We start from the raw sequence: 131,622 nt of genomic DNA, 5'->3' as shown, positions 1-131,622 counted from the left end.
CTATACTTTGCGAAGCACAAAGAGTGCTAGTCCGGGTGCGCAAAAAAAAAAAAAAAAAACACGAATAAACATTACAATGCACGAGTACCAAGAAATCCTATAATTTGTAACTTACCTTATTTAACCAAAGCACACATTCAGAACACCAGCTGCCACACCCGAACAGGATGGTATACGCTGCACGAAAATCGAATAAGCATGATTCCCACCATACGCAGTTATATGGCATTTTCGAATAGTGCCTTCTTATGTGACCCGGTATTAGGAAATCCTATTGTTCAATTCAAGCTATTCGCGTGCCCTCGAATACGTGCACCGTATACCCGAATAGTATACCCACCCTACCCATAACAGTGCATAAATAGTTGCCGACATTGAAATAAAATTGTATCGATATAGGGATAAACAAATAACTTTTGAGAGTCTTGACAATGCTATATATATTTTGTTTTTCTTGTATGTACTACTCGGAGCTGAAGCTGCCTGGCAGAGGAATTATACTGTCAATGTTGAGTAGTTTATATCGTTTATACCTTTTATTTGATTGATAATTGGTTGATCATTCCGTGTTAGGCATTTTGTCGCAGGACTGGCTGACCTAGAGTTCTCTCTGAGTCAAGATTCTAAGGGTAAATTCTTCGATCAAAAAGACGTTAATCTTTCCGTTTACTCACAATCGACATAATAGAAAATGGGTATAATTATGTAGCCTAGAGAATACCATTTACTCTTTTTTTTCAGCTCGTTTAATTTCTGCATCACGATGTTTCCATACTTCACTTCACTTCCAGCAGACGATAACAACCCTATGTTGTTTGCTATGATGTACGTACTGCATGGATGATGATCAACATTTCACCAAGATTGGAAGAATATATACTTAATTCACTTCAAATGATACTACACACCCCTAAATCAAGCCATGCAAAACCGCCTTGAGCACTGACCAATAGTAGGGTACACTCCCGTGACTCACCTTAACACAGTGAAAGTACGATTGTGATTGCGCTGTTAGCACTATCATGCAATAATTTGCCTACCTACTGTCTTCTCGGCAACCATCATCGCAAGAATAAATCCATTCAAACACTTACCACTAAGGAGACTGTCCACGCTTGAAATCAAACTCTGTAATTCCGTCTTCACACTGCCGGTTAAAAGCTAGTGATATTTAGATGTTGTGTATTTGTGGTGTTGTGTCGTACGGGAGGGGCGTGTAAATTGTGGCAGTCACTTTGGCGTGCCAAATCACGCGGAAGTGAAAATCAAGGCGAATTAGGTTACGAGTATAATCCGTATTCGTGTGGTCATGAAATATACACAGTGGTCATTATTGCTTATACAATATAGGCCTGTACCCACACTATCAGAGGTCGTGTTAGCTCCTCCCTCACACGCACAAAGGATAGTAAGCTCAGCGTATTCCGGATAGTTGAGCTGTACGTAAATGATCGCATTTTATATCAGTATATTTGGACCTCCATGTGCATGCCAGCCAGTTCAAATCACACTCTTTCATGGACTTTGTGGAAGTATGACATCACCTTCTTCGAGTTTGACCTCACTTTATCTTGTCTTGGCTTTGAAAGAGAGAATTCCGAATGATTGTTAGACTTTTACGTTTTGAACAACTATGCATTAGTTATACTGGCTACAGAATTCAGACTTAATAGTGATTTGGAAAAGGAATAATGTTTTCAAATTTATAACAAATCACAGTAGACAAGGATGACGACATAGCGGCTTCAACATAAGAATGCATGAGGGCCTCAAGGAAGCAGAACAAAAGAAGAAAGCATGCAGCCCATGTACACAAAAAAATGGGCTGTCTTTGTTTTTGTTTTTGTTTTTGTTTTTTCTCAGCTGGTTAGGCACTTCACTAGTTTTCAAAGCGGCATAATAAGGTCGCCCGCGGGCGCGACGTTACCATCTTTGGAATTCGTGTTCAAACAAAGAAGAACTTGCGTTTGGACCAGGTGACCAGAATAGTTCGTCAGTTGTAATTTTAGCAGGCATTCATTTCATTGTTTTGTACTGAATGCAATAACAATCCTTTTCTTTAGATATTGCTAAATACCAGGCTTGCTGTCAGGTGGGTGTACTGAAAACTGAAATTTCGATATATTTCCTTATATATATACAGATAAACGGTGAAAATTGAAAACAATGTGACAGTTTGACCCTATTTCGGGGGTTCTGAATCCAAATTAGGAGATTGCGGCTTTTTCATCCTTGAAAGTTTTGAGGTATTAAAGATGGCCGAGGAATTGGTTACCAAAATGACGCCAATAGCATAAATTCCTTCATATGGGTCAATGGGAGACTGTCAAAACCAAAATACGGCTTATCTGATTAGTTTCCTCCAATACACTTGTGAATTCAACGAGTGTAGAAAAGCTTTTGAAACAATCAGTGAACATTTGAAGAAAATTGGACTATAACAATGTTCGAAAGATTGAGTATTCATAGTTTTGGTTGCTATGCTCCATCCCCCTAATGTCATAGGGTACATCAATTCGTGATGTCACAGTGGAAAAGCGGGCAAAAGAATGTAGCTTATGACAAATGTTCCACAAAACTCGGTGTTTTTTTTCTACGGTGAATGTCGAAACAGTTCTGTCCTTGGATACTAGTAGCTCCTTCGAAAGAAATGAAGAAAATATATATTACCAAAATACATCTCGGTAATGGCATAGAACTCAATGGTACGTGTACTCATAGGTTTATAGGGAAGGTGTCCATTTCACAAAGAGTGAAGATTTCATTACACTCAAATCTTTACTGAAACCAGCTTTGGCTAAAATGATTTTTACAAATTTATCAATATTGGTCTGATTGTCTGATTTTGAGTCACACCTTCACTTACTGTATTTTTCTAATCTCTGCGTTTGCAGGATCCATGTGATGATAATGTATTGTATAGAGGAAGCTTCTCGTCAAACCGCAGCAAAATGTATTACGTAACGATTGCCCCGTGTACAGGTGTTTGGCAGCAGTGTGGGCTTTCCTTGTTATCACAGGAAACAGTCGTGTGTTCAGAGGTTAAAGGGATGATAAAGTTTCGTTTGAGATGGATTTTCAGGTGTTTAAAGTTTTTTTTTGATGTTTTTAGATGAGATAACTCCTATGAAATATGAAAGATCATATAATTCTAACAAAGAATTTAAAGTTTATTTGATGAAAATTGGTTTTGAAATGGCTGAGATATCCAAAATAAAGCGACCATAATAAAAAATGGGACGCAACTTTTATTGTGATCGCTTTGTTTTACCTTGCTTTCGGATATCTCAGCCATTTTAAAATCGATTTTCATGAAATGAAATTTGAATTCCTCTAAGAATTGTATGCTTTTTAAGATAAGAAAGTGATTTCTAAGTATGTCACAAAAGATTGAAAGATGAATACTCACCTTAACAAATACTATACAATCCCTTTAACTAAAGTGCAGTGTCACTTCCTCTCCACACATTACAACCTATATGTTATATGTGCCTGATGGCAATACTGGTTTCGATTGATATCCATTGATAACACTAAGAATGGGCCAATTTGCTAGGCTGCAAACTGGTTTAAAATTAATTTAGGTTTGGTTTAATTCGCGATCTATTGCCACTTTCATATAATGACAAAAAAAAAATCAATTTGCTTTCCTGGTCCTTGTTCTTGTAATTTTCTCATTTCTGAATTATTTTATGGTGATTATATTTTTCTCGTTTGTTTATTCTTGATTTTTTTTTTTTTTTTGGGGGGGGGGGGGGTGGATGGAGAGGGGGTGCTTGTCAAATGACAACCCCCGGATGAAGAAAATGTAACGGCGTACATTTTACACAGCGATAAACAATTTCTTCCACTCCGTATATTTTATCAATCCTGACCAGAGGTCAATATCATGAATCATTCTTGAATAGTACGAGACGAAGATAACTTTATACTAGATGTTAGAAAAAATATTTTAACTAAATATCAGATATTACTGGCATTGATATGAGCAATAGCTGGAGAGTGTACAATTTTCTTGAAGGTAATTTAAAAATGAAAGCATAAATCAGTTTCATTAAATTCAAGATTAACTTTTAAAGTTAGTTTTCAGATTTTGCCATATTTTCAACCCTCAACCCTCTGTACAAAACGTTAACTTTGCACAGGGGTCAATTGGTGTGTATAGGAATGTGTGGTTAACACCTAGACAGTGGCCAGGGTTTGAATGCTTAATATTCATTCATGAGGAATTCCACTATCTAGCTAATCTTTATTCATCCTGAAAATTGGTATATGCATACTTTTTTCGGTGTGCATGCATTTTACCCTTACCATGAATTCAGACTAGCAGTGCCAAGGGCAATCCATCATGAATTAATGATAAAGCATTCATGTGCCTTTTAGCAAGAGACCAGTCATTGGACCAGTCATTGCAAGCACACACACGCATACACATCATTGGTTCCTGTGTAAATTTCAAGTTTTGTACCGAGGGTTAAAATCTGACAGAAATCTGGAACTTAACTTATTAATCATAAATTTAATGAAACTGATTTATGCTTTCATTTTCGAATCGCCTCCAACTACATTCTGAAATTGTACACTATTCAGCTGTCACTCATATAAATGACAGTGTTATCTGACTGATAATTTTGGAAGTGGGAAATGTTTTTTGTTTTTGTTTTTGTTTGGGTTTTTTTTTCACACGGAGTATCAATGTCCTCCAAAGTCATGATTACATACCACAAACAGAGACTCCAACCCAAAGCACCTTCTTTATCTGGAGATTCTCCCGCCCGAAACCCCTAGCAAACAGGAGACTCCAAGTTGATGTGTGCGAAGCGCAAAGTTCCTAGGGTTCTAGATGCTCTCTGGTGCTATCTAAGGCTTATTTTTTCAACATTCAATAGTAATAAGTAAGAAATCCTTTCCAACGGGAGACACAGAGCCAGGGCGGGAGAAATTACCTCTCAAGCGGGAGGACGGGAGATTTTGCAAAAATGGGTTTTGGGCGGGAGATCTCCAGTCGAAAACGGGAGAGTTGGAGTCTCTGCACAAATGGCGGTGAATGCCTTCTAGATGTCGTGATTACACTTACACTTCGTTATTAATCAAAATTCCTTGACTGAGGATTTGGCAGCAATTCAACTAGGAAGGATTTTTATAATAAAAAGGCCTAGTTTACACATAGGATATCAACAGCTCTCTATTATAGTACAAAGAAGTTCGATGAATAAGGATACACGTCATGTAAATCACCGTCTACTCGTACTACGTGTAGTAGTAGTAGCAGTAGTACAATGTGTAGTAGGATTGTGCTGTCTAACCTTAGAGGTATGCAAGATTTCACAAAATAAAAACCATCCTTTTTTTCGTTTGCCTAAAGCAATATAATTTATCGAAATGATATCAAAACTTATTGATCACGTTATAATTAAAAAAAAAACAAACACGTCATATACCGGGTGTCCCAAAAAAAGCGGAACGGTGGATTTTCAGTACCTTGCGTTCTAAAAGTGATATATTCTTTGACATCATTAGAAAAAGCATCTTCCGCAAAAGACCATGATACCAAAATCATTAAATTTGGTTCAGTACTTTTTATTCTACGCCAATTTCTGTAAATGCAGTCATTTTCAATTTTTGGCGACTTATGAGATAATAATTTGGGTGCGACACGCGTTCCATACGGTGAATTGTGTAAGCTCGTTGATCCATGTCAACGAAAGATACAGTTTTCACATTGGGCACGGGCCAGGAAAAAACAGTGTGTGTGTGTGTGTGTGTGTGTGTGTGTGTGTGTGTGTGTCCGTGTATGTGTGCGCTCCCAATATGAAAGCTGTATCTTTCGTTGACATGGATCAACGAGCTTACACAATTCACCGTATGGAGCGCGTATCGCACCCAAATTATTATCTCATAAAAGTCGCCAAAAATTGAAAATGACTGCATTTACAGAAATTGGCGTAGAATAAAAAGTACTGAACCAAATTTAATGATTTTGGTATCATGGTCTTTTGCGGAAGATGCTTTTTCTAATGATGTCAAAAAATATATCACTTTTAGAACGCAAGGTACTGAAAATCCACCGTTCCGCTTTTTTTGGGACACCCGGTATAATTCTAACGCACACAATAGGCGTTTTCACATCAGCCCGATGTTTCGAAATAGCGCGCTATTGTCTGACTTGGGAAATTTTCCCGATAGCGAAATAGCGCGCTATTTGATAATGTGAACACAAATTAACGCGCTAATTGTATCGCTCTGATCGAGAAAATTTCTCGAGTCCAACTCGGGACATTTCTGAAATAGCGGGATAGTAGCGCGCTATTTGATAATGTGCAAACGACTCGAGAAATTAGCGCGATGCATCCCATTATGCCTAGCGTGTGTGACCCGATCGATCGAGGCAAACTGCACACAAATCACGAGGAATTTTTGAGAGGGCACACACATTACTTATGCTGTTTGCACATACTCAGCTGTCGAATTAGCTCAACAAAAACTCGGGCTGATTCTCTTCGGGCTGATGTGAATAAGAAATGAAATAGCGCGCTAACTCGCAATCGCGAAAAATTTCTCGAGCTTGGATATTTATCGGGCTGATGTGAAAACGCCTACTTTGTCAGATTCAATTACCAGCTGAATAAACACCAGTGTCTGAGTGATGGGGAGCAGCAAACCTCAAAACATGACAGATTTCGTGTCACAAAATTGGTAATTACTGAAGTGGACACTAGTCCTGTGGACACGCATGTAACGTTGCTTATTAAGATGTACACGTTGTCTACCGTTACCGTCCATGTTTGCTCTGAAACAATACGCAAAAATTGGGAAAATTAGATTACAAAATAATCAGTACCTGCACCTGCCATTCTGCCAACATATTTGCTTTCTCTTGGAAAGTACGTGCACTTCGCAAATGAGATTGCTTGAGTGATGCATGGATTAATTAACAAGCGAGAATGTCCATGTGCAGTAGGTCCATGGTAACATCGAGCAGTAGAAATCATTCATTTATCATTGCTGCTTATATCATAGAGGTAGATCAGTGCGAAATTGTGGAAAACAATCAGAAACATTAAAAAAAAAGTTATCAAGAGTAAAATTAAATTTACGACAAATGGGCAACTATGTGCGACGTAAATGTTGAGCAAATCTCAATAAGTTTTGGACACAAATTGTCACTAATTTTCATTCATAAAACCAAGTTTTCAATGCGCCCTTTGACACCGTCAAAGACGGAACAATGAGGACATCACTAAAAACAAAGGGAGGCTAGATTTGACTGTCACATCCTTGAGTATACAAAAATTTAATAATATCCTTTGTAAGCCGTGAGTGATGCTAAACCATTGCGGAGCACCGTCCGCATCACTCTCGCACTAGAACATGTATTATCATTATTATTATTATTATTATTATTATTATTATTATTACTATTACTATTATTATTATCAACATCATTGTTATTATTATCATTATCATTATTATTATTATTATTACTTATATTTTTAACAATGTGTACACTTCACGAGTTACATGAAACCACCGCAAGGAGGGGGGTGTTTGGGTGTTCGAATGACACCCCAACCCTCCCCCCCCCCCCCCCAGGTCTGCTTGAACAAATTGTGTGTTTTTTTAAAATTAATAAATTGATTTACACTGTATTTGTTTACATAGCATTGTAGACACTACTCGAAGTCCCTGGCACAGAAAGGGCTAAACATATACCCCTACCTATAGCCAACAGTGAGGGCGTTTTCCCCTCAGCAATGTTACCCCCTTTGTAATAGCCGGGTACATATATTAGAATTTCAGATACATTTTATTTCATTAGTAAATGAGAAAATCACTCAACAATTAAACAATTCAATTTTGTATTTCTGTATTGATAGAGAAACAACGTGTATAATCTTATCAAAATGCAATTCGACAATGCTGTTTCACACCTTCCCCCATTCCTAGCTGCACTTAGATACGTGTATTACTAAGTACATAGATTTTTAAAATATCTGATCAGTAAAATAGGAAAATGACATGAGATTAAGGATTTTTATGTGTTTTTATAACTTCAAATAATCAGCCTACATACTTTTTTGATTAAAAAATTTCCGAATATGTCATCAAAATTGTGAACAAGCTCAATGATTTTCAATTATAAGAAAAAAGAAAAAGAAAAAAAATGCAAAGTCCCTTGTGGGGGAGGGGGATATGCCCTGCCTACACCCTCTCCCAACTCGGTCACTGTGCTTAGATAGTGCATTTCAAATATTAAATTAGATCAGTAAAATGAGAAAAACAAACGAGCACAAAAAAATTTAGTCGGTTTTCCACTTTTCAAAATTTGAACCCCCCCCCCCCCCAAGTTACGGCTATGTCCACACTGGCCCATGTACATTACCGGACACTACAAAACAAACTAAAAAGACAAAACCTTGACAAATGATTGTGTTGTGATAATCTATTTATTACACCAATATTTCATAGTAACATAAAGTTGTCTATTTCACTGTTCATAATGATAGTAATAATACTCCAACACCTATGAATGGTTATCATCATTGCATCGGTACTCAGACTTTCTCTGAACTCAAATCTTACAATTGATATAACATCTTATCTTGCTTGTTTTCAGGGAAAATACAGACATTCTTTTTTAATCTGTCAAAATATCACAGTATACACTTATACCTTGTCATAACTTTCTTGATTAACCCTTTTTCCACATCATTATTCACAACTTGTCACACAGAATATCACAGTAAATCAGACAGTCTCAGTCTGAATATTGCGGAGTCTGAGTGATTTTGTCACTAGCCACACATAAGAATGCCCACATTTTCCTAAACTTTACATTCTAATTCATTTAAAAATAACTGCCAATCACTTACACATCTACTTGCATATAACTTTCATAACAATGTCATACAGCTGTCCCAAAGAAAAAAAAAACTGAGAGAGAAAACAACATTCTAAACCCAGGATGGGATTTTCATTACAAATTCTTCAGAATGATACTCAGTGTATGTTAATTATCTAAAAATATACAAGCTGAGGTTTACCTCTGACAACGTACAATGCTTGTTTTATCTATATCCTTTTTTTTTAACACATACATTACCACTGTTGTCTAGTTGACAGTGCAATACAAGCACCTTTGGACATGATAGACCTGACAACTACTACTATAATTATGCTCAATAGCACTCTCTTTATAGGAGGGTTGGACTTTAGTTCATTGCCACCATTCATAATGGTTGTATAAAATAATTGGGTATGTAGCCACCCACATCATGGCACCTGCCCTGCCTATGTATAGGTGGTACAAAGATTCTTAAGAAAAGTGTGAGGAGATGACAAATCATCCATCACCTGCCTGTATAATGGCAGACCATATCATATATGGACGGGTACCAATTATTTTCCAAATCGATCATACCTCCAAACGAACCTACAGCAATCTCATTTCAGACAGAAAACTTAAACAATCCTTACATACACTAACTTGGGGCCACTTGATAATACATTGTACAAAATCAAATCTACTCATTACTGTATAGCTTTTGTCACACAAGCTTACTGTTCTATAGTATATGAACCAGCGGTCTCTCATTTCAACGTCCCTTTTCATTTGATATTTACACCGTGCTGACATTCTATAGTTTGATCTTTGCTTTCCAGCACAAAGAAATCAACTAAATATCAAACAATAGGCTAATTCCCATTAACTAAGGTCATCTGAAAACAAACAGCAAAGTAATACTATTTAAATATTTCTGACAAGCATACATAAGATTCAGTTGCAAATTTATGGGAACTTCAGTTACACATCTGCATAATGATATTAAATATGATTAAGATAAAACACTACTCTGCAAGTCTAGATGAACCTTCATCACACATGGCAACTACCAAAGTTGGGCTGTGTTGTGATATTCACAGAAACATGAACAAAATAGGAACACTACATACTTTGCTATAAATAGTTCAGAGTCTTTGTGATCATACAAAACCAGGAAAGACAAGCTATACCACTGCCAAAAAATATACAGACTATGCATCATTAAGAACTCTTCTACGCTTAGTCAACCTAATCAAATTGCACAGAAAAATCTTGCAGTTCTCAGAAATGAGTGATCTGGCTTGGCATAGAACATCATGTTCACAGGTAATTTTTAAATTAAAGTTTTACTTATCAAAGACATAGAATCAATCCTCATTGATGTTAGATGGTATTTATGCAGCTCAGTGAGTGACTGTGGTGAGTGACTGTATGGTTAATGCTCATTGTCCCTATAAGGGTTTCAGAAGGGCATATTATTACACTAGCAGAAACAGTATTATGCAAGGCCCCTCCAATTCTTAAAAAGTAAAAAAAAAAAGAAAAGAAAAAAGGTAGAAAAACAAAATAAAATACTTTTGACATAAGCAACCACACTAAATTTACCTGCATTGTATGGCTTCTTATATGCCTTTAATATTTCACTTTTAAAAATAATTTAAGTTTAAGGCATCGCAATAAATTCATGTCTACTTGAAAATAGATCTTCCTTGCCTAGAGTAATTTAACCATGAACTTGTTGAGTGCAACTATCACAAAGCTTAATTCAGTTTCCAGTTGTAAAAATATGCATGCACGGGGCAAAAAAATCTGATGACTATTAGACTAAATGTATGAATAAATGAAAAATAATTGGTTAACCTACGATAAGCAGAAACAAAATTTCCTGTACAGTCTTTGCCATGATTACCATGAGACATAAAGAGCTTCAAACAGTGATTCAATTCATAAGACTTTTCAATTTATAAATATGAACTTCACAGTTCAACAGACATAAGGAAATCATCAAATAAACGTACAATTTGTATTTTCTAGCAAATGCCTGCTAATTGCAGGTTCAATATTCAGCTTCTGATATATTGCTAGCACACATAAAGAAGACAACAAGTACAGTATAAACTTTACATGAATGTATAGAAGCCTAGTCAATATGTCTTTGTAATATAAACTCTTTATCTTACCTTTATCCTTTCCTTTGTCATTTCTTGCTATGTACATACGCAAACATCAATCCATATAACACATGAAAAATCAAATACTAAAAAACCAAAACAATCACTGTCCTATATGTCCTAGACATATCAAAATGCTTTCTCATGTCATAATACTATACTGTACATTCACTTTGTATATCATTTCATAATAGACTCATTGTAGAGATTATACACTGGCATACTACCCTGGATATGGCAGTAAAATACACTGAATTCTTTTCATGATTCTCACATATGGCTCCTTAATCTCTCTCCCTCTGTCTCGTCTCTTTCTCTCTCTCTCTCTCTCTCCCTCTGTCTCGTCTCTTTCTCTCTCTCTCTCTCTCTCTCTCTCTCTCTCACACGCACAACATCCACTTTCACACATTTGTACTTGTTTCTCTTTGAAAAAAAAAGTGCTGCAAAACAACATGGAAATAATATACACAACATTTTTTTTGGGAAAAACCTTGGAATTCAAAGCAGCCCCCTCCCCTCCTGAGAAAATAAAATAAACTAGTTATGGCTAATGAAAACAACATCTGTAACACAATGATAAACATCTAGCTCAGTCATACTTGTACTCTCTAGTGAAAGACACACACAAATTGAAGCTACATCACAGAATATTTGTCCCAGCTTCTCTGATTGTGTGGGTGGGTGTGGGGGGGGGGGGGGTAGGGAGGATTGGCTATTCAAGCTTGTTAGATCAGCAGAATATGAAGGCTGACATCATGTTTGATGCAAAAATGAATAAAAACATTTTTCTTGTGTATATTTTTCTTTGTTTCTAGAGCCATGACAATGATCCATGTTCAAGTAATTATTACAACATCTGTACTTGAGAATAACTATCCTTTTATAGTCAAAATGATATAGGTAATCAACTTTGATCATACATGTTTTTGACCATCATTACACATGCACCAGATACCTTGGGTAAGCATTATACATGTACTGTAACATAAGGATATATATACTTGGCTATCAATACATATCAGATCAATATATAACTGGACTACACAATGATACATGTAATAACCATTATTACATGTATGCACAGAACCAGTATAAAGCTCGATCATTATAATGCTTGCAGTTACTACATCATATATATTCAAAAAATGTACATGTTATGCTTCTGATTTGCATTTGTCATTGTGTTGTTCCTGCAATGCATTAAATAGCACAGATACAATAACAAAGAAAAACAACCAAAAAGTGATATGTGGACTGATGAGACAGAGTGAAAAAGAGAGAAAGAGAATAATGGCACATGCCTCACAGTACTGTAACATCTAATATCAAGATTCTCCCCCACCCCCGATTTGAGAAGCATAAATAAGTATATACAGCCCTGGTGCAAAACGCTGCTTAGGAATCTTTATGATATTCCTAGAGTCTACATTCACAAAAATATGTGATCTTCATGATACACAATGTGCAAAAAAGTGTTCTTGGCTCCTATACACAGGGTCATTCAATACTACTGCGATGGAGCTCTAGTCATTGCTGCTATTTGCAGTGTATTTATGACACACGTACTCAGTGCCAAAACCCCAAAACAAAAACAAATCAGTAAAACTTATTCTTCTGGAATAGTCTGATGCCTCAATGACAGTTTGGGGCAAGTGAGCAAGAATGAAAATGGTAATTTGATAAGAAACAAGACATATGACAGCAAACAGTAATATTTGTACCATTTTTTATGTTAGGAAGTATTTCTTTACACTATACATGAATACTCATGGCAAAAATCAAATACTTCAGGGCATAATGTAATGACACATGTCTGTAACTTGATAAAAGATTTTGCCTCTGTCAAACTAATACATGCTCTAATTTCTCCAGAAACAAGTCAATGAATGTAAAAATAAATGATAAATGAATATATACCTATATCATGAAAGCAAGAATTTTGGAATACACGCCAATACCATAGGCTAGTGAACAACATACATGTATATCAATAATACCTTGGTAAATAAAGAAAGCACATATATGCACATAAATATGCAGTTCTATTATATTTTACACAAATGGGAAAGATAGGCAATGATACAAGGAAACAATGCTAACTTTAATGGAAGAATATAAATATGAATGAATACTAGAAAGTTTTGCCACATCCACACAGCAGGTGAACAGATTACCAACTAAGATAAGTTTGCAGGAAAGAATTGAGCATTAAATAATGTTTGTATTGCACATTTCAGTACTAATCAGTAAGGAATACACAAGTTCTGAAGAAAATTCTTCCATAAGGTACACACTGTAGGTTGCAAATATATACCAGAAGAGAAAACCTAAAATTTGTTGCTGGGACCTGGAAAGGTATTCATTAAGAGTATAAAGGTACCACTATGTTGATACACCACATGGTGGTCTGTAAGTTATCAAAAGAAGAAGATCTAGTAGTTTGCTTCCTGCTGGTTTATAAAAGGATGTTAGACTACTCGATGACCGCATATACTTCCTTATTTTATCTTCCACTGACACATATACAGCCATAGCACGGGCGGATCCAGGAATTCTGTAAAGGGGAGGCGCCTTTGCAAAATTAAAGAGGGGGGGCGCACGCAACCCCCCTCATCTTTTTTATTTCTTTTGTTTTAACCAAAAATAAGAGGGGCGTGCGCCCGGTGCGTCCCCCTCTGGATCCGCCACTGCATAGGCATAAGACTACAAAATACAAGCAGGCAAATCTATATTCCTACAAATGGTACATGTGTATTTCACTCATGGAGCCAAACAATAAGTGACCCAGCACCTCCTACTTATATTTAAGCCAATGTAACAACAGGTCATAATCATTATCATTATCTAATTTTTATTAATCTATTTAATTTGATTTATCTTTTTAATTCTATTTTTTTTTTTTTTTTGCCAGGTGTGCTGTTTCAAGGTGTTTTTTTTTATAGAAAATCAACATGCAGAATAAATCTTGCAGAGCTAGTTTTACAAACCAGCTTCATTCCATGCTTGCATCCTCTTTGCACTGTGTTTTGAGCTTTTGATGTTCGTGTGCGAGATTCACTTTTCCAAGCATTATGATATCTACTCCACATCAATATTGCTCAAATCTTTGAAGGCTTCCATGGCGGTAGAACATTGGGTGGTAGAAGGCTTAATGGTGCATCACGTATTCTTTCTAGGGTATGTGTCTGGCCCTGAAAAGGGAACTGGGTAGGCCCTTTTCAAGACCAAACACATACCCAGAAAGAATACGTGGTGCACCGTTAAGCCTTCTACAATCCAATATTGCTCCATTGAAACAGTCTGGGCTTGAGAGGGATATCAATTTGGGATTTAACCCTAACTTACCTGGGGGGGCCATAATGGCCCCCCCTCGACACTTCGCGCGACATCTCCGCAACGCGAGAACGCATCCACATGGCGATGCATGACCATTTACCTTGAAGCCTTGCGCAACTTTTTAGACCAAATTTGCGACGTCCGGGTACGCGGTTTCGAAGTTACGCAACATTATGTAAGTGCATGTCAGACTGAAAATTGCTCAAAAACGTGATTTTGTGTACAAAACCAATACAAATCAGGTTTCTATCTGAAATTTGTAATTGTATCATTATTTTTACTTTTAGTGATTAAAAAAAATTAATTTTATGTTTCTTATATGATTGAAATAGTGTTGCCAATGATTCCCATTGAAAAAACAATAAAAAACAAAAGTAAAAAAACAAAGAAATAAATAAGAAATTATAAAAACAATAAATTACATAAGAAATTAAAAATGATACAAATTTTTTTAGATTAAATTAAATCTGAATTCACCAAGGAGTCCTCAAGCAAAAAATTTTGAAGTTTGGGGGCTTTATTTAATGATTTCTAGCCAAATTCTAATCTTATGCATAAAATAACATAATTCATATATATTAAAATAAAATAAAGCGATTTATTGAAATTTAACAACACAGCCCTATAGATTGCGTCATGAGTGACGTGTGTGCCAATTTTTGTAACGAACGCGCGAATCGCGGCTGAGATCATAAGGGGGGGGGGGGGGCTCACAAAATAGCCCAGGTAAGTTAGGGTTAAGCTGACCTCAATACCTTGGCATAGCATCCTAAACTACAAGTATAAGCCTCTTTTTTATTCATTTTTTTATTTTTTTAAATTTTTTGCTGTCTAAGGACTCAATGGTGGGTTAAGAAAATCAAAAACAAAAGCAAAATAAGTATTTTCACTTGTTTTCCACTTACAAACAAAACAAAGCAATGATAAATCTCCAGCATACAACAAAATTGCATCAATTGAATGTAAAGGACATTAAGATATTGGTTCTGAAAGTGACAACTTAGATCTGATTCTTCATCAAATGCTAAATTCTCATAAGAGCCAACAAGTATCCACTTGTTGGCTCTATGACATGGTAAGAGCAATACATTCTTCTCATATCATCTGAATTATACAAAAATTAGAGTTCAAATCTACAGCACACTGCTGTGGTACATCCCACCAATTCAGATTTGATCATAAACCCATTTCTGTCTTTGTCTTCACTGTGAATCAGATCTGATATCTTGATATCACATTGCTCATTGGATGAAAGGAAAAAATGATGTGAAACAAAATGGTTGACAGAGTCAGCAGAGTTGTCTGCGCATTTCACAATCTGAACTCACAAGAGAAGTTTTGATGAAGGAGTACACCTACTGGCCACTCACTGAGATAACACTGTCATGTGAATGCAGTACTGTCACCATTCATGTATATAGACTCTGTAGAAGTAGCAAATGCTTAAATAGTAATGAGAAATCCTGCTTGGAACTTTTCAAGGTAAAGCTCAGTCTTCATTATGCCCATCACAATTGCTTTGCTTGCCACTCTATGACAATAATTCTTTAGAATGCAATTGTACTTTCTCAAAACAGCATTCTTTCTTGGTTTGCAGAACAAATACTCTCTATTTCTAAATATACATGTATGTTAACTATTTATTCCAAGAGTTAGCACTTCACATGAAACATGGTGCATCTCTTCATGTGAGTTTCAGACTCTATTCCCTTTAGCACAACTTGACAGTGTTTTAAGTTATACCCTGCTTGGCGAAATAGCTACCTGATACTCTGTATGAAAGAACAGAAATTGCTGTCAGATGTCTTCATTACTCTGACTGTTGCTGTGATAATAAAACTCCAAGATTCGTACCTCAAGGTACACAGTTACATGCCATATGATCATGCATTAAGTTGTAGCGATGTGGAGTCTGGTTACAAAATGCTTCATCTATCAATATAAATTAGCTTGCATCACGCATCTTTAAATGACACAGCATGTACCTAGTTGTGAAGCTCAGTGATGGGTTCACACACTTCCCTGTGCTTCAGTATTGCCCACAGTGTGCATCAAGTGGCCTGACAAATGAGACTTAACTCTGAAAGGACAAGTATGCTGACTCAGGACTTGGTTGGAGGTTTCTCACTCCACTGACTTCCTTGAAGCTCCATCCTCATCCTATCTCCATCTACCAATCTTGCTATTACTGAGCATAGTCTATTCATGCAACATACCGGTACTGTATGTTCACTGGTCACATCATAAAATTACATGATGGAGGAGAGATGGGAAAGTCAATACCATGCAAGCTATACAAGATTCCCTTATCCTTCTCATTCTCCATGGAAAAGACTTGAAGTGAGACTAGCCAGCCTGAAGGTTTTGCCTTTGGATTGGGCAGAGGGACTGCAATCCATCCACTGCAACAGAACAGTATGACATTACACAGCAGCATCTCATGTGATCGTTTTAAGAAGGAAAAATAATCTCGTAGAGTGACTTGAAGAAGACTAAAGAGGCTCCACTTGATTTCAAGGTTTATAATGTGAAAACATCACACTTGTAAACTTGTTCTTTGCAACTTTTTCTGGGACAGAGAAGGAATGATGGATTTACAAGAGGTGGTGTAAATGATTGTTGTATATGTGTGTGATGTTCAGCTCTGCAAGAATTCCCTCCTACGCCCTGCCATCCTTGCTTCAAGCTCCTTGCGACTAATTGTCTCTGAGTTGCGTGCTGCTGCGATGTAAGAAAAGACGCAAAGCATGGCATAGCCAATGTCATGGGCCATGGTAGAGCGAAATTTGTGACGCACAGCACTCTTTTGCTGGTGATCTGTGAACATAACAGAGTAGCATGAAAGGACAGCCTGTGTTATAAAATTGTACAATGATGTAATACAATACAATACAACATGCACAGTACAAGGACTCTGGCAGACAATTTATCAAAAGTAACATTTTTGACAAGCTGCCGGCTGAACAAGATTGTACAACTTGAAAGTACACAGTTTAAACAGAGAAATCACTCATTACAATTCAATTTTGACAATGTCTCTAACCATATATGGTTTCATTGCAGCATTAGCATACATGGAACTTGAAACATTCCTTGCAATGACTACATGATACTCACTGAATTCTACCAGCATGAAGATATCTTTCTTGGTCTTGTATTCTTTGATGTCCTTTAACTCAATGAATGCCTGGGTGGAGTAAATAAAGAAACAGACACAGAGATAAAAAGGCAGTTATGATGTCATGTTCAGTGACCAATCAAAAGCAAGCTTTCCAGAGAACTTACTACCCACTCATATTCTTTCCTCATACAACAATACCATACATGGCTGATCTGGGCCCTGTTTTATAAAGAGTTAAAATTGATTATATAGTTGATTTCAACCGTAAGTCTATGGCAACCTGTGTAGTAAGGAAATTTAAATCGATTTTATCTTTTGATAAAATGGGGCCCTGGAGTGAAGAATAAAGCAGTTCAACTTCATTATATTATGCGATCACAAGTGGGCCAAATTTACTTATTTTGGGGCAAATATTCAGTAGTTATTAAAAAAAATACATGTCTGTATTTCTAAATCTGCAATTTATTGTACTTTTATGGAGTTTTCTCTGATTTCTTCTGCAGGAAGATGGGAATAGTTCATTTTATGTGCTAACTTTTTTAGCAAATGGTATCATGAAAGGATATTTATAATGTACGACATCTGAGTTTGTTTATCTACGTTCCTTTACCTGGAAAGCCAAGAACATTCTTACATACAAAGCTATTAAATTTCTCAGGAACCCAAAGCACAATTGACATGCACTATGAATTCATGCTCTGTAACATGTGCAGTGTTACATCCTCTATCAAAAAGACATAACTGGTGAGAAATGTCTGAAATTATCAGCACAATTTCATACAAAGAAAGTCTTGAAAAAAAAAATCTCAGTATATTTCTGTTTGATAATTGATTATGAATGGAGTATAGTTAACAAACAGGGACATTATGAACATAAATATCCTGTAAATACTAAATATTGGTACTTACCCATTGAATAACTCACTATAATCAATTTGCCATAACAAATAGTAAAAAGCAAGCCAAGATTCACTTAGTGTTTCATCAAAATGAGACAACTTTTGGGAAATCATGACAAATCAACTATCAGGAAATCATCAAATAGGGTCACAACAAATTATCTTGATTGATGTACTGAGACATTATCGTGTATTCTTGATTCTTTTCAGCTCTTTACAGCTGATTCTTTCTAGCTCAGGCCCCTTTTTGACTCCATTGACTCTTTACACATACAAAGAGACAAAAATCCCTTTTCAGTTCTTAGTCTGGAAAACACTGTTCTGGAAGATATTATGACATTATGACATCAGGGCCCAAGTTATTTAGTTGACTCTTTCCAGACCCGGGCTGCCCAACCTGGTGCACCCATAACTCTCCAATGTGTGTTTTGATTTTGAATAATGTAATACTGATATTTGTGACTGAAAGGCTAATAAATAATAATAATAATAATAATAATAATAATAATAATAATAATAATAATAATAATAATAATAATAATAATAATGATAATAACGACAATAATAATATGCAAAGAAAACATCTAAATGATTGAAGGAAACATCTGACACAGAACTTGACAGTAATCCACCTTATATCATCCAATAAACTTGGCTCATAACAACTCTTTACCTACATTGGCATGTCATGCCACTTACTGAGAGGCATTCAATAGTGGATGCACTGACATCCATTTCATTATGACTAATTTTGTTTCATTTCATTCAAATATCCAGAAGAGATATTCTGCTTCCATGTCCCCGCTCATATTTCCAACAGCGTGCTGTCTGAGATTACTTCCCTTTGAATGAAAGAAACAAAGGACAAAGTACACTGGAGGTTTGGGCAAGGCTTCCACAGAATGACCAGGGGATGACAGCCAGGTCAACAGGGGTCAACTAATGGTCACCATGACACCTCTAATTTCACAGTCAGCTTACGTGCTCTGATCTATGTTTTTTCTTCTCTTCTCTTTTCCCCTTTAAACAGACATTTTCATTTGACAAATCAAATGCAAAAACTACTGAGGTGCATATGCAGAGTGTTCTCTTGCTTGCAAAACTGAGAAACATCAGCTTGGATCACTTTCATTCCACCTTTGTTAGTTATTCTAACAATCCTATGAATCTAATCCACAGGATCACAGTTTGATTGGCAGACATAATTACACTAGACTGATGAGTTACAGTGCATGACATCATATATTTTTGCCTGATGAAGGGCTTAATTTTTTTCTATGCCTTCTATTCAAGGAATCATATCATTGAATAATCACTAGAAAAAACAATAACACATACCTAGAAGATGCTTACAAACAAATGATCTGTAAAGGTACTACATATGAATTGATTTCTATGAAATTTTCTTGCAACTTTGCGTTCTACGCTATATTGGTGTCAATGTTAATCAGAAATAGATACAGAAAATAACTAATATCATGGTGAAACTGAAAATAATGTGCTACTCTTTCCCAATCAATATGAAAGGAATAAGAGAACAGAATCATGTTGTAGTTTTAGAATAAGAAAGTTGAGTGGAGTTTGTGATTTCACACAGAAATGAAATAAAACAAAAATGTGATTTTGTTGGGGGAAGGGTGGAGTTGGATGCCAAAGGCAAGTTTGTGATTTTGTCCAGCACTTAGTGCACTTTCAATTTTTATTTCTTAGAAATCATAACACAATGAAGGTACAGAGGGGAAAAAGATGAACTTAATCATGGAGTTCTATGAGATGTAAATTACATCTGCATTAGTATGCACTTGCAAGCACAATTATAGCAATTTGACATGCATTGAAGAATTGACTGTATAGTATCTTACATGTGATTACATCATGGAGAGCACAAGACATCTCATACCACCACAGAAAACCAATGGTGGAGCAGTCACATGACATATCAGACTGACAGGTTACATGGCATTGAGGCTGAGGGCATGACAAAAGAGTGACACTGTATTTTGAATTAGGACCATACAACAGCTCTTCTTGTGATTATGCAGAAAGCAGCTGGAGCACCAATAATTACACATATTTGTATTAAACAGATGCTATTAGACTGACATGGAAGTGGTGTAAAGGCCTTTAAAATAAAACTTACATTGTCTAAATACACAAAGCTGCAAAGAAAATTGTATTAGGCAAACTGCAATAAGATACATCAGAAGGTAACAAAAAATATCCACTGATCACGACAGAACACATAACTTGACTGACACACAGCTTGAACTCTTGCTATATTATCGGAGTTCTTGATACAGACATATGGCATGGACTGACCTAATTACAAATGTTGGCTCCAAACAGTACAAACAGTCTTGATAGGATGGCCATGACAGACTTTCTCTCATTGTTTGTTTGTTTTTTAATAAGCTTTCTGTTACACATGGTGAATTTCCCTTGAGACTTCACTGTAACAATATTATGAGGTCTCCGATCTTGGGTGCTTGGTTTCAGCAACAATGTGAGAATTGGTTCAACACAAATTGCAATCAAGTAATAACTGTTCATCAATTAAACACACCATTCCCAGCTTGTTCTTAAATCATACTAAATGTTTGCACACCTTCACAGATTTGTGGGCGAAGACAAAGACGCATGCTCTGCACAAATGTATAACTGTGTAATAATTGTCCAAATAGGTGCAGGCAGGAAAGATAAGTTTACTAGAGAGAGAGAGGGGGGGGGGGGGGGGAGGTAACTCACAAATAATGACGTTACATATCAAGGGACTCGCTGTAGGTCAGTAGACTGTCTACATCTCTGTTCTGTCCTCATTTCATTATTTGCCTGATGCTGTTTCTGCTACACTGTTGGTGGGATCAAATGACTTTATGAAAAATGCAAATATTATTTGATGGTCAAAAATAAGGAGACTTCTCATCATATCCACTTTTAGACTGCCCTCACAATGGATGGACTCCTGAGTGTTCTAGAGCAATGACCATACCAATATCATCCCCATCGCATTTCATCACAAATATGGCTAAAAATGGTACTATGACACACACAAAAAATATAAATATAAAAGAAAGCTGTGCACGGGTGACAAGACAGTACAGTACAAATTGTGTCTGGTCCTAATAGGGTCTGGGCTATGTTTGGTCTGAAGGTAATACAGGTTGAAAACCAATATATGAAAAGAAAGGACTAATGTAGGTTAGAATGCAACGTGGGGTACCATAAGACTCAGGGTGACAATACACAGGTAATATGATACCAAGACAGCTATTTGCATGTAAAAGCTGGCCTACCTCATTCTCCTTTTGGGCGAAAGCACCAAGGGGGAAGGTTCAAGAGTGAACGAATGAACGAAGGAAATGAGTGAATGAGCAAGAGAGAATGGGGTAAAGGAGGTTAAAGTTGGTTGAGACAAGAAGTGTAGGGAGTCTCCGCCCTGACCCCAATCTGGTTTACATGGCTACCGGAGGCCCTAGGCTTGTCATGTCACACAATCTTTGAGATACAATAGCCTTTGATGGGGAAGAGGCAGTATTCTGGCTAGCTTTCCACTGGCTTGGTAGCACCTGTTTTATTTTGTCTGAACAATGTAAGTACAATGTTTACCACGTAATTTTCTAACATCGTTTAGATTTTTAGTACATAGTTTTCATATTTCAAGACATACAAATGCTAGAAGCATGGCAGATTTTTGGGCAAAAGCCTTGATTGGTGAATTTGGTACTATACTATATACAGATCTTTATAAGATCACATGTCTGCATTTTAGGCTAAGAATTCCACATGAAGTTGATCTCACAGACCTTACAAGGACCATTCACAATGTTAAACAGCAAGCAGCTTGTGTGGCATGACACAAACCCTAACAAAAAGACTGTGACACATACTACAAACTATTTCTATACTGCACTTCATCCATTGTTGCTACTTTACTTCCATCTCATCTCACAGATGGACACCTTCTCCATCACAAACAAACAAAAAAAAAAGAGAAAAAAATTACATGCAAGGTTCACTACCCTCATCACAACACTCATCCATAGAAATGTGTGTAATGTACTCACATTATATTAGAAAAAAAAAAGAAGGTAAATGTGCACAACATATTCTAAAAATCTGTTAAGTTGAAATTTAGAACAAATTGTCAAGCTAGAAACTACTCTACAGAGCACGAGGCAGGATTTGCATCTATTGCTCATAGACAAATAAGGTACACAATATAGCAGTAAGCACTATCTCATCTCAGACTGCAATGTCATATGCATTTCTTGAGATGACCTACATTGCACTGTAAGTTAACTCCAGATTAGGACTAATATAGGACTGTAGTGTATGATGCAGTAAAGAGCATGTAACTACCTCCATGACCTGTGTTTCATTGAGTTAAGTGAAGAATGAACAAAAATGAAAGACTGTAAGAACTGAAATGTCTATAAAATGCCACATGTCGGACATTTTCTTGTATTGTTAATTTCATGGTTGCAAGGGTCCAGTAATGGTTACCGGTACATCTTCTTTTACAAAATAAATAAGAATGCATAGAAAGCACAATACTTGCACTGAATGATTCTACCTGATGATTTCTCGTACATAAACAAGTCATGTGTTCTGTATTCAAAGAACTGTATTAGTGTGTTGCTATGCCCCAGATATTACTACATCATGGCCCATGCAGTGCACTAGACTTACAGTAGTTACTAGTTGCGCGTAGTCCTGGCATGGCTTGATTTGTTTTTGAAGAATATTTTTGCATACTATTGTTTGCATGCGTTAATATTTCTGTGGCTCAAAAGGGAATCACAAAATTTGTGTAAAATAAGACTGCTAAGAAGATTTCTGCTCGTACCATCTTTTATTCACATTCTGTGGCTCAAAAAGGAATCACAAAATTTGTGTAAAATAAGACTGCTAAGAATATTTCTGCTCGTACCATCTTTTATTCACATTCTTTTCCAAATTATATGTTGACAATGTTATCATGTCATGTTACCTTGCATTAGGTACATAAAGATTTCTATACAAAAGTGAATATACTACATCACAGCTCTCCCCTGATCTAACTCAGAATCCATGGCTACTTCCGGGTTTCTTCAGCTGACAAGCAAAAAAAAAAGGGGGTCTTCAGCGCAAAAACATTACCTTACCGCGTTGCTCACACTTCGAGGCTTAAATCTATTTCTTTCTAGTGCCACTTACGCACTTCCGGGGTAAAAAAAAAAGGGGGGGGGGCCCAAAGTGGTGACACCGTATGTATTCCTTTGTATGGTGCACACCCGTTTTATCAACAGAATAATGTCTGAAATAGGCAGAAATTACTGTAACATCAAATACAACAATACCCATACACACACCTCTGAAGGGAGAGACTGCTTCTCATTTCCTTATTATCTTCTTTTTTGGGGGTGGGGTGGAGAGGGAGATATGGAGGGCATATTAAAGTTGCCCATAATCATGGGAAAAGACAAAAATGCTAGAGTAAACAATGCCCACATGACAATAAATTTGAACTTTGCTAAAAAATCACTGAAATTGTGAAAAGTAGTATTTCTTCATAACTCTGCTAGGATTTCTTAAATTTACAATCTTAAATTCCTCTCAATCTGTATCTCTGCATGTAACACTAACAATGCTTTCATGCATATTACTGTCAACCACGTATATCTCCTAAAGTTGTGTTGAAATAGATGGCAGAAATGCCATGAGAATGAAGACCAAATAAAAACACAAAGCAACTAACTGCAAAACCTCCCAGGGGCTCTCCAGTGGAACCTTGACCCATCCTGAAGAGTCTTTAAGTGGAACCTTGACGCTATCCTCAAGGGCTCTTGAGTGGAACCCACACCCTATCCTACAGGGACTTCATGTTTTGCACTTGCAAAGTATGCAAGGTTGCTGCAAGACTTGGAAGTAATTGCAGATTGACTAATTGTGGATGTATTATGCTTTGACTGTTCTCATTTCATCTTATTCCCTTTTTTTGCCATGCAGAGTATTCATATTCTGAAAAATGCAAAAATATTGATGTCATTTTCTATACCTTCCTTGCTGAAAAGTATCAAGCACGTGGATATTCCAAAAGTGAGAGGCGAATAATGTAGATGCTGCATATTTCATGGGAGATTTATTTTTGTGAATTTTGTGAAAAAAAAAAATTACAAATTTAGAAACTTACCAAAATATCAAAATATCAAAATATGTGAGTATTCATTATGAAAGCAATGTATGTACATGCAACATGACATGGTGCAGGCAGCAGCTACACCTAGCCTACCATGCACACAAGCACGTCTATATGCTGAGCGTATGCAAGCGGTACAATATTCACATTCATGATTGCAAATTTAATCACCCGCAATATTGCCTTACAACTCCCAATCACAAAATAACCATGTCCATGAAATATTTTGCATCTACGATATCTAACCAGCTACATGCTGGTAACTTGATCTTTTCATAATACAGATGTCATGTGAAGACAGACCTGATAAACCAGGAAGAGCATACAGCTGGCTGGTTCTGAGGGTTCACCATCTTTACATCAGTGAATTAGAGGCCTCCTCATTACCTTTCTATGTATAAGAATATGATAATCTTATCACACATTGACGTTTAGACATGCAGCAGCGGTACTTGAAACATGCAAGCATTTTAGGCAAAAGCTGTCTAACTTTCAATGGAATCTGGGAACTGAAGTCTATAACATATCCCTATCATGGACTCTACAACCACTATTCCTTTCATGGTAAGTATTGTCACACATCAGGAATGTGATTGTTCACAGATATGCATTTATTACATTTTGGATCTGAGATGTTTCTGAAAAAACAAAACAAGTTTAGTAAAAACAGATAAACAAATGGTTGGACAGTAATAATTCTTTGAGTTGTCAAAGAAAAAAAATGGTAATGTTCCTTTACCTCCTTGCATTTCTTCTTGTCAATGCTTTCAGTAATATAAATTCACCTGAAAGCACTGTTAGCATGACTAACATTATCAGCTACATCCAGCACTCACTATATGGTCACTAATTCTGTTCATTTCATTCACATAGTGCTGATAAAAAGCATATCTGTCTTTATTGGCATAAACCAAAGAAAGATGCTTATGTGCTGAGCTCAAACAGCATTTGGTCCATGGTTCACATGCTCAAGCCTTTTCTCACCACACCCTGCTACTTCATTTAATGTGTTTTGTGGGAAAAGTTTAAGAGCATAACTGCAAAATCTGTTTGGAAACACTTTCATCACTGTGACAGTGTTTCCTTGTATTTCAAGGCGATAAAAACACTGACACCATCAACTTTCTGTGTAGCAAGAATCTTCTGCCCTTGTTTGATTGCTAGTGCACTGAAAACTTCCTCCCTCCCCCCCCCCCCCAAAAAAAAGGTAGAAAACACCACAATTAAAAAAACAGAAGGAAGAGTGTGTCTTTGTCTTTAAATATTGAGCTTGAACTTCATTCTTCATCCACTCAAAGAGTAGCAAAAGTACTTTAGACATAAATGTATACAGAATCTCCCACCTCTTACTTTAGGATCCTGTGCCATACTTGTGATGATCAAAGCTGATATTAGAATACCAATTTAGAAGTACCAGTAACAACAACTTAAAAAAAATATTGTCTGTACCCTTAGAATTAAGTGCACACTCCACATAATCACCTATGGAAGATCTTAAACACAATGGTTTATTTTGTTAATTATTTTAAGGGTGCTTTAGTATTAATATCATTTTCAGGTGGAGCTATGCCTTGAAAGTGTCTGATTGAAGAATGTGGGCAATATATACACTGAACATACCAAGACACACAGAACTCAAAATACAGCCTGAATCATGCAATTTCTATTTTCCCACAAACAGATTTTTTTTTTCCCAGTTCTAATGAAGCTTTAAGCTCTTTCTGATCACAACAAACAAATGCACTTTTGTATGAGGCCTTTTATTAATCATGCGATATTACTTTCCAATTAACAGCTTACTGAACTAAAACAGAGTACTTACATTTCTTTATTATCCAGAAATAAGGACATTAACATTTAACGCATGAGTCAATCCCTTACACACACAAAATATCAGCACAGATCAGAATCTTACAAACATTTGAAATATAGCTTTGGTTACAAAGAGCCTAACTAAACTCAAAATCTTGTGTACTGAATGATTTAATTATGACTTCCAATGATAGATTATAATGGCCTGATTCCAGAAATCAAAGAAGATTTTTTCTTTCTTTCTCTTGTATTCTTTCTTAGATTATCATCCCTACCACTGGATGCGACTTTCCAATTTTACCACTGTATACTGTCCTATTTCTTTGGACTACCAATGATCACTGACCCCTGAAACTACAATGTAACTACCTGTACATTTTAAAACTAGAGGACATTACAATACAGGACTGGTGTCAAAAGAGGACACTTGGAAGTATTTTGGTGGAACATGACAACGGTGGAAAGAGCATGAGAAAGCAGGGCACACATAGGTGGGGACACTCATACCTTAGACTGGGGAAACTTGAGTCCAACGCCTTCCATTGTCACCTGGAGAAGCCCACCCTCGCCTGTCTTCACATCCTGGATTGGGAATTCACCACCTAACTCTGGCTCTACAGGGCAAAAACACATCAGATTACCAGCATGGCAGCTGTTGCATTAAAAAATAAATGTATGAAAAGACAAGCAAGACTAGCAAAATTGTTCTTGCATCATCTCCTCATTGTGTGCTTCTAGTGGGCTTTATTCTAGCCAGGGAGTAGGAAACAAGAGTACCCTTTGACAACATGGAGAATTTGGAGGAAGTCCCCTTTGTGTAATATATCCACCCCTTAGGAATACATATACAGGTTAACAGCAATTTACATGGACACTGTGTCTAAAATATGCAATGGTGTGTGCCATGTGGCAGGAATGAATATACACTTGGAGCTCTCTCAATAGGGCAATGTGCCCATAACAGCATACTGTAAGAGTGGATATTTTCGCGCGACTAATTTTTCGCGCTCGGCCCGGTAAGAAGAGTTTCACATGTTTTTAATTCCACGGAATCAAGAAAGTAAGTACTGGAACATAAGGCAAGCTTAAAATATTTGTGTGCTTTTATTTTCGCGCTAGTTTCTGGTTGCACAAAATGCGCAAAAATTTCAACACCACGAAAATTTCTACTTTTACAGTACCCCTGAACTCCAGCCAGCACATCAACAGGAGATGGGTGAACTAGAGCATCAAGTCATTAGCACACAGCAGCTTGATCAAGGACATTACATATGACCTTACATTTGGCAATCTAATGCAGCTTGATCAAGGCCACTACATATGACCTTACATTTGGCAATCTGATGATGAAAACAGACTAGTGAGCTTTTTGTTGTTGTTTATTTGCTTGCTGGCTATTCAGAGTTCTGACAAAATATAGTGCGACACATATCAACTTGCATATCAAAAGGAATTTGGGATCCTACCTGCCGTGATGCCATTCTTCTGCCGTGAAGCTGCCTTCTCCATACTCTCCTTGATGCAGAAGTAGAGCTCTCGACACTGAGACAAGAAAACAAAAAAACACACCAAAATGCATATAATTAACATAAAAGGTTTATATAATCAATTCTGTAGGATCCTCACCAATGTTGATGACAGAACAATCACAAAATTGTTCTTACCACAGCTGCAAGCACTTGCACCTTATACAGTGCACTCCTGTCATAACGAACGAGGTTATAACGAAATTCCACTTAGAACGAAATAAAATTCAGGCCGCAACATTATCGGCTCTATGTATTTTCATTGCTTATTTGTTTGGTTATAACGAAATTTCGATATAACGAAAGAAAACTGCCAGTCCCGAGGACTCCGTTATAATGGGAGTCCACTGTATAGGTTATGACTATCAGTTGGGCAGCAATCAATCAGCCGTGAATATTGGACCTCTATGACCGATGGGCTCCTGTCACTATTCCAGCTTGCAATTGTTGAAACTCTCTTTTTAACACTTGATCAAAGTGAAAATCTAATCCAGATAAACATAATAGTTTACCAGCAAAGGAATTGTGTCTAATAGTATGTAAATTCATTTTCATTATCAGGTAATTACTTCTATGCTTTCTGTTTGACATTGAACTATGCTGTTGTTAGTACAACTAACTTCCAGGATGACCTTTAGAGATTAACCTTTACCTTCTTGGTGTAAAATTTGTCCAGCTTTGTGGTGTTGTTGAGCTTGCGCCACAGACACAGGACCTTTGTCTTGGGGCAGTACGTCATGTTGATGAGTCTTTCATACCAGCACCTATCACACACAGCACCGTTGCCAGATCGGATGATCACACAGTCATCACACACCTATTGGAATGGGGTGGAGGAAACATTGCCTCTAATAATGAATGTTGGTATGGGAGGCACACACCTTGATGTTGTGCACTTCAGAGTTTACACATGTCTACAACAACATATGTGGTATAAGTCGTGTCTACAACAACATATGTGGTATAAGTCATGTCTAAAACAACATATGTGGTATAAGTCATGTCTACAACATATGTGGTATAAGTCATGTCTACATATACATATATACATATGTGGTATAAGTCATGTGGTATAAGTCATGTCTAAAACAACATATGTGGTATAAGTCATGTCTCTCCCTAACTGCCATTTCAAGAATGCCTTGCTACTTGAATATACAGTATGTGTACTGTGCAACATGTACTAGTATCTTGCTGCTGCAGAGTAGGTTAATTACCTGTGAGTGTATAGGAAGATAATGCAATGTTGAGAGCACAGCCTGACTAATAACCCTGCTTGTAATGACAGAGATCTATATCATGATATATATACAACTTGACATGATATCAAATGCTTCTATGGTTTTTCTCAGAAAACATTCAACTAAATGTAAATGAGACTATGCAATATGAAAAGAGTCAACATCCTTTTGTAATAGACATTTTCTCCCATCAGAATTTTTGTACAGTTTGGGGTGTCCACTCTAAATGAGGACAGATAAAATATGAGGCATCCAAATGTGAGACCTGAAGAAAATAGGCCTACTACAAAAATGTACTGCCATGCTACTCACACACACTCTTTCTTGAGTTTGATTACTAAACAGTGTTGCAGTTTGACTGAGAGTCCTGACCAATTATCCGTGTTGATCCATTGAAGACTGGATAGCAAAGATCACATGTCCATCAATTCAGGCCCAAAGATCTAGTGGCATAGTAATGATCCTTCAAACTGTTTACTATTACCTGCAGCTGTATGAACGGTTTGTTCTTGATGTTTTATTCACATATTGTATTTTTTTTTTTTGTCACAGTGCAAACTCTTGGGACAACACAATCTTAAAAAAGGTAGATGAACTGTGCGACCAAAATAACCACAGTATTTTGATGCCATGCAGAAAGCATTGGGGAACTCACCTCCATGAAGAGTACATCCCCCTTGTTATCACTCCCAGCATGCACCACAAAGCTATGCTTCCTCATCTGACGACTTCCTGCCGGCCTCAGGTCAATGTCATTACCGTACTACAGAGAAAATGACAAAGAAAAGCTAAAATTGTTACAAGTATTCTGTACATTTCCAATGTAAAGTACATATCAAGTATAAAACAAACAAATACATTATACTCAGTATCAAAAAACATTGCAATTGTTGGAATCATGAATGAGGTAGGCCTACACTGAAGAACAGTTCCACCAGCAATATGTAAGAGCACTGGCTGCTGAGATCAGCATCCCATATGGTATATCAAAAAGTATGTTTGCTATGGTAACAGAGGTATCACTGCACATCAATTGTGGAATCCAAACATTTTCCTACCACATACTGCTAATTGCAAAGAAAGTGCATGACAACACGCAAAAATCACTTCAATGATAATTCTATGGGTGTTGCTTCGCATAAAGCAAACATGATACAATAGTAAAATGACTACCAAACTGTCAGTACCAGAGCACATGTGACTAGTCCTGCAAGGGCTAACAGAGTGTGCAAACAAAGCTTGCTTCATGTCACCACTCGTTTTATACACACCAAATTATTGATTTGCTCCAGAAGGTCTGAGACATCCTGGCTGTACAGCAGGCCAACATGTGATCTCCCAAGAAGTCGTCGAATGCGCCGCTTGACCTCGATCTTTGGCACTTCCATTTCTACCATATAGGCTGTCATATTGTAGAGCATGTCTGGAAATAGAGGGGAAAGATGCAATCTAACTAAAAAGCTGCCAACACTGAGCACATGACATCATCACTCTGAAAACTCTTTGATCAAGACTACAAAGTGGGAGCAGCCCATAGACTTGCACCAGGAAGATGTATGGGGTCTGAAGGCAAACAGAGGCAGTGGTTACAACATGGGGTGGGTCTCTATCTACTCCTCAATCATACAAGTTTGATCTTTAACATTAGATCAAACAAGACACCAACAGTCCATAAAATCAGTGAAATAAGAGTTCACACTGAGTAATCATAAAAAACATTTCAGAGACTGTAGGTATTTTCTATTGCCTACATGAATTAACACTATCATTATATACAGAAGAATAGAGGTACAGCATACTGGTCTTACCTGATAAGAGTTTGTCTTCATCTTCCTCTAGTCTCTTTCTCTCCTCAGGGCTGAGTGACTCATATCTAGGGGATAAAGGCAAAGAATATGAGCAGCGATACATAAAACTAATAGACAGTATGATATGCACCTGTAGAATGGCTGGGTGGGTAAACAGTAAACATATTGAACCAAAACAACAACAACAACAAAAGAAATTCAACTGAAAAGCTTGATATCTATGTAATGTACCACTTAACTAATTAAATTACATAACTTAAAATGGGACTGCAGAATTTACAGAAGGAAATTTAAGTTTATTTTTAATGTACAGATAACTAGGCGACCACAAATAAAAAGAACTAATACACACACTGACCTTCTAATTTTCATTTTCATCTCATCGATTTGTGTGTAATTTTGAAGGCTGGTATTTACCAGATTTACAATCAGTATGTATTTGTTACCAATTACCAGGGAAATATGGTATTGAGGCAATTACTGATAAACAGTTATGGTCTTTATTGACCTTACTGGTTGTAGGTATCTACATTACCACCAATCACTATCAGCCAGGGTCCTCTCACCTGTGCATCATCTCAGCTGGTCCCTGATCCATGCCAACCGCATCTCTCTCTGCAGCAACAGCATCCAGAAATGCATCCTCCCAGAATTGGGGCTGGTCCCACAGTGACGACCGGTCCTTCACTGGAGGTCATAAACAAAAATCGCAACTCACTTTTAGTTTTGAAAAGTGCCTACATAATTGTTGGAAGGCAAATTCTTTGAGAAGGGGTGTGTTACCAGTCTAGAAATGGACAGTAAACATATGTCATAAGAAAAAAACAAGCTACATGGAAGCTTACGTTCAGATGTAAACAAATGCTGCACATACCTACATCAGACTCATGCTCAATCATATTTTCATTCTGCTTATCAGAGGTACCTGTGATCTATCAATACTGCACCACATACTACAAATCTGTGCAATTTACATGCCATCCAGTAGGAAATTCGTCCTCTGATAAGAATTATTTCCTTACATCTTACTGCAATATTAATCATCTCATCCTGATTCAGTCGCCATCATATTAATTGTCCATTCAGCTAACAAGAACAGGATTCTTACCCACAAAGGCCTCAAACACGTATCTCCTGAGGATGACCTCCGAGGTGTCAGAGTCTGTTGATATCATGTTGTTGCCATGGTATCGAAATCCAGCTGACTTGCGGCTTTTCATTGACCATCGTGCAGGGCTATTGCGCTTGGTTATATTCAGAGACAACTGGAAGGGAAAAAAAAATGACACAAGACTGTAAAAGCTACAAGTGGAGCTGGACAAAAATAAAAAACCCAAAGAGAATATTATTTGATTCATGAGACACACAAAACTTATCCAGTTTCACAGAGCTTTGTGAAACAGCTACACGTACCCATATATATGCAGCAAATATCTTATGGAATACTTATACATCTGACATCACTTCTTGGGCATGTCTGGGCTGCAATATATGCACCAATGATGTGAGTTGGTAAGTGGGTTCCAGCTAGCATATAGACAGGCATATCATGAGTGAAGAAGAGAAATTCCTTTCTACATATCACTCAAAAAGTGTATCCCCTAGTTCTATGTCCAACCACACATACATGGCATGGAATGTTCTTTGGATCTATATGGAAATTGACATAAATTCATCACGCTTCCTAGTCATGTTATCTTTATTGCATAAAATTTGTTGCTTAAATATTAATTTTGCCTTCATGTAGGACCCTTAAATCTCACAAAGTTTGTTTCTTCTTACATTCTATTTAAATTCTCTTTTCTAATTAACCAGTGTCTAAGGGTCAAGTCTTTACCATGATTTTACTTCTGTGTGGCAGCATCTATTTTTTTTTTTTGAGGGGGGGGGGGGAATTGGAAAATTTGTTTGTTTTATTAGACTCTGCTTGTCTGTGTGTGTGTGTGTGTGTGTGTGTGTGTGTGTGTGTGTGTGCATGTGTAATCCATACTCTACAATATTTGTAATGAAAATAATGTGATTGTATGGCAAAATTGCATGAAGCATGTGTTCATGTAGATACTTACCACACTATACAGCTATCCTATGAAATGTATGCAATGTCTAAAACATAAGATACTGAAGTGGGCTGGGAATAGAATTTTCAAAACAATTAAAGCCATTTCTGAATGAAAGACATAATGCCCCTTGACAGAGACTAGCAAATAAAGGGAGTCAAAGATTTGTTCAACCCTTGCAAACTTGTATAAAAACTTGCTAGTGTGGTGAGCCCAGTCATCTGTGCTGATGTTATAAATGCTTTTCTTTTTTGTCATGGTTGGTTAAGTTGGACAGTGTATTTTGAGGACTTGGTGATGCATTTGACTTTGTGACAAAGAGAAAAAGTGTTAATGAAAGCAAAAGATTATTAAGCAGATGAGTGAAGGTTGAGGTGTGAGGTTTTTTTTTTTCCAAATTGTCTCAGTCTACAAATGAAATTTATAAGATCGCAACTACTGTTGGAAAAAAGGAATCACAGTACTCGGACCTGTCATCTACTGCTTTCCGGGCAGCAACACTTCCACCAGGCTATCCCTGGTTGCCGGCAGTTTGTTAAAAATTATAGATCAGCAGTTGAGTTCCTACAAATTTCAATTGTAGAAGGAGCCAAATTGAAGAAAACTCACATCTCAGAAAGAGTCTTTGTTGCAACTCACCCCATTGAGTTCCACCTCTGTGTCAGACATGACTGGCCGGATGGAGTGGTGGGCGATACGAGAACGCCTGCTTCGTACATCCACCCCACTGGTGGAGCTAGTGTCACTGTCATTGCCCAGGGTGTCTGATGAGTTGAAGCTGACGAGTGTGCTGGCCTCTGAGAGTTCTGAATCTAAACTGGAAAGCTTCTCTGCGAGCCGGGCCCTGCGTCCTGCTGATGGGCCACCATCACTACTCTCCCCCTGGCCCTCTGTGTCTACCTGGGGCATCATGAAGGTGATCCCAGACTCACTGCCTCCTGTGTTGTAGTGGTTGTTATTGGCATAGTCCTTTAGGTCTGACTGGATGACCACATCTCGAAGCTCACCACTGCTGCCACTGACATCACCACTAGACTCATGGCGTGAGTTGTTATGATTACTCAAGGCAAGCACAGAGTCCGTCTGTCTGCTGTTGGTGTTGACCCCAGTGAGAGGAGTCATATCCAGCTTGTTCCCAATCACACCTGGATGTCACAAAATTAAACATCATCCCAAAATAGTTACAAGTGTGGATAATTGGGCATTACAGCAGAATGTTACAAAGTGGAGGTGACACTCTCTAATACAGTAATTTACACTCAAAAGCTGAGGAGAGTTACTTCACCGATTTGTATGGCACCAAGTAAAACCTGTAAACTAATTACTTCAATCACTTTTTTTGGGGGGTTAAATATTGTCTTCATAATGTACTCATATAGTAAGTTAATTTAGCAGACAGAGAGAATTGAGTTGTCCCATAGCAGTAAGCAGTAAATGAGAGTACATGGAGAGACCTTTACCAACATCGACATACAAAGAAAATGAGGGGTTGAATTACAGGTAGCTCTGATTCCAGTGTACAACTTAGTGTCAAAATGGTATTTATTAGTTTCCCTTGCAATTCTACATGCACAACCTTGTCACATTGCAGTGACTTTTCTTTTTACAGAAATGGCTCAGCCAGAGTGACCTAGGACATTTTACTGAAATTTTTGCTCCCACAATTTAAAACATCTGCCAAGCTGCCATATTTGTATACACACAGTTTATATGAAGTGCATACATGTAAATGGACTAAACACAGCATGCAATATCTACAGAGCTGAGTTCGGAGGTGAAGCTGGAAGCTGATCGCATGATAGTGTATCAACTTTGATTTAGTTGCAATTACGTAGATTCATTCGCCACTATTTTCTTATCTCAAAGTCCAATATGCTACACTAATATGCACTCTCTCTCTCTCTTCTAATTTGTCTGTAAAATTCATGTCTTCCTAAGTTATCTTTTGGTAACAGCATTCACTCACTATACATAAAATCTATCAAATTTTGTACAACAGGTATAAACATATTACAAGGTACATTGTACAATAGGAAAAGATAAGTGTTGCTACAGATATCACACAGTTGAGAGATATTTTGATCGAGGCGTAAGCTGTGAGAAATCTGAAGAAGTCAGCTGGAATAGTCTACCAATTATCAATATCTCAGTCTGAAAAATTGGTGCATGATTTCTGCCAAGGCAAAAGAGGTGTATACAAATGCAAGCATTCCAAATAGTTCATCAGTATACCACTCACAGCTAACACATGACAAGCAAAAGCATCAACACTGTCACAAAAATTGAGGGAAAAAAAATGTGTCTGGTCTTGGCTGACATGCAGTTCAGTAATATCTCAAAATAAGACAGAACCAAACAAGACATGTCGAAGGATACTATTCACTCCACCATGGCTTTGCAGGTTACAAAAGAAAGAAATCATGTCATACATGAAGATTTAAATGACAGAGGAGTCATAGCTACAAACAATATACATCCATGCCATGAACTAAGGTATGCATCAAAGCATGCAGCGGATGCTTTTATCATTGCAATCAAACTGAAAACAAAACACCATGGGGTAAACTAGGAAGTGACTGATATGCAACATAATGGGAAGAAATATATGCATGGGGTGAGAGAATTGGATCTGGAGATGGGGGATCGGTACCACTTTTACAAATCTGTATTCCATGCCCCAATAAATGATATTTAGTAAGATGGGTATAAACTTGATGTTAAATCTTTAGAAAGATGCAGATGTGACAAGTTTAGAGATTTAAAGAGATGAGAGAGAGCAAAGAAAAAAGCAATCCCAGTCCCTTGCCATGACCTATTATCTCAGCTGCCATCACAAGGGTTCTAAACATACCCACATGTGTTTGTACAGATACAATAAAACAATACTGGAACATAATATTTTAGTTAGTTTTAATTCTTACATCATAGCAAATGGACTGAGATATTTTGTCATTTCATAATATCAGGATTACCAATCTTTGGCATGCTAAATTCTAATATATGAAATATATATTCATCCCTCAAACAGATTAAAAAAAAAAGACTGGGTTCATCGCCAATCATACGTGCTAGGTATCAAAAACATAAAATATGCATATCTGAAAAACAAATCAAACTGTGATAACACACTTATTCAATGATCAATATTGGTAACATTAAAAAGACAGATTTCTTGTTCTCAAAACAATGTCTTTCATACAACAGTTATTTGACTGCAAAATGTTCTTGGCATTAACTTCTAATTGAAAATTGAATTGAAATTGAAAAGACATTGCTATTCTACATTACATGAGAGTGACAATACTTGGGAGTAAATAGGCACCAATTAACTCAAAATCCAGGGTAATACATGTAGATGAGGGGCTTGTATACTAATAAATGAATACCTGTGACTTGTACAAATACATTGTAGGTATGCGAGTATGTGGGCTTTGTATGAGATTATATGCTATGCATTACAATTTTGTGTACACTCCTATAATGCATGTATAAAACAATACGATATGTGCAGAGCTACTACACTGAAAAAGCATGCAAAAATGAATGCCAAATGTGGACACACAAGAATATACAAGTCAGTGCCCATGCAATTACACATATATGACACTGAAATAAAAACTGTAACATCACCCTAAAAGTACTGATCAGCCATTGCAGGAACTAAAGAGTAGTGTTTCCTTCGTTGTTTGTTTTTTTTTTGGCTTGGTTACCTCATATTGTATGTATCAAATTCATTCATCTTCATTAGGCTTTCAACACAATTTTTAAGAGGCAATCAGGGAAACACAATTGGAAGCATGTGACATGAATGACCCCCTCCCCCCAAAAGAGAGAGAAAATACACAACATTTGCAACTAAAGTAACAGGTATTTAATAAAGCAATCTGAACATTTAGTCACCTTGCCTTTTTTTTTTGGGGGGGGGGGGGGCAACAAAGAGCTGTGTTGTATTCACGGTATGTATATTTTTGACAAGAAAAGGGTGTTATTTGTTTCCCATAAAGATCACTTTAAGGCTGTCATTATTTTATTTTAATTCTTGGCATTCATTTATCAGACAAAACCATGAAAAAGAAAAGGAGGTCTTCTTATCTGCCCAATGTGCAATGAGAAAAAGAGAAAAGCGAATTACCGTAAGTGTTGTTTATTTGCAAAATAAAAGAAAATGATGCGTATTAAAGCAAGAATATGTCTTTGGGTATTATGCAAATCATAATTGTCATCTGTTGCAAAGCTGGAAAAGCCTTGAGAAAACTGCTTGGCAACTCATGGACAACAAGTGCTGTAGGAGCAGGCCATAAAATTTTGATGTCATTGCACCAAAAGGTCTATAACATTGCAGTACACTAGAGAAGAGTAGAAGATGTGTGAAGCGACACAGAGAATATCACAAAACTCTTCTAGAATACAACAAACCCATGTACAGATTTCATGTCACTCTAGTTCTTGCAAAGGTCTAATCAGTACCTTTAAATGTGCAATAAATTGATTGGTGGCATACTACCTGCATCTGTGAAATAGCAAAAGGAAAACCAACAGAAAGAAAAACAGAGAAGAACCAAAAGAAACACATCAATAAACAGAAAAAAAAAGACCCATAGCAGCCACAAAAAAAAAGAAAAATAGTATGCAAGACACACACAAGAGACATATACCATAGAAGGGGGTATCAAAGTGGAAAGACAGAATATAGTGTTGATAAGTGAAAGGTTTAATGATTGACAGTGTGTATTGTCACATGAATGTTAGGGTAAGGGTCAAGAATGTAACACAAAGGAAGACAAAAGGGTGAAAGCAATCCATCCAAGATATGCAAACAACAAGAAGTTTTTTGTTTTTTTTAAGAGAGAGAGAAAGAGATGGATGGAAATAATCAGGATGGCAGAATAGAAAGTGATAGAGATAGAAGAGAAGAGATGAAGAGAAAGAAAGAAAAGAAAGAACAGGTCAACAATCATATACAGATGTAGATATATATCTCCAAACATTACTATGAAACAAAAACATCTTTATTTTGTAAGAGTGATTAATGGGGCTTTCTAAATTCCCTCTTTGTACTAATTACAGTCATGTCACACAAAATGATTGAACTAGATAATTACTGTATCACACTTTGTTGTGATATGAAAAGTTTACTGTGTGTATTTGCATAAGTTGATTTGAACACACTTTTGGTAAACCAATTGCACATGAGCAATGAGTGTGATACTACATGTAAGTATTTACAAACATTTCAACAAACTCAGAAAAATGTCATATACCCCAAACCACAGAGCAGTCTCGTAAGTCATAACAATGATAACCCTGTCAATCATTAAGACAACGAAAACATATCAACACCATGTTTACAAACTGAAACATATTCAGCAGGAATAATTGGTTTGTGTAAGTCCTAATTGCCAATATTGAATACTTAAACTTAAGATTGTTTGATGATTACATTAATGTTCAAAATCATGCATTGATATTCATACTTTCAAAGACAATTGACTTATAACTCAAATACATACACTAAAAGGATACATCAAGTAAACACACAGAAAACAATCCAGTGTCTGTTTCATAGTGGTTATTTGTTTTTAAACAAAAGGGTAATTCATGTCCATGATACAAACGTACTCTGATACCAATCACTAGTGCAACCCCCGAATGCATGAGTTGTACATATATAAATTTGAATGTGCTGTACTGGCATAGTTCGCAAATAAGAATGATGAATGATTCATAATGTAAAGAATAAGCTAATCATTATCAAAGTCTACATGTATATGTTTTCATGACAGTGATCTAACTTCAAAATTCCAAAAGTAACACTAACAAAGATTTAACTGAAATATATCAATATCGATACACAGCAAACAGTGATTCTGACTGAGCAATTTAATAATGGACAAATAATTACTCTAAGTTTTTAAAACTCTATTCTCACATGTCAATAATGTCAGTCATCAGCTGAGTGCATGAGAGCATTGCCTTGCTATTTTCTTCTGTTTACAACTTGAAAAAAAAAAAATGTTTCGACTTGCTACGGGTTTCCCAAGGAAAGGTTCAGGGTGGTTGGGCATTTTATTCATGTTCTTGCCACTTCATGCTCAAGCACAACATGCCAAATCATCTGGATGACTAGGCAACATAACGTGCACCATGTACAATGTAGGTTTGTAAAAGTTAACCTCACAAAACAAGGGATAGAGCCGGAGCAATTGTGATGAAAATGTATGCCACTGACCACATTGTTACATATTCCCAAAAGGGAGAAAAAAGGAATGCCTGAGAGACTAAGTATAGACAATGTACAGGGAGATTTTCCACATGTGCTTTTTGATATAAACAATGTTGCTATCTTCTATATGAAACTAAGTCATGCACTAGTACTCTACAAATATTTTGAATTAATGCACACGATGAGATATGTGCTATTTATTTTCTATAAAGGATATTGACTTCCAGTGCTTCTAATTTGTGTATGGGCAGCTTGCTAGGAATTAAGTTATCACACATTTCACTGCAATATTCCAATTTTCAAGAAGTACTTTGGTTAATAGTGAAAGGATGGTTTTAACATTCCTGAAGCGCATTTTGGTATATGTCATCATTATCATCATCATAGACCTTATCAACTGCTGTTTGGGGTGGAAGGTATGAAGTAAATTCTAACATCTTTTTTTTTTTTTTTTTTTAGGGGGGGGGGGGGGGTTGAGTCACAGAATTTTTTCCAAGAATTTCCATGTACATGTCACATGACTGTCCCCAATTGATCACTCTTCAGCAAAAAATCAGTGCATACAATGTGTGATTCTAAATACCTTGTCACCTCATTATTTATGATTCCAGGAAGAGTAGAGAAACATGCTAGCAAAAGAGTACAGAAAGCTGTGGCAAATCTTTTTTTTTTTTTTTTTTTTTTTTTTAATGGCAAATACAATATAGCAGTGGGTGTATTTAGTTTTGGAGGCAAGCAGATTGAGTGTTTAAAACTCCGCCAAAATCAAAATAAAAGACAAGAAATTCTGAAGCTATGAATGGTTGCAAAGTTGAAAAGGAACTGTAATATGCATAATGGCTGGCAATTGACAATATTTTTCAAAGATAATTTCAACCAAACGAACCAATAAAATAGATGCTGCATGCAGTCTGCTGTGAAAGAGTGGATGCTTTTGAAATAACAATCGGCCATGCTCTCATACACACAGAGACAATAAACTGGGTGGCTTGAGAATACTGTGCTTGAAAAATACATAACTGAAATAAAACAGATCTTGGATTACACTGCTGTCTAATTTACATTCAGCCTGCAGTTTTTACAAAAATAATGACAGCATTGCAAGCAAATGTCCCCTTCTAATGTTGCAGTTCAGATGTATTCAAGATGATGCATGTAATATGTAGATGTCAACTAAACATCTGGCAAGGGTCTATCACCTTGTTATTCATGTAAAGAAATATTATACAAGAAGCAACATAATTGCATTCATAAATTCATTTTTGTGTCGCATGAGAATTCAAAATGTGTAGTGACATAATATATGTGTCTCTGACGAATCTCTTTTATGGCTTGATTCGTTGTTACATGTGCAATGTATTGACGAGTTGATAGAATTTTAAATGACTTACTACTCCCCCATCCCCATCCCCCAAAAAGTACGGCAAATCAAATGAATCTCGCATGCTTACAGAGCTGAAAGAGCAGATCTTAAAAAGATCTTTGATATGAAAATTCACTATTGAAGTGCAAGATTGTGCGCAATATGTCTATTGTTGATTTGTGTACATATATATCTTTCATATGGCCCAAAAGTCATAATGCAGTCACTATACTCAAGAAACTTCCATGACACATTACAAATTTAAAGCATTTTAATTTGCAGGATGTAGTGATCAGTATTAACCTAAGGCTGCTAACATTCACCCATCAGAATCACAGGAGATTCCAAAGGGCAATCAGGGGGATACTTACATGTACATGTTACATGCATCTCAATGGCAAAAAATATAAAATTAAAAAAAAAATGTAAAAATCCCAAATTACGGATATTTCTATAATCTCTTTTCAGGAAGCCCCCCTGCAAGATCTAGGAGACTTGGCAGCTCTGTAAACCAGAATTCTGAGCTATGGCAGAATTTCGCCATCCCATATATCACATTTGTTTCCATATTGGAAGGGGTACTGCTTTTAAACATGTCTGAGTGTGCAGAGTAAGGCTGACCACTTACCTGTGACAGCAATGCCAGCTGCAATACCCACGGCGCCATGTACCCCAGCACCTGTACCTGTGCCGATGGGGATCTCCGACTCATCGATTAGTTCATAGGCACTGTCATTACGGTTGTCCCCTAAACTGGAGGAGTGCACTGATCATACCGCATGAAGGAAAGAATGTCAGTGAGCAGAGAATGGTGTGATGGATTGTGGGTTTGTAGACTGAAACATGAAACAAATGACATGGGTGGGGCAGACTTTGTGGTGGTAGGGATGAGGCAAATCAACTTAAAGGGTGCAGTCACTGTGATTCCACGACAAACAAATGCACGCTGCAAGAACAGTTATTGTGAAAGCAGGAATGCTGAGTGACTCAATGTGTATGACAATGGCAGTTCTACAAACAAACTGTAAACTGTATTAGAGGCCAGCAATGCATTTTCAGCTTGGCATATTTTGGAGTGAAAGCACAATATATAATCACTGAATTGCTTGGAGAAAGCAAGACATTGCCTGTGTGGAGGGCAGGGCAGAAGCGGCAGTTATGTACATTTATGCCTCATTCTTTTTTATCACAGGCTGGTCAATGATGCCACATGCTATTTCATAGATAAGTTTTCTTGGAACTATTCTTGCTTGTGATCTGTCTTGTACATACACTCATTCCTTTGCTGAACAAGTAGTTATTCATACACAAATTGTATTTGGGGTGGCAAAATTGCAAAAACTGTTACATTGGTGATTACATTGTTTTCCAAACTTTTTATGTTCACATATCACAAAATTAAGAATGAATGACAATCAGGTTAAATGAGCGTTTTCATACAACATCCGTAGTGCAGATGAGCTCAAACATATTAAAACACAGTACATACCAAGTGCAAAAATGTCACACATTTGTAGAACACACATACTTTAAAGGGGATCACCAGGCAAGGATTCTGTTTTTGGCTATATGACAGATAAGTCACTCATAAGGATACATAATAACTATTATCATCTCAAATTTTCTTTACAACTCAACGAAAGGACAAATTTGTGCTATTAAATGTTGAGTTGATGCTCTATCATGATGCGTCTACAGACACAGTGGATGCAATGAGAGCGATATATTGCTGACCCCTGCATTCACCCAGTCACAACCTCTATGGGTGATGATATATCTTGTCTATACCTACTGATTGTGGGTACATACGGCTGTTGTTTCATTATTATCAATACAGTGGCCCAATAATAGAAGCAATAAGCACTGAATATATACCTATCATTAAAATGCCCAAACAGACGAAAGTCACATACAGAATTTATGTACTGATTTATTTCTGTAAACGCCATTAATCATTTTTTAGGTTTTCTTTTCCCAGATATCATAGCCATGCTTTATCTATTTAATTGGCATGTGTGTCAAGCAAAAACAGATAGACAAAAGTGTTCCTTAGCCCGACAGTCCCCTTTGATATGACATATATTGAGTACATGATGACAGCACTTTTGTATTGTCAAAAAAAAAAAATAGAAAATTTATGTTTGATGGTTTGAAACAAAAAAATGGTATGACAAGAACTGAAGGGTCCAAATTCACAAAGGTGGTACAATTGAAACCACGGTTTAAACCATGGACAAAGACCGTAGTTTTGTATGTGGTGCCAAGTGTTGCATGGCCTATTTCGTTACGAAATCAGTCATTTCGTCAATTTTGTTACGAAATGTTAACATTACGTCAACTAAATGACTGATTTGTCATGGAATAGGCCATGCGGCACTTGGCGCCCCATAAAAAACTACGGTCTTTGTATATGGTTTAAACCATGGTTTCAATTGTACCACCTTCGTGAATTCGGGCCAATATGTATGTGGATCTGATGAGTGTGTGGATATGGGTCTAGATGTTTGGTTGGGTGTTTGTGCAGACTGCAAGTGCTATGTATATGTGAATACTCACAAAGAAAAAGCTGTCCTCAGTATGTGGACCACTGCAATATGTGTTGCTGTCTCCTCTTAACTTTTCACTTCTTGGCTTGTTTGGATGTTCTCTTGTGTGTGTGTGCATGTTCATAATCACAATGCAAGAAATGGAAACTCTGAAGTGTATCATACCTCACAATTTCTAGATATGTGATACTAAAAAAAAAAAAAAAAAAAAAAAGCTCACCAAGAGTGCCCTGACCTTTCAAACAAGAGATATATATATATATAAAAACCCAACTTAGCACTGACCCTGTCTGAACCAGTACTGCATCAGTGCTGTTTACTTTGAATAGTCCCTAGTGGTGAGGAGACGAGTTTGAGATACTCACGTTTAATAGTCCCCTCTTCTGTACTTGTACTGCTGCTACTCACAGAACCACTCTTCTGCCAACCTGGAAAGGAATTCATGAAATCAAGTTGAACAATTAATACATCCCTTTAGTGTTTTGCACCACATTGACTTTAGGTTACAAAATATCACTGGCAATACATGATACCATGGTTTTCCTGTACATCAAATGCACTTCAGGTTTAGGATTCTGAAAGGATACCTTCTAAGAGGATGCTATTAATATATGGATAGAGGAGATATTGAAAGATGTGTTTTCAGAAAATACCTTTGTTTAATAACTACTGGGATGTCACCATTATGACACTTGTAGCTTCCCATAATGCTTAAGGTAAATATTTGAAACATGTTCATTGATAAAAATTAGACACAGCTCTTCCATTGCCGAGGTTCAGAATATCACAAGCAGTTGTCAGTTGCTCCTCCCAAGTCCCCTGCATCCCTACTTGTTCCCATGGTAACAACAGGTAGACCTGACACTACAGCTAACAGTGGGGTGTATGCAGGACAGACAGACAGCTGTGCCTATTATGGTGTTCTTACCATACTGGATAGAGAGCCCCTAAAGATTGGTGGTCAGTAAGTGATAATGGTGCTTTTCTTCTATGGAGACAATGGCTACATCGATTCAACTCATCATGTTGTATCATTGGCTAACATTCACACATAAGCCTGTGAACAAAGTAAAGGCTTCCTTGCATACCAGCCAACATTCAGACAACAAAATATGACTTTTGTCATGATTGTTCCCAAAATGACATGTTGTCTTTAGTGCAATCTCAGAAGTGGTTATCCTCTACTGTTGTATGGTAGTCTTAGTGAGCGACATCTAAACTGGATGGTTATGCTTTGTCTTGCAATGACTTACGTATGCTAAAACACCTGCTGCTACCAATATGATGAGTGGCAATAAGACAATGTAGATCCTGGGATCTTTTTGCATGTGAAATCAAACTTATTTGGTTTCTTATCTATTCATGATTTTACTCATAAGTTTCCAGTCTGAATTGTTATTATACACATAAGACATTCAGAAGCAGGATAATGTCTTGAGCCTAAAAAATGACCTGAAACCGGTCTAACTGCAAACCTGTGATTTCTCTCTTTTTTTATAATATACACTAAGAAAGATGAATGCCATTACCACAAGCATATTGACCAAACCCTGGAAATAATGATGTGTTAAATCATATTGTGCCAGGAAACTGAATGCCCAGATATTTTGTACAGGTGGCAAAGTCACATCACACAGAAAGACCCCAAAATCAATAAAGACTACAATGTCCCACCTGCTAGACAGGAAAGGGGGCTTGTACTCATGACAAACAGTGATATTATGTCCCTGCACTCCAATTCCCCCCTCCCCCCCTCCCCCCCCAAAAAAAACCAAAACAACGAAACATCTAAAGTGTGTGGAGTATCCTGTCTGCGGCTTCAAAGTAGGCCACACAAATCACAAGTTCACTTCAGTTATTGACATTCAAAGGGGCAAAACAGTCTCACAAAGTCCATTTGAAGGAAATCCTCAAATACAGGCAAATATGGGTAGGGGTGGGGCTATTGCATGTTTCAGTGAAAGACACACATTTTCTACAAGGGAAAGTGATATATGATGTCACAGTGAATAACACCAGTCATCATCCCCTGGGAAAAATACAAATTTGTCACTACTGAATCTAGAATACCATGAAATTCTTAAGAGCTTTGGTAGCATTAAGATGAGTGAAAGATAGTATCTACAGGGGGCTGATGGAGGTTGATGGGGAGACTACACACTGGCATGTTAGAATACAAATGAGCAAGTGTGGCCTAGATTAAAATACAGATGACATACACACATTGGCCCGAATTCACGAAGGTGGTACAAATGAAACCATGGTTTAAACCATAGACAAAAACCATGGAGCGCCAAGAATCGCATGGAATATTTCGTTACGAAATCAGTCATTTCGTCGATGAAATGATTATTTTGTAACGAAATGACAACATTTTGTAACTAAATGAACATTTCGTCCAAAAAATGATAATTTCGTTAACAAAACGGTCATTTTGTCGACGAAATGACCAATTTCGTAACAAAATATTCCATGCGACACTTGGTGCTCCATGGTTTTTGTCCATGGTTTAAACCATGGTTTCATTTGTACCACCTTCGTGAAATCGGGCCATTAGGTTTATACAAGGGTTTTTAATCTGACTGACATGCAATGTGCATTACTGCTAAATGGATCCAGCTTAGAGGTATATATTGGTCAAATATTTGCTACCTAACTCCTTGTTTTGTTTTACCCCTTTAAATCTTGAAGAGATCAATTGAGAAAATTTGCCTATCATAAGTTGGAAAGCATTCCTAGTCACAGGTTGAGGTACTATTGATAAGTTACATAATCCCAGTATTAACTTCACTTTATTCAGCATGATGTCACAGCTTTCTTTTTGTTTTGGTGTGTTCTGTCAGCCTTGTCTGTTTGTTTAAGCATTTCATGTCTGTGTGCAGTATTAAAAAGAAACAAAAGAAAAGAAAAAAGCCCTTCCATGCAAATCAAAATTGAAAGGGCTAATGTCGGGTACAGACGTTACTCTGGCATATAGCATTTTTACAGAGCAATTCTTTCTGCCTGACTAATACTCATTGGTGTATGAATGTGGTTCTCAAAAAATAAAACAAAATACATGTTCCTGTTTAAAAGTATGCATGCTTTCCCAACACTTCCTCCATCATAAAAAGAAGTGAACTGTAAAAAGCAGCACTGTTTAAGAGCCCTTCTCAGTGAAAACTTGCAAGGGAGAGTTCATAAGACAAATTACCATGAAGCAACCTGCAGCTGTAACCTGTACAGGCTACAGTACTACTACACTGAACTATTCCACTACGAACTAAAACATATTTTACACTATGTCTAATAAAATTTCTCAAAACAATGCAAATGTACATGTAGATCTTGGCCTTCACAAAATCTTACTTCATGAATCACATTTTGAAGGGTGTATTACTGAAGAAGGTGCACACATAGCTACATTGCCAGTTTGTATGATGAAGGACATGTACTCCAGTGTCTCATGTCAAGCACAATAATTATCCAATGATATGAAAAACAATGAAAAGTCCCATTGTGAGCTTATGAGAAATGTATACTGGTGATGAGGGTATTCAATGTATCAAACTATTCTCATTGGGTTCAGGGTAGTCAAGAAAGCATCTATTCTAGTCATCTAGTCATGTGACATGGGAAACCAGGAGGAAAACAGACATAAAGATTTCAAGTAAACATGTACAATCACAGTAATATGCATTCTACAGTGATAAGAGGAATGCAAACACAGAGAAAAGACAGAATATTTCCCTATACTTTAGTTTCAAGACTAAATCTGCAAGTATGCTTCCTTTCACATTAGCAAGGAATTACACTTCAGTGAGAAAGTGTGGATGGATATTATGAAAGGGATGAACTTATGTGTATAAAATTGAAGCTCATTGGTTCGATAAGAGTGATAGCTGGCTGTATGAATAACAGCAAGAATGATGGATGCCTTCGCTAATGCCTGTACAATATTTGTAAGAAAATTATCCCCCTCATATACAAGCACACCTCACCTGTCATCTTTGATGATAATCTTAGAATGCTACTTTATGATGCCTTACTGTATTCATCCTACTTTAAAATGTGTCATTCCTACTGCCAGCTACACTACAGAAAGCCCTTTTTAATTCTGTCCAGCAGGACAGTTGTTTCACCTTCACATGCACATTACTACAATTGTAACTTGTCAGAAGGTTGATATACTGTATACTGCTACATATTTTGTAAGCATTATAGCTGGCCAATCTTGGCTTGTAAAATAATTTTGTGAGTAGCTGAATTTGTGATGGACGACTACAGAGACGGATTGAGAAATAAAGTACTATCTCTATTTAAGAGGGTTAGTTACTGACTTCCCTCACGCCATCATCCCAATTACACCTCAGACTATTTCTAAAAGAGTTAGAAGAATGCATGCAAAGGAGTGAATGTATTGGCACACTGTCACCTTGGCAGCCAGGTACAAGACACACATAGCAACAAAGATGGAACTACTGCATCACATGTAGCACATACAAAACTGTGAAGTTTGACAAATGATTGTTGTAACAATATCTTCTTCTTTTTTTAAATCATACTTTTATTTGTAAAAAGTGCTTCAGCACATTGAGTAGGGAACAAAATGAAGGCAAACAAAAGTCAGGTGAAGGCAACTAAATGTGGGTGAAGCGCATGCAATAGCACAAAGAGGAATCATAATAAGGTTGTGAATTCTTACTCTCTGTAAATGTCATTGAGGAAGTGATAAAAAGAAACCAAGCAGCACAGAGCCAGAGAAAGAAGAGAGTTAGAGCAAAAGAATTATCAAAAGATAAAGTAAAAACAAAACATTTGTATTGTTTCTCTATTAAGTTGCTGCATTAAATACATGGCTAATACATATAATATTGATGTGTGTTAAGTGGAAGATTGCATCAGCTACAATGATGATAAAGAATTTCAGGCAACAGAAGAAAAAAATAATATCACTGTGGTATATCAAATACAGCCATTGCATATTCAACATTTTACCACTGCCATTTATGCATGCTTACAGGCAAAAAAAAGTTAATAGAAGTAAGATACGAGTAAACATGATATGCCTGGAAACTGAATTCCATTAAGTCTTGATAATCCCATTGATAAATGAACTTTAATATCACTGAAAAGTTTTTATTCTGTATTTTTGTCCATGAACCTTCAGTGGCAAAGTGTGCCCATGTTGAAATCAAGCAGATATCTAAACTTGAAATTCATTTCCATCTCTTCTCTCTCTCTCTCAAAAAAAAAAAATAATAATAATAACGAGAGAGAGAGAGACAAAAAGATAAAAAATCATAGATTCCTATAGGAGAAGAAAGAGCTGTATACCTTGTAACAATGTCACATATTGGGGAGACATTTTTCATTGCATTTGATGGAAATATTTCAACTGATATTTAACCTAAAAGGTCATTTCTCTCATAAAACAGATATCCATGAATTGAATGTTATCAAATTCTTGTGACCCCCCCCCCCCCAAAGAAGTGAGAGTTCAACTAATTTTCTGAATATAATATGTCCCTCACTCTCACTTCAATGACACTGATACAGCCAAATTGTAAGCTGATATGTTAATAGCAGTGATGGTCAGTCACATGAGAGAATGCTCACTAGTTGAAAAAGGAAGAACCAATATTTTCTTGGAGTAGTAATAGATAACTTGAGAAAAATGATTTCGAGAATGATTAGTTAACAAAAGGCAGCTTAAATATACTCATTATCAAATTTCGGAGAATGCTATGTTTTTTGGTTTGCGTACCTGCAGCATGGCAGCTCTATTAGTATCCTCCATCAAAGATTGGGGAGACGTTTGGGCAACAAGAATTGATAAGATGTCCAATTTATCTATACTTGCTATCATGCCATCTTCATTCAAACATTGAGGCCACTTGTCTACTTAAAGAGATTTATACCTGAGCTTTGATCCTCACTATTCACATTAGTATATCTCAGTATATCTCACCTATGGCTGCTATGAAATTATCCTCATTCAGACTATGTGATTCTGAAGGTCGGCTGCCTATGGTTAGCATCCCACCACCGCTAACCCCCTCACCACCACCACCAACACCAATGGAGCTAGGGTGCTGATGCACCTGTTGAGCTAGCATCCCGTCAAGGCGATACGAACCATGGGTGCCACCAGCAGTGCCAGCCTTGGGTGGGCCACTTCGGTGGTGGCCACTGCTACCCCCTTCTGGCTTCTTGTGGTTCTCCGGTTCCTTGCCAAAGTAGTGTGTGTGGGCAATTTCCAGCAGGGCAAAGGCACTGGCCATTCCTCCTGTGGTGTGGTGCTCAAAGGAGAACTCCAGGCCAGTAAGCACTGCTTTCAGCACTTGTACAAGGCCCTTGTATACTGCCTTGTCCACTTTCTGGAGATTCCATTAAAAAAATTAATATGAAAACTAAATCAGACATGCACATTTATCCATAGCTACAATACAAACACTTGGGAAGCTTTTACACTACTCTGACTGACTTCGGCAAAGAAAAATGACATGGATACTGCTGAGTGTGGTTTATTACTGGGTAAATTCACTACTGATGGGCTAAACATTAGCTGTATAGGGCTTTATATTACTAATTCCCTCTACTGTCTGCCATCTGTGTAAACTACAGGTAATCACAATGATGTTTGCATGCTTAAGAGCAGTGAGCATGTTTTCAGCATCAGAGCCTATAGCTACGTGCAGCTAGCACCTGTGTACATCCAAGCAAATTGGAATGAAAAATCTGAGCATGCTACAAAAGCCACATCTCTCATCTGTAATTGGGTACTTCAGTTGACACATACAATTGCTCTGGAGAAAAGAAATATTACAAAGCTAGTATTTTTATTGCTACTCACATCTATTAAAACTGTAAGAAACAGTCTTGCATATGATCAAAATAACTGACATTTATTGCAAATAATTGTGTTACATCATAAAAGAATTCATTTTGACTCTTTGAAAATTGGCTGCACTATTCATCATGGCGATTCCCCCTTTATTAAGCAGACAATTTGGGACTAGTCAAAAGTCCGTCTGAAAACAAGAGTACAGTTTAACAAGCACAACAGTGACAATTAATGATAAAAAATGAATAAAAATTAGGGAAGTTATCAAATTGTGAAGTTTTGCTCATTTTGTAGAACAGTTCTTGAACAGTCAATATGAATATCTGGTATACAAATGAATGAATTGATGATGTCCTTGGCTGACATCATGCCATAATATTTTGTACATAAAATATTAAAAATACCAGGAGTTTTTTCAACCCCTCCCTCCACCATCCAACAGACACTCATCCATCCTGTACCAACATCCTCACTGAATACACTTTAACCCCTCCCTCCACCATCCAACAGACACTCATCCATCCCGTACCACATCCTCAATGAATACACTTCAACCCCTCCCTCCACCATCCAACAGACACTCATCCATCCCGTACCACATCCTCAATGAATACACTTCAACCCCTCCCTCCACCATCCAACAGACACTCATCCATCCCGTACCACATCCTCAATGAATACACTTCAACCCCTCCCTCCACCATCCAACAGACACTCATCCATCCCGTACCACATCCTCAATGAATACACTTTAACCCCTCCCTCCACCATCCAACAGACACTCATCCATCCCGTACCACATCCTCAATGAATACACTTCAACCCCTCCCTCCACCATCCAACAGACACTCATCCATCCCGTACCACATCCTCAATGAATACACTTCAACCCCTCCCTCCACCATCCAACAGACACTCATCCATCCCGTACCACATCCTCAATGAATACACTTCAACCCCTCCCTCCACCATCCAACAGACACTCATCCATCCCGTACCACATCCTCAATGAATACACTTTAACCCCTCCCTCCACCATCCAACAGACACTCATCCATCCCGTACCACATCCTCAATGAATACACTTCAACCCCTCCCTCCACCATCCAACAGACACTCATCCATCCTGTACCACATCCTCAATGAATACACTTCAACCCCTCCCTCCACCATCCAACAGACACTCATCCATCCCGTACCACATCCTCACTGAATACACTTTAACCCCTCCCTCCACCATCCAACAGACACTCATCCATCCCGTACCACATCCTCAATGAATACACTTCAACCCCTCCCTCCACCATCCAACAGACACTCATCCATCCCGTACCACATCCTCAATGAATACACTTCAACCCCTCCCTCCACCATCCAACAGACACTCATCCATCCCGTACCACATCCTCAATGAATACACTTCAACCCCTCCCTCCACCATCCAACAGACACTCATCCATCCCGTACCACATCCTCAATGAATACACTTCAACCCCTCCCTCCACCATCCAACAGACACTCATCCATCCCGTACCACATCCTCAATGAATACACTTCAACCCCTCCCTCCACCATCCAACAGACACTCATCCATCCCGTACCACATCCTCAATGAATACACTTCAACCCCTCCCTCCACCATCCAACAGACACTCATCCATCCCGTACCACATCCTCAATGAATACACTTCAACCCCTCCCTCCACCATCCAACAGACACTCATCCATCCCATACCACATCCTCAATGAATACACTTCAACCCCTCCCTCCACCATCCAACAGACACTCATCCATCCCGTACCACATCCTCAATGAATACACTTCAACCCCTCCCTCCACCATCCAACAGACACTCATCCATCCCGTACCACATCCTCAATGAATACACTTCAACCCCTCCCTCCACCATCCAACAGACACTCATCCATCCCGTACCACATCCTCAATGAATACACTTCAACCCCTCCCTCCACCATCCAACAGACACTCATCCATCCCGTACCACATCCTCAATGAATACACTTCAACCCCTCCCTCCACCATCCAACAGACACTCATCCATCCCGTACCACATCCTCAATGAATACACTTCAACCCCTCCCTTCACCATCCAACAGATACTCATCCATCCCGTACCACATCCTCAATGAAGTCTCCTGTCACTGCTGTGTCCTGTGGGTATAGCTGACTGATGACCTGAGCCCGCAAGTTCTCGTTCCTCATTAAATTCTTGAGGCGGGACCAGTTGAGCCAACCCACATTGTTTCCATCCAGTACTCCCCTGACCACTTCTTTCAGGAACAGCTGGTCCTCACTAATGGCAAGGAATGGGAAACAAAGAAGGATGTGACCTACAGACAATTCTCAAAAGACATCTTCCAGGACTTAAAGAGTTTCCCCCAGAACTGTAAATTCACTTTCATTCTTTTGTCCATAACGTGAATTTGATTCGTCTGATTTGTACACATTAATGGAGATAAGTTAATGCTAGACCTCAGTTAATTTATCACACACACAAAATAAGTTAGGATGATAAAAATGATTAAACACTGTTAAACTCTCAAACTACCACATGGCTACACAATGTAACAACCATCTTGTCAATACTTCAACTGTTGACGTTGTGCAGTGAGCACCATCATAAAGCAATTCCTGCACTATCTAACTCAGTGCTTGAAGCAAATATTCCAAGTCTATGCCCCTCTGGCTTCAAAAGCACTATGCCATCATAAACAGATAAGGTACATTGTAGAATAGTTCACATGCTGATGGTACCTGTGAGTGACTAATAATTTGTTCTAAAAGTGTGTATTTCACAGGACGAATTTATCTATGAAGGCAAGAAAAATATTCAAATCCACTGCCTCAAAAGGGGATTTACCAGTACAATATCATGACACAAATCTGCAAAAATACACATCATTAAAAATTATTCAATTAATTGCTAATTTCCCATGAAACAAGAATTGGAAAATGCAAATTAATTTTCATATATTCAATTAACAGATACTCAAAATAACAGTAAATCTGACAATCCAAAACTTAATATCATTCATTCATACCTATTTGGTCTTTCATTAGTGAGTGAGGACCTCTTTTCAGGTTTCTTGGTTGAACTGTGCCTAATGAGAGAGGTCCTTTCCACCAACGAACGTCGAGTATCTGCAACGGCAAGCATTCAATATGTACCATCAAATAGATGAGAATTTTAGCAGTATAGCACTACACAGTATTTGGGAAATCAACTCTTCTCTCCAACTGGATAGATCATGCTCTGGCTACACAACAGTGTATACTATAGTAATCTTCTCTCAGGGAAACAGTTATTTTTCCAATTTCACATTGTGTGGAAAAAAGGAAGGAAAATGCTGGAAGTAATCAACTTATGAAATACATGTACTTCTCAGTTTTACTACTTAAACAGAGCCACAAAACTGGGGGGGGGGGGGGGGGGGAGGAGCACTGCCCCTTGGCCATACAAGGAGTACTACCTCGCAACACTCACTGGGTACAGGTGACCATACTTTGTTGCAGCAAACAATGTGTGATACTAAAAATCTTGATCCCACTCACAATACACTAGAAGGTAATCTACTCTACATGTTCTGTAGATTTGGTCAATCAAATGGGAACAAACATGTAAGTCCAATTTCAATACTGTAAATCAATGCTTCTCAACCTTCTTTCTTTTCTTTTTTTAAAAAATCTGAGGCCAAATTTGGCTCCTACAATTTTTTTTTAGGCCCAGTTAGATCACATTAGTACCATTTTTATTAAATTTTTGGCTGACATCATTGCCCACAGATGAGAACTACGTGGCCCACTGGTTGAGAAGTGGCTGTAAATTACTTCAACATATAGGCAAGAAAAAAAAAAGTCCCATGGGCCAGTTTACTAACATTATACGCAAATTCATAAATTTATATTTTTTCTTATCTACTAACAAGCTTTGTCATCCACCTGAACATATTTATTATATTTCGATACTTGGAATCCATTTTGTATAAACTTGTTGTTGCAACACCGGACAACCACTTGTTTGCACAATATTTGAATACTTTTGTAAACCAGTCTACCATGCCACATATTTTCCAGGGTCACAGTGAAATGCAAAATGTATGTATAGACCTACCCCTGGTTAGTGGAGAGGATGTCTTCTTCTTGCGTGTTGGGAGTCCCATGCCTGAAGAGATGCGACTGCGATTTGGGCCTGGGTCTGACTTGACGCTAGGAGAGTACCCATTAGGGTCCATACTGCTGATTGATGTAGGGGAGCCAATGGGTTCCTTGGCAGTCTCTAGGGCGAGGTCCATAATGCCACGGAGTATGGATGGCTTAGGCTTGGTGCGAGTGGGTGTGGTGGGAGCTGAGGAGTCCGAAGAGTCTGACCTGTGAAGGCCACAGAGAAGGAAAGACAGTTAGATCTGACTCAACTGTGCTCTACAGAAATGTGACACATACTCTTTGATACATATTTATTTCTGCATGTGTACTTGCAATAAAGAAATATGCAAATGTACAGTACGTGTCATGTTACATAAATATCCTTCAAAATGCATCTTACATTTATGCATGTTATCTCACTCAACAAATAAAGAGTGACTGAAATTACTGAAAATATGTAAAATGTATTAAAAAGTGGTAAAATTCCCACACGTACATTGTATATCATACTTCATCATAACTATCTTCAAAAATGATTATTCAAAATCTATTCACCTGCAATCCTTGCTGTTCTTGTTGTTGTTGGTATAGTGCTTGTTGTGCTGCTTGGCATATAATGCAGTCAAGTCTTACAAAATTCTACTTTCATATCATTACCACTAGCAAACTGTTTGTATATGGTGTACCATAAAAGTGGACATTTTCGCAGTTTGAAAATTTTCACGCATTTTGCATGACATGCAACCAGCACGAAAATGAAAGCATGTGAAAATGTTCACTCTCTATGACTGTGTAATACTACTTATATTTTGATTCTGCAGCATGAAAACATGTGAAGTTCACCTTATCTGGCCGAGTGTCAAAAATTACTCATGAGAAAGTGTCTTCTTTAACAGTAATTGGTAATTCATGATGGTGTTTCCATGAGAGTTCCACTTACCTGAAGAGAGCGTTGACCTTGTCCATAAAGGTTGGTGATGTTCGGCCACCTCTGGAGGCTGCCTCTACACCAATGTCATTAGAGTTACGCCTAGGATGCTGGCGGGCTGCTGATGGAGTGGATGGGTAAGGGTTGTCTGAGTCATACACACTGCTGTCAAGGTCCTGGTCAGTGTCCATTCCTGACATTGACATGTTCTGGGCGATGCGCATCTACATGATACAGACCAAAATAGAAACAACATCATGCCATAAATTATCACACAACATACACATAAATGTACCAATTACTACATTCATAGACAGTGACAAGTTTCCCAGGGAAACGCTAATAACTTATCTCGTTTTCATCTTCAGAGTAATTTAACCTTAAAAGCTGATTATGAGAACAATAAAAGTGTGCAGAGTTTACTACTCAATATTTTCCCATAACTTCACAGAAGTATCCAATATATTAGTCAAAACATTTGACATAAAAATACCAAAGTGACGGTATATACAGTGATCAACCAGGAAAATGTATTCATTGTCTTAATCTCTGAGACATATGTAAAGATATGTAAATATATCATTTATCTCATCCATAAATTTTGATTTCATTACTTTACATCATTGACCCTAAATCATCTACTATCAAGAGATAAGAATATCTCTTTTTCACTGTTTCAAAATCCAGGCAAAAAAAAAAAAGTCAGACAAGCACAAACATAAACAAGAAACAATTTTTAAAGAAAACGTAACACGGAATCAATCTTCACTTTTTGATCACAGTCACACAGCATACACGAAAACAGTAAATTTGAGAGAAATGATACCATAAAAGATGCAACGGATATTTAGATATTACACAGGCAGACAAATATTTACTTGAACAGCATGGTACAGCACTAAACACATTATACCATATTTAGAGCCCAAGCATGGTTGTGGGATGAGCAAAAATGTATTACAGAAGAGTCTGTTCCAATGTACTATATGGTACTGTAAAAATCCCATTCAAACTCACAGTCTAAGTATGGAAGCTAGCAGAATAGCATCGAGTCAACAAAACTGCCATTTCACATTGAACACCATTCATAGCATCGAGAGAGACCTTTTTTTTTTCTCTCCTTGATATCAATCTGGTTCCCAGAAACAATAGTTGATTTAATTCTCTCCTGAAATCCACAAAATTCTTTTGGCTACTGCACAAAAGCCTTGTTTATTGACATGAAGAGACTTGGAGATCAATTTATTGGGTAGTTTCCTCATAACCATACATGGGCTCTGTGACATAGACAACATCAATGTGTAAATGGTTAAAGATGGAAACACAACAGTCACATGCTTTATCCATTCTTTTCTTAATGATAATGACATAAAATTAATTCTTTTGTTAAGAAATGAGGAAAAATAAAAACATGCACTAATAGCATGCGATGCAACTGATTTGAATAGATCAATTTTAAAGCATGCGGACAGCTCTATTTCTAGACCATTACTCATGAGAACAAACATACACATGAAATTATTCAAAGGTAACTACTATACACATGTATGCTAGGTGTAATGTCTTCCCACACTAAAACAGTCAAAATTTGCTTGAGTTGTCCCATTTTACTTCACTTTTCTCTGATCGCATATTCTTATGTCACTTCATTGTTGAATACAACTCCATCCTTCATAACAGTGAAAAATCAACACCTAAGGTTTTCCAAACAAATTTAGCTTGATACATTGCAGCAGACTAAAGCTGAGGTCTAGGGTAATCTCACTACAATGCAGTCAGCTTATTTAAAACAACAGAAAACAAAACAGCTACACTGAAACACACTTTGTACATTATACATACTACACAGATTGCATGCATGAAAATCACATAAGACTTAAGAGTTAATTTGCAAAGAGAATCCTGGTTTTGAACATCATAAACATCATTATTACCACTATCATCATCATTAACATCATCAACAACATTATCATTATATGTTTGTAGATGACATATAGATTGAGTTTTTAAATATAGTGTGATAGTGTGAAAGCTTGCAGTGATTTTTTTCTTTTCAAATCAGTGCCTGTAGGACCAGGCTCAATGTGAATTTAAACTCAAACACTTACAAATTACAATGTTGCAGCACTTTCTCTTTTCTTTTACTACTTCCATCACCAACAGCAATCAACATTTATATGCTAGAAATGATTTCATGCATCAATTCTGTGTACCATACAATTAAAGACATGCACTTGACAGCTACTTTGTCATTTGTTGTTTTCAAGGAAAGGGAAAACAATGTTACACTGGAAAAAAAACCAACAACAACAACTAGGTGTAAATACCCGAACACTCAGAGGCAGCTCCTCATCTGAAGACTGCATCAATATGATTGTGAAATAATTTGTAAATTGGAAGTTGGTGGAATGATACAAGGTGGTTCAGAGAGAAAGGGAGAACAGACATAGAGAGACAGACATATATACAAACAGAGAGATAGATAAATAGATAAATAGATAGATAGATAGATAGATAGATAGATAGATAAATAGATAGACAGATAGATAGATAGATAGATAGATAGATAAATAAATAGATAGATAGATAGATAGATAAATAGATAGATAGATAGATAGATAGATAGATAAATAGATAGATAGATAAATAGATAGATAGATAGATAAATAGATAGATAAATAGATAAATAGATAGATAGATAGATAGATAGAGATAGATAAAGAGAGAGAGAGAGAGAGAGAAAGAGAAAATAAAATTCAAAATTAGATACCACTCAGACTTCTGTGGCCCAGATGATAATACATACAAGCAAACCTATGAGTACCGGTACTCGATAGTATAACAATACAAGTGATAGAGGAGCCATACACTATTGTGCTGTGGACAGAGTAATCTTTTTTTGTGTCTTTGTCATTCCTCTTGTCAAAAAAATACATTCTCAGCATTCTTTGTAAGCCTACTATATAGTCCATGCTTGTGTAGGACTTTGCAGATACATGTAGTGGCAGCTGCTGATGCAAGTCTGTGCTGGGCATTTCATGTGACACGTGAACAGCGTGCCTGTATTACAGCTGGTTGCCATGGTGCCAATCGTGAATAACAACATCACCTTGGCATTCCAGTCTGCCTGTGCACAGTCTATGGATGTACTTGGCATCATATACACAACAGAGCATGACGTGCATGGCCTGACAGACAATGCACATTTGGTTAGTGACTGTTAATTTAATGATGGCTAAAAGGAGAAATTCAAGAGCATGCTCATCAGCTGTTATGAAAACAAGACAAAATCTGTACAAAACCTGCTTTTGCTGCCCTGAATCAGCCTCATTTGAAGGCTTATGTTTAGCACAGTCTGTTTCTGCAAACATATTTAAAGAGACAACGATCAGTACTGCAGTACATACAAACATTGATTTTACTCTTGCCTACTTCAGCAAATGGTATTAAAATGCCTTTTGAAACATAAACATGCAATTTCTTTAGCTGAGAACCAGAAGGGCACTATCTCGTTCTAAGATTTGAACATAAATAAAAACAAACAATCAATTCTTATGAAATAAAAAGTTTATTATAATCAACAGTGGGTAAATTCATAAACATTGTTCCAAATATAGAGTAAAATAGCACCCTTGTGGTTTGCATTTTCCACATTTTCCTGAAAATGAAAATAATTTAAAATTGAAACCATACTGCAAAGGAGGTCGAGCTCTACAACATGACTCAATACCCCCCATCCCCCCCCCCCATTGCAATAAAACCCTTCTGGTTCTCAGCCCATGATTTTATGGATTGCACCTTTACATAATTGGTATAGATACTGTACAACAGAGAGCTGTACACATAATGTATGATGCATGATGTACAATATGATCCAGTAGAGATGACAACAGAAATATTGCTTTAATACTGAGATGTTTTTGTCTTCCCCTTTTTTTTTTGTTACTCTTCTGTGAACTATGATTGTCACTCGATCTGTATTAAAAGAAGGAACTAGCCTGGGATTTGAGCCTGCATTACCTTCTGCTTTACTGGATAGTGGCTACAGCTGAGCTTAAGCCAGTTCATGGCAGTGACACAATGATGTTTGATCACATACCCAACGCCTCGCCTCTCTTTTATTCTCTCATGGTCGTATTCATAATTCATTAGCCTCTGTAGGCAAGTTATTAGAATGGAGGGATTTTATTTGTGTGGAGAGAGTGTAGGCGTTTGAACGAATACCCAAAGCCTCACCTCTCTTTCATTATGTCTTGGTCTTATTCATAATTCATTGCAGCCTCCAGGAAGGTAAATTAATTGAATGAAGGGACTTTGTTTTTCTCTCTGCAAAAATTCCCATTATTCTATCAATATTGCTACTATAGCAATGTCTCTCCTAATAGATATCATAAGGTGGGAGTACTCTAGTTGAATGTCATATTTCCTGACAACTGTTAAGACTAAAAACACAATTATGCATACGGCAATGTCACAGAAAAAAAAAAAATCTTATGTAAGTATCCTCACACACCAGTACACAGATTGATGGTAATGTAGTCTTCCTACGTGCTAAAATATTTATTACACATGTATGGTATACAATAAAAAATTCAAGACTTGATCCAAGGTTGACTATAATGCCTTTCAGCTGGAGGGGCACTCTGAGGTGCTAAAAACAGTTACCAATACATAACAACAAAGCTGGAAAAAAGAGTAAAACTCAAAGAATGACAGAATCTGGTCTGGGGGAGTCAATAAATATAAACCTGTCAAAGGCTTTTGATAGAGTCAAGTTGTGAATGATTTTAATGAAATGTCTGTGAATGTGACCCTGAAAAGGGCTGGTCCTTCAACCACCCTGGCAGTAGTCAACAAAGTCCTGTGATCCTGCTTTTCACTGATGCTATACTCCTAGGTCACACTAAATTTCAGGGGTGCACCGTGTCACAAGTATAACAGAGTTTGTATTGAAGTACAGGTGGGTGATAAAACACAACACAGGAAGCATGATGTTTTCAGCACAATTACAATTACCGGTAAATAACACAAGACTATAATGCACTTACAAGGTCTTTGACAATGTGAAATTTCAAGATTTTGTCTTTAATGAACATAAATCCCAGGGATTACATTCATTTTCTTCTGATTAAAAAATGCATAATTTGTCCAAACTTGGTTTGCTGTTGACTCTGAAAGATCCTCCTCTATTGGCAAAATACACAGCACAGTAATGATTTGTAAAACGCTTTTAACAATAATCTTTTACCATGCCAATCTATGAATAAAAAAAAATTTTAGAATTTGTAAGGCTTTTAAAATCTAATTAACGGAAATTATGAATATATGACTTATGCATAATTTCTCTCTTAGAGTCACTCCTCGATCTGTTTTGCTTTGATAAATACCATCTCTCCATTAATTCAACTTGCTTGTTGCTCAAGGCATGTAAAATTCTGTATCATTAGCATTATGTAATATTCACTTCATTAATATCTGAAAGACCACATGCTGTCCCATATCTAACATTACATAGCTCCACCACATTTGAGCATCATTCTTGCCATCAGTGCTCTGTTGCATTCCCACATATCAAATATCATCCTTTGATTTCTATTTCTGTGTATATGTCACTTTGTGCTACCCTGCATCTTATGGCTTGTAAACTTCTATTTTCATGGTGAAAGATTTGCATACCATAGAAAAGAAAAAAAAAGAAGAAGAAGAGTAAACTGCATACAGATGTTGATGTATATGTGCTCTGAATTTTGTCTGCAAGTGCGTGTGGTGTGTCTGTAGTGTACTAGGAGTACATTTGCTCACATGTACACATCAAGTGGAGAAAAGAGTGAACACTCATTCTTGCAATGCTTTGCATGGCTCCGGCAGAGCACTGTGTTACCATAAGCACTTTGCAAAGAGTGCTGTGTGTGTACTGCGTAAAGGTACATAGGTGTAGGGGTATTAATGCTAACTTAACAGTATATTGACTTGGACGTAAGATCATTCTGACCTCAAATCACTTACAATCAGTATAAAAAGATTTGTGATACTGTCTTTGTTGCCCACACATTCTTAATCTTGGTATTTGTTTGTCCAGCAGTAGCTGGGCAATGTTGGAATTGCTTCCAGTAACATGAGTAGAAAAAAACTAGATATATCGCTACAGCGACTGATATGCCTCCGCCATAATGCATGGTTCTCCTAATAGGTCTATAGTACAATGTCTTGACAATGTGTGATGACAGTTTCACACAATTGGTTCAATTGGATGAATGATTAAAATATCAGAGTACAGGTATTTGGGGAACTGATGATTTTTACTTGACTTTTGACCCTTTTATAAGTTATGCATTGAGTAATTTTCAAGGTATTGAGAAAAAGTATAATTTCAGTATCAAATGGGAAAATAGCATTATCTAAACCTTTCGTTTGACCTTTGACCTCACAGTTCCACAGAGAATCACTGTTAGGTAGAACATGCAAAAATATGTAAGTTTCATGATGATACCTTGAGTTACTTTCGAGATATGGAGGAAAAAAGTGCAATTTAGCACTTTCACTTGACCTTTGACCTTTTGACCCTTGACCTTTTGTCAAGAAACTTCCCCAAAAATATACATTGGGTAATACATGCCATACATCAAGTTTAAAAAAAAAAAACCTTCAGGCATATTGCATTTTAAGGAAAGTAGTGATATTTTGAGGAGTTGACCTTGACCTTTGACCCCCCTGACCTTTGACCCATGACCCCCAACTTCCCTTGATAATCACTGCCCATCGGTACAAGCATATATACTAAGTTCCATGAAGACACCTTGAACCATTTGCGAGATATGGAGAAAAACATGAAATTTCACTTTTTTCACAAAATAACCTGTGACCTTTGACCCTGTGACCCTAAAATCCACACAAAGTATTATCCTTCAAGGATATACCCTCATACCAAGTTTGATGTAAAACCACCACACGGTTCCTGAGATATCGACAAAAACAAAACGGGACGGACGGACGTACATACGGATGTACGGACGGACGGACGGACGGACGGACGGACGACCCGAAAACATAATGCCTCCGGCCACTTCCTTGCGGAGGCATAAAAAAATCAAGTATAGATTTACCATGGATTTACCATTGAGATAACTGAACTTTGAGTATACACATGTCTCAAGCAGTGAAGATATTATAAGCGGAAAACATCTGGATTTGTATTTTGCCCTAATGTAAGTGATATTCAAGTAATTAAACATTGAGGTACAATGTACTATTCAAGGTCGACTGCAGTAAGTTGGTTTTCATACAATTTTCTGGGACTTTTTTTTCAACTATTTATCAAATTTTGCTCAGAATTCCACTGATTTGTTTCTGCACACTGGCCATCAATAAAAACTACTTGCTCCCTGCCATAAACCCCACTTTGTGCTCCTCTAAAATGTGTCAGGGACAAATGGTGCAACAATATTCAGGCAAAATACCTTGCATACATTAAAATGTATTTACTCGAAAAATTATCATTCACACCTGCAACAAGCCCCATGTATGTTTGCAGTTGAGGGCTATTGTCTTTGAATCTGACTGAAAGTGTTTGTGACTGCAGTGTAGAATTCAACACTCACTGGTATATTTCACACAGACCACTTAATTCATGCATGTGTGGGTTGGCTCAGTTGGCTGATAAACATTCAAACTGCCTACCACAGACTCCTACATAACTATGACATTTAATATAAGTTTGGTGCAGTTGTGAAATGATTTTATATCAAAGCTAATGCCAGAAGCTAGTCCTAATTCACACTCAACCTAATTTCTCTTGTCCATCTTTTTTTTTCAGGTTTTGATAATTTTCACCTGAACAAGTTTCATTCTAATCATGTGTTTAATTACAATTGGAAAAAAAGAAAAGAAGAAGAAATAGAACAAATCCGTTAACAGCACTGTGTTTCAGTACTGCACAAGGTTTTCCTTGATGTTATAATAAAACGAATGAAAAATGAAATAACTTGAGAGATGGTGTCTTCTCACTATGTACTTACATCAGGTGATGTTGGATTCTCTTGGCTACTGGATGAGTCACTGTCAGCAAACTGATTATTATCACTTTGAACCATGTCTGGGGGAAGCTGCAGAGAGTCAGGGGGCTTGTAGACCGCATGTTCATCAATCTCACTGTACTGGACTGGTTTGTGAGGATCTGAAGCAGGGAGACACAAAGGTAGACACAGACAGACAGGAAAGAAAAAAAAACCAACGGCATGAGGATTGACAAGTTGGCAGACAGAGAAAAGATAAGGAAATCGATAAGAAAAAAAAAGACAAATACACATAGAACACAAGTTAAGAATAAACATCAATATCAAAGACAAACAGATAAGAAACCAAGAAAGCTTTTAAAGTTACGGAAGGTAAACACTGGAATAAAAGGTCAATAGTACTTGTGGGCAATTGATAGAAAATGGCATCAAATAACTGTGCATTAAATGTCATTTCAAAGCACATCCTGATGGAAAGAAGGGGCAATCTATCCTATAACTCTCCAATGATTTTCTTTGAACACACAATCACATTTCACTCACTTTGAAATATCACAACAAGTGGTATTTCCTTCACATACATGTTAATCATCATCCACTGAATATCCTCAACCTGACATACTTCTATCCAAACAAATATAGATACAGAAATGCAATAAGGGCCAGTGGCTTCTTGGGTCATAAACAAATATTTATACATACTCTTCCATAGCAAGCAAAGTTTTTGAGACAAACTAGTGAGGGATATAGAAATGTAGACACCTAAAACTGGTGGCACAACAACAGAAACTCTCACTTACCCTGTACATCGCCTTTGATGTCACTGTTTATCATGTCCACCACAAACTCGTCCAGTGATGAGTAGGAGGATGATGAACTACCGGCCCCATCTTCCCTCTCACTCTCCTCTCCACTCTCATCCGTGGGATTAGAAGAGTCAGACCCACCCTCGGATGCACTAGACAGTGCTGCACCAAGGGTGCAGTTCTCAAACTGTACCTATGAAAATGGGTAAGATACTAGTATTAAATCTGTGACTTCTGTATTCAACACATAAAGGATTGACGCATTACCAGCTGTCATTCACCCTCTGTTTCTACACACCTTCAGACTGTATCGATAGCATCCATCAGTGTCAACCTTATCAAAAACTTGTGGAACATGTTACATGTCACTCAAAGATGTCTTGACAAACAGTGAAGATGGTGGAGCTATGACATTGTAAGTATTGTACAAAGTATCCAACAAACTACTGTAAAAGTGGAGATTTTTTCGCGCGACTAATTTTTCACGCTAGGCCGGGTAAGAAGAGTTTCGCATGTCTTTAATTCTGGGGAATCAAGACATCCAACACAGGAACATATGGCAACAAAAATATTTTCGTGCTTTTATTTTTGCGCTAGTTTCTGGTTGCACGAAATGCGCGAAAATTTCAACACTGCGAAAATTTCCACTTATACAGTATCCTTCAAGAAAACAGCATACTGGATGACAATAAATAATATAGAAGGGCAATAATCTGTGACACACTGGCAGAAAAAAAAACAAAACAATGTCAATGAAAACAACAACAACAACAAATCTTTGGGAAAATCATTTCACGGATGGTACTCACAATATCACTGTCATTGTGTATGCTAACAGTGCGACAAAAGGATGAAGATACAGTTGAAAGTTTTCTGACTGACTGACCTTGAATTCTATCGGCTGCAGCTGCTCACGGTACCACTTCTGTTTGTCACCAATCAGGTGAGGGTCATACACACCTGTCTGTATTCTCAGGAATGTCACATTCTTTGGGTTCAGACTGACTTCTCCAAAGTACTCTACAGCCTGGATATACAGAAAGACACAACATAATATCAATGACAGGAGAACATAGATCATGTGCTTATCTACCCTATCCATAGTTAGTTGTGATCTCCTTGTGACACTGCTGGCTTAGCTTTATAGATGTCTGGTAAAATGCATCACTGATCAGGGATTCTGTGTGACTTTTAAACACTATTAAACACATCTACTTCAGCATACAAACTACTAATTGTCTATGTTTTCCAGGGATGAAGAGGAAGTTTTGAAATCTAACAAAACATTAGTGAAATTTAAACAATGTGAGGACAGGTACATCTCCTAGTTTAGTAGCAGCACTGAAAAGGGAATCAGAGTGATATCTTAAAAACATTTCACACATGTAGCATGCAGAAAGAAATGCAATAATTCCAAGGAAACTGTGACTATACAATGTTATCATTTGTTTACCACACACCATAAAACTATCACATTCAAGAAGGGTATTTTCCCTGTCCCAAAGTGCCACTGGTCTAAAGCCATACATTCTCGAAGTAGCTATTAAATCAATGATGACTGCATCCCATTGGACTTTGGTCATCTCAGGAAATCTCAAATATTTTCCCTGGATATATATTTCTCTGCTGAAATGATATCTTCACATAATACCCAGTACCAGTCTAGACCTCCCAACCTTTCGGACTGAAAAATAGGGATGACTTGGCTCAAAAGTAGGAAACAAAGAGCAGTTCCTATAGGAATGTATAATAAAATGATCAAGAAAAATAAGAACCTCCCATTGAAATAGGAGCTGGGAAGGGTCAAAATCCAGATTCTTTCCTCCAAATTCAATCTAAAATGGTTGGAAGGTCTGCAGTACATGTGATGTTTAGGACAGGTGAGTCTCAAGCTTAAGGATATCCCCCATTGAATAGTGTCAGGAAACTGATCTTCTATGCCAATTAAAATTCATTTCTTATACTGACATATTTTAACAGATATTGGCAATGCCAACAGATGATTAATTACATTACTACATCCTTTTAGAGAATGATTCATATGAAGGTATTGGGCCAGTCTGGAAATTCATTCACTTATGGTTAGCTTGGCAAAAAGAGCTATTACCACTCGGTTAATATGTCAAAAGACATTTCACAACACCTCACATTTTCAGATTTGGGTGATAAACCTGTTAAAGTTATCTTGTGGATTCATGCATTTTCCAACCTTTGCCAGTTTCACCAGTACAGAAGTTATAAACAGTGTAATCTCCTCTCAGTGATCATAAAATGTAGGAGACTAACAGACAGATAGCTACAGCTAGCTATGTTTTAAATGTTTACGATATACCTGTGACTGTGCCAACATTTCTGTGAACTTTGACTTATTCGGCCGCGAGTTGATGAAAGTCTGAACCTGGAAGGCCACCACTGGGCGGGGATAGAGGCGCAACGTCCTTGTGTGCTCATTGTGATTGCCCAGGACATTGGGAGAGTTGATGAACTTTGCCATGGCAACCCGAGTGGCCACATCCACAGCATCAACATCATTGCCATAGACAAAGGGGCGGAAGTCTGTCTCATTGGTGAGAGCTGTGCGGTGTTTGCTGATGGCTTCCACCTCCCGTGAACTAGCCTTGTCAAAGTCCTTAATGGGTGGGGGATTCAGACTCATGCTAGCCAGGGCCTGTAGACAACAGACAACAACAGTCATCATAGAAGAAATTGTAGCCCTTGTATGCATATCATCATAGAAGACTGGCATCACTAGAGATAAATTAGTTAATACGTTAGGCGGGGCTGGACCCTAACATTTTTCTCTGATGGCCCTTCTGGGTCACTAAAATTGTTGAATTTGAAATGTCGCTGGCCCAAAAAGAGAAATGTAATGACCTGAAATAAAAGGAAATATAAAATTTTATTTTGAATTTTAGCTGCCTGATCGGGCCACCAAAAGATAACCTTTTGGGAAATTTTTTGGTCTGACATCAATTCTTAGTGGCTCAGTTGGGCCACAAGGTCACTGCTTATGTTGAGTTCTGTATGGCATGTAATATGCATTAAAATCAACTTTACTGTCATGATGGATGATACTATTGTCAAGTACTTACAAAATACTCTTCATCTTAACCAACCACCACAAAATCTCCATTCATTGAACTCGCAAAAATTACAGGTACTTCGAATCAAGCATATACACATGGGCCCAAACCTTTGGAATAGCCTGCCAAAATCTCTTTGACAAGCATCTTCTATTGATGGTTTTAAAAAGAACCTCAAGACATACCTTTCTAATTTAAATTGATAATTGTTTACCTGTATGTATGTGTACGTATATTGTTTGTTTGTCTATTGTTCTTATCATCTTCTGTGATACTCTGTTGTAACATGATACATTATGTACTCTGTTCTACAGCGCCATGAGTATCTTTTTAGGTAGAATGGGCACTTTATTACAGTCTCTCTATTATTATTATTAAAATGTCTCGAGTACTCATATGATATGACAGAATTTCATCAAACATTAATCTTTCCCAGAAACAAGATCACAGTACCAAATACAAACAGAAGTGTGGGATGGGCAAGAAAATTGCAGAAAAATCTATAGTTCGACAATTTTGTAAACTGACAACCTATGTAGAGGAAGCAAGCATGCCACATTTAGAAACAAAACTAGGTTATCAATTATTGGCATACATGCACAGTGTCTATCGTGGTTATTATGAAATTGTCCTTGTGCTGCTGATCAACATGACCAATATTTTGGGAAATCTAGCACTACAAAGTACAATACACAAATAAAGCCTGTTTATCAAAAAATACTACTTTACTACCCTAACTACATTTGGATTTGAAGGTTTCACAGCCTGTGGAGAAAAATCCCTAAAGCACACAGAAAATGCTGACATTCTTAGAAAATAAGTCTGAAACAATAAAAGTGACAAGAGAATTAATCACATCAGTAAGACTCAAATGAATAATGTTGCTTGAATACATCCTACATGGGCAACAATAAAGAAGTTCCTAATCCAAAGGTGGTATTTTGATAAAGCATACTCCACAGAGATATTTCAGCAAGAATTCCTCAACTCCATAAACAGTGTTCACGATGCTTTAAAGTTCATATGAAAACCTTGATACCTTAATCACTGAAACAGAGTACTATATATTATTAGCCTGCATTATCTCTTCACAATTACAACTCATGGCTAATATAGAGCTCACTACTTTGACTACTACACAGCTACTTTTTTCTTTATAATGTGTCAGGTAATGACTTTATTACAACTGGTTAACGAACCTGGCGGAGGTGTCGCTTGAGATCCGTGCCCTCTGGTTCTGGAAAGACTGGTATGTGGCCTGGCTGCCCTGCTACAGTGATCTGTGGGAACGGTAACAGAGATAGACAAGAAGAATGAGTAACCATAGTGGTGAGATATTCAGACTGATATTGGCACATGCCTCAAGTGATTTATGTAAAGACACATTATTGTTCTATGCAGTGATGGTCTCTTCTTAACACATGTTTGCTTGCCATGTTCAAATTTCTGCATACACCGTACCTTTAGGCATGTTTCCTTGCTCATCCTTTTATTGATGACAGGCCAATTATAGTATCTCCAAATCATGCGAGTTACATTCACATGGTGTTTATTGTTGGTGATAGGAATCATAGTTAAAGCTGAACTTAATGATGAAATCCAGAAGTGCATCGCATGCAGTAACCCCAAAATTTGTGCATACTGAGCATTATTTTCCCAAAACCTCCCTGGTAATTGTGTATGAACAATTCAAGATATTCATATATCAGAAGCAGTGCTCACAGAGGCCTAAAACAGCGAGCTTGATGATGATGACACCAACACCAGGTAATTGAAGATAGTTCCTTCAAGTAGGGAAGCACAAGATAAATATGTGCAGTGTTTGAAAAGTAGCTATATGCTATCATGCATTAATAAACCTGGTATCCATAGAATTGATTAGAAATGACACATTGATTGAAATGATTTGTTTAATGTGACTGCTTTCTTTAAAGAATAAATGTAAGCAAGCAACCAAAGAAGCATCTAGGCTTTTGGATTATTGTAATGGGTTATTTAATTAAATATGGACTCCCCGATTCTCAAGTTGGGTGACTGCAGCGAGTCGCAAAATGCTTGTGCTAGACTGATCTGTAATAAACTCAGATTCTTGAGGATCACTCCAAGGGGACCAAGCATTTGCCTGCAAATCTCCAAAACTGTGGAATGATGTACCATTAGACATCAGGAAATCCCCAACTGTAGCAGTCTTTAAATCAAGACTCAAAACACTTTTTTTTTTTTCATTTATCTGTGCATTATTGTACAGCATACTTAGATACCAGAAGCTTTTGCAGTGCAGAAGAAGATGTACTACATACCGGTAGGTTTTGCACTTTATAAATTGATATTATCATTATTACTATTGTGTCACAACATGTTTTCTGTTTGCCGTACAGGTTACGTAAGATGGCTTCATGTATTTCTTGACAACAGTTATTGTAAACATTATAGAAAGACTGCAAATTTCATAAAAAGAACAAAATTAAAATAAACCAACCACAAATCAGACAAAGATGCCAATTATTCTGACCTGCTTTACGGCCATGTACAGTGTATGCCATACAGCCATTGTACCTGACAACAAGTACCATGACTTTTGAGAATACAAGGCATAACTTTATACATCTTGAGTAGTTTTCATGCCAGGGACATAAAATATGAATTTACAGATGTAAACTAAGTATTTAAACTGCCAGTCATGACATTTTTTTTTTTTCTGGAGAGAATAAAACATGCTGGTACTTAACTAAACTTGTTGTGGCTTACAGTCACAAATACATTTTGCGGGTGTAGGAGTGTACAGCATTGTTGATACTGTATAGAAGAGGACACTCGTACTACACGTATTCCACTGATATTTGTAAGACTTAATTGAAAAGACATAGTAAAGAGGTTAAATAAAATCTTGGTTCATTCTTTTTCTGCAGTAAGGCTATCTAGTCACATCTAAAAAAGTCATACAGGTACATAATTATATTCTTGACAATTTTGAATTATGATCGTTGTCTACCCTGCACACGTGCATCACGCAACACTTGTAATACACGTTATGCTCTTGTTTGAAACCAATATGACAAAGCACTATACCTGTTGCTCAATACACTGCTCATTGCCTATAATGGGAGTTTCAATCATTTAAGCACAACCTAGAGTTAAGCACAACCTAAAGTCAAAGCACAGTAAAGAAATATCCATATCCATATCCAGCTAAGAACACACTGTAAAACTTTCTCAAAGCTGCACAATCTACACCATATTCAATCTAAGCTATGTTGTAACAAATAACACTGGATTTGGAGAACTAAAACCTCAAAAATGAAAGAGACACAAATAAAAGATTCAATGCAGACCATTCATCCTATAAAATGGTTCTGGACAGACTGAGGCAGCCTGGATAACTAGGGCCTGCAGCAAGAGTGTGTCTATTGTATCTATTGTGGTAATCACCAAGTGGTAGTTTGTGGATTCTTGGTAGATTACTGCAAACAGAATCTATGTGGCACAATTATCCAGTTGATATTGGCAAACAATTCATAAGCATTACATTCACCTACCATTACTAGGTCTGAAATATAAATTGGCCAAAGTTATTGAGGTTATGCACTGATAAATTTGGGTAGGGTACACAGGTGTACATGTCATATATGAATATCAATCGCTCCTATACAGAGTTAAAGTCACTTGCATTAGTTCTTGGCTGGAAAGTTTAGTGAGGTTAACAAATTTTGGAACATATTACAATCTGCTATACACTTGTTACAGTGTTAGTGTGCCCATGTCTATTTATCATGGCTATTACTCAAACACTGAATAATTGGGTGGTTTTGGCGTAGATGAAGGACATCTGTCGATTAGCTGCACTGTTAGTCTTGTTTATACTGAATGATTGTATGTCTTGCCTTTGTTCCACACACTATACAGTCGCTACAGTATGAGAGAAGAAAAAGACCCTTTCTTAATTCATTAAAAAAGGGATGGCTGTTGACAGACCAGTTATCATTTAATAGCACATGACACACAGACCTATTCAAAGATGAAATAGTAATAAATACTTTTATAGCAATACTAACAGTGATAACAAATCAATCATCATAATAATAATGATACAATGGTAAATGGTGCTATGTATTAAAAAACAAGTTGCTCTGTGAAGAATTTATCTCTTCTTTCAATTTCTTTATCAATTCTTCATCAATGTAAATTATGAATAATTTTCATTTCTTTCTCACAATAAGAACTGGTTCATGATATGGGCAATTCCATAAATTTGTCAACCAGAGGGTCAATTTTTCAAAATGAAATTATCAGCACAAATTATATATCATTTTGATGGCAATTGTTTAAACTGTTCAAAAATATAAATTAGAAATGCACTTTACCAAGGTCAAGGTCACAGGAGTGATTTCAATGAAGCCATTTAAAAACTGCTCTGGAACCACTTTTATAATCCACTATCTCATTTGATATTCTTTGGGAAGGAAAAGAAAACTTTTCAACTCACTACATCATTAAATATGAAGGTAAGGAATCACTTTTTCCATATCCATAGGGTAGAGAATGTGAAAGTGACAATTTATGTTGTCTTCTTTACTTTTATTTTATGCATTATTTCAATGTACGTCCGAAACGAAAAAACACCTTTTTTTAATCTTACATAAAAACTTGAATGCCAGTAAACTGCAAAATTTCAATGCAAAGCAAGTTTTTGTTGCTTTTCAAATGTGTAACTTTAGAATTTTGTAATTATCTCTAATTAATGAAAGAATATGTGTTCGGACGTACACTTTTTTATGTACGTCTGAAACAACTTTTATCTACGTCCGAAACAATTTTTATGTTGACTTCTTACTGTGCTCTGGAACCCATTGAAAACAATCCTATTGAGCTTACATGTTTAAGGAATACATTTCTGTGTCTAATCCTCTTGTATACATAGGTTTATGATATTCAATAAAATTTTAATTATTCATTAAATAAACAAATTCTGTCCATGTATGTGTGTACACAAACAAGTTAGGCTGAACAGAAAGTGTGGTCTGAAGTTAATACTGTGGAATGTATGAAAACCACCAACAGTAGGGAATGGTCATATATCAACATTCTGAGACATTCTTTAGACAATGTGTCTTTACAAGGACAGATATTGATTACTTGCTTACTTATATAGAGCAGAGAAGGTGGCTTGTTTTATGAAATACCCTCCTGTTTTGGCCAAGACTGAGTATTTCAGCTTCTTATCACCTTGCGTTCACATTGCAATACTACAATGTACTGTTTCCTTCCATTTTTGTCAGCTGGTGTTTACAATCCTAATCCTGTGACTTGAAGTTATCATATGCATCTTCATGCATTTTGATTACAGATATATGGACACACAGCCTGCAATTTAGACAACAATAGACATGCTATACATCATTGTTACGACCTAAGACCTTATAGACATACAATGTTCAATTCACTTCGGTTAGTTCCTAAACCTTTTTGTCAATTTTCTTGACAAAGCTATGATATTGATGTATCTCTTCTTTCAAAATCAGTTTCATGGTCTACTGTAGTATCTATGTTATATCATATTTTTTTAATTTAATGATTTAATTCAATGCTGCACACTGGCACTGGTCCAATGGTCCAGGACAAGTAAAAATTACTGGACCAGTGATTTTTTTAAGGGATGGACCAGTTAAAGATGGAAAAACTGGGTACCTACTGGTCTGACAGACCAGTCCGACCAGTAGAAAAAATGGGTAAGTGTGCAGCCCTGTCTAATTTGTGATTTATCTTCATGCACTTTAAAGGGATGGTACAGTATTGGTAGAGATGAGAATTGCGCTTTTAACTTTTTGCGAGATACCAAGAAAACACTTATGATATAGTACAAAGCATACCATTTTAAGAGGAATTCAAAGTTTATTTGATGAAAATCGCGTTTGGAATGACTGAAACATCCAAAACAAAGTAAAGCAAAGCGATCATAATAAAGTGTGGGTCCCACACTTTATTAGAATCGGTCTTTGTTGGATATCTCACCCATTTCAAAAAAAAATTTTCATCAAATAAACATTGAATTCATCATAGAATTACATGCTCTTTCATATTTGATAAGAGGTTTCTCATTATCTCACTAAAAAATGTTAGAAACCTGAAATTAGGTCTCGACCAAAACTATACGATCCCTTTAATCATTCATTTGAAAATGACAGACTGATGTTGCTGCCGAAGGAGTACTGGAGCATTTCATGCCATAAAAATGGTTATGATAGTGTTAGTGATTTATAACAATAATTATAAATATTTCAGAGTGAATAAGATTTTTTCCATAGAATAAATTATGCAACAAAAATACACTGCATAGAGCCCATTGTTTAGCAGGTACTCAATAACATTTCACTAAATCTAAATTATAAAAAACAACAACATCAAAAGGCCTTTGATTACCAGAATATTCCAAGCAAAATGCAAAACTGCCCCATATTTTACTTTCTTCATACATTACCATGCATGTTTCTGTGAGCTTGACCTCACAAAAAGGAACCCATAATGTTTAGATTACACTGAATGTTGTGTTTGATACATAAATCACTAATAAACTGAATGTGACCATGCAATTTTTGCTTTGCTCTTTTCATTGTAAGTTCAGAGAGTTTTGAGAACAGAGTAAAAATACATGTAAAATTTTCTGATCAAATACATGTACTTACTGTTGAATCAACATAAAGTAATCAGCAAATGATTTCTTTTGATTATTTTTTTTCCATAATTCTAAAGGTCCTTGTTTACTACTGCAATATGCTTTGATATAGACTAGGGTTTACATATGTAATTCTAATATTGGCAAAACAGGCCTATATTTTACTCTTATTTCCCATAAGATGGCAAAATCAAATAGCTTTGACTTGCCCATATGAACAATATCCATTGTGTCAGGATTACTCTACTGTTGTCTGTAAAAAAAAAAATGCATTGTTTTGCCACCATGGTATACAATGTACATGTAACAAATATCTAGTCAGTACGATACAAACAGTTATTGGTGACTACACATAAATCTTTCGATTTTCCAAAAATTTGATTTTTCTTTCTGTTTGTAAATAAATGCATCTGGTACAGTACTTCGTTGACCGTACATTATTTTGTAACGTGAAAAAAAAAACCAACGAAATATAATGTTTCTATAATTAATATAGTAATTGGTTACCTACAGTTTGCAACACATGTGATTCTGTTGTTCGGGCCAGTTACTTTAAGGCTGTATTTTGTGTTATAATCACAAAGTTTGATATTAGAATTCTGGTTCTGTAATACAAGTACATATACTTATCATGCCTGAATATTGTCATGTATTAAGGCAGCTGATAATGCACAGACCCTATGTATACAGTATTTTTCATGTTCTGAAGCTCTTTTATTCATCTACACTGGTAATGCTGACATGATAGACAAGTGCTATCATCTGAGAAGGGCCTAGCATGAAAAATAGTTATGTAACAAATTTCTTTTTGCATTTATTTTAAGTGTTGTTGAGGGTGTACAAAGTGTACGTCCGAAACGGCGGTCGTGTACGTCCGAAACTGTACGTCCGAAACAAAAAACAAACCTAATAATTTCCATGTTAATTATTCAAATTGCTAATTTTTTTTTACATTTCTACATCATTTCACATCTACTTTAACTGATATAATGTGAATTTTTAGAAAAATATTGCATACTTCACAGAACTTTGTGACTGAACTTATGAAGTCAGAAAATTCACTTTTTCTGTGTACGTCCGAACACATGCTATTTTTTAATCATTCCAAGGTCACTGAGGTCTTGACATAATTTTTTCATAGTTAATTGTTTTCTACTAACCACTTGTCATATCATGGCCAGAAAAAAGTTTCATATTCTCAATCTTGGTATCTTTGGCAGCTTAATAATGTGTTCAAAATGTACGTCCGAATTTATGGAATTGCCCATATGTCTTTCTAATCCCCTAAATTCAATAGAAATATAACAGCAACAACTTGTAGATAGAAACTGTTCAGTATGATAAAACACATCAAAACAGCTGTCAAAAACAGCAAACTGAACATATGGCATATGGTGGAGAGGTGATAAATTGTTCCCAATGTAGAAGCTCTATTTTCTGAAGTTTGTTTTTCTCCAATGAACTATATTTTTTAAAGTATGTTGTTGTGCTCTAGATAAATGTAATTTGGCAAGACAGATACATCAGTCTCAATGGCAATTACAATCAATGCAATATGTCAGTCTACTCTTGGTAAGTTGTATGTTGTGTGTCGGTGAACTGGAAGAATCAATATCTGGCATAGATTTGCAAGGTTCAACTCAGTTTATTTCCAGTTTATTTACAGATTACATGACGGTTAGACATGGTGTGCAAGTTACTTAATGCTAAAAAACAAGTTTTGGAGAGTACTTGAGCAAAATTCAAGGTTGAGTAATGAGAACAATGCAGAGCACTTTTCACGGCCAAATGGAATACCATGTGGACTTCTTGCATTGTAGCCTTGGCTTTGTTCTAATTTGCTCAGTTTTCTTCACCTTTCACTCTAAGGCCGCGTTCATGCGAATTTCGTAGCCAAAATCAAAAACATGAATCATGATTCAAAACGGCGTTTCAAATCACAGTCTCAGCGGAAGAGCGTTCATGCGGGCTTTTGCAACGCTGATTCTGGTTCTTGTCATCCTTTGCCATTGCGCAGCGCACCGAGCAGTTTGACCTTGTCTCTTCAACTCGAGCCAGACCTCCTTATGCCAACTGATCAGTCAGTTCATTATAGGCCTTTACGTTTTTATTTCGGTGAATACTTTCCAATATGGTGTGGCATTCAGGCTCTGCCCACAGATTGAGGAATAATCCTAATTCTTTGTCTCTCCAATTGCTTCCCTTGGTAGACACAGCGCTGCAGCCATTACTTTTATCAACTCAATCGGAGAGTAATTACATGTATTATTATATTAAACAGCTAACGTTAGATACTTACTAGCATAGAATCGGTGTATGGCGTTGATGTAAACAAACAAGTGCAAGGATGGTACCGAAACACACGATTCATAAGACGTACACAAGCGCAGAGCAAGAAGCTGTGGGATACCCCATGAGACACGCGAGCGCACTGCGCACAATGACGTCATAGAATCATGATTGAAATCACGGTTGCGTTCATGCGGTTTCTGCAATCGTGATTCTGGCAGAATCATGATTCAAAACGCCCTTTTTTCCGCGTTTCAGATCGGCGTTTTGAAACGCGTTTAAATGGAAAAATTGCATGAACGCAACACGACTTAACACGTTTAGCGACTAAACGTGTTTAGAAACGCAATTCTAGTTTGGCACGAACGAAGCCTAAGTTTTCACCTTGCTGTCTAGTTTCCTTCTTCTTGAACAAACTTCCTTTTGGATATGCCTCCTTAATTTACATCATCCTGATACACTCAACTCATTAGAGAGTCAAGACAAGGGTACCTTACCACAATATGTACCCTGGCTAAAATGCATACAGTGAACACATGGGTATGATGAAAAATGTACACAAATCGTAGGACAGCAGAAAATTTTTGCGCATTTCGCACAACCAGGAACTAGTGCGAAAATAAAAGCTAATATTTTTGCTTGCCATACATTCCAGTAGTTGATGTCTTGATTCTGCAGAATTAAAAACATGCGAAACTCTCCTCACAAAACCGAGGGCGAAAAATTAGTCACGCGAAAATATCCACTTTTGCAGTACCTGCTTTAGATATTTATTGTCTATTTGACAATATTTAGAATCTTAAAGACCACCAAAACCAACATTAAAATGCAAACATGATAACGTGTTGAGGAAAGCAGCCTATTTATTTATTTTTAAAGTAATTTCTGATTTAATAAACTAATATGAGTGCAATCATGTTCTTAATCAGCTTCCAATGGTCCACAGTGATAAGTGCAAAGATGGTGATACTATTCCTCTCATTTTAAAGACCTATTATTTATATTCCGGTATGTCAAATGCAAAATCAGAAAGTGGATGAAGTACATATTAAAATAAAGTCATTTTTTGTTTTGAATGTGATGCCTGAAATAAATCAGTTGAAAATTGTGTCCATTTGTGCACAACAAAAAGCAATACAGGGGATCTAGCTTCTATGGTTTCCCATATTAAAATCCACCATCAACACCAGAGGGGCAACATTCACTATTCAGTACTGCTGGAATTTACTCACTACATGTGGTATGATTAGCTCACATGACTGTGTGTGTGTGTGCTTTAAAGTATATGTCACAGAGGTACATGTGTGAATCCGGAGGTACATACATTGTAAGTCCCATCTTTTATTAGGACCACTTTGCTTTAATTTGTTTTTGGATATCTTGGCCATTTCAATACCCAATTTTCACCAAATAAACTTCTAATTCCTCTGAGAATTGTATGCTCTTCAAGTTCATTCTTTTTTCCCCAATATACATAAGTAATTCTGTTCAAAAATACAATCCGACACGAAGGCTACGTTCATCATCAGATGCATTCTTACTCCAAACACCCAGGGTAAAACATAGGTATGGTGATCGTGCTTTTTCCGTTATGGGACCAAAATTGTGGAATCAGTTACCTCTTCAGTTAAGGGAACTGTCATCGACAGAGTCATTCAAATCCAAACTTAAAACTTATCTGTTCCTTTCATGCTGAGGACTGTAATTGCTGTATGTCATTAATATTGGATCAATATTGTATTTTTAATTGGTATATGTTGTATTCTTTATTTGGTATATATTTGTTTTTGTTTACCATTTTCTTATTTGTTGAAATGTTTGAATATGTATATGCATGTAAATATATGATATCTTTTCATTTTTGAAGCGCCATGAGCACTGAAAAGTGGACCTGTGCGCTATACAAGTAGCCACTATTATTATTATTATTATTAATATTTCATATAAGTGGTTCTTATTTATCTTGCAAGAAGTTAAAACTGAATCCCCATCTCAACCAAAGCTATATTACCATCCCTTTTATATGTGACTATGTGTGGATCCCAGAGTTGTGTGCTTGTGTGTTTTGCATGCATGCACTTCATATAGCTGGGATATCATACCTCAAACTTTTGTCCATTTTATCTTTTTTCACCTCATACTATTGGCATGCACTTTTGTATTCCCTTTTGACTTTCATAACAAATGAAATTTTTCATTAATGGTTGGCAGCTCTGCTTATAGTTCAACTTGACAACACTGCTGTTCATCAGGAGATTAAAAAAAAAACAAAAGGAAAGAAGATTGGTCAGTCTAATCATGTAACCGTTAATGTGCACAGTGCTGCACGAAAGAGCAGGATCAGATTTGAGAACCTTGCTCTGTTTGAACAGCAATGCAGTGAAATGGTACAACAAAGCTCTCAGATAGTGGGGGTTCACACAATGTATTTCATGAGGTGTGCACTGACCTGCCCTTTCCATGCTTTTGGGAAAGCAATTCTACTCATTTAAAACTTCCGCAGGTGACCTTTTACAGCTGACTACAAGGCACCTGAATAAGTTGTGCCCAGTCTTTAAAGGGCTTTCACTTTTGAAGACTAAAACACTGGTTGCATTTGCATGTACCCAATTGAAAAAAAAGGGTTTCAACACTGAATTAAGAGTCACATGAATCAAAATACAACATTAAAAGACAGTTCCTAGAAATGTGTGATTTTGATTACTTTGCAGCTAATCACTCTACTAACTAATCTTGGAACTTATGAAACACCAACAGCTTGAAAAGATTATGTCGCAGGGTAACAGTATTACATGTCCTGCAATAAGTAACTAAGAAAAAAACCTATAACAATTTGACTGCCGAGCAGTTGACTGGTATGCCCATGCTTCTCAGGTTATCACTCCATGCCCCTTCATTTACTTTTTCAAAAATTCCTTGGTTTTGAACTTTGACCAATAATTGACATTTAACTTCTCTGCACAAGAGTAATATTTTCTGCTATATTTGTACATACTTTACACTAAATGACAGGATTATTGGACCTGCCTGGTAGAACTTAGTCTTTTATCTTTCGAGAGGAATCTACAACTTATGTACAACAATATTGTAATGTACTCAGTACACACAACGGCAACTATGTAAGTTGCGTCTGCACACTTGCGATTAGGACCCCGTTTACAGTGCGAGGCTCGGCAGTGGCCGAGCCGCGGCCGAGCCCACCTTCATTTCAGTGTAAACGTGCAAAAGGCCAAATGCGAGGCCCAAATTGGCCTCGCATTTGGCCTCGCTCTGGAGGTGGTCTCGGCCACGGCCGAGCCACGGCCGAGCCCGGCCTTTTCTCAGTGTAAACGCAAACTGGGCCAAATGCGCTGCCAATTTTAGTCTGGCTTCCAAACCCTCTGCTTGTATCTTTCGTTATTCGGGATATTAACCCCCTCAACGTCGAAAACTCGTAGTTTAAGGTGGTTTTGTCCTGCAAAGGATTTTTTTCATTCGGCAAAGGCCTTTGCCCGAACGGCGACTTTGTCGCCACAGAATTCAGTTGGCAAAGGGTCTGAAAACCAGACAATACCAAATTGCGTTTGTTTACAAGCAGAGCGCCACTACGACAAAATATTGAAAGGTTGGAGTCAAAAGCGTGGCCCAGCCCTGCAGTGTAAACGCAAAAAATTGCGGGGCAAAAAATTGCGGGGCTCGGCCTCGCAATTGAGGCTGGGCTCAGCCGCGGCTCGGCCCAGCCCCGCACTGTAAACGGGGTCAATGTTATGTGCCTTGAACAAAATGGAGAACTCTGTGTCAGTGTGTCATTTCTTACATAGCCCTGAAAGGTGCTGTTCACTATCGTAATACAGGGCTGCCAACTCTCATGCATTTTGGTCCTTTCTCACTCTAAAACTTTATTTCATTTGCATGCATTTCTATTGATCTCACTCATTTTGACTCCTAAATTATAGCATTGGCCTATGGGAGTCTCACTCTCAACTAGTTTCCAGTGTTGGCAGCCCTGGTAATATAATGAACCCATCACCAACATGAAATGTAGCATCCCTGAGTCAAGCACTATGAACATAAAATGAAAAGCTTTTCCTACATTATGACGAGACCTAGGTGGGATTGATAGACTTAAAATAAACCTCTGGTACCCTTTTAATAGATGCTGAGGTAAACAAGTAAAGTCATATAATCTATTATAGCATCAGGCTGTGTGTGTGAATATTAAACCTTGTTTTAACAGAGCCTTGTTACTGCAACAATGTCCAGGTAGCATCAGGGCAACTTTTTTTAAGGTGATCCGAGTATCCTCTCGGATCACCTTCTGTATCTGTACGGATTCTTTCTTCTTCTTCTTCTTCTTTCTCCTCAAAAGTTGTGGACAGGTTAGCTCAGAAAGTGCTCTTCCTATCAATGTCAAAACTATACCATACATGTATCATCTCCCAAAGACGGCAATCGAACTTAAATCAAAGTGATCAATCGACCGTGACGTCACTATGACGTCATTATATGAAAACACATTCTCAATCATATCTCTTTAATGGAATGAAAATTTGCAATGAAATTTACGTCACATATATTTCAAGTCAAGCGCATTCTACTCATATAATCAAAATTCATGTTTTCTCTTAAAACGTGCGCGTACGCGCGCGTTGAAATATTTGTATGCTCAAATCGAGCTCAAATTTTTTTTGCACACGTTTCAGACCAATTGGAGCATTTTTTGAAAAATTGAAAAAATTGGACGGACGCGTACGCGCGCGCACATATACGCACGTACAGCTCATACGCAATAGAAATTTCCCGTTTTTTCACATTTATCGGATGCCTGAAATGTCAAGGAATATTTCTACCAGGTTTCAAGTCAATCCGACTCAATATGACGTCACACGGGCCCGTCAAAGTTGAAATTCCGCGCGCACGTCAATGGCGATATACAGTGCAACAATGCAAAAAAACCGCCAATTTTGAATCCGATTTTACTCGTCAGGATGGACGGTGACCCCCCATTTTCTTTACATATTCTGAAAGCTGATGAGTTGTACATGTCATTTCATGGGTTGGCGATGCTGGAAAAATAATGAAAAGATATCAAATTTCTTAATAAAGTAAAAAAAGTAAATTTTCAAAATGACGTCATCAAATTTTAAGTTCACTCAAGCATATCTCACTTATTCTTTTGTTGATTTTCGTCCAAATTTCAATATGTTGTAGCTTATTTAATGGTCTTTCAGTCACACGATAACAAGATTTTGATTGGATGACGGCATCACCTCGTAAAAAAGGATTAAAAGTAACATTGTCAAATTTGACCAGTTTACGTGTTATCTCTATGGGAGTGCAGTTTTTCTGGAAATGAAAACTGACATGACTATCTTTATTGAGCACTAGCTCACTTATGCTTCGGTAAATTTCTCCCAGATTTTAGTATGTTGTAGCTGAGACTTTGGGCTATCGTAATGTGCCCTTCGTTTTTTCATACGGAGTCGGCATCACGTCCAAAAACTTGGTTGAAATTAAAGCTTATCTTCGATGTATTGAAATATTTCTTCCTTTCTGCAACTTCCTTTGCAATAACTCAAGAAAAACATACCCTATCACCACCATATTTTGCATATGTTTAGTTCATGTCACGTACATTATTTCACAAAATAACAACTACTTGATCAGACACCATCTTGGGTATGTAAATTAGGGTCAAAGGTCATAAATGTTTTATCCTGTATCTTGGTGAATACATGTCCTATCTTTCCCATATTTTGCACACGTAAAGACCATGTTACAAGGATCATTTCACAAAATAACCATTTTTGGCTCAGAGGCCATCTTGTCTGTGCAAAGTGGGGTCAAAGGTCATATGTACTTCTTCCTGTATCTTCGTTATGACGTGTTATCTCTATGGGAGGGAATTTTTCTAGATGTGAAAATTGACCTGATTGTCTTTATCGACGACTAGCTCACTTACCCTTCGCTGAATTTCTTCCAGATTTTAGTATGTTGTAGCCAATCTAATACTCTTTAAGTTTTGTTCATTCAAAGTTTTAATCGGATGATGTCTTCACCTCATGAAAATGGATATAATGTAACCTTGTCAAATTTAACCAGTTTACGTGTTATCTCTATGGGAGGAAATTTTTCTGGAAATGAAAATTGACATGACGGTCTTTATGGAGCACTAGCTCACTTACTCTTCGGTGAATTTCTCCCAGATTTTAATATGTTGTAGCTGAGACTTTGGGCTATCGTGAATGTACCCTCCATTTTTTCATACGACGCTGAAATCACATCAAAAAACTTTATTGAAATCAAACTTATCTTCGATGTATTGAGATATTTCTTTCTTTTTGCAACTTTCTTTGCAATAACTCAAGAAAAACAGCCCCTATCATCCCCATATTTTGCACATGTTTAGTTCATGTCACGTACATTATTTCATAAAATAACAACTACTTGATCGGACACCATCTTGGGTATGTAAATTAGGGTCAAAGGTCATAAGTGTTTCACCCTGTATCTTGGTGAATACATGTTCTATCTTTCCCATATTTTGCACACGTAAAGACCATGTTACAAGAATTATTTCACAAAATAACCACTTTTTGCTCAGATGCCATCTTGGCTGTGCAAAGTTGGGTCAATGGTCAAATATACTTCATTCTGTATCTTCGTTATAGTGTATACCGAATTTGGCACCAAAGATGGCAGACCTGACTCTCTTTTATTCTAAATGAGAATCCAAATGTCACACGGTCAATGTCTCTAAACACAGATGAAACCTATATGGTCATGCCTATTGCGATCAGGACTCGAATCATTGATTGAAAAAAAATCGGATCACCTAATTTGTCAGTCTTGACAAATTCCGAGTCTAGTTTTACCTTAAAATGGTCCCTGCAAAATGTTGCTCGGACGTTGCTGCGGTAACTTTGAGCCAAATTCTTACCGTGACATTACTGTGACATTACCATGACTTTACCCTGACATAATACCTGGGTTTAACCCTCCTGCTAGAACGCAACTGCGGTAACATTCCTTTGATACACTCAACATGCTCGTGCAACATTGCAGACAGAGATTGATTGACATACTGCGCGCCGATCACATGCGTGGATTGTAACCACTGATCTCTTTGTAGATGAGATCAGTGATTGTAGAGCTATGTTTTGTTTACAATCATTTGGCATTGGCTGGTGGGCGGGGTAGTCGCATCAGTGGACACATCCCCTTCGTAGAAACCTACCTGGATGTTTTCGGTGTGTGTCTGTTAAAGATAATAAAAAGTTTTGGTACCTCAAAAGTGTCCTTGAATTTCCTTGTCTTAGTTTGTGTTTCAGGTTAAAGTACCTTTCATATAACTAACACTGTGAGACTTACTCGCCCCAAAGTGCTCTCATGTCTTAGTAATCATGCAATTAACTGCGATCAGCAGCCCCATACGCATAGCGACCAGCAGTCCCATACGCATAGCGTAATCGGGCTTCGCATTGTAGCATTCAGGATCATGACAGATTTAGTATCGCAGGGTAAATGTCAACTTAAAATCCCATAAATTCTTCAATTTGAAGACTTACCAATTAACTTGAAGTATTGAAAACAGGCTTCGGGCAACGTTTGGTTCTGCCTATAGTCCCTTTCTGTTCGAATTGATGACTGAATGTGACTCGGTCGACAGGACCTTAGGAGAGCTACATACAGTACACTGAATACTACAGCCAGTGCATGCGAACACATCACATGCACACAAATTTCAAATCCATGAACGGATAAGATGTTTGTGTGCGCATGCGCTGGCCATGGTATCCAGTGTATGTAGCTCTCCCAAGGTCCTCTCGACCGAGTCACATTCAGTCATCAATTCGAACAGAAAGGGACTATTGGCAGAACCAAACGTTGTTCGAAGCCTGTTTTCAATACTTCAACTTAATTGGTAAGTCTTCAAATCGAAGAAATTTTTGGATTTTAAGTTGACATTTACCCGCGATACTAATTCTGTCATGATCCTGAATGCTACAATGCGAAGCCCCATTACGCTATGCGTATGGGGCTGCTGGTCGCAGTTAGCTATGCGTACAATGGGCTGCACGCTGCTGGTCGCAGTCAGTGGTTTCGTACAATATTTATCGACGCTGGACAGCGTCGGCTCTGGTACGAAACCATTATTGCATGATTACTAAGACATGAGAGCACTTTGGGGCGAGTAATTCTCACAGACAACGTACTTTAACCTGATGTTGTTGTGACATTGTTGCCGTAAGGTCTATTGAAACCAGGCTTGGGATAGATTGGCTCCTGAGTAGACAATAGAATTTTAAGAGCTCTCAACATTCCAGGTACTACACTGTCTGAGGATTCTCTTTAATATCATTTGTGAAAGCTTTTCTGGTCTCCACTTTGTAAATGAGTTTGAACTCACAAAACTTGCTGGAATTTGACTGATTGCAGAGCTCTTACTGTCATTATGACACTCACATCATCTATGATGCCAACATGTTGCATTCATAAAATATATGGCCACAAGTTTTTGCTGGGTTTTATTTGTTTGAATTAAAAAAAAAATCAACATCTCATGCCATGTTTAGTGTGAAGTACATTTAACATAAAAATCATGAGCATTCATTTGGGAAACAGGTGCAATTATGCCATAGATCATCTACATGGAAATGATTAAACAATCAAACTGTACCAGGTATTGACCCATCACCTGCAAATTTTTAGTAACTGTTAATGACTACAGAATATCCCACAATATATACTCATTATAGTCTAAATTACATTTGCCACACAATGCAAAGTGAACTGGTCAGCAGCCATCAATTTCCATGCCAAATATTGGATAACAAGCTATCATGCACTGTATTTTTGTCAAGAACGACATGCAGATGGGGAAATAGAATATACACTGTACACTGTAAGTGGGCTTACTACATTTGTATAATCAATTAACTAATTCATCAATATCTCAAGTGAGTCACTACATCCTGTGTACCATTGTCCCATAGTTTTAGCAGGGAGGTGTTAGAAAAGGAGAGACAACTCTTCGTAATTCATGCAAACACATGTTTTGGTTCAAAGCGTTACAATGGGATGTCTAGCATTCCACTATACGCTTTGAAGTCATGCGCTGCACCGCTCTAGTTGCAAGGCAAAGTTCGGAGACAAAGAACGCATTTCACCTTACGTTGAATTACAAGCTTTATTTCCCCGTAAAATTTTTAATGAAATACTTGAATCGATTAAGAGCAGTTTAGGAAAGAATTCAAATTATGTATTTCTAGTTTCTTCGTAATACGCAAATCGAAATGAAATGAAAATTAGGCCCTCTTAAAAACCTAATATTTTTCTATAATGCCCACATTTCCGCACGTTAGTTTTCTATCCTTTAATCTGGGATGTTTTGATCTTTCAAATAAAGTACTCCGCTAAAGCGTGCTCCAGCATGCTTTCAAACTATTTGCTGTTAAAATTGTCAGTTTTACACTGCATTTTGATTCGCTGCTCCAATTCAAGGTACACAAATTCATTGTTGCCATCACATTAAAAGAGAGAGAGCAAAATGCAGCAGGGGCAAGTATTTCTAGATGTGAGAGCACTAGTCCCGATTATTGATGCTCTCTTTTGTCAAAGCACCTGATTTCCACCTGTAGTTAAGCGCATACCGGTAACTTCTCGGTGGCGCCGCGCATGACTTCAAAGGAGAGCAGGAGTTGTCTCTCCTTTTCTAACACCTCCCTGGTTTTAGCTACCATCACCAGATATACATGTAGATACATGAATGGTTACAATAAAAAAGAATATTTTGCTATAAAACTCTGTCTTCCTCAAACCAGAATATAATTTACTTGCAGTCAGAACAATCACACATGCACTCAGATGTATACATGTCAAGAAAGCAGAGGGATCTCCATTCATAAAGTATAAACAGGGTAGTCTTGCTTGTGTCTCATCGCGAAGAGTTTCAAAAATGAAGAGGCACAACACATCAAGCAGCAAATTAATAAATGTATGATGCAATTAAACCAGTGATTTACTACAAGGCTTGAGATTTCATCAACAATGATCACAAAGTAGTCAAGGTTGTACATAGTACATTTCACCCAGTGCACTTGGCATTATATGCAGTTTGGAAAACACCTCACAAGAAATTAATTTTCATCATCCATCACCATACAAGTTCTGCTCAATGATATCATCCAAGTGAGAATCCCTTCTATTCTGGTATGAACATTGCTGTCATCAAAAATGTGAAGGCCCTATTGTTTCTTTCAACGCTGCTTTGAAAATCGGTGAAGCATGACCCTTATCTTTCTCAACCAGTGTGATTATCTATTAGACCCCCGCTTAAAATTAGCACTGCATGTTTTTCACATACAAAGGGCTACTTATGCAAAATAATCAATAACTCTTTACAGCGACAGGGTAACAAATAGGCTACAAACTGTCCACGTCTCTCTATTATACAGCAGATTCACCCTATAAAACTAAAGCTGATATCTACAGCTGACCATACCATACTCTCCCTTGTATCTCTGACATCAAACAAAACACTTGTATGTATAGAGATTTATGGCAACATACTAACAGACAGAGTTTCAGAAACAAAACTTCTTTCTGCCAACAATACTAAAATGCAATCTGCATTAAAAAGAAAAAAAAATCTATTGGTATTCATTCATTGGTAGTTATAGACTAACCTGAATTTCAGAGCAAGAATAAAAAAATTATAATACCAGTTGTCACTGACAAGATTTTGTGATATTTAAAGTATCATAATGAAACATAATCAAATGGAGAGATTCTATGACAACTGTTTCAAAGGAACTCTTCCAGTTGATGTACCCTTCAAAAACAACTGACAGGCTACGTCAGTCATAGCTAATTTGCTACCATGGTTTCATTCATATTGATTTCAGGATGTGGGAGTAGCTTTGACAGAAGACCATGGTTGACATAACAGAACCTGAAATGCATTTTGATGTAAAATGAGTTTAAATGTGTTCTTTGATTATCTTAATTGACTCAATTACCTTTATTTTACCAGTTTACTATGAAAATAAGCCAGAGTGGGATTTACTGGACTGCACTATAATGACATTATATGAAATGGTCTGTTGATAAACTCTGTTTGGCAAATTAGTCATTTAATGCAATTATGTATATGCAGCAAGGACTGAAATTGTTGAATTGTGAGCAGTGACATCACATCAGGTGATGTACAAGTACATGTCAATCAAGAATTGGATTGCGGCTGACAGACAGAATGGGATGTGTATTGCTGAAGATCGTATAGTATAACATTATACTGCCTTGTCTGTTATTGTAATATAAGATTTTAAAGTCCTCTGAGAGTTGTACTTCCCTGCAAATCAAAATATAACCTCTTCAAGAAAACTGAACTCTTCTGGGGATTTTGAGCAATTATCTCACATCCCAGGAAAAGCAACATCTGTGAAGTATCTAAGGTCACTGATTTGTATCCCCTATATGTCTAAAAGTTTTCATAATAACTATGAGTGTGATTTCTTAAAAGAATCCTTCAAAGTATGCAAAATATAAAATGGATTGTATGCTGACTATACACAGTGTTGTAAGCTATAAAAATGAAAATATCTTCAAGGACAATGCTGAGCTCCACAACATTTGTTTGCAAAAAGCAGCAAGCAACATTCCAACCATTCCTTTTACTCAGCCATATCTAAGACAAATCCATACCATGTGTGTTTTTCCTTCAATGTCCTTGTACTGTTTGATTGTTTGTAATCAGAGCTGTGACAATACTTATTCAAAATGGGCAATCTTTATGAATTAGCTGCTAAAAATCATTCCTACGGTTCATTGGTCCTTCTCAATACTTCTTCCTCCCCACTACTGAGTTTGGCTTACAGTATCATCTGTGAAGATGGACATGTGTACACACCTGGTATACATATAAATACATGTACAGTGTACATAACATGCGTACATCTTTAACTTTAGTAAGGCAAACTGGCTTGACTAAATTCAACTAAAAAAAGGAGCACAAATTTACTAGTACATGACGGCAGGATGTAATTCTACGCCAATATAAAGGTGAAATATGAATATTTATGAGATTAATTTCCTCTAATTTGCATTCAACTATGATTTTTGAATAACTTTTGCTCGTGTACATGTAATTAACAAAGGATAAAGGATGTAAATCAACTCCAAATAGTTTAATATTGACGGTGACATATGACACAAATTTCCTCCTATTTCTCTGTCAATTTTGGAAGTATAAATTCAATCAGCTCATTCAAGGGTCATAGGCACTCCGTTCAAGGGTCATACAATGTAGGCACCCCATAACAAATTCTAGCTTCTCTGTTCACGCATGGGTAATTCTGTCTGCCCCATTTACTGCCTTTTGTTGCATGTGCAATGTGTATGTCATGTGCACATGGCATAAGTGTGCTTTTTGTGCTTCACTGTTGAACTACGGACCTGTAACAACTGGTGGTAAAATGATTGTTGTGTCTGCCTGTTAAATGCCATCAGAGGTTGAGATGATAAATTTCTGGTAATTCTGTTTTTGTTTTTTGTTTTTTCCCAGTATGGAGTCTTGACTGTTTCTCTGTACCTATCATATGTACCTTTGCATTTTATCAATGTTGTAGGGTGGCAAGAAATTTGTCATAACATGTTAACACAAGGGAAGCACAGGTGTGCGGGTGTGAAAAGCACATATTTGTATTCACTCCAATAAGCATGAGAATAAGCAACTTGCTGTCATATTTCTCTGATACAACAGGTGCTGTCCCTTGAAGATGGAAGGGTACAAATCATAAGGTGTTTGCTGATATTCTGATTTAAATATGAACATGATATTTGTAAATCATGAGTTACGATGTCATAATAAGCAAATCTTATTTCAGCAAGTGTTAAACAGGTTTTGTACCTGACAGCTAATTCCTTTACAGGGCCATGATCATTAGTGACAGAATGTAGTATAACTGTTTGCAATACTCCAGATTCAGAACAGCTAGTGAGTAAATAAAATCAAATAATTATATAACAATGTCAGTATGTAGTTAATGCCTCTGACTTTTTTTTTCTTGTGATCACAATATTCTAATATCAGTTCATAGCTCTTCAATCATATTCTAATACAGTTTGTAGATCTTGACCACTGACTTTGATAAGACCTTTTACCCTATCTATGTACATGTATATGATGTGTATCTCTATTCATTTATATCCATTACACCCAGTACATATCACTGACTTTCTTAGATGTTTATCTGCAAGGTAAGGGTAAAAGGATATAATTTTGCATTGTTAATCTTGCATTTCTTTGGATGCACATTACTCTGAACCTATTAAAACAAGAAATGAAACTTTGGTTAAGAATAAAATCAAACTCATAACTCTCTCTTAGACTGCAGATAAATTATATCAGCGATGACAGGTCACATGAATACATACTGGTATTACAAATTTAATTTCATGCAGACAACATTATACATTGTAGCATCAGTGTAACATGACTGAAATTCATGTTTCAATTTCAGTTGACTATAGGTTGTGAACAAGAAATTATTAGTATAGTACAATGGAATTTGCTGTAGCATGATGTTAATATTGGTAAGAGCTTCCCTGGTTTTGCAGCATTAAATTTAGTTGAATTAATCAGTCCACCACAGAGACAGGTACCGCACATAAATGGAATAAATAATTGTATTTACCACATGATCAGGACTATGGTAGGGAAGTGGCCTATGACCACTTCGTTGCAAGTACTGCTTGATACACTGCCCATGGAAGAAAAACATGACAAATTTGCTTTAAAAATGGATATTTATATTGCAAATTGTATGGCTAAATTCATGATACTTTTGTACTCCAAACCACAAGACAAAAGCTTCTCTCTCACCCAAATCCTATCCAAATCTACTCCCAGCCCAAAACTTTTGAAGTGTCTACACATTTCTGTTTTAAGTCTTTTAGCTTATGAGTTATCAATATCCTTAAATTTTGAAATGACTATGTCTACAATGTACATCAAAATTCAAAGCAATTTCTCAGACACTTGTTAAAAACTCAAGATGCCACCCTCTGTATTTAGAAGATAATACTGATGCACAGTATCTTTAAAAAAAAAAAATGTTTGTCTATTTTTCCATAAAAAAGCAGGACAAACTATTTGAATCTAAACATATGAAGTCAAGAGAACTTTAACATCCAATATCAGAACATTGATGTTTACCCAATTTCATCTGGTCTTCATGTCGACAGGCTACATACAATATGTTCTTAAGATAACTTTCACATTAATCCCACTCCATGTCCCCAGTTAAAACTCCTGACTGAGACAGTCTTAAGATAACAGCTGGGACTATCCAGAGGATATTTCCTTTCCATGCATTGCAAAGAGCTGGTTGGTTTGCTATTCCCTATTTAGAGGGAAGGCATGCATTTTTCCCCTTCACTCCTCTTCCATTCCAATCAGTAGATGGAAGAACCATCTGATCTTCATACATGTACATACGTCATTTGGATACCCATAAGCTCTTTCTTTAACCCACCCATCCCAAATAGGCTGGAGTCATAAAAAATGCACACTTCTGGCCTGACGTCACTGGCAAACGAAGAAGGAAATTACGTCAGCTGACGTATTTCGCAGCGATCGTCGAACATGCGCATACAAGCAGACGGGCCAGCAGCCATTATCACACACCAACAAAACCATGCAATACCCTACCACATACTTTCCCACTGACATGTAGGGTAGAAAGAAAACGGCAGGATATAAATAGAGGACATTCAGTATTCGCTTTGAGTCAGGCACCTTCCCAGTACGGTACATAATGTACCCCATCACGCATACACGCATACATGTGCACACACACACACACACACTAATACAGTGCAGAACACACAGTTAAAGTGAGCTGTACACACAGCAGGGGCCATTATGCATCCACACAGAACCACCTGCCATTCAGACTACCGGTACTGCATTTAATGGAGCACACAGCTACACACAAACTCATACAGAGAGTCCATGTTTGCAATGCATCTAACACTAACACACAGACACGCAGACACACACACACACACACACACACACACACACACGCTCACAACCACACAGACTTGGGCTCACTTGATTAACAGTGTTCATAATATACCTTTGAAGCCCCACATGCAGAAGAGGGATAATTAATACAGCAATAATCAGCCACAATTTACTATCTAACACAGATCACACTATGGAGCAGTTGCATTTGGATAATGTCAAAACACTACAGCCTACCTACTACAAACAATTTACTCCGATAACCTTTCTCTACTGTTCGAATAGGGCCTACTGGTCAGTGTACAGGTTTCTTCTATCACATTTAGTCTGCAAGCTGATTAAGATTTCAAGAAATGCAGTTATGATTAAAAAAAAACCTGTTTAATTTTCGATAGCACCTTGCATCCTACCACTTAAAGGTACCATTGGTAGGCCTATAGTCAACAATTTGAAAATGAAGTACCGGTACTGTAAAAGTGGTTTCTTTCGCGTACAGAAACTTTCGCGGTTTCCATCGGTGCCGACTTTTTCGCGTGTGTTTAAATTAGCGGTCAGCAAAATCTGTGAATTCACAGTCGGCAAAAACTGTTTTATTTTGCACATGAAACCCCAAAATATTATTCAATTAGTCTTTTATTTATCAAATAGAAATTAAAATCAAATGCAGGCTTACCTGAAATCCCGTCTCTCGAGTACTTTATAACATGCTTGTACCTACTGCGCGGTATCGCTGTGTGTGTGTTGGCCATCAATGCACTCAATGCGCGGAATCTTCGTGTGTGCATGTGCGCAATAGCGTTGCAACAATTAGCGGCGAGTTAAAAACATTTTCGCGTGATGTTAAATTCGCGGTTCAACCTCAAAGCACGAAAAGCGCGAAAATAAAACCACCGCGAAAGAAATCACTTTTACAGTACCTGGTATGTTGTAAAAATATAGATATTTGCAGTATTATCTCAACAAATACAATGGCATTTCATCATATCACAACTGAAAATGTATGCACTTTCCCAAAAAAATTGAAAAGAAGTGTTCTCCTTAGTATTTTAATAATCACCTCATGACTTTTGATTCCCATTTTTAGCAATAGACCTACATGTGTAGGCCTATGTCATCTCACTATTAAGTAATGGTTACGATACACTGAAAGAAGTCACTAGCATTTACAATTATCACCCTAAACCCTCATTGTAACCAATGTGAAATACGCCCACTAAAAAGTGTAATATTGCATGAAATCTCTTTAGTTTTATGGCATTGCAACATGACAACCTTGGCATTAAAGGACATACACTTTGGAGCAGTTTTCATTATGAGTGCTTTCCTATGCAAGAAACAGTGTCAATATTATAATTTCTGGAGCATGTGGGTTGACAGTATGCACATGTAACTGCATCCATACCAAACCATCTGCAGTTACATTATATCCTAAGTATTCCCTTTGATGTAGCTGCTTGGACAGATGTCCTGCAGAATCTCATAATCAACTATTCAGACTTTGCAAATCCAACCCAATATTTTCTCAAAAAGGGAATAGCATTACTAGAAAAGAAAAGAATGAAAAGTTGTGTTTACCTGATCACAAAAAAGAGAGGATGAGAGAGAAAGAGAGAGATAATAGAGCTGCATGATGTACATTGTAGCAATCATGTACTTCATTATCTTCACGACAAAAAAACAAAATGAAATGGGCAATATCAGTGTTACCATATTAACTACAACGTATGAATAATGAGCATGCTATGAATTTCAGGATGCACAACAAATTATGCAATCACTCACGGGTATGTGAAGCCCTATGACTAGAGTTTTAAGAGTTGGTGCATTGTTAATATGGCACTGCCTCCAAGTTAAATAATGACGGTCCCTTCACTGCTGAGGGGAAAAAACATTTTTCCCAAGGATGTGATGCTCTCAACCTCATTCCGTAGTGACTATTTACAATGCACATGTAGTACCAGCAAACATCAAGCCCATTTACCACGAACTTTTACGCAAAAACTCTACACTTTCCTCTGAAATGACTACACTGACATAATGTTAAATCTTTAAAAGAAATCATATGATTGATGTTCTCACAAAGAGCCAATTTCAGTATTTAAAGATCATTGTATTTATGATTTGTGGATGGAAAAAAATTGTGCATTCATACCTACAATGTTGTACATTGGCAATAATGCACTACAAAGTATTTCTACAACTGTTCTGTTGGTGGAAATGTGCACAGAATTCCACACCATGAAACATTTCTAGTTCGCAAGTACACGCTAACCATCACTGTGTTGAATACCCTCTCCCCCAACAAATATACATCAGCATGTATGCAAACAAATGAAAATTCACATGTGTACAAACATACACACACACACACACACACACAAACACACACACACTTGAATGTGCAAACAAAACTATCCCATTTGGCACTACTGATACAGCATAATAAATTTCAATCTTTATGTAATTAACATTTATACTACAAATAAGCACATTTACATGATGTATTGTTTCAATGTTTCAGTTTATGCCTTTTTTTTTTACTAGATGCTAAACCTGACTTTTTAAAGGAAAAAGGATGGAGAAAACAGGTCATTACTCTGATATGTTTTAAAATCACATTTTCACAGGCTCTATTCCATGAAGGCTCCATATCCAAGAATTATGTCCGGTATATCTGAGCACTATGATCGGTGTGTACAGAGTATAATTGCAGGATCAATGTTTTTGAGCACCCTATACTTGGCACATGTCTGAGAGGCTAGATGCATAATTCCTGACAGACTGTGTTATATCAATGCGTCTGCTCTCCCTCCTACCCTGCTCTTAACTCTATGCATAATAAATTAGGCGGCAGCGTGACAATCTCCCCTGCACAAGCCTAAGCCCCATGAGAGAGGAGCCCACGTCCACCAAGGCAGGTCATAAACCATGCATAATACTTTTCAAGTGACACTTTTATCTCACAGAAGGGCAAGTGCAGAGCAGCTGATAATCATTCTTCCCCCATCTTCCTCTGGCAAAAACATGCAAAATGATGGCTGACACAGAACAAATACATCTTATGATGCTACTCAAAATGTACCATAATAAGAATAAACGCAGTGCAGTCATCCAATCTATGCATCAGTGTGTGGGCAGCCATAATTCAACTCTATCTCATAAGCTGCATCCAATTTCTATTTCAAAACCACAGCCAGTTTGTATATGTACATAAAATGTGAATTTGGTAGAGTGTTTGCAAGCCACAATTTTGTTCTTATTCACAGAAAATAAACCAGCCGAGTTCTAGATCTTATTTGATTAAAAAAAAAATTGGTCTGCATCAAATACTGTCTGCACTTACCTCTTATGAGGATATTCCATTCTACCACCACAAATTAGTATGCTCATAAAACACAGAAATGCATGAAAAATACCAAATTTAACTATCATTGATGCTTTGCCTTTTTCTGTTTTGTTTTGATTTTTTTTTCAGTTGGAAAGCTGCCAAGGACAGGAATGAATCTATTGATTACTCTGCAAAACTGCATCAATATTCTATTGTCATTATGTATGCAAATCAGATTGTACTTTAAAGCAGTACATGCGCTAGTTGCCACTTTGTTTTGTGTGATCTCGTTCCCTGCCCCCAACCTCATGCACAAATGGAAGCATAGCATGGCCATAATTATGTTCATGTTGTGGGATCTGATCTACTCGACAAGATTCTTCATGTCTTTTAGAATTGGCCTGTACACATGGTATTTCAACAAAAATGGTCTGTACCCTGGCAAGCAGACAAGGCTTTTAATGAAAAGAATATTCCAATTCCATTTCCACGTACATTATGCAATGTCAAAAAAGGAAAAAGACCTGTCCGGCAATACAACTGAATAATTTTCTTCAATTTCATGAGTTTCAATTTGACAATTTTAGAGAACATTTTGATGCTTACAATGTTAAATTCTTTTAAAAAATGGAATTGTGCAGTTAGTAAGGTTTTTTTTCCCCTCAAATGACTTAATGCTAATTCACTTTTGAGAACACCAACCCTTCCATTCTTTCTTTTTTTTTCTATGTGCTCAAACAGCTGACATGCAAGAGAGGACATTTCATAGTTTAAGCCACTTGAAATCTTTGACTGATAACATAAGGAGTCTCCAATTATTTTAAGCATTTCAGATGCACTCTCTTGTCTGAATAAAATATCCATCCAAACACATTTCCTGCTTGAGATTATTTCTTACAAATAGTTTCTTGCAACTGAGTTGAAGGATACATTTCAAGTATCTTTACCTTGTTAGTATCCAGGTCCACGAGCCAGACATCATCAGGAAGCCGGAAAGATGGCTTGTAGCGGAAGAAGCTGGCTGGGACCCCAATGATGAATGGAGTGGGAGCCAACAGAAGCTATACAAGAGATCGTACAAAGGACATAATTAAAAATATAGCAGCCTGTGTGGGCACAGCTTTCAGATACTTGAGTATGATGTTATCATCATCAAAGGTCACATCCACATCCTCTGGTGTACTCAAAATATCACAATACGGTTACAGATTTGAGTCTTAATAAAGGGTGGGGATATGATTAGGCCATAATCATAATCTTACCACATTCTTCCTATCATAAAGGCAACCATACTCATTAAAACTGAGGCTTTCAGCACAGGTATCATGATTTGATTGAAAATGCCTTAACTCGTTGAGGACGGACTGATTTTGCTACAACATGCATTTCCCATAGACACCTGCCCATGTATACTTGGGACTCGTCCTCAACTGGTTAACAAACCCCATACTGTATTTGGCCCAGATAGTTTTTGGTATTTTTACTATTTGGCAGTTATTTGAGTTCCAGTGTAAACAGTGAGAGTCAATCATGGTTTTGTATGCTATCCAGACAATTTTAAAAGGAATATGTCGGGAAGTAACCATTGGCTTACCTGTTCTGCAGATCCCATACAAGTTGGCAAGAGAGGTATAACAGGAAACATATACTCCAGTGGGTAGATCATGGCAACAAATGCCATCACACTCATAGATAGAGCATTGTAGTCCCTTGACTGCAAAACAACCTGCAGTAGAATAATGATTATCATTTTTAGGTTACATGTAGGTACAGGTAACTGTGGTGTGAGTTTGGTGGTCATAGCTCAAAGCTGCCAAAAGTTAGTGAGAGTAAAACAGATTAACAATGCCGCAGGAGCCAGAAAAGTGACGCCTATGTCTTGCTTCAACTGTGCGGGCAAGATAAAAACTAACATACCATCTCGAACAAGCATGGACAATCCGAACGTGAACAGCATCTGAAGGGATTGAAGCAAACTTTTCTATAGCTTGTCAAGGACATTGAATGTTAAACAGTGTTCATCTTTAAAGAACCAAATTCTTGCTAATATTTGCTCAGCCACCAGAGGATTCACCAGTGGTGAAACAGTGGCTGCTGGAAGCATGTTTCCACTACTGTCACAAATTGTTACATACAGTAGTTCCCATCAAGGAAAAGGAATTTTAAACCAAAACCAAAAAATAGCATCACCTTGGGATTCACTGACATCATGAAGTATGATTGGTGAAACTACTCCTTTAAGCCTTACTGCACTTTGCACACTTGGGTACTTTCCTCGCCAATTGGCACCGATGTCAGGAAACTACCATTGATAGAGATTACCAAATCCCCCTAATCCCTATCATGGTACCATGGCCTCTTTTTTTTTTAAAGATGCAATACATACATATGTACAAGTACGTGATTCTTATAACGTGAATAATGTTCTTACCTTATTTTCAAGCATGATAAGCGTCAGAACACTGAGACAGGTGTCAACTCCCAGTAATTCAAGAGGCAAGTGAAGGGGGAAGTCGGCCAGAGAAAAGCGGGTGTGGTCGGGCAGGGCAAAAATTAGTGGTGGCTGTGACTCTAGGATTTCTATCTCAACACGCGTCTTTCCTGGGACAGGCACAGGGGCACTGAGGAGGCGGAGCATCCAGGTCTCTATCTGACGGACATCATGCTTGACCAGTGGCGGGATATCAGCGCAAATACCAGTCAGCACTCCCCACACAGAGTCCCTGATAGAGAGAAGTTTCAAAGAGCCACATAGTAGTCAGCCACAGAGATCATGCAACACATTCTTCTTGATTACCTGTTCACCACAACTGGAGGACACTGGTGTGATACATATCAAATTGTTGTTCTTTTGTGTATTGTCATTCATTCATGTGTTTTCAGAGGTTACTATTGTGTTGACTGTTACATAATTGTAGAGGGTTTATTGCCACTTACAGATCAGATGGTCTATTTCCCAGTTTATCTAACACCACTACGGCTAAACTCATTTGGTCTACTGTTAATTTCATCTAATGTCCATTTGGTCTAATCCTCACTTAGTGTAATGCTCAGTTTGGCTAATTATCATTTCATCTAATAACCAGATGGTCTAATTGCAATTTTGTCTCCTTGGGATTTTTCTTTCCCCATTCAGTCTAATAAACTGAGGGTATTAGACAAAGTGGGCATAGCCCATCTGGAAGTAGACCAACAAGTAATGAGGATAAGTGGCAAGTGAACTACAATGTAAATTATGGACATTAGACGAACTGGGTGTAGACAAAACGGGATTAGACTATGTGGGTTGAGACTTAGGCTGCATTTATCTAAAAAAAAATCTGAGGCAGAATCACGATCCTAAACGCATTTTGAGGCATTTTAAGGGGTTAGATAAACGCAACCGTGTTTTCAAACGCATAAAATGCCGTTTTGAAATGGCTTTCAAAGGGCGTTTTGAAACACGTTTGAGACCGCGATCGCCGTTCTGTGAGTAGATAAACGCAATGCCGTTTTGAAACGCGTGTATCTCAAGGTCAAATCCTAGCTGTTTCCGGTTGTGTTCTCTGCCCATTATATGTGTGTGACTGATGAGGCATGTTTGGTGGTATGCAGTTCACCTTTACTTCCTGGGTCAAACGGCACAAAGCAGCTGCGCAGTGACACCACTTGAATCGCGATTGTATGATAGTTAAAGATAAACGAGGCACGCCGAGAATCACGTTTCAAACCACGTTTGCAAACACCGTTCCAAACGCGTTTTGATACGTGATTCTCTCTCTCAAGTTAGATAAACGCAGCCTAAATGGCTATTGGACAAAGTGGGAGTAGACCAAGTGATAGATCACCATTGTAGAGCAGTTCAACATCTCTTCTGAAGAAGAAAAACAGGCGGTAAAACACAAGATGTATATTCTATGAATGTATTCAGTACATAATGTAGTACAGCTGTAATAGGATGTCTTAGTCTTCTTCATGGGATGTCAAAAAAAAATTTTGACACTGCTAAGAACTGAATCAGCAATTAAATTATTGAAAAGACACTAATTTGATTAGTTTTCTTTGCAGACTATGCCTGATATTCAGAGATTGGACGCAAGAAGCCACTTTGCAGAAGCTTTTCTGCATACGATAAGTATGAACCATTCATCAATTATGAAATCCATTACAACATGCATCAATAACAATTGAAGTAGTAACATTTAAGCATAATTTTCACAGCAAATTACAAGGCATTTTGGGAAGGGGTGTTTTTGAACGTGATGCATGTGATGTGCAGTGTACATAGGTTGCTGAAAATGTCATCACCTAACAATTTTCCAATGATAATGTAACCCCCCCCCCCCCAAAAAAAAAAAAATATGGAAATTCAATAATTCTGTCTGTATCAATGTGTACAACATTATGTTATTCCTGGTTGAATAACTTAGATATTAAGTTAGTATCAGGATTTGTGACTGCAGCATACACATATGTGCGTTTGACTGAAAAACTGGAATGTTAAAGTTTTCAAGCACTGTAAAAGTGAAAATTTTTGTGGTGTTGAAATTTTCGCGCATTTTGCACAACCAGAAACTAGCGGGAAAATAAAAGCACACAAATATTTTTGCTTGCCATATAAGTTCCAGTACTTGATGTCTCGATTCCGCGGAATTAAAAACACGCGAAACTCTTCTTTATTACCGGGCCGAGCGCGAAAAATTAGTCGTGCAAAAATATCCACTTTTATAGTACATGTACCTGTGTATGGCAAGTTGTGAGGGGATTGACCTCGTAACACAATTTGCATATACTGTATGTACATACTGTAAATTTATATTGACTGTTCAAGAACTGTTTCCAGAATAAATTAGTGAAACTTCAAAATGTCTTACACTGCAACTTCCTTATTTTCATGTGATTTTCATCAAATTTTCATTGTTTTGCTAGGAACATTTTACTCATTATTTTCATACTAACATACATTGCTCCTGATGCAGTATACAGTACTATTAAAGAAAAGGAGTTCTTTTCATTTTATTTATCAGGTGTAGGTAATGTTTTCATATCATTGGGATATGATGTGCATTGTATCATGTACATGTATATATATGCGAAATAGGAACACTTCGTTCAACTTTACACATTGTATTCAAGAAGAAGATAACATGGAAAACCCAAATCTACATGCATGCACTTTATGAATGTTTTCCCACACGATGTTTATTTTGTGTACTCATTCTTTTCTAAAGGTAAAGTCTAGGCGATTTTCATAATTTCACATAATGTTGTACATAAATCGACAGCTCTATACCCGATGTTTAGATTTAATGGAATTAATTGTGATCCAAGAGCACAGAAACCAATGCTGTGAAAATTAAAACAAATTACATGTACAACTTCACCATAAGAATGCATTCATGAGTAGGAGGCTCACATTATTTCTGAATGTAGCAATGTAATCCATTACAATAACGCTTGCTTATACAAGGTCACTTTTGTAGAATTTATGCATGCTTTCTTCTTTTGTTCTGCTTCCTTGAGCCCCAAATCATGCATTTTTATGGTGAAGCTGCTACATGGTGTATGCATCATCCTCATTCATTGTGATTGGTTATGAATTTCTTATTCCTTACCCCCACTCTAAATTCTGAAAATCTGTACCCAGTATAATCTACTTTGTATTTACAGTTGTTAAAATGTAGAAGTCTGAAAATCGTCTGGAGTTCTCCTTTTAAAACTGTCCATACAACTTTACAAGATTTTGTGCATTTCATTCAAATTTCCTACGTTTTCTCACCCTCATCTGTATGAAATCTGGAGTACTATAGTTGCATACATGTACAATATTGTAAGTAAAAATCCTGCACCTTTTTTGAGAAGTTTTTTTTTTTTCCATGTCTATGCCCTATTATTACGATTACATTATCTCATGAAATGACTGCCCTGGTTCATATACCATGTATATCAATGTACTACCGAACAATCATATTAATTGTATCTATACAATGTATTTTAGATCACAAACCATGTCCAGCTTTATTTGTACATTGTATGAATAAAGCTTGTAAACCTCATGCACATTCCTGCCAAAGTGTGCCTTTAAACTCGACTTGGTGATAGAGCCTGCATTCCACAAAAATCTGGGTCAATTTGTTTTAGGTGATTGATTATACAGCTTATGTACATTAATTCAATAGTTGGTGGGTCTGCCTTGAGTACACAATGCCACAACTTGCTGCAACAAGGCATTCATAGGATGACTGACATGGAAACAAGCAAGTACACCTGCATAGAATACAACTGTAAACAATGCATAAATATTTCATAGCATATTACTTTTTTCCCCAAAAACCAATCCCTGAAGTTCCTCAATAATGAAACACACATTACTCTTTGAAATGCCGACAGGTGTATGTGTATCCTTTCATCAACAATACTCATTCATATCATGCCTGTATGGGGAACTGGTCAGGTGGCAGTGAAGTTACAGTCAAGTCTAGTTACCCACGCCGATGAAAATCGGCAGGGGGTTATGTGAAGGGTTCCGTATGTTTGTTTGTTTGTTTGTTTGTTTGTTTGTTTGTTTGTGTACAAGATAAGAAGAGAACGGGTAAACGGATTTGCACGAAATGTTCAGGGGATGTTTGGATAATGGCAGGAAAGAATCGATTAGATTTTGGTGATAATCGGTTGACCCTTGCAAATTCTGTGTGACCTTGAAGTTTTGACCCCATGATATAGTGACCACTCCGAAAATTTCCCGTTTCTCACTTTGCGATTTTCCGCTACCATACGAACACATAAACTCCCAAACGATCCGACTTCGCTGCTCAAATGTTCGTAAGAATTCCGAAATTTACGTTTAGGCCTATTTGAGGGACTATGTCCTTCTAGATTTATGAAAGTTTGTTCTCCGTTGTCACAAACTGGCCCGTATTTTGATGGTTTTTCAAATTAGCATTGATTGTTTTTTTCGTTGGAGGAGCATTTGCTCGGTCAGTTACACTGCACGATATGCGCGCTCAATGTCAATGCGTGTGCAAGGCCACTGAAAATGCATCGCGCTGTACACTGTTGGTGCAAAATTGCATCGGGGACGTTGCGGCGCTCGTTGGTGACCGAATACTGGTGCAGTAGACATTTGCATTCAACCCTTGCATTGAATAATTTCCGTAGACACTAATCATAGGGGTAATTGCCTAGGGAGTACGTAAAATTTTGTTTTTCTTTTGCGCTTTTGTGGATACCATCAAAGATCGTACACTCATACGACCTTTGATATCATCACACTCTCGGCTTGCTATGAGCAAAATATCCCGCAAGAAAACGGCGTATTTCTCGATTTTTAGCGCTTTTTCGGCGACCCGTCGCGTAGACAATACTCTTAAAACTGGACTTACGCGTGTAATTCGCACGCGCTTGGAAAAGTTCTGATTCTGCACTTTTTAACGGTGGTATTTGGGATTTTCGATGGATTTTTGGAGGAGACTAAAGGACTTTCCTGCTGTGAATGAGTGTACATTGTAATACCGTATGTGAAATGATGTGATTTGCGTGTGATGTGACTGTAGACCCAAAGATCGTACGCTTCAGTGTACGATCTTTGGTAGAACTCACTGGCTGGTGATAAAGCACACTGGCAATCAAGTGACCGAATTCTGGTAGATGACCGAATGCACATTATGTTTACCCCGACTTTGTATAAGGCGTGGGTCTGCCGCCTTTGACGGCCCCTCTCTAGTTGTATTATAGATTTTGGTAATCTGGGTGATTTCATTAAAAAAATCACAGGGCTTATACTATGAATATTTTCTGCATTTAACTTGTGTGTGTACATATTGTACACTATACAGTACACTGTATAAAAGATTCCTGTGAGGTCATATTTGAAAATGACTGTGAAATTTGGGCATATCATAGACCCCAGCACTGCATTCACATCCATTTGTGAGTGGAGGGAGGGAACATTCCACAAGGTCATGCAAAATACAACTTGTATAACATCCACTTCTAAAACTGCATTATAAACAGCACCTTAATGTGTATTCAAAATGAGATTAGATGGCTAAAACACATTTGACTTGACAATAAATACTGTATATTAGGCCAAGTCAAAAGAAAAAAAAAACATTGGCATTTCTACAGTAAAAGGGGCATTTCAGGGATATCACTTTATTTTGTGTAAATTCCTATGTGCATAGAACTTGCACCCCCTCCCCCCCCCCCCCCCCCCCATACGATAATTTGTGTACCGGGTACCATCTTTTTGAACACTGTAATGAAAGATAACTTTGCCTCTAAATTGATTCAAAGAAGCAGTAGATTATAATTTTAGGCAAAATGGAAAATTTTGGTGTAACGTACAATGTATGCAACACTGGACAGACATCTACTGTATGAATATGAAGGTCAAATAATGAAAACTCATTGAAACTGTCGTTTTTCAACTGACTGGCCTAATATTAATTAGAAAAGATAATGACAGCTCTGAGATTCTAAGAACATTGTGTTTTATACCATTTCTACACTTCATGTGTAACATTTAAAAATACAACAACACAGATCTGTAGACAAGTAACAGTTTTGTCTGTCCATGTTGCATACTGTACGCCATACACTAAGTCTGTCCTTGACAGAACAAGCTTAAAAAACTTGCCCATTTCTCTTTTTACCATTTCTGAGCCAATGAATGATAACAATTGGTATCCCCTGTAGTTCTATATTTCTACTGATTGTCATAAATCAGTGCTATATATGTTAAGAACTGAGAAGCAAAAAAAAACAAACACACAAACAAACAAACAAACAAACAAACAAAATAAACAAGAAAATGATGTTCAGTGTGCACTATAGGCAACCATTTGTGTACATTGTAACAGCATTGCACACCTTAGTGTACATTCTCTTCCATCTGTGCTCATACCAGAAGCTCATTACCCAGCTCACAAGAGTCTGGTGTCATCGCACATTAGAATTGATGGGGTTGCTGATGATCACACCGATTCTGATTAAGATGTTAATTAAGCTTCCCCGCTGCTGAGCAGATGTTCCTAGTGAAGTATCTGTTTGCCAACGTCGTGTCCAGTTGACCAGAGAGGCATTACACAGTAGGCGTTTTCACATCAGCCCGATGTTTCGAAATAGCGTGCTATTTTTCTGACTTGGGACATTAAAAAATATCTCGAGCTTGGATTTTAATCGGGCTGATGTGAAAACGCCTATTGGTTTGAAAGCCTTGTCACTGTTTACGCAGCTCTGGGGACTTTAATATGTGGGTGGATACATTAAGAAACCTGTGGTAATAATAGGGACACTTTGGTCTCTGTTTTTTTTAATGAAAAAAAAAAAACTGCTGTGCCGTCATGTGCTGTAGCTGTAAGACAAGAATATGTAGAAGGAAAGGCATAAACACACAAGTTTGCTCATAAGAAGCATATGAACAGCATAGTACAGCTGTATGTAGTGTACTTGTACCTCTGCAAATGATTCCATACTAGTCTCGGTCAATTTAGGGTTCACAAAGTATGTCCTGTTAACTTGTTTTATAAAATGGGTTCAAGAATGTAGCCAATAGGAAGCGCTGAAATGAGTCACGTGTGCTTCCTTTATTCTAGTCCCATTGCACTGCGTGTTAAATCCTTTGGCCGATCGTCTGTGCGCGTGGCGGCTTCTTTGATGAATTGCATGCATACGCGCTGTCAATCCTGTAAACAACTTCTAGTTCGGGCTGCCGGCCGGCCGGCCTTTCTTCCCTTGTGCATAACACGTGTGGCGTACGTATACTCTACTATACGTACACTTTGTACAGTACAGTAGACCAAGCGTTGTGGGACCGGACGTGTACATGGAGTCACTTTGAAGGGCAAATCCAACGATTTAGCAGGTTAATTCTCAAGCCGTTTTCAGAGTATGTTGTCTAGTAGGCCTATATGAGGAGTCTATATCAAGTCTTTAAGGTAAAGGGTACATATTCTATGTAAAATAAGTAAGTTTTCATGCGGGAACTCAAGTGTCCGGAAACCCAACCCCCCATTATACTTAGACGTCTATACTGTAGTGCGGGATTTCCGAGTGCGACGTGCGTAAATGTTTGGGACGAACATCTTCGGACGTCTTGACCCACAAAGGTACGTGAAAAACGCTGAAAAATGCTGTTAGTTTTCGAATTTTCGACCCATTTTATAAAACAAATAATGCACGGGATTATTTTGTGGCGTTAGTGGAGGCGTAGCTCACTCTCGGGTATTTACAATGTAGTGCAACATGCACTCGGCTTCGCCTCGTGCATGTTTCACAATTGTAAATACCCTCGAGTGCACTATACGCCTACACTAACACACTCTATCCTGTGCATCATATCGGAGCATGAACAAATAATTTCTGTGCATGTACAACATGTTTACACACGGTATTTACACTGTACATCATCAATTTTTCTGACCATTGACAAAGTCAGATCCCATCTGATATGCATTACAGCCTGTACATGCTTTGCATGCATGTTGTTCGTCTTTACCTTCAAACTGTATACACTGAAGGCGTTTTCACATCAGCCCAATAAAAATCCAAGCTCGAGATATTTTTTAATTTCCCAAGTCAGAAAATAGCGCGCTATTTCGAAACATCGGGCTGATGTGAAAACGCCTTGTGAGTGCTATCATTGCCACACACATGCTCATTGTTCTACATACTGTACATTGTACAGTCCGACCTCTCCTATCCGGCCTCCCTTTATCCGGATCTCTCTATTAACCGGACGCGATCTCGCTAAGTTTTTCTTTTTAAAATCTATAATTACGGGGAAAATGGGGATTTCAAACTCAAACAAAATTCCTGACACAACCTCATGTGAATCACATATTATTTCCAACAAAATTAACATACAATGTAGGTCCTACATTGTACATTCACATCAAATTTTCATCTACAAAACGGTATGCATTCAGTCATTCACTACCACCAAATTTTGCACTGATAGCAAAGAATCAGTGAGTTTCAGTGTACGCTACCTGCAATAGGTTACAGTGTACAGTGTATGTAGTTATGATGCAGTTGCGTACGTATTAACATTGAGTCTCAGATATCTGACCAAATCCCTTAACCAGATGAGCTCAGGTCCTCAAATGTCCGGATAGGAGAGGTCGGACTGTATATAAAATGCACAAACATACATGTACGACAAATATTGGTAGTGCATCTGTAATGAATGTCATATTTTGTGTAGAGCTAACCATACATTGCCATGTCATACGTGTAATGCCCATACATTGTATATAATTGATGTAAAATATCATGTACCGGTATTACTTATTAAAATCTGCTACACAGAGCTACCAAGTCTCACGCATTCTGCGTGAGACTCAAGCATTTAGGGGCCATCTCACGATCTCACGCATGGCACCCATTTTTCTCACGCATCGGGCGAAGTCTGCAACTTGGGCCTAAAATAATGAGCGTAGCTCAAAAGATTAAAATGATAGTTGCAATTGAAGGTATATTTTCCTTTTGTCGATCAAAATAAGTAGAAAATAGTCACTTAAGTACAAGTGTATGCACCTGGTCGCATCATTAAGAGCTAAAAATTGAAAAAGCTCCCTACCATGGGAGGCCACAGGGGGGAAAAACCCCTCCCACACCCTCGCTCGCGCGCACATTCGCTCGCAGAGATGGGCGAGTCATGAAAATCTCACTCATAAAATTTTTTTGAACTTGGCATCCCTGGCTACACTGTGTGTGTACATGTATACGTACACACTGTACCTGGTACATCTTGCACAAACCAATGCTTTCTATGACAGGTTTAAAGGGACATTCCGGACGATTTTCATAATTTCACATCATGTAGCACATAAATCAACAGCTCTGTGTATAGATTCGTGGAATTTGTTGTGGTCCTTGAGCAGAGGAACCAATAAATTGAAAATCTTAAACAAATTACACTGAACAGTGTTGATGACATCAGAGCCTCATATATTTCAGAAATGTAGCAGTGCGATATTCCATTACAATACCACTTGCTCAACAAGTTCACCTGTGAAGAATCTATGCATGCCTTCTTCTTTTGTTCTGCTTCCGTGAGCCCCAACTCATGCATTCTTATGGTGAGGCTGCCATGTCATCATCGTTGTTCATTGCAATTTGTCATAAATTTTGAAAACATTCTCATTCCTCATCCCAATCACTATAAATTCTGGAACTCTGTACTCGGTTTAACTGATTTATAGTTGTTCAAATGTAAAAGTCTGAAAATCATCTGGAGGTCCCCTTTAAGTACAGTACAGTTGAACCTCTCGTATCCGGACAAGTCGGGACCAGGGCTCATCCGGATAAGGGATTTGGCCGGATACGGGAGACTTGATGCTTTATACGTGTACATATTGTATATGTACTGATGTAGCCCATTGTAGTACCACATGTACAGTAGTAATGTGTATACTGCAACCTTTTCATTGTTACACTCAGTAATAAACAGACAGCTACATTACCTAATACCGTACCGGGCCCAAGGTAAAAAGTGATAGCGCATTGCGATTGGGTTGCTCTCTTCCCCACACTCTCTCTCCCTCTCTCTCTTTGTGTGTGTACTGTGTGTGAACAATTTTTGAGTGTTCAATATCATTCGTTGCTCAGCCAGTGACTCGAATGCGTGTCTTTACATAGTCATATCGACGGCTGTGTATGGACCTATATGTGGCAATGCGATATGAGAGGACTCGAGCGCATAATCTGTCCATGTTCTTGCGATGATTTGGGGATGTTTGGGGATGTTAAAATGTCTGATGGTAAGCAATTTGGAAGGAAATTTGATGTAATGTATGTTAATCATGTTGGAAGTAATATGTAATTCATGTGTGTTTGTGTAGGAGTTCTCAAGGAGTTGGGAATCCCCCTTTCCTCCCGTAATTATAAAAAAAAAAATAAAAATAAAATCACGGCGAGATTGCGTCCGTATAATAGAGAGATCCGGATAAAGGGAGGCCGGATAAGAGAGGTTCAACTGTATTTGCAATTGGTACAGAAGTACATTGATGCACAAGTACGTATTATGTCAATACATGTACATTACAGTCACTGAGTTGTAATTCACTTAATGTACAGTTTACAAATACATCGTGTAGTAATATCAGAGCAATTTACAGCTCCACATTGTTTGTTCGCTTGCTCTACGTACTGCCCTGCTTGAGCAAGTAAAATCACAAACATTACAAGCTGTTGTGGTCTGCAGTGTAAACATTATACAAAACATACTGTACAGGTGTATATCAAAAACAAAGAGAAATTCTTTCAATATTAAACATACTTTTATAATTATATCATAATTTCTTTACTAAGATCATTGCTTTGCCTGAGTGTCATCTGAGGATTTACTACTATAAGAGATGAGAAATGCTACAATGTCTTAAATTGATTAATAAATTCACTTGAGCTACCGTATCTTATATGGGCAATTCCACGGTAACTGACGTTACACGTAAGGATTTTCATGAAATTGTTTACCTTGTAGTTTTGTAAATGAAAGCACCTTGGGCTTGCAATTAGCATTGATGAATGAGTTCATGAGAATGAAGAAATTGGTGGAAAGTTTTTCTCTCAAACTGCATTTCTTATCATATAGCAAGTGAAAATGTTTATGGAAAAAGGACATGGGAAATTATGGTGTAGATGTAAATGGAAATATCTCATGTCCCTGACTTTTAGCCTTTATGTGTTTAATATGGCAATACACCTAGGTTCTTAGGAACAGGTGTGCAAAATAATGTGCACTTTAGTTGTCTCCTTTTACCACCATGCCAATTTCAGTGAAGGCATGACGGTAACTGACGTTACGTAACTGACGTTACGCTTACATTTGCCATAGGGTTTACACAGGCAAAATCATGATTGGGAATGATTGTAGCTATGTCATATTTCATAATTCTGACCATTCAGAATGATTTGGTTGATATGGAGTCATACCTTGGTTCATCAGTCATAAATACACAATGAAATGAAACAGTAGTCCATTTTCTTTGTGTTCTATGAAAACTTAAAGGTAAACATGTCAGTAACTGACGTTACACATACTTTTCCATGGGATTTACAGAGAACTAATTTATTTAACAGGTTATTATACTGCTGCAATGTACCAGTGACAATCCCAGGCAACTACAGCAACTGTAAAACAAAATCTAAAGACACAAATGATATTGGGTGGGCCCTTAGGGGGAACCCCCCCCCCCCCATGCCATAGCACAGTTGGGCAAAAATATTGTAAATGCACAAGAGGATGTTTCTTGACATTTGTCTGAAGATTTAATTTTTATTCAACCTTTATGATTACACAGAACCATTAATAGATTAAGCAGTTCCAAGTATAAATATATTGACATGACTAAGGGCTTTTTTGTTTGTTTGTTTGTTTTTTAATGAACAGGAAAGTTTTTATCTACATAGAGTGCTCCACCCATAATACCTTGTAGTACTACACAAAACATGGATATTTTTGTGCTTGAAAAAAATATCAAAATATCTTCCAGGTCACGGGGAAAAAAAAACATGTATCAACTCATAAATATGCATAAATATGTATGAAATCTATTGTGATGTATTTCTCCTTCTTTTCTTTATTTTACTCCAGATGATCTCCATCATCAATTGATTTAAATGAAAAGTGTCGCACTTTTGATATTTCTCTGTGAAGAAGAAAAATAAATGCTTTTTTGGTCAAAAGAGCATTATTGTTTTATTCCTAGCTTGAAGTAATTTAACTGTTTTTCTTTTCCTTTTCACTGATTTATCACGGCTTGCAAATACATTCGAGATACCAAGAAATCGGACTTTGCAATGAAAGAATACTAAAATCAATATAAAAAACTCTTCCTGTTCATAATTATCATGTGTTGTATTACAAAATGTCCCTGCATGAATAAAGTAATCTACAAATACACACTGTATGAACAATTTTTTTAAAAAACCCTATAGAATCCTCTCTCACTTTGAGCAACATCAGTGTTAAGTTTCAAATAATAATGAGTACATGCCTTACGTACCATATAATACAAGATGAGCCATGTTAACTACACCACACATTTAAAGTGCAAGAGAAGAAATATCTGTTTGTGCATTTGCCTTGAGGTAGAAACTTGACTAAGCTTCCTGAAAAAAAAGACAGAAAAATGCCAGCGAAAGCAAACATTGGTGAAGATTGTTAAACTGTTGGTATACAGCTGTGCAGAAGTTGCTTTTTTTTTTTTTTTTTTTTTAGAAAATGTGGTTAACATGCAATCATGTCACTGATTAGGCCTACAAACTTTGGTAGCTTTATCATCCCGTAGGACTGGGAATGTACTAATTTGAGTGCATATACTGCATTTGGCAAACTAAACTTCCAGATAATTTAACTTTAAACTTGTGCTGAATCAAAAATCGAAAGCTCAAGCCCCCCCCCCCAAAAAAAAAGATAATCATGGTAAATGAATGAATAAATGAATTTAGAAATAAAATAAAATTTAAAAAAATATCTGGTATCCATGGACATACCATGGTAATGACATCACTTCCTACATGTATGAAAGGGATTGCTGCTCTTTGTTGTAAGTCGACTTCCCAGATGTATTGAAATGGCCAAAAGTCAAAAAATTTGCCTCAGTTATAATTACTGTCATGGTAACTGACGTTACATACGATTGTACTCGTGTATGACGTTTCGGTAACTGACGTTACACATTTTGTAGTGTTCATTTTGACTCTCCAGTATGCCAAGTATCCTTATTTCTGGTATTGAAATAAAGGCATATGGGCATACATTAGAAATCCCAAGTTACATCATACAGCTCACTTCCTTTGATGAATAAACTTAAAAATTCCTTGTTTTTGGTAACTGACGTTACATCCATCATTATCAAAGTAATTAACAGTTTTTATCAAATTCTTTAAAGCTACCAGCTTTTTTTTTCTATCGTGTGGTAAAAGACTTCTCTGGTAACTGCATACATATGAAAGATTGTTGTTTAGAGTACTAATAAAGTGGATATACAGAGAGTAAGTTATGCGACAATACACTCTTTTCACCATTGAGTTATAGGCATATTTTGGCAGCCATTTTGAAAATCAAAATGGCCGCTTTTATTGAAAAACATAATGATTCTTAAAACTTCAACTCAAGTACTGTCTGAAAATGTATGGTGTTTGAAACAAATATCATTTTGAATTTTTGGCACCTGTGTCCTAGTTACCGTGGAATTGCCCATAAGAGGATTCCTGAAATGCAGCAATATGATAATCTTAATTCTTGACATTTTATTTCGTAACCGAATTGCATTGTAAATAACAAATTTATAGACACAATTTTTATCTTACAAATTTGTGGAGTGAAAGGGAGTATCCACTTTTATTATTGCCATGAGACTGTACATTTGTACTTTTGAACAAGAAAGTTACACGGTCAGAACTACCTGCAACACAACATCAATATGATTAACAAATTTTGTCATTGTAAATATGTCTTGGCAAACTTGTATCTCTGAATTTCAAAGAGAGGATGAAATGTGAAGTTGTACATTAAATACGAGATTTGCATCATCTGCATTACTCAGAATCACATGGAACATCCCTGACAAAGGCTGAGCACTGTATGTAATTTTGTTTTATACAGTGTCACAAATGTACACACTAGTAGTTACGTTCATGTATGATGTACTGTATGCATGGTTGTTTTAATGTGTATGTACACAGGTTGACCAGATTAATGGAGAACATTCTATGTGATATAGATATAGTACATACAGGCTGACCAGATCAGTGGAGAATTTTCTAGGTGGTATACAATGTAACTACACAGTACATGCATGTAACAGGAAATACATTATAACTCACTCAATCTAGAATGATTTCACCCATTCCAGAATGTTCTGGGAAGTGCTTACATGTTTGGCTGAGTGAGGCACTGTCCCTGTAGCCCAATGTGATTGGTAGTTATTCTTGGTAATGATGTTTTGTACATAGTTAGGCAGTGAGTCATCCAGGTTTCCTGGAACTTGGACTGGCTAGTAGGTTGGAGAGAGTTATAGAATGTGCTAGAAGGGGTTGAATGGATAGTATATAAGCCAGAGAAATTCTACAGTAGGCAGAGTACCCAACACCTCTGCTCTGAGAGTTACGTCACTTCTGGCTCTGAAGCGACTTGTTATAGTCAGTCCTGTGTTACCTGCTGACCTGTTATGTTTGTGGAGATACTTGGCCTGGGAGACATTTTGCCTGCAGAGAATTAATGTGCCTTCATTGGACTCCATATTTTAATGTCAACGGACATTGCTACGGCAAAGCTGTGACGGGCTGGATTCCTAGCTGGACAATATAAAGTGAATCATCATTCAACGCATCGACTGGACGTGGTCGTTGGATTCTGCACATTTCGCTGGGAACATTATACGGTGGATCTATTGTGGACATATACCCTGGATTTATAACGCGGACTATTGTAACCTGTGCCTCTGGATTTACGTCGAAGGAATCATTCATCGGTGCATCACGGATCATTCATTTGTGCATCAAGCCTCGTATTTGGACACTACCAGGAAACTGTAGGGATTTCGTGATTTAGTGAGTAAGTGATTCCATTACTGACTTATATTTGTTTCTAGTGATCATTATTGTACTGATGTGAAAACCGATTACGAGTCTGTACCCACAATATCACTGTTAATAAACCGCCTGAACATCAGTTGATTGTTTCTTTTGTGCGATCATTCTCGGAGTGATTTTGGTCGTAACAAATTGGGGGCTTGTGTCCGAGAAGTGAACTTAAAGCCAAAACTTAGAATTTGGAATGTTCCGGAAGCCAGAATATTGGTACAGACAAAATACCAGTTGAGTTGATTGTTCAATTGTATATTGTGTGTAACACATTGTCACAATGTCAATCAGTACAATGGATGTTCAGGCATTTGTTCAGAGGACAGATTTGTCCCTCAAAGATTTGCAAAGGTTACGCAAATGTGATTTGACTGCTATTGCACAGCATTTGAATGTTGATGTTCCACAAGGTTGCAAGAAAGGCAGAAATTCTTGACTTAGTAGCTGGTCACATGGAGCTCAAAGAAGAAATTGACACTCAAGATCGAGCTCAAATTTCAGATCAAACGAGGCTTGAGCTTGCTAAATTGGAAATGAAGGAGAGAGAAAGAGCAAGGGAATTAGAACTGGAGAAAGAGAAGATGAGACTAGAAATGGAAATGAAAGAAAGGGACAAACAAAGAGAAATTGAAATGAAAAAACTTGAAATGGAACAGAAGAAATTTGAAGTGGAGCAACAGGCGAAATTGCGTGAGATGGAAATGGCTCACGCACAGACTGTTGGAAATAATGAAAGGGCTCCCTCTGATTTTGATTTGGCAAAGAACATTCGATTGGTGCCAAAGTTTGAAGAAAACAGAGTTGATGCATATTTTGTGTCATTTGAGAAGGTGGCTAACAGTTTGAACTGGCCACAGGAATTTTGGCCCTTGCTCCTTCAAAGTGTGTTTGTCGGCAAAGCAGCTGATGTGTACTCATCTCTCTCTGAAGAGCAATCACGTGACTATGCTACAGTCAAGAAAGCAGTGTTGAATGCTTATGAGTTGGTGCCAGAGGCGTACAGACACAAGTTCAGAAATTCGTACCGAAAACCAGGCCAGACACATGTTGAGTTTGCTCGTGAAAAAGAAATGATGTTTGATTGGTGGTACAGGTCCCTGAAAGTGGATCAGGACTTCGATAACCTACGTGAGGTTGTTCTCTTGAAAGAATTCAAAAAGAGTGTTGCTTTCAGTGTGAGGTCGCATTTGGATGATCACAAAGTGACAAGTTTGCATAAAGCAGCCTTGATGGCTGATGAGTATGAGCTGACCCACAGAAATGACAACAGACCACCTTTCAGGAATTTCTCTGGAAATAAGAGAGACAAAATTCAGTCGAGCAATCCAAAGAATGCTGGTCCTGAAAAAGGCACGAGTTCTGAAACTTCATCGGCACCAAAGCCTCAATCTGACAAAGGGTCCAGTACAAGTGCAAATGTCATCAAATGCTTTCACTGTAACAAGACAGGGCATGTAAAGTCACAGTGTTGGAAGTTGCAAAACAAAACAAAGAAGGACTTGGGATTTGTCATGTCAAAAAATGTCCTACCCGAAAACAGTGTCCCGTTCAGTGAAACACAGGCCATTGAAAGTCAGTCTCCCAAATTCAAAGATAGGCTGAAGCAGGTGGATGAGAGCTATCGTAGCTTTTTGTTTGATGGTGAGGTGACCCCATGTACTTCTGGTGAGGCAGGTAAGCCAGTAGTCATCCTGCGGGATACGGGGGCCTCTCAGTCGTTGATGGTGGGTGGTGGTATGACTTTTCCACCAGATAGTGCAGTGAATGCAAAAGTCTTGATTCAGACTGTTGATGGCAGTTATATGTCAGTGCCACTGTATAGAGTGGATTTGAAGTGTGACCTAGTTTCTGGTCCTGTTACTGTTGGAGTTGTTCCTGAGTTGCCCATGGCAGGCGTTGACTTCCTGTTGGGGAATGACTTGGCTGGGGACAAGGTGGTTGCGTCTCCAGTTGTTTCGGATAAACCAGTGGTGGTTGCTGAAACTGAGCAGTTGCAGGAGGAGTTTCCTGGGATTTTCCCAGATTGTGTTGCGACTAGGTCTCAGGCTCGTAGAGCTGTTCAAGATGATGCGGATTCTGTTGATGTGGAGGAGAATTCCGGTGTTTGGTTGGCAGAAACCTTTTTCAAGGATTTAAATGATGGGGTTGCTGTATTAGGCTCCGAGGCTAACAGTGATGGGCTGTTTAGCAAGTCTTCCTTGGTTGAAGCACAGCAGGCAGACTCTGAGTTGAAAGGCTTGTCTCAGACGGCGTGTTCTGAGGCTGAGGCTGAAAAGGTCCCTGAGTGCTATTATGTCAAAGATGGCATTTTGATGAGGAAGTGGAGACCTCCCCATAGGCCAGCTGATGAGGATTGGACGGTGGTCCGTCAAGTTGTTGTCCCTCCTAGTTACCGCGGTGAGATCTTGAGGATTGCTCACGAGTTACCTGTTGGCGGCCATTTAGGCGTCAGAAAGACAAAGGATCGGATCATGAGGCATTTCTATTGGCCAGGGTTGAATGTGGATGTGGCTGAGTTTTGCAAAACTTGTCACACATGTCAGGTGGCTGGTAAACCACAGCATTCAGTGAAGCCAGCGCCATTGATTCCGATACCTGCGTTTGAAGAACCATTCAGTCGAGTTCTAGTTGACTGTGTTGGACCTTTGCCTAGGACAAGGTCAGGTCACAAGTACCTCTTGACAATTATGGACATGTCTACACGGTTTCCAGAGGCTATCCCATTGCGAAATATCACTGCTAAGACTGTGGTAGATGCTCTAGTGCAGTTTTTCCACTAGGTATGGGTTGCCCAAGGAAGTGCAGTCTGACCAAGGGTCAAATTTCATGTCAGGCATATTTCAAGAGGTGATGTATCGTTTGGGTGTGAAGCAGCTGAAGTCGTCAGCTTATCATCCCCAGTCCCAAGGTGCGTTGGAGCGCTACCACCAGACCCTAAAGACAATGATTAGGGCATTTTGTGAGGAGTATCCCGAGGATTGGGATAAGGGCATCCCTTTCCTGCTGTTCGCAACGAGGGACTCCCCAAATGAGTCTACAGGTTTCAGCCCATTTGAGTTGGTGTACGGTCATGAAGTCAGGGGCCCACTGAAGCTCATCAAAGAGAAATTCATGACGGAGGATGATGAGGTCCACCTACTTGACTACGTGTCAAAGTTTCGTGAAAGGCTTTCAAAGGCTTGTGAGGTAGCTAGGGAACACTTGAAAGTGTCACAAGACTCTATGAAGAGAAAGGCAGATAAAAATGCCAAAGCACGAACTTTCAACCCAGGTGAGAAAGTTCTTGTACTGCTGCCCATACAAGGTGAACCACTGAAAGCCAAGTTCAGTGGCCCATACTGTGTTAAAAAGAAACTCAGTGATGTGAACTATGTGATCAGTACGCCAGACAGAGGCATTGATCAAAGAATGTGTCATGTCAATGTGCTGAAAGAGTGCTATGACAGAAAGTCAGTTGGTGTGACATAGATAGTGGATAGCACAGTAGAAGTTAAGGGTGAAAAGTTTTCACCGGCATATCACTTACAGTGTATGTGTTTAGCATATCCATTAATGTATGCAAAACAGTTTGACATGATTTTATAAGCTCTGAGAATACAAGCAATATCATTGTACATGGTATCCATGAAAAGAGAACATGGAATTAATACAGCTATCCAAAAGGCATGTGATAGTATGTGATTATTGTAGCTTAACTTGGATTTTACCTCACATTCATTATAAATAATAATGAGAAATTGTGAAGGTAAAAGAAACCCTTGCTACAGCAAGGCTTTCTTTTTCCCATGGGGGATGGTGTCACAAATGTACACACTAGTAGTTACGTTCATGTATGATGTACTGTATGCATGGTTGTTTTAATGTGTATGTACACAGGTTGACCAGATTAATGGAGAACATTCTATGTGATATAGATATAGTACATACAGGCTGACCAGATCAGTGGAGAATTTTCTAGGTGGTATACAATGTAACTACACAGTACATGCATGTAACAGGAAATACATTATAACTCACTCAATCTAGAATGATTTCACCCATTCCAGAATGTTCTGGGAAGTGCTTACATGTTTGGCTGAGTGAGGCACTGTCCCTGTAGCCCAATGTGATTGGTAGTTATTCTTGGTAATGATGTTTTGTACATAGTTAGGCAGTGAGTCATCCAGGTTTCCTGGAACTTGGACTGGCTAGTAGGTTGGAGAGAGTTATAGAATGTGCTAGAAGGGGTTGAATGGATAGTATATAAGCCAGAGAAATTCTACAGTAGGCAGAGTACCCAACACCTCTGCTCTGAGAGTTACGTCACTTCTGGCTCTGAAGCGACTTGTTATAGTCAGTCCTGTGTTACCTGCTGACCTGTTATGTTTGTGGAGATACTTGGCCTGGGAGACATTTTGCCTGCAGAGAATTAATGTGCCTTCATTGGACTCCATATTTTAATGTCAACGGACATTGCTACGGCAAAGCTGTGACGGGCTGGATTCCTAGCTGGACAATATAAAGTGAATCATCATTCAACGCATCGACTGGACGTGGTCGTTGGATTCTGCACATTTCGCTGGGAACATTATACGGTGGATCTATTGTGGACATATACCCTGGATTTATAACGCGGACTATTGTAACCTGTGCCTCTGGATTTACGTCGAAGGAATCATTCATCGGTGCATCACGGATCATTCATTTGTGCATCAAGCCTCGTATTTGGACACTACCAGGAAACTGTAGGGATTTCGTGATTTAGTGAGTAAGTGATTCCATTACTGACTTATATTTGTTTCTAGTGATCATTATTGTACTGATGTGAAAACCGATTACGAGTCTGTACCCACAATATCACTGTTAATAAACCGCCTGAACATCAGTTGATTGTTTCTTTTGTGCGATCATTCTCGGAGTGATTTTGGTCGTAACAACAGCATCTCATGACATTTGAGGTAATTGAAGTCACATCATGTCCTCCACAAATTTGTAAGCAGTGCATGGTGCCTTGAATGAATTACCCTAAAAAACATTCATTTGTGTTCAAGCATGCAACCATCATCTGGCTGTACTGTAAAAGTAGATATTTTCGCGTGACTAATTTTTCGCGCTTGACCGTGCCAGAAGACTTTCGCGTGTTTTTAATTCCACGGAATCAAGACATCAAGTACTGGAACATTGTTTGTATGGCACGCAAAAATATTCGCGTGCTTTTATTTTCGCGCTAGCTTCTCGTTGCGCGAAATGCGCAAAAATTTCAACACCGCGAAAATTTCCACTTTTACAGTAATACCATGTGGTTGTTGTTCTTCTCTTTTTTTCACCTGTGTAATATCGCCACAATAGCTACTGCCACCTGCCTAGAGCCAGCACTTCACAAACTATCTGTATGCGTACGACTGTTAAAGGTACTGTTTACCTTTGGGAGCAGTGATTTAAAAAATGTTCAAGATGTCACATTTGATGCATTTGTGTAGGTCTGTTGTATCACAAAACATCCTATTGTTCACATTTTGTGTATTTAACAAATATTTTACTTAACATCGATTATACGGATTCAAATTTTTACAGTGGTTGTTTCTATCCCTAACTCACATTTCTATTTCAAAGCACTAATGCTGGGTTTTTGTTTCTTCTGCAAATGGTAAATTATGTCTTTAAATTTGATGCAAGCACAAGTGCTTTCATTGCATTTGATGTGACTGGGCTGCACCAACTTTGATCCAGAGAAAAAGATGGTTGAAATGTATTTGATACACAGATTTGGCATTAGGGGTCCTACCCTTAGGCTACAGCAAGGTCCAATTTACTATGTATTTGAGTACTTCAGTTCCCCTAATAAGTTTGGTTACATACAGTCACAATGAATGAATTTTTTGCCTTCCAAAAGCAAATGAAAGTAAAATGGAATTTAAAATACAAAACTCTTCATTAGAATTCAACTGAAAGACATTTTTGAAGTAATAAAGATTATAAAAAAATTTCCTCTTTTTTCCCCATTAGCAAGTACACTGTAGACGACATACATGTATTCTATACACAATCATCTAATCAATATGGTATCATCCTAATTTGCATACGGTACTGTATGGCTTCAGGCAGTTTTGGTGCTACAAGTCCTAACAGCCTGGCTTTATAGTTCACATTGGAACCTTTTTTTCAACAGTTTTTAAAAACAAAGTGTCACACACACAAAAAAATCAAGCGTTTACATACATCACAAGTTCTTATTTTTAATGTCTGTTTGATTCACTGCTTTACTGAATAGCAGGTCTATCAATGTGGTCCTTGATATGTACAAGATGTGCACCTGGTTGTGAGTCCTTGAAGCAAGACCTGTACAAACATAAAGTTGAGCAGTATCCTCCCTTTTTAAATTTTTTTTTTTATTTAACCAATCTCGTTGTGACCGATAAAGCAAATAAGGGAAAAGATAATGGAAATTTTAAGGGCGAAATCCTCTCAATGAAAAAAAAAAAAAAAAAAAAAAAAATCTTTTTTACCATATTACGATGTGACCTGGAGAGAATGTGTTTATACAGCAGGCTCAATTTTAGCTTAATGTGATAATCCCTTTGTCATTGTTGTTGCTATGGAGTTTTACATCCTGTTTGTTTGTTTTTTTTGTTTTGTTGTTGTTGTTTTTTTTTTGGGGGGAAGGGTTTTTTAACCCATTCAACGCACAGAGCATGGCTTGGTAAGATGCACTTGAATGGGCACTTGAATGGACCCTACACTTCAGAGCCTCTTTTCTCCGTACATTATTTGTAACACATATTTCCAGAGTGTGTGCTTTCTTTCCAATATTTAGTTAGGTTGAGTTCATTTGATTGAGTTATACACATCATTTCAAAGCTTAAAGTCTGCTCTTTGAAAATCTGCCCTTAACTAAAAACCCATGTCTGGTGAATTTTTAGTGGTTGTGGTGTAGGGTCACATACATGTAATGCTTTCAAAAAATCGAATGAAGTGTGCACAAGGCATACAGTGTACGTGTTCAAAAATTTGTACAGGGAGAATCTTCCACCAATAATTAAATCTTGTATCCATGTTCGCTATGACGAGGTTTGCCTGTACATATGGACATCATATACAGTGTACACAGGTAACCTGAACATTTAAACACAGAACAAAGATCTCTGGACATACAACAGTGGTAATATTCAGTTCAACTCTATTTTTATCTGAAAAACAAAATAAACTTTCAAGATACAGTATTAACAAACTGCATACATTATGGCAACATCAACTCACCTCAATGAAGATCTTGATCCTCCTACTTTCCGGCTGCTGGTCCTTTCATTACAAGAATCAATAAGTTTTCTGAGAATGAAAAGACACTCCCTGAATGTGGAAATAAATGGGTGGTGGCTTAAAATGCACAAGGATGTCAATGAGTTATTTCGCACTTTCTTGGCCTGCTTCAACCTCCTGCGAGTCCGTGGAGACTTCTGAACCTCAGTGTTCTCCTCTGGAATGTTCAGTGTGTCATTGCTACTGCTTGAATGTTGTCGCGTATTCAAAAGTGATTTTTCACGCTTTTCTGATGAACTGCTTGACTTGCGCTCCGACACCTTAAATGGCCTATAAAAGTTCACGCAAATTCCATACCTGACCCTCGCAGTGTCCTTCTCTGTGAGTGTGAACACAAATGATGTGTTCTCTCTCATGCTAAATCGCTTTTGGCCAACTGTCAGACAGCCTTCAGGCTGACAGAAGAATACTACATCAGGTGGGAGTGGAAAATCCCTGTGATCCTCACGTGGATATCGGCGGAGTAGCTCTGGTGTCTGTGCCACATCGTTATTATGATTTGGCCTCCGTGCACCAACTACTACAATGTAATCCAGCAATCGTGGACAGAGGTACTCCTTCTTAGTCATGGTGTACTCGTAAAATCACCTTTCACAAGCAGATTAATTGATTGCAGCAAAGTTAAAAATTCTTGCCGGCTTTTTGGCACAACTTTTGTTAAAGGGATGGGATTTTTCTGGTCATAGTCGTGTGAAAATGTTTGGGGTTAGTTAACCCCTCAAAGCTGAAAAAGTACCACATAAAAATACGATCACAGACAGAATTCCAGTGAAGCATCCATCTTGAAAATTATGTTCCAACCAGTCTCCAGGTGATCAAAATGAGGGTCAATTGATTCAAACACAGAATGGTCAAGGCTCCAAAGGTAATCTGTAAATTAAGAAAAAAAAAATAGGAACACGATGTTTGTGAAAATTTTCAGCAGGTATAAGTAAAATAACTTCTAAAATTGCAATAAACTATCCAATGAAGCAAAACCGAGTACAGGCCCATCTACTACAGACATTTTCCCCAAGACAGGACTTTCCTCACCAAGCTGCTTGGTTGGCCCATACTATTAAATCCAGGGCACACCAATTAGTCTGGTTGCTTAGTGAAATTACTGTCACACGATGGATAAAATGCACTTAAAGGACAAGTTCACCTTCATAAACATAAGGATTGAGAAAATGCAACAATATTAGTAGAACACATCAGTGAAAGTTTGAGGAAAATTGGACAATCGATGCAAAAGTTATGAATTTTTTAAATGTTTGTGTTGGAACCGCTGGATGAGGAGACTACTACAGCTTGTGAGTCATATGCGTACAACAGTATAAAGAAAATATAAAAGAAAATTCAACATATTTTCACTTTTTTTGCATAATAAAAGAGCAATTGACTTGCCTCTTTCTAAAGGCAGGGGGAACAATATTACCCATAACATTTATTGGTAACGAGTCAGGGGAATGTGTACTTTTTTCAAAAGATGGAATTTTGAGAAATTCTCTTTATATTTTCCTTATATTGTTGTACGCATGTGACATCTAAGTTATTCATACACTGCAGTAGTCTTCTCATCCAGCGGGTACTGCCAAAAAACTTCAAAAATTCATAACTTTTGAACGGATTGTTTGATTTTCCTCAAACTTTCAATGATGTGTTCTACTAATATTGCTACATTCTCTCAATCCTTATGTCTATGAAGGTGAACTTGTCCTTTAAGCTTTCTTTCTTTTTTTTGCATGTCAGCTGATGAAACCCAGAAGTAGCATCTTGCTTTGCACCCCCCTTAAGGATATTCCTGGATCCGCCCCGAGAGATGGTAACTGTATAAACGGTAATCTCAAAATTTGACAATAAGCAATTCACTCAATTTGGTTATCAAGCTTTCATGCCTCAGTGTGATGTGATATTTGATGCATGTCTTAGCTCTGTAATGTGTAGGATTACCAATTCCAGTATCATGATACGCTGTCAAGCACATTTTGTAATTATCTCACAAAACCTTTCGCTTGATGTTAATAACTACTCACAAGAAAGTATAGCGTTACCACCATGCTAGAGAAGCTAAGTGGGACTCTCTCAAACACCGGAGAGCCATGGCCATATAAACCACCATGATGTTCCGCATTGCCAACAACCTCATTGACATCCCTGATGATGGTCAACTCAATCCCTTCAACACTTGAACTAGAGGACACAACAAGAGGTTTATCATCCCCAGAACCCATACGTCACTACTGAGAGGGACGTTTTTCCCAGACAACATCCCCCTGTGGATTCACCTGCCTCAGCTCAAGACAGAAGTGAACTTGACATCACTTGACATGTTTAAATCAAGGATCAGACATGTCGCCTTCAAGTAGTCACCAGGGCAGAACAGAATCAATTAAACTTTTATACATTATTTTCAGAAATAGATAATTAATAGATAATTATAGTATATGCATTTCCTTCAACTATGTTTTGTTTTATTGTAAAAAGAAAATGATCTGCATTAATTTCGCTTGAATATGCAAAAGTTGTCACATTGTACTCTAGGTTTTGTATTTGCAAATGTCATATTGTATTGTATATACTTTTGTCGGAAATTAAATAAAATTAAATGAAATGAATTATGAATTTGTGTTATGTATAATATTCTCCGCGTTTTGCTGTAATATACTGCATACTTTTATGCCTCGAGTGTCATACTGCTTACTGTTGTGGGTGAGGTCCTGCACAGTACAGGAAGAAGAAGTCTGTGCTTTCATGCTCAGCCTAACATTGTACATGTAGTCTTTTTCGAGAGAAGGGGCGAGGGTCTACATCTTTGGTTTTAATTGTTACTGGTAGCTAGTAGTAGAGGTAGAAATACAAACAGTAGTCTAGACGTTTAAACAAGCATTTGAATACTAGGATCTATAATACTTTAGTAATAGATCTAACTGTGGCAACGTTAGATCTAACCCCGTCGCGGGGCGCTGTAACACAGTACGGTACGTATTTGTCCGTATGAGGTCGCTGCTGCGGTTAATCTAGATCTAGCTAAAATGAATTCTTATTTCTTAAACCTTGTTTGCACATGAACATGAACATAAACTTACATTGTCTTGGAATGTTTACTTCATTGATCTATCGCAGTATCGCCACAGTTAACAAAGAACAAGGTTTTTTTTTTTATGTGCAGCCGTCGATCCTTGCCGGGCGGGGCGGGGCGGGGTAGGTACCATGACACGGGTAACGGCCGGCATGATATCCCCCATTCATTATGCTGCACAACGACGGTCAACTACCACCTGTGTTTATTCCTACTACAGCTGTACTGAGGAGCGAGTACCACTAGTACAGGGCCGCGACCACTGCAGTGCAGTATATGATGTTCTCTGGCTGGCTATGGAAGGTGCAGGTGGTACAACATATGCTTTTTCGTTGGGTTTCGCTCGATATTTAACCAAAATCCTCACATCAGTTAATTCATTTGGCCTAGCAGCACTCGCCTACTTCTTTGTGGATCAAAATTTAACAATTCAACAATGTAGTTCAGCTCAATACCGTAGAAAATGGTACTCACCCCATTAACGTCCAGCATCTGAGTGCGCATATACCATGTAGGCCTACCACGTAAATGTACTGTGGGTGTACGTAGTACTGAGTATGCTATTGGTGGAGCCGCTCGCTCGCCATTGCTGGCACACTGTAAGACTAGTACTCGTATGGCGTTCTGACATACCGGCAGATTGATTGCATACTGCATGAAACTGCTCGCTTTGGAGTCTGGCTTTTTTTGTGCGATCGCGACAGTATCCCCTCATTATCAGTACGCTGTACATTTAATACATAGCAAACGGCGTCGGCGCCGTGGCGCCGCCTACTACTGTATCCGCAGCTTTTATCTTACATAGGTGGTATACCATGGAGCCTTTTACCTCCATATCGGGACCCTTGCATGCAGCTAGCTACTAGGTGCTATAGGACCATTTTGAGTGTTGACAAATTTGCGAAAAGGTTAATGGAGGAGTAGCAACAATAAAAATGTTTAATGTGATGAATTAAATGATTAAATAAAAATTGATTTACCTTTTCATAGTTTTTAAAGTATACCAGGTATATACTGTATTTTGTTTTCAAGCAACATATGGATGACAGGTGAATTAGTGAAATAGCCTTAAGACCAACGTCAGTTTTATGTAGATTTGTCGGATGTTTGGATATATATTTCTTTTTTGTTGTTGTTGTTTACATTTCCCAGATCTATATAGTGTGGATAAGACCGATTTGTGTAGAGAAGAAAGTGAGTGAATAATCAGAGCAAAAGGAAACGTAATGTTTAATGATGATAAATCCTATGTTTTAAGAGGGTGATGTTCGTTATTTTGAAGGTTCGTCAATCCGAAAATGAAATAAGGCTCGAAAACACACACATTTTGTATGATACATTGATAAGTAAAAGATGTTCATTGATTCGAAAATGAAATAGGGTTCGTAATTATTGCGAAAGTTCGTTAATCCAAAAATAGGAAATGGTTCTTATTTCGAATTTCCAACTTAATCAAAGAATAAGAAATGTTCGTAATTGTTCCGAAAGTTCGTTAGTCCGACATAACATGGCATTCAGATTCAAATAATCAAATTTAACTAATTCTATTTCCATAAAGTAAAGTAATACAGAGCAATGGACATAACGCTACCATGGGTAAAGCATTTTTAAAGGAATTTAGAAGAACACAAGCTTCAACAAAGCATTTTACAATTATAGTAGAATCATCTTTTTATTTTGATAAATGAACAATAATAAACAACAACCATTTTTTTCAACTAAGAGAAATTTAATGGAGAAGCGTAGCTTATAAATTTTGTGAATTACTCTTTATAGGAGATAAGGGCATCTTACGATCCGTCAAGGAATCCGTGTATGAAAATTTTGACATGATGACGGCAGGCGAAAAGGACAGAACGGGCATTACTGATATGACCAAAAAAAAAAGGGGGGGGGGGAGGGGGGAAAAGTTATTCAAAATTTAGATAAGGTCGTTGTTCTGAAGGCTCGTTAACCCGAAAATGAAAACAAAAAAGTTTGTTATTTCGAACGTTTGTTATAAATCTGAAACGATTTAAAATTCGTTATAGAGTGTATATCTTTTTTCGGTTTTTTTTTTTCTCGAACCTTCGGAATAACGAACCTCTTTTTCATTTTCGGACCAGCGAACCTTATGACAAATACATTTTAAGATTAACGAACCTTCGGAATAACGAAGCTTGTATTTCATTTTGGGATCAACGAATCTTCGAACAATTCAATCTTTGAAATAACGAACCTTATTTCATTTTCGGATCATCGATACTTCGGAATAACGAGCCTTTTTCATTTTCGGATCAACAAACCTTCGGAATAACGGACCTTATATATAGGATAAACAGAATAACGCCGCAAATACGGAATTGTGCATTTTTGTAAACATTACCCATTCATCTCCTTTGTGGTTACTGCCGATATTTCCCCTCACTCTTTCTCTCTTCTAGTGAGCATGAAAAAGATTTGAAAATATCACTGCCAATATGGTGAATTGCGTATTATGGTTTTATAATAGTGTGTACACGTGCGATGTGTTTGTATCAATTATTGTAATATGAGCTTAACCTTTGTCACACAATGTCAATTCGTATATCATTCATTAATTCTGAAGTTGTTCACCATTTGCAATACACTTTATTAATATGATAACTGTATGATAGATTTCCATTGACGTATAAAATACATAATATTGTATGATTATTTCTTATTATATGAGAAGTAATGTATACAAATTCTACAATTCAGCTATCTGGCTAAAATTAATTCTAAATAAAGCATTGCACCTTATACTACTACGACTACGACTTCTCTACTACTACTACTACTATATACTGCTACTACTATAAGATTATATATAATATATATATATATATATATATATATATATATACATATATATAGTGTATCTATATATATATAACTTTTAAATAAAAAAGCGCTGGGTTACTAGAAGTTGGACGTGTCAGCTTTATAACATGAAATCAATGGGAAACAATCATGACTATAATCGCATTGAATCGTGATGTGATATGCACTCTGATTCGAGCAGGAGAATCAGGCAGTTTTGCTTTTTATTACTCATGAAAAGTAAGCCAGTTTCATCCTCCTCTAGCTATTATTAGGAACTGATTTAACGGTGGTTTTATAATATACAGAGATGAAAAGAAAAGAACCATTTTTTTGACCTTTGACCAAGATTTGCACAAAGAAGATCTGTATCGCAGTTGCGTTACCATCAGGGCCCCGCAGTGCATAAAACTACGGTAACTTTACAACAAACGGGAACTGTATGTACACGAATGATAACTATACATTAGCATTACTGATGGTAACCATTGTTTGTAGAGTTAAGGGAAAGTGGGTAAAACAGACGACTGAACTTTGGCTCGTGTTATCTCTATGATGAAAAAAAAATCACCCAGTGTTGTTGCTTGTTTGTTTGTTTGCTTGCTTGCATTTTTTTTTGTCGGTAATACAGGATTTAGAATTGAGTTTCAACAACAAAGTTCTTTAACTTTCTCCGAAATCCCAATGGTTTTCCTTAAAACGGTAATCAAAAATGCATCACTCAAGGCATTATTGTGTTTTGTAACAAAAAAACAAACAAACTAAAAGTCGTAACAATCAGAAAGGTAAATCCTTTACAAAAATAACCCTTGAGGTATTGAGACCATATAGTGATAACGGATGATTCCATATGTTCGTTATTCCGAAACACACAAACGTAAACCAAGTTGTTCGTTATTGCGAAAATGAAAAAGGGATCCGAACTGTGGCGTTATTCGGAAGCTTCGTTTATTCCGACAAATCGTGAGCGAAGAGTTTAGAGAACGAAAGCCGAGCGCGTCGATCAGCACGAGGGCGTTTTGAGATGCATAATACCATCTGGATTATTATAAAAGCCAGGCACCCCACCACTCCCACTGAAGATTTCAGTTAGACAACTACATTATAGTCCATTTGACCAATATTATTGTTCGATTTGCCCATCCGCCATCAGAGCGAAACGCCAGTGCAGGAGCAGCACTCTGGTTATGATTATTTGCCTAATGCTGGGAGCAAAACTCGGCAATCAAAATGCGGAAGTTGAGAAATATTTCATCTAAAAAAGGCCCCAGTCCTATTTAGGTCTTTGCTTTCGCTGGCGGCTTGACTGCATCTGATTGTTGCTCTTCTTGAAAAATTATACATTGGGAGGGCTATATTTAGAAAAAAAAACATTCTTAATATTCAACGCGAAATAAAAAAAAAAGAAAAATACACATTTCGTCAAACAAGGGTCTCGCAAAATGCAAATCACCATAATTATACATTGTATATAATTATTATATTCACTGTTATTTTTTTTTTTTCGTTTTGCGGTGAACCGTAACTTCAGCAAAACGTATAAGTTTTTGAAACTTTGAAAATAATGTTGTTTTTCATCAGATTATGCAAGTTAAAGGTCCTCCTCACCCACTGATCTCCCGGGAGATCAGTGTCCTCACCACATGAAGATTAGGCTATAATTTGTAGTACTAAAGATGGCGCTCTCCTTTTCTAGAGAAATTTCTCCAGTTTTGATTTTATTTTGATAAGGGTCCCATTTTCTTTTTGATAAGAGTCCCTTTCCTCTCAAAATGTATGCGGTGCCATTCTGTTGTTATTTTTTCAATTAGAGCCCCTTTTCTATCTTTGGAGTGTCCTTCCCCTTCCGATTGGCGTCCCTTTTCACCTTCTGATAGATTATACCCTTGTCATATCTAATAACTATTGATTATTAATTACTATCATCATTGATTACTTATGTTGATTTTTTTTTTTTGGTTTCATGTAGGCCCTATACATTGTGCGTTTAGGTACTTGATTATGCTAACATACTGAGAAAGAGAAAATAAAAATGAAAATTTGAACTCGAACTTGGACTTCACTGCCCCCTTTTCTCTCTATGTGCCGTTTTTTCCCCTTTCATAAGGTTTAGTGACAGGTTCATGCCCAGTTTCCTATCTAATATATCGTAAATTTTACTTCCTCGCCTGCAAATGAATCATTATGCTTTTTTGTTTTGTTGTTGTTGTTGTTGCACAGCTTAAAAAGTATCTGTTCCTCTCACACTGAGGACTATATAATTGCACTCTATAATGTTCGCAACAATCTTATTCTTTATCTGGTATGTGTTTGCTTGTTGTTTGCCATTTTCTTCTCTGTTGTCATGTTTGAACTTTCTATCTTTTCATTTTTTTTTTGAAGCGCTATGAGCACCGAAAGGTAAACCTGCGCACTATACAAGTAGTCACTATTGTCATTATTATTATTATTATTATTATTATTATCATTATTATTATTATTATTATTATTATTATTATTATTATTATCATCATTATTATCATTATTATTATTATCATCATCATCATCATCGTCGTCATCATTATCATTGGGGAGTATGGTTCGTTTATTGACCGTTGCATTATTTTGAACGTTTGTTGAATGATGAAATAGTAGTGGACAAAATCTGAAATGAAGAGAGAGAAACAAGTAAATACAAAAAATGAAACCACGTGGCTGAGCATTTGCAAATTCTAAAGGACATAATAGCCTACAAATAAAACTCCTCTCAAGTTCTTTGATTAACAATGCTGTTTCCTTTAAAATCCAGCAAACCCCAGTTCCTTTCCGGATGTACAAGTCAAAGTAATAAGCTTCAAAACAATGAAGTTTTTGAAACACGAATCTTTTGAATGAAGTTGATTGAACTGAAAACAGTTATCAACATTATTACCGATGTCTGATGAAAGAAATTTCTTGTACCATGTGCAATTAATTTGAACTTCTTGTATTTTTTTTTCGACATCGTTTCACCTATAGAGGGCGGACTATACATCGAACTGATACGGGAATATTGGAGCGCGCATTACTCTGTTGGAATGTGTAAAAAGTATATACATGTAGTGTATACTGGACACAGCCATTATCGCGTTAAAATAGATGATGTCCACCAATGAAACCACCATGACAGCATAGATTGTATGTAACTATCACATCCTTTTATACTTCTTTGTTCCAGTCCCTTATTCATATTCTAATCCTCGAATCACAATAGACCTAGAACATATTAATAACAACGTCAATTCACTTTCCTTGTCATAAATTTTTGTTGCATATAAATCATTTCGTAGTTTCAACAGTGTATCTGTTTCATCATAAGGATGTATGCGTTTTAATACGTCATTTGATTAATCCTGAAAAATGTTCGTAATTCCGAAGGTTCGTTAATACACACCTTCTTTTCATTCTTTGATTAACCAACCTTTGGAATAACGCCATAAACATAATAAAATGTAATGTTCGGAACCCTGTTTCATTTTCGGATTAACGAACATGTAAGTATAGGGAATTTGTGCGCTTCGGAATGACGAACCTTTCGTAATAGCAAACCTCATTTTACCTCTGGATAAGGATTACGAACCATCGGTGTAATGAACTTCACCCACTATTATAGCAGCCATGATGAGAACATTATACAACAACGGTCAAGATATACGTCATAAAGCGCTTGCAGCGTTACAGCATGGTGACACAGTGCCTTAATTAAGAGAGAAAAAGAAACGTATGGATCCATCTCAATCATCTAAAAATTGAAGTATCAAAGTATACATACTATAATTTGCATTTTTTTCACTCACAACATATGGAAATGGGATTCACGTCATCGTACTGTGTGGTAATAGACCTGACAATGTATGTTAAAAGAAGAAATGTATATGACTACGATATAGTGACGTATTTTTTATCAATTTTCCGTTTCTCAGTTCTCAAGAAACAACTACGAATCACAACTTTTGTCAAGTACACAATGCGAAATTAACCCATTAGTTACTGTTGCTCTACTGTCTTTACTGTTTTCATATAAGATATATAATAACGTAATTTGAAAGAGGTCGAAGATAAACAAAAGTATGTCAGAATTACTTCTCTGACACACCAGTCTCTTGGTAAAGTCTTAATAGGCTTCAAAGAAACATAACTTATGATAGACAAAAATATGCAGTGAGCTATTTTACATTATTAGAAAGTGTTTGATATGAGAGTTTGCTGTACCTTCTAGGGAACAATGAATAAGCCATTATACGGAATCTTCAGCTGCTAAAGAGTTAAACAGTGAAGTGAAAGGGCTTGAAGAGCTTTGAGACAAGACTGGGGTCTCTTTCAAAAAACAGAAGAAAAACATCAAAAACATAATCATGCATACACAATGCAAATGTATACCATATAATCATCGACGAATTGAGATCATTTTGAAAGAAAAAGTTTCCTGCTCTCCCCTGTAAAAAAAAAGAGAGATGATTCAGGCCCGTAGCCAGGATTTTTCAAGGGGGGGGGGGTGCGGTCACTAAAAAAACGGACCTTCGGTACCAATACCAATGATGACACACACACACACACACACACACACACACACAATTATATATATATATATATATATATATATATATATTCTTTGGACGACCGAACTACAAAAGTTGTATAAGAATTTGCGCCGCAAATTGTGAATTTTGACTGTTTTAATGACGTTTTAAAGTCTCGAGGAAATTTGTATTTTTGTCTGTTGCATGCAATCGCGTTACGGTTCATCTAGGAAATAGTAAAAACTCATTTTGCCAGGAAGTTGCAAAGTTTAATTGTGTTCGAGACTCTGCGCGCGTAGCGCGCCGCAAAATTGAGAATAGTGATTTTCCTGGTGTTGTTTTAACTTTTATTTTTTCTATTGTATACCCGCGTTAGCAGGCCTGAAGCCAGGATTTTTAAAGGAAGGGGGGATTGCGTTAATTAACAAAACGGTCCTTTGATACTGTCCCGGGAGGGGTAGCGACAATTAAAAGGTGGACACCATGCTCATACATGGACTTTCAAAACGGCCCCTAAACGAGTAATGATCATATGATTTTTTCGGGCCTTAAAAACAAGTATTCCTTAAATGTTTCCTGCACCCTAAAGAAGTACTTCATCATGATTGAACAATATACCATTTTCCCAAATTTCGACCTTTTTGATACCCTTTGATTATATACGCTCGTACATCACACTTTCCATCTAATCCGTGAGAAAAAACGACCCCTATTACGCGTTTTCTTTAGCGAGTATGGTCACGGTGTCCACCTTTCAGTTGGAGTTTTCCATCCCATTGGATGCTGTTTGGAAGATGAAACATTCACTTTACTATACAGTATATCAGCCGTTGGTATGCGAGTTTGTCAAAAACGAAAATAAATAAGAAAATTTTTAAAACAAAATGAATTGTAAATGTGAACCATTTATATTTTGCCTCCTTGTGGTAGGATATTTCCAGCATTTCCGAACTTTCAAATAATCATTTTAGATTTAATAATATTAAAGATAGTATATTAAAGGTAGTAGTAGAGTAGGCAAGTGTTTTTAAAAGCATTAGATTATGCACGGAGATCGTACAGTTACTTGATAGATGATCTTTTCTCGAATGTTGGTACTAGCAAAAGGGCTAGAAAAAGCAGCTATTATAATTCGTTAGGCATGCATAATGGCCCAATGAGTGTTACAAGAGAACTGGAGTAAGACAGGCCTTTCATTTTGTTTTGTCTCTCCTGATCGTTCGTAAGAAATGCTCATTCATGACCACCTTTTCACAATTTGATTGGAGCATGCATTCATAATGGAAAATAGTTGACATAATAATCTATCCCCAGGCATTATCATGCCAACATGTACTTACATATACATGTACTATATCTTTGTGAGACGTAGATATAAAATGTCTCAGGTTTTCGATTATAGTAATTTCGAGGAAATTTCTTTAATTTTTATCTATGTAAACTTGAGACTATGAGATTTTCATCCACTTACCTCTGTTCCTGTGAAAAAATGCAAGTGTCAACCTCAATGTCATCCACGAATCGCACGTACTCGGGCGGCCAGTGGAGAAAAAAAAAACACCGGTCACACGCGCCAAGGGCCATGGCATGCAGTGCCAATACAATAATAGCTCGCACAAATTGATACATAACATTTGTGTTTGTGTGCATGGGGACGATCCGATGGTTCATACAACAAAAGGGTTTCGTACAGTTATTTTTAACATTGTTAAACGTGCTCTTCCACATTTACGTAGCATATAATGTGTCTTTATATTTATTTGGATTGTTATCTTGAGAATTGCTAAAAACCGTTATTATGAAAAAGTGGACCTTTCAGAATTTGGGGGGGGGGGGGGGGTGCGTACGCACCCGACGCACCCCCCCCCCCCCCCCCTGGCTACGGGCCTGTGATTCCTCAATATATATTCAATTTTCGTGTTCAAAATTCATTCACTTCCTCCTCCCCAACTCTCCTTTCTCTGTACTCCTCCCACCCCGAAAAAAAAGAATGTAACAATAATTAACAATAATGATGATTCGAGGCCCACATTGCTATTCTTGGTTATTCTACTCTCTTAAAAAAATCGAGTGAAAATTTTCACTCTTAAAGGAGTGAATACAAAAAA

General features: G+C 37.4%; 1 protein-coding gene across 3 annotated transcripts; it reads right to left on the bottom strand.

Annotated features, from left to right (window-relative positions):
- Positions 1-14,828: 14,828 nt before the first annotated feature.
- LOC139731020 (MAP kinase-activating death domain protein-like) lies at positions 14,829-122,774 on the bottom strand. Of its 3 annotated transcripts, none has more exons than XM_071641901.1 (29): positions 122,628-122,774; positions 119,033-119,962; positions 96,654-96,945; positions 95,817-95,948; positions 95,170-95,283; positions 68,125-68,205; positions 66,175-66,510; positions 64,729-64,869; positions 63,837-64,035; positions 63,040-63,197; positions 57,352-57,384; positions 55,037-55,248; positions 54,065-54,321; positions 52,995-53,094; positions 52,069-52,246; positions 49,056-49,464; positions 43,471-43,533; positions 41,188-41,325; positions 33,613-34,118; positions 32,025-32,181; positions 31,483-31,603; positions 30,917-30,981; positions 30,380-30,531; positions 29,764-29,871; positions 28,520-28,684; positions 27,808-27,883; positions 26,849-26,955; positions 17,449-17,518; positions 14,829-17,148 (listed from the first exon to the last, which is right to left on the bottom strand). In XM_071641901.1, exons 2-29 carry the CDS (start codon positions 119,659-119,661, stop codon positions 16,970-16,972), a joined length of 5,178 nt encoding a protein of 1,725 aa, XP_071498002.1. In that variant the 5' UTR covers positions 119,662-119,962; positions 122,628-122,774; the 3' UTR covers positions 14,829-16,969. The 3 variants fall into 3 exon arrangements, with proteins under 3 accessions (XP_071498002.1, XP_071498004.1, XP_071498003.1); XM_071641903.1 differs by having other exon boundaries at positions 49,224-49,464; XM_071641902.1 differs by lacking the exon at positions 57,352-57,384.
- Positions 122,775-131,622: the final 8,848 nt, after the last annotated feature.

The sequence above is a fragment of the Diadema antillarum genome, unplaced genomic scaffold, assembly GCF_040938485.1.
Source record: "Diadema antillarum isolate AM-2024a unplaced genomic scaffold, OU_Dant_1.0 seq00000348_RagTag, whole genome shotgun sequence".
NCBI classification, from domain to species: domain Eukaryota; kingdom Metazoa; phylum Echinodermata; class Echinoidea; order Diadematoida; family Diadematidae; genus Diadema; species Diadema antillarum.
The sequence above is the reverse complement of the archived record's forward strand: the minus strand, read 5'-3'. Positions and strand labels throughout refer to the sequence as shown.

Excerpts from the sequence above, each read along its gene's own strand:
- LOC139731020 (XM_071641901.1), bottom strand. The coding sequence starts at position 119,661 with ATGACTAAGAAGGAGTACCTCTGTCCACGATTGCTGGATTACATTGTA. Across the intron at positions 57,385-63,039 it reads AGAATCCAACATCACCTGAT|TCTTCAGATGAGGAGCTGCC; the intron begins GTAAGTACATAG and ends ATATTGATGCAG. Across the intron at positions 54,322-55,036 it reads AAGGTCAACGCTCTCTTCAG|GTCAGACTCTTCGGACTCCT; the intron begins GTAAGTGGAACT and ends TGGCCTTCACAG.